Source organism: Hyperolius riggenbachi, chromosome 11 (genome assembly GCF_040937935.1).
Source record: "Hyperolius riggenbachi isolate aHypRig1 chromosome 11, aHypRig1.pri, whole genome shotgun sequence".
Classification (NCBI taxonomy): Eukaryota; Metazoa; Chordata; class Amphibia; order Anura; family Hyperoliidae; genus Hyperolius; species Hyperolius riggenbachi.
Window position 1 is genome coordinate 218439385 of NC_090656.1, and position 144179 is coordinate 218583563.

Sequence of the window (144179 nt, forward strand, 5' to 3'; positions counted from 1 at the left end):
AAGTGTAACGCCTTAATCTTGGCACTAGAGGGCAGCCTTGTAAAAGGGGTTCCATGTTTCCTCCGCTAGCTAACACTAATAAAATCATTCCCAGCATTGAGATACAAGACGTCAGCCACAAAGATAACCTTCCATTTCCTCTAAAGGATGGAGGTCAGAAATCAATTGCCAACAAGGTAATCCTGATGTGTGTGACAAGTACAGATGATCTGCCTCCTTCCCTTACAACATACTGATGTGATGAATAAAGCTGTCAGCGCCACGCCACTACAGGATAACTGGAAATAATTATAGAACATTCTTTCTTTGTGGTTTAAAGTGTACCTGAGTAGAAAATTACTAAAGCATTTATACTTACCCGGGGTTTCCTTCAGCCCCCTTTAGGCCATTGGCTCCCTCAACGTCCTCCCAGGCTGATCCGATCATCCGCTGGTTGGCCCAGTCTTTTCTTCCTGTCGGCTCAGTTGTGCTGTTCTGCGCATGTGTGGCCCGTCCCCTTGGGAATGCCCCTATTGCGCACTTGTTGTCTGGAACATTCTGTGCCTGTGAAATAGTAGTACTGCTCAGGCGCTGAACGCTCCCAGTGACTGGAGCATGATGGGTGTGTGCACAGGGCCAGGCTGCACAAGCGGTGTACAGGGAGACTCGCGGGCGACTGTAAGAAGCGATTGGGCTGGCCAGCTGATGAACAGATTGGCCCTGGAGGAGCAACAGCCTAGAGAGGGCTGAAAGAAGACCCAGGTAAGTATAAATGCTTTAATAATTTTCATCTCAGGTTTCGTTTGAAGTGCGGTAACTCCTTTGGAGAGGCTAATATTTATAAATTTTAAAAAGTAACTATAGTGTTAGCAGTAGAGAATATCCTGGTCATATGTCCATAGGACTGTGCATCCTCCGTCCCTCCCTAACTATGAAAGGTGCATCCTTTGCTGCTTTTTGAGTGAAGAGGGATCCTGACTAGAGATGTCCCGAACGGTTCGCCAACGAACGGTTCCCGGCGAACTTCGGTGGTTCGCGTTCGCCTGCCAAAGGCGAACTTTCCCGGAAGTTCGATAATGCTCTATTGAGCAAAACTTTGACCCTCTACATCAGTCAGCAGGCACATTGTTGCCAATCAGACTGCACTCACTGGTGGAGTCCCACCCCCTCTTATGCAAGGCAAGGTCCTTGTGCCATTTGACTCACTCGTCTGCCTACACTAATTAAGGGACAGCTGCTACACACACTCTGCTAGGGAGAGTTTAATTAGCCTCTTGTAGGCTTCTCCTCCCTTCCTCCCCTCCTTCCTATTCCCTCCTCCCTCCTACAGGAGGGAGGAGGGTCTCATCTGCCAGGGAATTCCAGTATTTCAAAAGCCAGCTTACATACCGTGGCTGGGGATTGAACCCAGGTCTCAGTGTATGGTAGGTAACTAACATATCCATTATACCACCAACACTACTAGCTGAAGCTAGCCTAGCATGTACCATTTATGCTCAATCCAAAAGAAAAATTAGACAAGAAAAATAACATTTATATCACGCTTTTCTCCTGGCGGGCTCAAAGCACCAGAGCTGCAGCCACTAGGGCGCGCTCTATAGGCAGTAGCAGTGTTAGGAAGACTTGCCTAAGGTCTCCTACTGAATAGGTGCTGGCTTACTGAACAGACAGAGCCGAGGTTCGAACCCTGGTCTCGTGTGTCAGAGGCAGAGCCCTTAACCATTACACCATCCAGCCACTGCTTAAGGATATGTAACCAGACATGGCCTTGCCTTTTGTGTTCAACAGTTGTCCAAAGAGAACCCCAGATAGCCAGGTAGATTCATCTCTCTCTCTCGCTCTCTCTCTCTCTAGTAGGGATGGTCACTGCTTTCCGCGTAATTGTATTTTTTTGCATAAATGGATTGAGCATAAATGGTACATGCTAGGCTGGCTTCAGCATGTAGTGTTGGTGGTACAGTATAAAAAGTGAATTGAGCAATGGCTCCCTTGTACAGAAGCCCTCTCCCATTACATGTGCATCCCCTTCCTCCATGTGTTACATGCATGTACCGCAACCTCCTCCCATTCCATGTGCAGCCCCCTCTTCCATGTGTAGCATCCATGTGCAGCATCTCCCTCCCATTCCATGTGCAGCCCCATCTTCCATGTGTAATATCCATGTACAGCAGCCCCCCTCCCATTCCATGTACAGCCCCCTCTTCCACGTGTAACATTCATGTAGAGCAGCCCCCCTCCCATTCCATGTACAGCCTGCTCTTACACCTGTATCTTCCATAGCAGCAGCCCCCCTCCCATTCAATGTGCAGGCCTCTTGTCCTCTTCTGCCATTCATGTCCTTACATTTGATTACAGTGTCGTGCTGCCGTCATCTTCTCCCATTCACTTCCTTTTAATGTGTGCTCACTGTGTCCTTCTGCTGTCCTCTTCGACTTCTCTCAGTCACTCCCTTATCCTGTGTGCTCACTGTGTCCTGCTGCTGTCCTTTTCTCCCAGTCACTTCCTTATCCTGTGTGCTCACTGTGTCCTGCTGCTGTCCTCTTCTCCCAGTCACTTCCTTATCCTGTGTGCTCACTGTGTCCTGCTGCTGTCCTCTTCTCCCAGTCACTTCCTTATCCTGTGTGCTAACTGTGCCCTGTTGTTGTTCTCTTCTCCCAGTCACTTCCTTATCCTGTGTGCTAACTGTGCCCTGCTGCTGTCCTCTTCTCCCATTCACTTCCATCCCCTGTGTGCTAACTGTGCCCTGCTGCTGTCCTCTTCTCCCATTCACTTCCTTTTCTAATCTGCTACCTTTGCCCTGCTGCAGTCCTTTTATTCCATTAACTTTCTACTCCTGTTTGCTTATTATGTCCTGCTTCTGTCCTCTTTTCTCAGTCACTTCCTTTTCCTGTGTGCTAACTGTGTCCTGCTGCTGTCCTCTTCTCCCATTCACTTCCACCCCCTGTGTGCTAACTGTGCCCTGCTGCTGTCCTCTTCTCCCAGTCACTTCCACCCCCTGTGTGCTAACTGTGCCCTGCTGCTGTCCTCTTCTCCCATTCACTTCCACCCCCTGTGTGCTAACTGTGTCCTGCTGCTGTCCTCTTCTCCCAGTCACTTCCATCCCCTGTGTGCTAACTGTGTCCTGCTGCTGTCCTCTTCTCCCATTCACTTCCACCCCCTGTGTGCTAACTGTGTCCTGCTGCTGTCCTCTTCTCCCAGTCACTTCCATCCCCTGTGTGCTAACTGTGTCCTGCTGCTGTCCTCTTCTCCCATTCACTTCCATCCCCTGTGTGCTAACTGTGTCCTGCTGCTGTCCTCTTCTCCCATTCACTTCCACCCCCTGTGTGCTAACTGTGTCCTGCTGCTGTCCTCTTCTCCCAGTCACTTCGTTTTCTAATCTGCTACATTTTCCCTGCTGCTGTCCTCTTATTCCATTTACTTCCTTCTCCTGTTTGCTTATTATGTCCTGCTGCTGTCCACTTTTCTCAGCCACTTCCTTTTCCTGTGCGGTAATTGTTCCCTGCTGATGTCCTCTACTCCCAGTCACTTCTTTTTCCCATTTGCTATTGTTAACTGTGCCTTACTGCTGTCCTCTTTTTTTTCTTTTGCAAGCAGGAAATTTAGGTGCATGAGGCAAGTGGACAAAAAAGGTGCCGCCACTGATGTTACAAAACAATTAAACACAGAACATTTATATCACACTTTTCTCCTGGCGGACTCAAAGCGCCAAAGCTGCAGCCAGAAGGACGGGCTCTATAGGCAGTAACAGTGTTAGGGAGTCTTGCCCAAGGTCTCCTACTGAATAGGTGCTGGTTTACTCGGCAGAGCCAAGATTCGAACCCTGGTCTCCTGTGTCAGAGGCAGAGCCCTTAACTATTACACTATTCAGCCACTGGTTGGATCGTTTGACGGGCGCCCAACAGGAAATTTGGGCGCAACGTGAAAAATAATGTTTACAATGGGTGCCTTGTGAATAATAATGTTTACAAACATACTATAAAATAATGTTTACACACACTTACAATAATTATCCTTGCTATCCATGTAAAGTTTCATAACTAAAATGATATTCTCTGAATAATACAAATACTCCTCAAATAACTAAATATATCAATTTAAAAAAATAATTTGATAAACAATATGGGAGTTTTAGGGTTAGGCACTACTAGGGAAGTTTTAAGGTTTAGGCACCACTGGGGAGTCTTAGGGTTAGGCACCTCCAGGATTTGTGGTTAGGCACCACCAGGAGGGGGATCTTAGGGTTAGGCACCACCAGGGGGATCTTAGGGCAAGGCACCACCAGGGAGGGAGGTGTTTAAAGCGGAATAAAACCCAGAAATTCTTCTTTGTGCTAACACATTATTTACAGCATATTATATACTACAAGCATTTTTTTTACTAGAGCAGCATTCAAAGAGTTAAACACAGGTCAGAAAAGCTCAATGCCAGGAAAGCTGGACACATCCGAACTAGAGATAATGTTATCTTGTGTTTAATTGTTTCAAGTGAGGAATGTAAACAAACACTTCTCTGACACTGCAGACTCTCCTGAACACAGACAGACAGTTAGAAAGCATTTCTGCTTATATTCTAAGATGAAAAAAAACCTGTTATGAATAAAATTCAAAGTCAGTTCTCAGAGCAAAAAAGTGTACTTTGGAAACTTGTAATTTCTAAATGAATAATTATACTTATGCACAAAAGCAAATATGATAACCGTATGGCATGTAAAAAGTAGGAAAACATGTTTTTTTTTTAATATTATGCCAGGGTTTTATACTGCTTTAGGAGTTAGGTATAGGTAGAGGGAAGGTTCTGTGTGAGAGTAGGGTTGGGTTTAGTTGTAGTAAAATGTTGGTAATATTTACTAATGTTTTACTACAGTTATAATGAATGTTCTTATGTTTTTTTCATTGTTATAAATGATATTTTCAGATTTTATTACATGAACAGTGGTGCTCATCCAATATTCGGGTATCCGAACTACCCAGATAATCCGAACTTTTTCCACTATCCGAACTTTGAATAGCAATTCAGATATTTTTTAAAATCCGAATAGCACTATCCGAGGAAACTTGGATTTCCCATCTTAAATCCAAAATCCGGGCGGATAGTTAGTTCAGATATCCGAGCAAAAACCAAAATCACCTTCAATGGCAAAAATCCCTTTCGGAGAGAGAGAGAGAGAGAGAGAGAGAGAGAGAGAGAGAGAGAGAGAGAGAAAGAGAGAGAGAGATAGATAAGTGTTTCCCTTTCAAAAAAACATGATGCTACATGCCTCATTTACCCTAAAAAACGTTTTACAAGCAATTTAAAGCCCACTTCTGGTTTTCTACCCGGATATCCAAAATTTCAAACTCGGATATCCGTTTCGGATCAGATATCTGGGTATCCGGATCCGAATTCAATCCAGATTTTGAAAAGGGGTATCCGAGCAGCACTGAAGGTTATACACAATATTATACAATTGTAATGGTTATACATATATTATTGTTTTCCATGTTATCGATTCAACAATAGTTTCAGATTTTTATTACAAGAAGAAATGATGAAATATGGTTATTGACAATAATAACTTTCGGCTACTCCACGCGTCTTTTTTCCCGGCGCCCTTTTTTGATGTACTCCTTTTTTTCATTCACTTCCACCCCTTGGGCTTGGTTCACTAAGACAAATAGCATGCCTTATCAGAGTTAACATGCCTTATCAGAGTTAACACACCTTAACAGAGTAGCATAGCGAGCGCTATGAACTTATCCCGGCTCAGGGCAGAAAGAGTGGAGCTCTCGTCATTGCCAATTAGCAGTCATAAGTTCGTAACGCTCGCTATGCTACTCTGATGGAAATATTTCTGCATTATTATATTGTGTTTTTTTTCAATATGTAACTTTTTTCGATTACTTTGCTGATCCTGTGGGAGGTGGTAGCTATGGCCCCCCCCCCGGCGCGCCGCACTGGCTGGTGGTCCTGGATGTGGGGTGTGGTCGGTGGGGGATCGGTGTGCCCTGGGGGGGTGCTCGGGGTCGGCCCAGTCTTTGGCTTGACATGGACCATATATTGGGCTAATGCCTGCTGGCCCTTGGCCTGCCTGTGGGCCTTCCCCGTTCCCCTCCCCTCCCCTACCCCTGCAGATCAGATCCACCAGGATGGATTTTCAGATCTGTGGATGATTGCTTGATCTGCAGATGAATGTCAGTTAAATCATGTGTGTATGATGATCTGCAGATCTCATAGACTATCATTGCAATTTGCAGGAATGGATTTTTGGCAGGAACAGATCTTTTGCAGCTACTGATCTTTTGTGTCTGTACAGCATCTGTGTGTGCAGCATCTTGCAAAGATTTTTTTCTGATGTGGAGTTCAGCTCCATAGAAAAGACTGTGTAGAGTATGGCTCTCATACTACATGAAGGGTGGTAAGATTGGTCTGTGATCTTTCATTTTCCAAAGACTATAGTCTGATGTGTGTATGCACCTTAAGGCTCTCTTTGTGACCAGACACGCTTGTGGTGGCAGCACATGGGCTTCTGTGGATGGACTTTGCAGTGACCAGCTACTCAGATGAGTATACCTCAATGATATGCATTTCTACTGGTGACTTGAAAACAGCCTCCTATGGAGTAACCACTGTTTACCATATGATCATTGAAACAGCTTCCTAGGATGCATCTATATGCTGCTATATGCTGTTGTTTGCTGGAACTTTGAGTTTGCCTATGTCAAGTTGATGCTGCTGAAGGGATGACCCTGGCGGATTGTTCCATGAATGAACTATATCAACTTTAATATCACACCACCCGTACCTGCATATGTCTGTGGTTTAAACACTTACCTGTGAATCTGTCTCAGAATGTACTTCTGATTGTGGCACTAACTCTGGTGAATTGCTTGTTGCTCCTGGGGCTTGCGGATGTGTCAGGCTTGCTGTGAATATAATTTTTTGTTTACTAGCCCGAAGTGCTTGCCACATACAGTGTGTGCCTATCAATCTACCTCTGTGCACCTGGCCATTGTTATAGCTCTTAAATGAGACAGCTTGCCTGACCTGTGGACCTGCACATCAATTATTTTGTGATAACATATGCAGTAAGACCACCTATTGTGATGGATTGAATCTCTCTATCAGCCGTTATTCAGCCTTTTGATCCTGCAAATCACTGGAAATATTATAGCAACACAGCCGGAATCTGATACACCTGTGCTTTTTCTACTAGGATGTCTTTTTCCATTTAGGTCCTGGACACTTGGCCTTTAAAACCAATTAAACATTGCAGCAACACAGCCGGAATCTGATACACCTGTGCTTTTTTACTAGGATGTCTTTTTCCATTTAGGTCCTGGACACTTGGCCTTTAAAACCAATGATGTATTTTTCTCCAAGGTTTTTTTGTTTCAATGTTACCTGCTAGGAGTCGCTTCCACCTCCTTTTGCATTAGGATATTTGATGGATTGCGCACTATCAACATTTTCTTTAGGGGATCCCCTACATCTTTCCATCTGGCCTAGACATGGTGGCACACCTGTGTGTTCTGGTCAATTTTAAATAGATTTACATATATATGTGTTTTGTATTTTGGTCATTAATAACATTTGTACTTTTATATATAATTTATTTCCTCCTGCTTCCTTAGTCTTACATTGGTCATATTGAGAAGTCTCAGACTTGTGGAGGATTATCTGTGATAGGAATTTTTAGGACCCATTTGTCTAAATTGTATTACAGAGTATATAGTCATGTCACTGATTGTTCTCAGAGGAGCTCACAATCGAATCCTACCATAGTCATAGTCTAATGTCCTATGATAGTCAGAAGGTGTGTGTATGTGTGGTGGTGGTGTGTGTGCAGGGTTGGCCTTAGGTTTCACAGATTTTGGTGCCCCCCCCATTCAACACACACACACACACTTTGGTGTATATAGGCAGATCCCCCCTTTGGTGTATATAGGCACATCCCCCCTTTGGTGTATATAGGCAGATCCCCCCTTTGGTGTATATAGGCAGATCCCCTTCTCCCTTTTTTTAGTTTATATAGGCAGATCCTCCCTTTAGTGTATATAGGCAGATCCTCCCTTTAGTGTATATAGGCAGATCCTCCCTTTAGTGTATATAGGCAGATCCCCGCCTTTAGTGTATATAGGCAGATCCTCGCCTTTAGTGTATATAGGCAGATCCTCGCCTTTAGTGTTCATAGGCAGATCCTCTTTCAGTTGTATGTAGGCAGATCCCCCCTTTAGTGTATCTAGGCATATCCGCCTTTAGCATAGGGTGGCAGTTGGGGAACCTTACTTTTTGCTGCTCTTCTTACTGTGCAGTGCCAGTGTAGCTGAGAACAGGAGAAGATGGCTAGGAGTCAGGACAACTATCTCCAGAGCCGGATTAAGGCTAAATGGGGCCCTAAGCAAAGTAACTGATTTGGGGCCCCCCATCATGTCGTAATAGAATCAGAAGATGCAGCTGCACAGCAACATGCCGCACACACCGGGGCAGCCGAGCTACTGGTTGCTATGGGCAACAGCCCACTTTCCTCTGTGGGTGCACAATGCAGGGAATAGCAGCGGCAAAATGCAGAGTGAGAGATGAATGGCTGGGACATCTGCACTCAGAGGCTGGGGCACCCCTGTGAAGAGGGCGCCAGATATCACTGCAGCAGCACTTTCCCCCTGCATCTCCAGCCTGGCAATAGCAGAAAGCTCTGGACACCGCCAAACCGGAAGCCGTTCCCCAGACAGAATTACATAACCAGCCCCACCACCGAACAACCGATTTCCTCACAAACTAGACAGCCACCATGCAGCCTCCATCTCAGTGAATACGATAGTCCAGCAGAGAAGGCAGCCGCAGCGGGGGAGAATGACAGCACCAGATGACTCACATTCATCTATTGCGATCCAAGCAATAGAGGTCCCGTCATCCGGAGCCCATCTGTCTCCTCTAGAGTGCTGCCGCTCTGTTACTACTACTATTACTACTTCCTACTTCCTGTGTGATCTGAGAATCAGGAAGTTCAGAGCGAGCGGCTGCACTGTAGAAGAGACAGATGGGTTTCAGATGACGGGATCTCTATCACTTGGATCATGGATAGGTGAGTGAGCGTTTGCCATCTGCTGCTATCATTCTTGCTGAAGCTGTGGTTCTCTGTGGGAAAGGAGGGTGGAGTGGACAGCGGCAGAGTGCACAGTAGCAGGAGGGGGACCTAGGAGGAGAGCCTGGCTCTGAAGACAATCAGCAGCGCACGGCATCATTTGACAAGACAAGACAAGACAAATAACATTTATATCGCGCTTTTCTCCTGGCGGACTCAAAGCGCCAGAGCTGCAGCCACTAGGACGCGCCCTATAGGCAGTAGCAGTGTTAGAGAGACTTGCCTAAGGTCTCCTACTGAATAGCTGCTGGCTTACTGAACAGGCAGAGCCGAGATTCGAACCCTGGTCTTCTGTGTCAGAGGCAGAGCCCTTAAAGGGACTCCGAGCAGTGCCTGTGGGTATGCCTTTAAGCATACCCACAACTAATTAATTACCTCCTCACACCTACGTCCTACGGCATGATGTTTGTAATTATATCCCCCTGGCTTCCTTATATTTCATTGCATTGTGCAGAATCGAGCTGCCGACTTTGGAGAAAAGTTGTCCTGTGTGATACAATGTAACTATGGAAAGATGGATATCATATTGAGGCTCTCTTTCTCCTCTTTCCATTGATAGATAAACTGCCACCCTACGCCTTCTAGTTTTCGCTATTTGTGAAATTGCTGTGGCCGCGTTTTCGATCGCAAAAATAGCAAAAATTAAAAGGAATAGGGCGGCGCTTTATATATCATTGGAAAGAGGAGAAAGAGAGCTTTAAAATGATATACATCTTTCCATAGTTACTGCACTGCTCAGAGTCCCTTTAACCATTATACCATCCAGCCACCGCTGACAGGATGGCGAGGGCTGGTTTATGTGCTGATGGGGCCCCTTTGACTCTGAATGGGGGCCCCAAGCGACTGCTTTTGTTGCCTGGTCAGTAATCCGGGCCTGACTCTCTCTCCACATGTGAGCTACACATCTCCGGAGCAGCCCGCATCTCCCACTGAAGCAGGCTGAGGCTGAGCCATCCAATCCCATATCGCCTGTGAGTGAGGAGCAGAGTTAGTGGCTCACACTCCGCAAGAGGCAGCAGCAGTTTCCTGGAGTCTTCACCCCCAGCGGCACCATGGGGCGGAGCTACCATGCAAAGCAGCGATAGATGGACCCGGCCGGAGCACGCAGCCAGGTAGATATCTTGAAGCCGGCGCCCTGAGTGGCCGCTCCGGTCGCTCAGGTCAAATGCCGGCCATGTGTGTGTGTGTGTGAATAAGGACACTGATCAGTCACCTAGGACACATACTCTAGGTTCTCCTGATACACACCCTTGCCTCTTGATAGGAAATCATTTTTAAATGGTCTCCAATGAACCCTAATCATCTACAGTCTTGTGGTGTCTTAGTTAAACAGGTCCTGTGAGGCAAGAAGGGAAATCCATCAATCTCCAGCTGCTGTAAGTTTCCATTGTTATATTCCCTTCTGACTGACAGGATCTCTCCTGAATAACTGAACTGTGACTGAGTGTTTGCAATAGATGACCGCTAATGGCAACAGCAATTATTCAAGAACATCCCAAAATAATACAGCCTGTGGTAGTTCCGCTCCAGTCCTCCAGGACTTGTCCATGCACTTTATTTTGGGATAGAGGATCATTCTTATTTTGTGAAATACACATTGCCTCTTTCAGTCCCATCTGTTCTAAAGCTGTGTGAGGATCCTGGACTGTAATTGGATAATTTTGGTGTAGACACTCAGAACTGGAGATGGACAATGAGAGACTAACAATTTGGGCAAATTATATTGTAAGGGGAGCCTGTCAGGGTACCCGGCACTGTAGCGGTGGTGAGTAGAGGCGCACCAGTTTAACATTTCGAGCTACATTCAACACTCAAGGGAATGACTCTTATTCACTTCACTGAGGTTCTTGCTCTGCCTTCATTCAGGTGAAGACAGCAATTAAATCTGGCGGTAGCTCCTGAGCGATGTCAGGTGATCAGAAACTCACGAGCAAATGAGCTTCTTATCCCCTGGATTTGCACAGGGCCTCTTTTCTGTTTATCTCATGTGTTAGCTTAGCTCTTATAGTTGAGGTGAAAAATAAAGGTCGGTGCAGACACTAAAGCATTCTTGGCTGAGATGGGGATCAACCATTAAGTATGACCGGACTAATTCGTCACTAAAATATCCAAGAGTGCAAGATTGCCTCGGCCAAGTACAATGTAGTCCTTATGCTAGGTACACACCGTACGTTTTTTTCGGCAGATAGATGGTTCGATAGATAAATTCCGTCATGTCCGATATTATTTCCAATCATTTTTCCGGTCGATTTGTAATAGAAGAGAATGGAAATTGATAAGAAAAGATAAGAGAATAGGGTGGAAAATCAAGCAGAGAATCGATTGGACAGAAAATTGACTGAAAAAACACATCGTGTGTACCTAGCATTACCTCTTCCACTGGAAGCCACTATGTTGTGTGTCATTGTTGCTCCTCCCCTTCCACAGCTACAGCCTCGAAACAAGATCACGTTTACGGACCTCATTTTGCTTAACACAGTTATGTGCATACACCACATAAACCCTATTTGTTTTCTGCACTTGTTTTGCTGATTGATTGTACAAAGTGTACACTAACTATGCTTCTGTGGTACTCTGTACAGTGCTACGGAAAATGACCGGTTTCTTTGGAGAAATCCTTGATGCTTGGAAAAATTGAGGGCAAAAGAAGAAGAGGACGGTAGAGGCTAAGGCCCATATGCAAATCACTTTTTCATCTGAGTTTTCTCCTAGGTGATAATTTTAAATTTGTCAATAAAATGCCTTTTAAGCCACCAGAAAGCACGAAAATACTCAAAATGATTTTGATAGTACTTTTTCACCCACTTTTGGTACTTTTTTTTAGTTTAAAAGTGCTGGAAAGTTATTTTAAATTGAAGACGACAAAATGATCTCCAAGGAGAAAACTCAGGTGAAAAAGTGAATTGCATTTGGGCCTAAGATGGATAGACAGCTTATGTGATGCTATGAACATGCTGAACAGCTGAAAGAAGCAGTAAATGACTGACAGGCACAACTGGCGAGCTAAAAAGTACACATGGTAACAAAGAGTCGGAGTCAACTAAACTGAGGAGGAGGAGGAGTTGGCGATTACTCCATTTTGTACTGGTCTTGAAAAAATTAAAATTGCTTCTAAAATGTGGTTCTTCCGTCTCAGCAGGTCACTCCTTGGCATTATCTTGGATGTCTTGTCTCTATTTCTGAATACTTCAGAAACTATGCCCAGAAGTCACTCACTGAGGATTTGTCTCCTTCAGTCGGGCAGGGTGCAGGTTTCATTGACCTTGGAAGAGGGTTTGGTGATCTTGAAGTGGCGAGAGGTAACATGGCTTCCTTTTTTAGCTCACGTAAAATAATGATGTATAAATTATGAGTTATGATAAAAATGGTTGCTGGGAAACACAATACAATGGCTAGGGGAGCGGCAGGAACTGTATGTCCTGTTCAATGAAACATTACGATTTTATATAAAATGAATGACCTGCCTTGTAGACCATATTTTTATCAATGACTTTCAGCACTAGCTCTCCTGAAAAGTCCTTTTGACTAGGGAAGGTCGAAAGTGCCGATTTCCGATTCCACAGAAATTCAGATTTCCAGAAATGCCGATAACCGATCCGCCGATCTCCGTGGAAATCCAAATTTCTAATACCAATTACTGATTTCCATGTAAAGAGGTTTTTTTGTAATTTTTGTTAATAAAGTTGTGTAATTAAAAAAAAAAGGGAAGGGGGGGGGGGGGGGGGTGTTCGGAATCTGTTATAATTTGCGGTTGTCCGCTATTATGCGGACATCCTTGGTACACTAACAAATTTCTTGATTGGCCAAATGCTTCCGAGTCTAAAGCATTGGACCAATAACAGGAATAAGAATTTTTCCATGGAAATCGGAATACAAGACTCAGTAAAACTCAGTAATGTTTGAGTCTTGTAATTGGTCTAAAATTTCCATAGTATTCCGATTTCCGAGGTAAACCTCTGCATTTTCTGATTGGTCCAATACTACCGAGTATTTCCTAGTCCTGTGATTGGCCTAAATTTTCAGATTTTAGGCCAATCACAAGACTTGAAATTTGGAAATACTCAGTAATATTGGATCAATCAGAGAATGTGGTGGTTTACCTCAGAAATCAGAATACCATGGAAATTTTAGACCAAATCACTCAGATACTACGGAGTTTTACTGAGTCTTGTATTACAATTTCCACGGAAAGATTTTGCAGCCTGGGATTGGTCCAATGCTTCTGAGCCCTGTGATTAATCTTAAATCTCCTGAGTTGCGGCAATGCTATATTTACACGGAATACCAATACCGCTACCGTTAAGCCCATTTCTGATCAGAAACTCAGAAATTGGTATTCCACGGACATTTTCTTACCATCCCTACTACTGACTCATTCCTTGCTTTCCCTTTGAGAGGGCTAGAATCATCAGAGGATTGTGCAAATAAATATAGCGTACCAAAGGTCCAGCACCCCCTGTATTGCCCAAAGTTTCCAGTGTTCCCCATAGTTTACCCCTGCTTGCTTTCTAATGCCCCGAAATTTGATCAAGATTCTCAGGGCCTGTGAAATGTACAGTAGTTCTTTTTGTTTAATGAACAGTTTGTCTCCAGCCATCTGTTGTGTGCATCTAGTCTAGTAGAAACTAGGAAATCGAGACAGGTGAAAAAGGGCGCCGGACATGTAGGCACTGCTGGGCACTGCCATAGACTGTAATGTGAATCACAGCTATAAAAGCACTCCGAGGATAATTTGGGAGTCACCAATAGACGGAGCCCAAATAATGAAAATAAAATAGCTGGCAGTTGAGTCTTGCTTCTGAGTCCATGGCAGCCTGGAGGGGAAATAGTAATCTACACCTCCAGGAAATTTGCAGTAGCAGGGTGAGACGTTTTTGGCTTCACCCTGCACCCAAATTTCCCAGTGCCCTTTTTACTTGTATGCCTAGGAATCACCTGTGACTACAGACAGGGATGTAAGGTGTGCACACATGCGCATGTACTGTTGCCCGTGGTGATTGGGACTTGACCCCTCAGGCATTAGTTTAGGGGCCAAATACTCTACGGACACATCGATAGCCTAGAGGCTACCAAAGTGTTCTGATGCTGTGGAGAGGGGAGGAGGGATGATGGTACTGCCATACACACAGTATATTCTCAGCAGAGGCGGCCTCAACCCAGGGCCGGAGCTACCATAGGAAAAAATAGGCAGCTGCCCCAGGGCCCCAGAGCCTGTAGGGGCCCCCAAGTTGTCCCTCCCCCATCTAAACTGTTGCTCCCCAGGGACACTGCAGAGTCTGTTAAGCTGGGGGATGATTGGGGGAGGGTCAGCAGCCAGCTCAGGGGCCCAGGAGGGAAATTTGGCTGCAACAAAGGGCCTCTGATGACGCTTTTTGGTCAGGGTGGTGTCTGTTGGGGGGCCCCCAGGCTAATCTTGCCCTAGGGCCCCATTGTTACTTGAACCGGCCCTGCCTCAACCACTCATCTCAGCCGAGAACCATCTAGCTTGTGTACCAGTCTTTGAAACTACCCGTGACTGCTCATAAAGACTGTGGGCTTCTTATGGCTTATAGCGACGCTCCAAAAAGGCCCAATCTCTGAGGATACAGAGTATCTCCAGAAGTAAATCCCTACCTGCCTGCCACCCCAGTCCATTCTATCAGAATGCATCTTAAAGTTCAATAGAGATGTTCTTCAATCAGTCATGACTGACTCTTTGTGACCCCATGGACCACAGCACACCAGGCCCCTCTATCCTCTACTGCCTCTCAAAGCTTGTCCAAGCTCATTTTTCTTGCTTCCGTGATACTATCTAGCCATCTCATTATTTGCCAGCTCCTCCTCCTTTGCCCTCAATCTTTCCATGCATAACTTTTTTTTGTCCACCTAAGTTTTCCCCTAGGAGATTATTTTTCATCTTCTGTTAAATATAACTTTTTTAGCACTCTGGAATAGAAAAAGTACTAACAACTAGATGAAAAGTACTGCCACAATTAATCTAAGTATTTTCTTGCTTGTTGGTGACTTAAAAGGCATATTGTTCATAAGGTGTGAAGATATCATCTAGGAGAAAACTTAGGATAAAAAAGGGAATTTAGATAAGGCCCCATGATGTGTCCAAAGTATTTAATCTTCAGCATTACTTCCTCCAATGAACAGTCAGTGATAATTTATTTACCGCAGTGTTCTCCCCAGAATTTTTTTCCAGCCAGGTGGCATGAAAAAGTAGCCGGGTGGCGTAAAATGGGTGTGGCCATGACGTGCTGGAAAATGGGTGTGGCCCTGATGGGTGGGTGGCAAAGTAGGTTAGGCTGGTGGATGGGTGGGTAGGTCAGGCTAGTGGATGGGTGGGTGGCAAAGTAGGTCAGGCTGGTGGATGGGTGGGTAGGTCAGGCTGGTGGATGGGTGGCAAAGTAGGTCAGGCTGGTGGATGGAAGGGTGGGTAGGTCCGTAGGGTAGGTGCCCTCTCCCTCTCCCTGCTCCTTACTTCGTCTTGTAAAAATCCGATACTAGGCTGCTATCTGAGCGTGTCCCCCAGCTGCAGCACTCGCTCCTTGCTGTCAGGCAGGGCGCAGGCACTCATCCCTGCTGATTCTCCGGATCCCGCCATCCGTCTCTGCCAGCCAGCGGCGCGGGTGCCAACCACTCCACGGCAAGGCAGCTTCCTATTGGTCGGTGGGCGGGGCGGACGCGCGTTTATTGGTGGTGGACGCCGACTCATCCCGCCCATCCTCTCACTGCTGGAGACTGGGAGAAACATCGGTGTCCCCGGCTCCAAGCTGCGCGGCGGCCATTTTCTCAAAGATCGTCACTCAGACAATAAATACTTGGCACCGGCAGGGTTTCAAAACAGGCAGGCGGGGTTTTAAAACAACCGGGCGGCCCACCCGCCTAATTAGCCCTGGGGAGAACACTGTACCGGTTAACTGACTGGATCTTCTTGCAATCCAAGGGACTCTCAAAAGTCTTCTCCAGCATCACAATTCAAAGGCGTTGATTCTTCAGAGCTCAGCCTCTCTTGTGGTCCAGCTCTCACAACCATACACTACTCCTGGGAAAACCATGGCTTTGACTATATGAATCTTGGTTGGCGAAGTGACATTTCTTCGTTTTATTACATTGGTCAAGTTTGTCATCGCTTTCCTTTCAAAGAGTAAATGCCTTTTATATGGCTGTATCCACCATTTGTAATGATCTTTGAGCCCTAGAACATAAAGTCTGACACTGCTTCAATTTCTTCCCCCTCTATATACCAGGAGGTATTGGGTCCTGATGCCATGATCTTGGTTTCTTTTTTTAATGTTGAGCCGTAGACCAATATTTTCACTCTCTTCTTTCTCCCTCATCAAAAGGTTTCTTAATTCTTCCTCCCTTCTTCCCTTTCTGGCATAATATAGATAGATATATAAGAGCCAGTGAGTGACTGTTGGATACAGGAAGGGCCGTACTAGATTGGCACAGTGACCTCTCTCTTCCTGGGCAGTGCTAAATTCCAACTCCATTCTCATATCAATGTATATCATCTTAGCACAAGTATTGTCTGTGTATGTCCCATTCCATCTGACTGCACACGAACCAACTTCATCTTACAAGTATTGCCAGTGTATGTCCCATTCAGAGCCACCGACAGGGCATACAACCAGTGGCCTTGTAAGGGGCCGGCAGTGACTGGGGCCACCCCCCTCCCTGCTGAGTAACATACATTTAACTGTTTCCAGGCTCCAACAGTGTGCACTGAATAGGAAAAGCAGCTACAGAGTTAAAGAATTCCATGCTGAGGTACTCAAATGGTGTGCATTTTTTTCAGTCACAGAGCTGAATTCCTCTGTTACTAGCTCATTAATTCACTGGCTATCCAGACCACTACATACCATGTTTACCATAGGTAAACACAAAGAAGATTTTGTGTTGGTTATAAGCTAATTATTTTTCTAATAGCTGAGCAACAGGGCAGCTTACAGAGCAGTACAGACCTTCTGCACACGTGTGCCGAGATGCACTATGACAGGTGCAAATATTAGAGAATCTTGAGATCTCCCTCTACTCCATTAGTGTGTCACACTAATTAGGATAAATATTTATATAGCGTTGTAATAGTCTAATGTCCTACCATATTATTATGTATTTATCACTTTACAGAGTACACAGTCATGTCACAATCGAATCGCTTCCATACTTATAGTCTACTGTCCTACCATTTTAATATTATGTATTCATATAGCACTGACATAATTTTCTTTTTATGGGGAAACACTGCTTTTTTTGGGCAGGTGGGGCAGCCCAGTAAGTTTGCCCGGTATTGGGCCCACAAATTTCTAAAGGCGGCCTTGATCACATTCAATCTGGCTGCAAACGAACCAACTGCATCTTACAAGTATTGCATGTGTGTGTCCCTGCATGTGTGTGTCCCATACCATCTGATATGATCCGCCTTTCCCATATTTACCAATTGCAGGATTGCATATAGTGATTTTCATTACTGTTTCAAACAGGGTCTGTTAAAGAGGAACTCCAGTGAAAATAATGTAATAAAAAAAGTGCTTAATTTTTACAATAATTATGTATAAAGGATTTAGTCAGTGTTTGTCCATTGTAAAAACTTTTAAATCTCTGATTTACATTCTGACATTTATTACATGGTGACATTTTTACTGTTGGCAGGTGATGTAGCTGCTGCATGCTTTTTTGGCATTTGGAAACAGCTGTAAACGGCTATTTCCCACAATGCAGCAAGGTTCCCAGACAGGAAACTGCCAGGAGGGGTTTCACCACAATATCAGTCATACAGCGCCCCCTGATTGTCTGTTTGTGAAAAGGAATAGATTTCTCACGTAAAAGGGGGTATCAGCTACTGATTGGGATAAAGTTCAATTCTTGGTCGGAGTTTCTCTTTAAGGTGCGTTCACACATGTCGCACTTTGGGGAACATAATCAAATCCCCTAGGACGACATCGCTGGGCCGGCCTGTATAGACACGTGTCAGCTATATAGCTGACAATGGGCTTGATTCACAAAACGGTGCTAACTGTTAGCACGCCTGTGAAAACCCCCTTAGCACGTCTAAACCAGCTTTTCGCGCGCAAAACTTTACGCGCACACTGCACAGAGCGCAGGGCGCTCTGCGCGAAGTGCCCATTAAAGCCTATGGGACTTAGCGCGCGTAAACCTTTGCAAGCAAAACTTTGCGCGCGATCTGATTGAGAAATCCGGTGCTAACCTACATAGCACCCTGGTTAACATGTCTAAAGACTTTAGACGTGCTAAGTAGGTTAGCACTGCTTTGTGAATCAAGTCCAATGTGTTCTGTTGCTATGTGGTGGGGCGGAGGGGCAATAGATCGGCGTGAGCATTACATTACGCGGCAGACTGGGTAGCATCACAGGGGAGCTATATTTAGCTCGGCAGAACAGTGGCATAGTGGCTACAACTGTTGCCTTGCAACACAGGGTCCCTAGTTCAAGTCTGTGGTATTGCACTATCTGGATGGAGTTTGTTTGTTTTCTATTGATGTACTGTATGGTTTTCTTCTGGGCTCTCCGGTTTCCTCCCACATCCCAAAAAACAAAAGGATACGTCAATTGGCTTCCTCTAAAATTAGTGGCATGACTTTGAGGTGGGGTCCCCCTACCGAACCTCTTTAACCCCTTGTCCCACATGCAGGCTCGGATAGCCAGAATGCGGTGCCCCGGCCGAGTGGGGGCTTCACACCCTCACTATACCAGCCTGCATGCTCCATGGTATGGGGGGGGGGGCTTCAGGGGAGAGGGGCGGCAAAGCCTTCCCCTCAACCCCCCCTCCCCCGGAGCAGTAGTTCTGAGCCTGCGCAGTACAGCCCGGAGGACGTTCGATGACGTCAGCCCGCCGGCGTGGAACGCCCAATGGAGCGCAGAATAGGCCCGACCTGGCTGCCGGCCTGGCCAGGTCGGGTCAGCCACCGGAGACCACCGGGAGCCTGCGGAGCCGCGCCGAGGGCACCTCCTGCCTGCCACGGGCTGGAGGAAGCCCCAGGTAAGTGGATGTGGATTTTTATTTTTTTTGTAGCGTCCCTGAACCTTACCTTTAATGAAGAAAGAAACACAACAACAAGTAAAGTCTTTTATGGATCTTAATTAACCAGAAATACTTACCTGTACCTTTAAAAAAAATTCCCCCGCCAGTATCCTCAGAAAAGGCCCTCGCCAATATCCTCTATCTTGCGATCTTCTTTAGTTGATTGAAGATCTCCGCCAGTCGCCACCACACACACTGCCCCCGCCGCACTGCTGTCAGCTATACTTAGTATAGCTGAGAGCGAGTTCTATGCGGACGCTATACCGCCGGCTCCCGCTGTCCTCCCTGCCTCCCACACCTGTCACCCATACCCATGCTGGCACCCACTGCAGCCAGGAACTGAATCCGTGATCGAGAGGCGATCATGAATTCAGAATCCGACCTCATGATCAGTAAAAACAGCTCATGATCACGAGCTTGTGATGAGCAACACTACTCACAGAGCATTCTGGGAGACCAGATATATTTTGTACTGGCTTTAGAACTCTCAGTAAACAAACATTCTGCAGAGATTGCCTGACAGGACTAGAGGCCTGTGATAAATTTAAGATTGTAAACCAAGATGAGGAAAGATTTTACAATGTGCATACACTGACTAAATAATTTATCATTTAATACTGTAAAACAATTAAACAATATTATTCATTATGTTAGTTTCTCTTTAACCATCTTAGCGGTATGGACGAGCTCAGCTCGTCCATCACCGCCGATGGCTGCCGCTCAGGCCCTGCTGGGCCGATTTTGTTCAAATAAAGAGCAGCACACGCAGCCGGCACTTTGCCAGCCGCGTGTGCTGCCCGATCGCCGCCGCTCTGCGGCGATTCGCCGCGAGCAGCGGCGAAAGAGGGTCCCCCCAGCCGCCTGAGCCCAGCGTAGCCGGAACAAAAAGTTCCGGCCAGCGCTAAGGGCTGGATCGGAGGCGGCTGACGTCAGGACGTCGGCTGACGTCCATGACGTCACTCCGCTCGTCGCTATGGCGACGATCTAAACAAAACAAGGAAGGCCGCTCATTGCGGCCTTCCTTGTTTATTCTGGGCGCCGGAGGCGATCGGAAGAACGCCTCCGGAGCGCCCTCTAGTGGGCTTTCATGCAGCCAACTTTCAGTTGGCTGCATGAAATAGTTTTTTTTAAATTTAAAAAAAACCCTCCCGCAGCCGCCCTGGCGATCTTAATAGAACGCCAGGGTGGTTAACCACTTCAGTACCAGCAGTCTCTGGCCCCTTATGGACCAGAGACCACTGGTAGGAAAAATGGGGCCTACCGATGTCACATGGCACGGATTGGCCACTACCGCCCATCGCATCGCTCTCCCATCGCTGAAGCTCACTCGCTCTGCAGTCTCTATGACATCAGAGCGCTGTTAGCGGTAATGAGCAGATTTTATTGGCTCCTAATCCTGTGATGAATGTGAGCCAATCAGACTGGCCAATAAGAGTTGCTCACAGTGATCATGGGGTCAGGAGCCAATGAAATCAGTTCACAGAGCTAAGCTGTCATACCGCCGGCAGGGTGAGTGGGCTGCAGCAATGAGAGAGTGGCGCGATCAGTGGTAGCAGCAGGCTCATTGAATTCTATGTCCTAGCAGGGATAACAGCTCCCAAACAGAGTGTAGATTTCAATAAGCGCGGTCTGGAAGTGGTTAATAGCAGAATATGTGGCTATGACTTCTGCAACTTGGCTCTTTGTCAACATGCCGTTCAATCTGCAAGTGGGCATGGGCACAGCATGAGATCCCTGAGATCACAGCCTGCAGCTCTGAATGTCTGTGCTGTGAGATGAGGCATGCATTGTAATATGACCAGGAAAACACCTGTGTCTGGAGTTAAAGAAGAACTGTAGTGAAAAGAACATATTAAAACTTTTCATCACCCTGATTTACATTATGAAATTTCAATTCTCACAGGTCACAACATCTTTTATCCTGTTAGGTGATCTCTATGGAATGTTTGTTTCTGAGAGTTTTGAAGCCAGGGAAAATGATGTCTGGTCTCCCAGAATGCACTGAGGGAGAGAATTCCGCACGACTAATCAGCTTAGCCTAAGCATCACTGGGTGGGCGGGGCTACATATACCAATGTTCAGCAACAGGCTATTATTCATAAAGGTGCAGTCGGTAGTGCGGGAAAACACCGTTCTTCTCCGCAAGCGGTACTTAAAGAGAGTCTGAAGCGAGAATAGATCTCGCTTCAGACCTCATATATAGCAGGGGCACGTGTGCCCCTGCTAAACCGCCGCAATCCCGCGGCTTAACGGGGGTCCCTGTCCCCCCAAATCCCCTCCGTAATGCGGGGGAGCGCTTCCGCATTGGGGCAGGGCTAACCGCCGCAGCCCTGCCCCACGTGCGTCTGTCAGCGCGTATCTCCGCCTCTCCCCCGCCCCTCTCAGTCTTCCTTCACTGAGAGGGGCGGGGGAGAGGCGGCGATGCGCATCTGATAGACGCGCTGGGAGGCAGGGCTGCAGCCGTTAGCCCTTGCCTCCAGGAAGCAGAATCTGCGACCAAGAAGACGACCAAGGTTTGCGGGGGGTGGGTTGGGCGGTCAGGGACCCTCGTGCAGCCGCGGGATAGCGGCGTTTTAGCAGGGGCACACATGCCCCTGCTATATATGAGAGCTGAAGCGAGATTTAGTCTCGCTTCAGTGTCTCTTTAAGACTTCTGGGTGGTCATTCATAAAGAAGTTGCCTGTTGCGATACAAGTGCGGAGGTTTTCTGGAGGAAGCTGGCAGTAGCGTGGCGGAAGACATGCGGAAACATAAAAGCTGCCCGATTCCCTCCGTGCGCTCCTCTGTCTGATGCTGCTTGGGAGGTCCGTCCCATTCATTTACATGTAATCCGCCCGCCTATCGCTACTGTCGAGCAAGCGGTATTTTCCTTCCGCATACCGCTTGCTCTAATCTTTATGAATGGACGTGTTTGTTACTTTTTCTAGATAAATCTAGAAAAACTCCGCACAAGGCGGAAATGTATCGCTCTGCACGGGAATGTCAGCTTTTCATGCGGAAAGAGCCTTTATAAATGGGGATTTTGCTGAGTGTTCGGTAAAGTCAACAGTATTAAAGAGAATCTGTATTGTTAAAATCGCACAAAAGTAAACATACCAGTGTGTTAGGGGACATCTCCTATTACCCTCTGTCACAATTTCGCAGCTCCCCGCCGCATTAAAAGTGGTTAAAAACAGTTTTAAAAAGTTTGTTTATAAACAAACAAAATGGCCACCAAAACAGGAAGTAGGTTGATGTACAGTATGTCCACACATAGAAAATACATCCATACACAAGCAGGCTGTATACACCCTTCCTTTTGAATCTCAAGAGATCATTTGTGTGTTTCTTTCCCCCTGCAGCTATCTTCCACTGAAGTGTCAGGCTGTTTCTTCCTGCAGAGTGCAGACAGCTCTGCCTGTATGTAATTTTTCAGTATGTGAAAGCCCAGCCAGCTCAGAGGACGATTTATCCAGCTTGTTAAAGATAAGAGAGAAGAGAGAAGCTGCTCTAATCTAAATAACACACAGGCAGTGTGCATAGAGGGGCCTGGAGGGGGGAGTGCATAGCAGAACCACAACACTGAAGAACTTGGCAGCCTTCCAGACACAGGCCGACAAGTCTGACAGTGGAAAGATACATTGATTTATTACAGAGACTGTGATAGTACAAAGTGCTGCAGTAAGCCAGAACACATTAGAATAGCTTTTGGAACTTGTAGGATGATAAAAAACAGGATGCAATTTTTGTTACGGAGTCTCTTTAAGCATTTCCGCATGCGGAAATGCTTTTTGAATGATAGCCATAGAGATAGGGAGTGTTTCTGATGCTGCAACCAGGAAAATGACCGTAAAAGTGGGTATCCTGAGTAATTGACTGCATTCTACTGTATGTCACTACAGGGCCTCTGTACCGCCTACACTTACATTCGTGGCCTGGTTATATTATAGCTGAACCCTGTTTCTACCTCCTCACACTAACTTACCGAATGTGCTGCTATCTGAATTCAGCTACAATGTAGCCAAACACCTTACTGATCTGCGCAATATCTCGCTGCTATCTGAGTAGCTACACTATTAGCCATGCGCTGTCATACACCACTGCTCCCCTGCTGCCTTATTGTGCCACTATCTCCTAGCCAAGCACTGTGCCAAAAATAATTTCACATTTACAATAGAAATGGCGCAAACCGGCAATTGCCGGTTCGCAAACCGTGAACGCGAACTCGCAAAAAAGTTCGCAAGCCGGTGAACATCGCGAACCGCAAGAAGTTTCAATGGGCAGGCGAACCTAAAAAAATACAAAAACTTTCTGGCCCAAAAGTGATGGAAAAGATGTTTCAAGGGGTCTAACACCTGGAGGGGGGCATGGCGAAGTGGGATAAATGCCAAAAGTCCCCGGGAAAATTACTGATTTGACGCACAGCAGGGTTATAATCCCTAAAAGGCAGAAATCACATTGCATTGCTAAATTGGAGGCATAAAGTGCTTGAAAACATCTTGCGTGAGTATACATGTGTCAGCAGGTAGTGTAATTAGTGTACTGCTTCACACTGATAGACCAAACTCACTGTGTAACGCACCGCAAACAGCTGTGTGTGTAATAATGGCTGGGCTGGACTGGTGCGCACAATGGCGAGAGTTCAGGCGATGGCAGTTTTCAAGCCCATATGGTCAGGCTGAGGTAGCTCAATGACAGAACAACAGTGACTGTCCAGTTGATCGAATGTGGTCTGTCCACAATGAAGCCACGACCTTATTATCTTGGGTGTTCCTCTCCAACGCACTCATATAGGTCATTGCTTCATTGTGATACGCAAGCCCCTTCACCGAGGCAAGGCAACGATCACGAAGGGGAGTTGACACATGTACATGCCTTTTGTTTTGTTGTTGCAGCTGCAGTGCAGCCAGAAAAATTAGGAATGTACACGCACCAGAAAATGTATTCTTCTTGTTAGCGGTGGCCATAAAAATTATGGAATCCAACTGGAGTCCTGGACCCTTTTAGTGTTGGCGGAGAAGACAATCAAGCGGCCTGCAGGCTGAGATGCTGTGCTGTGTGGGGACTGACTTAGTCTTCGGGCAGTCAGTCACACGGCGTGCAGGCAGAGATGCTGTGTGTTGGGACTGACTTAGTCTTAGGGCAGGCAGTAGCCCTCCGGGATCCATGCCTCATTCATTTTGATAAAGGTGAGGTACTGAACACTTTTTTGACCTAGGCGACTTCTCTTCTCACTGACAATGCTGCGCTGAAGGTCCTGTCTGACAGGACACTTGAGGCAGGGCAAGCCAGAAGTTGGATGGCAAATTGTGACAGCTCTGGCCACAGGTCATGCCTGCGCACCCAGTAGCCCAGGGGTTTATCACTGCTCAGACTGTCGTTGGTTCTTTCTCTACCATTGTTAAAGCTTACATCTATTTTTAAAATTATTTTTTCTGTTGTCTGTGCAGTTCCTTCAATGAGAATCTGTTATGGAGGGCAAGTCTGCCATCCAGTCAAGAGAAAGGTATGCACTGACTGCCAGGTATAATATAATGTGCAGTCACACAGGTGCAGTGAAAAGGTATGCACTGACTGCTGCTATAATACAACGTGCAGTCACACAGGTGCAGTGAAAAGGTATGCACTGACTGCTGCTATAATACAATGTGCAGCCACACAGGTGCAGTGAAAAGTGTGCAGTGACTGGTATAATACAGTGCAGTCACACTGGTATGATACAATGTGCAGTCACACAGATAATGATGAGACAAATACACTTGAAATCCTATAACGAGAATCTGTTATGGAGGACAAGCCTGCCATCCATTCAAGTGAAAGATATGCACTGACTATATTGTATAATACAATGTGCAGTCACACAGGTGCAGTGAAATGGTATGCACTGACTGGTATATAAAACAGTGTGCAGTCACACAGATGCAGTGAAAGGTATGCAGTGACTGGTGGTATAATACAATGTGCAGTCACACAGGTGCAGTGAAAAGGTATGCAGTGACTGTTGGTATATAATACAATGTGCAGTCACACCGGTGCAGTGAAAAGGTATGCAGTGACTGCTGGTGGTATGATACAATGTGCAATCACACAGGTGCAGTGAAAAGGTATGCACTGACTGCTGCTATAATACAATGTACAGTCACACAGATGCAGTGATAGGTATACACTGACTGCTGGTATAATACAATGTGCAGTCACACAGATGCAGTGAAAGGCATGCAGTGACTGCTGGTGGTATGATACAATGTGCAGTCACACAGGTGCATTGAAAAGGTATGCAGTGACTGCTGGTGGTATGATACAATGTGCAGTCACACAGGTGCAGTGAAAAGGTATGCAGTGACTGGTGGTATAATACAATGTGCAGTCACACAGATGCAGTGAAAAGGTATGCAGTGAATGGTGGTATAATACAATGTGCAGTCACACAGGTGCAGTGAAAAGGTATGCAGTGACTGCTGCTGTAATACAATGTGCAGTCACACAGGTGCAGTGAAAAGGTATGCAGTGACTGCTGGTGCTATAATACAATGTGCAGTCACACCGGTGCAGTGAAAAGGTATGCACTGAATGTGCTGGTCCTGGCACAGTATATCAATCAGCAAGGGCCAGCTGCGACAGACAGGGCTGTATATGCAGTGTCAGTGGGCCACACACACAAAAAAAAACACATCACAAGAACATTAGCTCTTAAAAGAGCTGTTTTGGTGGTGCTTTTCAGCAACAAATATCAGCAAGGAGCAAGCTAACAAGACCTAACTAAGCTTTCCCTATCTCTGCAGCAACCTCTCCCTTCTCTCACTAATACAGCAGCACACAGAGTGCGATCATGGCCGACGCTGCTGCCTTTTATAAGGGGTGGGGGGCTCCAGGAGGGAGTGCAGCCTGATTGGCTGCCATGTGTCTGCTGACTGTGATGTAGAGGGTGAAGGTTTAGCCAAATGATGTGGTATAGGGGGCGGGTCAAACTCGCTAAAAGTTCGCGTTTTGCCGCGAACGCAAACCAGCGAAATTCGCCGGCGAACCGTTTGGGCCATCTCTAACTTACAATGGGGTTGATTCACAAAGGCTACTTATTTTTCACCTTAACTGTAAGGAGTGCTAATGCAGGAGATACATAAGGAGAGATAATTCATGAGATAAATAGATAAGAAGAGCTAAACCATGAGTTAAGTTAGATAAGGAGAGTTAAGTCAGTTAAGGAGAGATAAATTGTGAGTTAATAAGTAGGGTGTGATCATTTAACAGAAAAGCTTTGTCAATCAGGCCCAATGTCACATGTTCTATGGATGCACTGTGTAGTAGAGGCCTTCGGTGGGTCTAATTTTTTCAAACCCGCATCCACAGCCCCCCTACCCGCACCCGACCTGCAACCCGCTTTCTGGTGAATCTGGTACCCGCACCCGACCCATACCCACAGACCTGCTACCTGCACCTGACCCACAACTAGATTAAATCAAACCGGGTACCCAAACTTGTTTTTGGTCTTGTTTTTCAGACCCACACCTGACCAGCATCCGCAGCCCCACTACCCGTGCCTGACCCGCAACCCAATTAAAATTAAAACAGGTGCCTGACCCGCATTTTGGGTAACCTGCGGGTTCCTGACCTAATGCAGGCCACTGTAGTGACAGGCTCCTGGTGTGCTAAAAAGGAGCGATTTACTTGGCACATTGCAATGTTTATGTTATTATTGTAACACAAAGAATTGATATGTGACGTGCTTTTCATCACACACATTTTCCAGAAAATCCCCATAAAAAAATTTGTTTGGATAACATAGTCTGTAGCAATGCAGAGATATGAACATGCCCATAGAACTGTATACCCACGTGCATTCACAGGCAGCAATGCGGATAGTGTAGATACCGTCTAAAAAGTGGAACGTTGGGGAAAAAAAAGGCTAAAACTTTTTAAAAGAAAAGGTAAGCACTCCCCTCCCCAACATGCACAAAAAATGTCATTGACCCCCTTCTTCAGGCAGCCAGGCTAGGAATCCAGAAGGCAGAAGTCAGTGAGTGTGTGTCTCCCCATCCGAGCCATAACCAGCTTTTAAGAGTGTGGGGTACTCTGTGTGTGTGCATGCGTGCATGCGTGAGTGCGTGCGTGCATGCATGCGTGTGTGTGTGCGTGCATGCGTGAGTGCGTGTGTGTGTGCATGCATGCGTGAGTGCGTGTGTGTGTGTGTGCGTGCATGCGTGAGTGCGTGTGTGTGTAATATCCTTACTCTGCTGCATAGCAATCTTGTTCCAGTGCTGAATGTCAAAGCACTGATTCGCACATCCAAAAAGGTTATGGTTGCAATAGAAGAGAGGGCGTGGAGTATCATCTCCTGCCCCCCCCCCCCCCAAAGGAGCAACAAAATTCCCCCCCCCCCCCCCACCAGAAATGGATTAAGATGTAATGGGGCCCTAGGCAAAGTAGTAGATCTGGGACCCCTTGTGTTCCTTTTGGTAAGCTGAAGTGAAGAGATGTCAAAGAAGGTGTTGAGTAGGAACCTTGACAGCTACTATGCCCCAAGCACCTGCCTACGTTGCCTGGTGGATGATCCTGCTCTGCCCCCCACCCAGTACATGGGATCATTTTTTGACCCCTTGTCCATTCACCACAAAAGGTTAAAAGTAATAAAAACTTGTCACCCACACTGTGAAGAAGAATTTTTTAATAAAACAGAACTCAGGCCCTTAGTTTTAATATTTGTTTTCATTATTAAAACCCAGCATGCTCATCTAATCGCTCATCATTATTAAAACATGCTCATTCACATCCCTTTTCCAAATCTTCTTTTCTTCATCTGGGTTCTCTTTTCTTGTAACGATGGCCCTTTTCTTCATACTCACCACATTCATGGCATGAACTGGGTAGGAACCCCTGCATCAGCATATTTGAATATCGCCATCAGAAATCAGTAGACATATAGAAAGCTTTCCAGAGCTTTATGGGAAGGGCATTACTAAACCAGCTTTGTACGGGAGATACATGATTAAAGGACAACTGAAGTGAAGGGTGTATGGAGGCTGCCATATTTATTTACTATTTAGGAATACTAGTTGCCTGGCTTCCCTGCTGATCCTCTGCCTCTCTAATTAGCCATAGACCCTGAACAAGCATGCATCGAATCAGGTGTTTCTGACATTAATGTTAGATCTGACAAGATTAGCTGCATGCTTTTTTCTGGTCTAATTCAGACATGGCTGCAGCCAAATAGACCAGCAGGGTTGCCAGGCAACTGATATTGTTTAATAGCAAATAAATATGGCAGGCCCCATATTTTCTTGGCAGGGCAAATGTGTCACCGAATTATACCTTGCCATTTTCTTCATCAAGAGCAGGACTTTTTGGATGTAAAGGACTAATACGTATAATGAGTAGGGATGGTTTGGAAATGCCAAATTCCGATTCAGCGGAAAATCCAATTTCCACCAATGCCAATGATTCCGCAGTTTTCTAACTGATTTCGGAGTTCTCAGTAGCCTTTTTTTGGTTTTGTTTTGCATTCTCTGATTGGCCAAATACTTCAGAGTTAACTCTGCATACCGCCAAAATCTGATATCCGAGTTATTTCCGAGCTTCGAGGAGTACCTTTTTTGGTCATTTTTTTGTATTCTCTGATTGGCTAAATACGTACAAGTTGTTTCTGCATTTACTGATTGGTCCACAGCTTTCGCGTTCTGTGATTGGTCTGAGTTGTGGTAATGCGGTATTTCTGACGAAATCCGGTTCACAAGTTCTGTCTTAAAGAGGAACTCCAGCCTAAACAAACATACTGTCATTAAGTTATATTAGTTATGTTAATTAAAATAGATAGTTAATATAATCTCTTACCCACCCTGTTTTAAAAGAATAGGCAAATGTTTGATTTCATGATGGCAGCCATCTTTTTGGTTGAAAGGAGGTGACAGGGAGCATGAGACACAGTTCCAACTGTCCTGTGTCCTGAGCACCTCTCCCAGTTGCTAGGCAACGTGAATAACAACATAGGAAATCCCATCATGCTCTGCACAGCATCAGGGGAAAAAAAGCCCGGGCTTTTTTTCTTTGATGGGTGGAGCTTAGATGAAAATGCAGCTAAAAATGATGCTTTGGTAAGAAAAACAAAGTTCTGATGCTGTGAAACTGTTAAAGAAACACCAAGCCTTTTCAGTTCTGCCGAGTAATTTTTAGTCCGGAGGTTCACTTTAAGAGTTCCGATCAGAATCCGATCGGAAATGCGGAAATTTCAAATCCTGTGAAATATTAATGAGTATCCTTAATCATGAGTAAATTCAAAATGATCCTTTTTTATACATAGATCCATGGGTAATTATCATAAAATAAGACAATAATTAATTTATATGAAGAAAAAAAAGGCAGGCTAAGGTGCCTATTTTTAACAAAGTCGGACTGGGTACTTTGCTTTCTCGCTACACCTCGGCTGAAATGATGACATCCTCCCTTCGGTTTCCATAGCATCCACTCCGAGGAGCTGGAGAATGAATGCTTTGCAGCGTGATCCGCCCCAATTCCCTTGGAAAGTTAGCTGTGGAAACAGAATGAGGAGGTGGTTCCTTTTCTACCGGACTTGTCCATGGTGCTGAAGCAGCACGAAAGGCACAGGGGGGGCACTAGAGTGAATAAGGAAATTGTAGCCTGTTGAAGACCTTCAGTGAACCATTAACGAATCGTGACTCCTTACAATTCTAATGACACTCGTTGAACACAGTGAGATGTGCAGCCAAGCTAAGATTTCCTCACTCTTACACTTTCTTTCAAGACCCATAAGGGGTTAAGAGATTTTTTTATTTTTCAGTTTCGGGATTTTTCTTTTTATCTTGGAGTTTGTATTTTTTGAGGGGGGGGGGGGTCTCATAAAATGCAATATCTCCTCTACGACTTGCTGGTGAGGATAGCGTCAGAGATTGCTGAGGCATTTGTGATGTGAAATGGATTTTTAAGCAGCGAAGGAACCAATGCACAGAGCTCTGTGATAACCATGACACAATCTACGCTCGCACTGAGAGAAGAGCTCACTGCTAGGAACACCTTGTAGCCATCCTCTCCATCTCCCAGCCCAGCTTTCACTTTCTTTTTAGCAGGATCTACCTTTTGGATATTTTTTTTATTTTTGTTCCTTTTTGACTGGAGTACTGTAGCACTATGAGAATTTGCCATTGTCTGCATTCCGGCATTTAAGAAGACACCTGCTGCGACGCACCTGAAGCAATAATGGATTCAATAAAACAAAGGGTTTTAACACCTGGAAAGGAAGGGCTGAAGAATTTTGCAGGAAAATCTCTGGGTCAGCTACACAGGTATCTTATCGTTCAATTTCTTACTATTCATTTTTGTTTGCCCTTTAAGTCTTTTTGAAAGTGTATTAAAAAAAATTATTAATTAATACCATGATGGCTAAATGACAAATAGAGACCAGGCATATGCAATCTGTCTAGCGAGAAGAATATTTGGCTCAGCTTGCACAATTTTGGCCCATGTTGGCTGATCATTAATTAGAGCATAATTTTACATGTGTGTTTTGAGAATGGTTTTAAATGGAATGATTTAAACATTGCTATAACCTGGAACCTGTAGGGGTAAAGGGACACATACTTGATGAATTGATTCCCAAGTGGGATATGCCTGCTACAGAATAAATAAATATTTAATAAGCATGCAGGTTGACTTTTATCAGGGAGATATAGTGAACAATTACAGATGAGGATTGTAGAATGATCTCATATCATATCGAACATTCTTGACCTTCCTGTTATTAAATAAAATTAGGGGAAATGAGATAAAGATATATATATATATATAGAGAGAGAGAGACAGACAGAGAGAGAGAGAGAGAGAGAGAGAGGTAGATGTATAGATATATAGATATTCAACTTTTCATACAATTAACATGTCTATGAAAATTGCTTAAGTTCTTATTGACCTCGCTAGCAGTATTTTAAATGGCAGTGCAATTTTCCAAATCTACAGATTTTCTGCTTTGATATATGTATTTTCATATATGGAGACATTTTTCCAGTATTCTTTGCACTGACAGTTTTTGAACAGTGCTATTCTTTTTTTTTTTTTTTTTTTTTTTAAAGAAAACTTTGATTACATCATCTACATGATTTCATCCTTTAACTGTTAGTGTGACTTTCTAAAAAACACATTTTTTGTTTGTAACGGATACACATACATCTTTATTTTGAACTATTTTTTAAATCTTGGAGCAATACAATCTCTTTTCTGTTAACAATTTAAAACATTTAAAATGTGCCTCCTTGTACGCTTTCTAAAAATATTACACGCAAAAGCATTGGTTCTTTCCTAATGTGTGAAAATAATTTATAGTTAATAAATAGAAAAAGGAAAATGGTTATTTATTTTTAAAACGGTAATTTACAGTTCACAAATTGGATGCAATAATATGCTACAGATATATATGTTTTGTTTGCATTATCTCCAGTATGGAAGTCAACATTTTTAAGGCTTTTAGCCCTTATTAAATATTTAAAACGCTTAATAATTTAGGAATTTTTTTCTTCTACCAATTCTTTACATTAATTACATAAACAACAATTTCACTAGAATTCTTACAGTTTCCATAAATGTTTTTATTATAATTATTCATAATTTGAAATCATATACATTCTAAACTTTAAAAAATGTTAGTGTAAAAAAACAAAAACAAAGACATTTTTAGAACCTTTTAGTAAGGATGTGATATCATTCTTATTAAGAATTTTTTAAATGTAATTAAAGAAAAATTATATCATTTTTTGTTTTTAAGGGTTTTGGAAAGAAAGCCTAAAACCGGTGAAAATATTGAACTGACGGAAGATGGCAAACCAAAGGAAGTGGTTGAGAAAAAGCCCCCTATGTGTGACTGCACCTGTTTTGGGCTCCCACGAAGATATATCATAGCCATTATGAGTGGGCTAGGGTTTTGCATTTCTTTTGGGATTCGGTGTAATCTGGGAGTGGCCATAGTGGATATGGTAAATAACAGCACCATTCATCACGGCGGAAAAATTATCAAAGAGGTGAGCAAGTCTCAAACTTCCTATTCCCCTCCTCCTGTCACCATTTCTTACTCCTCCCTCCTTTTTTTCCATGAAACTATTCAGCGCATGCTTTAACTCATCTATTGCCAGAGTGGTTGAAAAAAACTCAAAGTCAAGGTCACAAAATCAGGGTTAAATACATATGTTTATTTTTTATATACAAACACATTTTCCCATTGTATAATGATCATTTAGATGATTATTTTTCTTATTAACTTAAACAGCTATTAATTACAAAACTAAAGTAGTTAAAATCTAGATTAAGATTTATTTTATGTTACTATTAATTTAAGCATTTTTATTTAGGCTTGTCATACTAAAGATAATATACACAAATGTATTGGCTAGTGTATTTTACAATTATTATTTGTATCTACATGTTTTTCAAAAACATTTTTTTTAATTCTAAAAACCGTATAATAAAAATGAAGTTACCAATAATTAAATACCAGTCTGAGTGTCCGAATGTCTTTGACTCATTAGATGCATTTTTCACTGTATCATTTCAATATAATCCACGTGTATTTTTCCTTTTTCTCCATTTTGAATTTTTTAATTATATATTTTTACGACGCCATCTTGGCTGTTACCAACCAAAGAAAAGTGTCCATGACATACATTTAAAATTCACACTTAGCAAAGACTAGTTCACTAATTCTATTTCTTTTTCCTTTTGCACAGAAAGCAAAATTTAATTGGGATCCCGAGACTGTTGGAATGATCCATGGCTCCTTCTTTTGGGGTTACATAGTAACACAAATCCCAGGGGGATACATAGCTTCAAGATTAGCTGCTAACAGGTACAGATGATATGAACAGCTACTATAAACACATCATTTTTTTATATAAATACATTTTTATATGTTATTGTATTTAGATTCTTACAGTTAGTTAGTTAATATTATATTACTAAATTTGCAACTAAATTACAACACACATTATTATTTTTTTCACCTTAGTTTTCAAAAACACTAGCTTTGTTTTTAGAATTTAGAATTTTACACGCTTCTTCTAAAATTAGATAATTATTACCGGTAAATGAAAAATGTATCTTGGTATAATGAGAAGAAATAATAAAAAAATGCCACAGATGGTACAGGAACAGCACAGAGCTCCGTTTCTATGACATTTGGCAATTTTTCAAGTTGAAAGGGTGTGATTCCACCTGTTAATTAGATCTACTGAGGATTGAGAAGGCATTCAGTCCCTGATCCCTTTGTAATAACATCAGCCGCCTATTCAGGGGGGGGCTCAAGAAAAGGAAAGGATTTGTACGGGCTGACACTTTGTACAACAGGAACTGTCAATCAGATAGCAGAGATAATATAGCATGTATATCCTCAAACAAGCTTATCCAGGCAAAGCAATATATCATTCCCCCATATTTAATTACGCCATACAGCTGAAATGAATATTTAACAGGTCGATCTGGCATAGTTTTATGAGTCTCAGCGTTGAAGGGGTTAACCAATATTGTAGTTGTAGGTTGATTTGCATAATATAAATAATTCATGAATGCAATAAGAATAAAAAGGAGGAGAGAAGGACACCGTTTATTGAGTGCTCCTGAGGAAGGACGGCTTTATGAATCACCAGGACAGTACCAGCCGATGTCCCGGTGATATTTGTCCTTAATAGGTGACTCACCGAGTCATTTTTCTTGACATTTTTATTCATGGGCGTTCTAGATTCTGCAGAGGATCAAATAAATTGAGTGCCATTCCATGTTTTTCCATTTCAAAGAAATTGTACAATTAAGCAACTATAATTACATGTCATTTTTATTTATTTATTATGGCTTGCCATGTGTTGGATTTTGAAACCTACACTTCAACAATCCTCTAAAGCTGAGCATTAAAATACTGACGGTGCGATATTAATAACATTTCTCACAGGGGTTAATTAAGAAATGTTTCATTAAAGGACAGGAGGCGGGGCCATGCAAATGATTTCTCCTCATTTATTTGCCCGAACTACACATCCAGAATTGCTGGTTCAGCTGGGCAGGACAGTGGCGTAGTGGTTAGCACCCTCGCCTTGCAGTGCTGGGTCCCTGCGAGGGCACTATCTGCATTGAGTTTGTATGTTCTCCCCGTGTCTGTGTGGGTTTCCTCTGGGCACTCCGGTTTCCTCCCACATCCCCAAAACAGATAAGTTAATTGGCTTTGTCCTAAATTGGCCCTAGACTTTGATACATACACTATATGATACATACATACATAGACATATGACTATGGCAGGGATTAGAGTTTGAGTCCTTCTGAGGGACAGTTAAGTGACAAGACTCTCTACAGAGCTACAGAAGATGTCAGTGCTATATAAATACTAAATAATTATATTGCATATACAGTCTTATAGATGCAACGCCATAGAATTCAAATTGCATAAAGCTGTTTCAAGCTGTTTGGCCATAACTAGACCTTAGCATAGATATACACAATTCCATAGATGTGGAGTTTGAGGGGCTGCATAACAACGTCCCCCACTTTTAATAATTATAGGTGGTTAAGTAGATTGCCCACAGTTAGATTTAACTGTCTGTCCCAAAAGCATCCACTGAACACACCTAATAGCTTTGATATGATAGTTGATTGGCGTCAATGTATTGCCTTTGCCCTGATCTCAGCTGGTCTGTATGGAAATCATAAATATTTTATAGACTGTTAAAAGAAAGACTGAATATATACTGTGATTACTATGTCTACCAATTCTGTATTCTGTAGCAGTTTCAATTTTTTGTGTATGCCACTGTCCGTATTATGGTATGTACCCCATGCTCTGGTCTTACTCTGTACAGCCCCATGGAATATGTTGGTGCTTCATAAATCAAGATTAATTATATACCGGTGTATATATATATATATATATATATATATATATATATATATATATATATATATATATATATATATATATATATATATATATATATATATATATATATATATATGTATGTATATATATATATTATAATGTATAATCCTATCAATGTATGTTGAGCACTACACTACCCACACTACCCAAGGTAGTGTAGCAAAAAAAAGTAGGCAGTTAAAATCTGACAGAACTGACAGGTTTTGGACGTGTTCAGCTTCTCATGTGAGATTCTCAGAGCTTTCTTTGTTATCAAAACCATTTCCTAAACGGCACTTTAACTGCTAAAACAGTAAGATACCAGTCAGCCTCCCTACTCACGATTTGGCAGTTAGACTTAGAAACCGCCATTCAGGAAAGCCCTGAGAATCCCCCATGAAGAGATGGACTAGCCCAAAACCAGTCTCTTTGGTCAGATTTTAACTGCTTACTTTTTTTCCTTTCATGAAACCCGCACTCAAATCTGTGTTAATAAGGAATCTGTGTTAATAACAAAATCTGTGTTAAATCTGTGTTAATAAGGTGTATGATCAGAACGTTAGGCAGTCAGTGAGTATAGCCCACATTGGTAGCTATGAATCTACATGACAGAATTTCAATCGACTTGGCTTTGCCTTCATCTGCTCTATTGCAGACATGTTTGGTCTGTTGGCTGCTTGCTTCTGCCTGAGAAAACAGCAGCGGTTGTGTGCTGTGAATACACTAATGAACAGATTCTTGAACGGGAACTGGTAAAATATTTTATACGATGGCAGATGGCGGAGAGATTTGAAATGTTTTCTATAGTTTTCTATGAAATGTCCTTTAAATGACCTTCAACTTTTTGAGCTGGAGCATGGATCCTTATTTGGCTTTGGATTTGAAGATATGGGGGGAAGGGGGGCGGTGATGTGGAGCACACCTGAAAATGTATGTGGATTTAGGTCTGCTTGAAGGATATCCAGTTGCGGGGGAGAGATTAGATTTACTTACCTGGAGTTTCCCTGGCTGTAGTTCCTCTGCCCTCCAGGGTGCCGCTGTCCCCTCTTAAACATCCCCGACCACAGCCCGTGGGCTACTATACATGCATGCCAATGCGCCTCTCTCTTGAGTGCACTCCCAATTGCGCAGCTTATGTCTTTGTAAACTGTATAAGTGCATAATGCTCTCGACTACAGGAGCGTGATCAAGGATGTGCCTGCTCATGCGCAGTAGGCCGCAAAAACAGCTGTGGTTGTGGATCTTTTGGAGGGGACAGGGGCACCCTGGAGGGTAGTGAAAAAGTCTAGAGAAGTTTTGTAAAAAAGCGAATAAATGATTTAAAATACACCTGTAGGGGAAAAAGTGCCCTTAAAGGGTACTTACCTCAGGACGGGGAAGCCTCTGGACCCTAGAGAGCGGCAGGACTCCCCCCCCCCCAAAAAAAAAGTCCACTGACAAGGGCTTGTTGGTGTGCACGCAGGCGCAGTAGTGGCTTTCCGATGGGTTCCAGCAGAAAGAGCCAAGCCCGATTGGGTCCGCTCTACTGCACAGGTGCAGATGGCTCACGTCTGTGCAGTATTGTTGACCCAATCAGGTTCGGCTATTTCCGCTGAAGTTCAAGGGGAAAGCCGCTATTGCACCTGTGTGCATTGGCGGGGAGAGTGTTTATACTTATCTTTTGTCCAGGGGTCCAAGTGGTGGAAGGCGTCTGGGAGGGAAGTCGGGGGGAAGCCTCTATAGGATGCAGACACTCCCCAGGGCTGTATTTAGGGTTTGGGCTCCCCTAGGCACCCCAAACCTATGGCGCCCCCCCCCCCCCCCCCCCGAGGGCGTTGGCGGCACGCGGAGCGTGCCGCGGCGGAAAAATGGGCGTGGCCACATAATACAGTGGGCGTGTCCATAACATACAGTGGGTGTGACCAATTAAAACTTCCTAGTAAGAGTGCAGCCCAAAGTCAAAGGCCATGTTTTCTCCCCGGGTATGAGTAAAGTGACTAGGGTTGCAACGGTATGAAATTCCACGGTATGATAACCGTCAAAAAAAAATACCACAGTATGACGGTATACGGTATTATGCAATTTTTTGGACCAGGGCCCCACCTCCTTCCATTACATTTTGTGCCCCTCCACCCCAGTGTGGGGTGCCCCACTCCCTCGGGAACTGTAAAAAGGCTCACCCTATTCCTGCAAAAGTCCTGATGGCGTGATAGGTGTAGCTAGTAATAGGTGGTCGCAGCATAGGTAGCTAGGGATAGGTGAAGCCAGGGATAAGTGTGGCCAGAAATAGGTGGCCGCTGTATAGGTAGCCAGGAATAGATGTAGCCAGTAGTTGGTGGCCGCTGTATAGGTAGCCAGGAATAGATGTAGCCAGTAGTTGGTGGCCGCTGTATAGGTAGCCAGGGATAGGTGTGGCCAGAAATAGGTGGCCGCTGTATAGGTAGCCAGGGATAGATGAAGCCAGTAGTAGGTGGTCGCAGTATAGGTAGCCAGGGATAGGTGTAGCCAGAAATAGGTGGCCGCTGTATAGGTAGCCAGGGATAGGTGTAGCCAGTAGTAGGTGGCCGCAGTATAGGTAGCCAGGGATAGGTGTAGCCAGTAGTAGGTGGCCGCTGTATAGGTAGCCAGGGATAGATGTAGCCAGTAGTAGGTGGCCACAGTATAGGTAGCCAGGGATAGGTGTAGCCAGTAGTAGGTGGCCGCAGTATAGGTAGCCAGGGATAGGTGTAGCCAGTAGTAGGTGGCCGCTGTATAGGTAGCCAGGGATAGATGTAGCCAGTAGTAGGTGGCCACAGCATAGGTAGCCAGGGATGGGTGTAGCCAGTAGTAGGTGGCTGCAGCATAGGTAGCCAGGGATAGGTGTAGCCAGTAGTAGGTGGCCGCTGTATAGGTAGCCAGGGATAGATGTAGCCAGTAGTAGGTGGCCACAGTATAGGTAGCCAGGGATAGGTGTAGCCAGTAGTAGGTGGCCGCAGTATAGGTAGCCAGGGATAGGTGTAGCCAGTAGTAGGTTGCCACAGTATAGGTAGCCAGGGATAGGTTTAGCCAGAAATAGGTGGCCGCAGTACAGGTAGCCAGGGATAGGTGTAGCCAGAAATAGGTGGCCGCAGTATAGGTAGCCAGGGATAGGTGTAGCCAGAAATAGGTGGCCGCAGTATAGGTAGCCAGGGAATTGTTCTAATGACTGCATCTGCTCAGATACTGATAAAGAATCGTACAAGGATTTGTAGACAGTCCCTATTCAGTATATGGCAGGCTCTTGTGTACAGCGCCCAGCCACCAACCTCTACCCTTCCCCAAGTGTTCTGTACTGTAGTGATGCTGGAGGAGTCTGCAGAGCCAGTTCTGCTCCATCAGAGATGGACAGCGTGAGTGTAATAAGCTGAGGCTGGGAGCACACTGTATGTCCGTTTTCTGTACGTGTTTTCTGCACACCATGTGTGTCTGTATGTGTGAAAACATGCAATTTTTATCACAGGAGCTAATGTAATTGATCGAGAAAATGCGTGCAGTGGTTTGCTGCGGTCTGTTCTGATCTGCATGGGGAAAACACATTCAAGTGTGCACTAGCCAATTGATTAACATTGGTTCTCCGGTTACCTGTGCAGAAAGTGAAGGGGGTAGGGGGGCCCCATCCAAAGTTTCGCAGGGGGGCCCAGTGACTTCTAGTTACGCCCCTGCTGGGCCCCCTTGCAAAAATTTGGATGGGGTCCCCCCCATAGGTGCCAAATAATCGTAATGGGGCAGCGTTTCACTATAAAATAATCGTAATGCGGCAATGTTTCACCATAAAATAACCGCAATGAGGGCAACATTTCACCAGAGAATAATCGCAATGAGGGCAACATTTCAGCAGAGAATAATCGCAATGAGGGCAACATTTCACCAGAGAATAATCGCAATGAGGGCAACATTTCACCAGAGAATAATCGCAATGAGGGCAACATTTCACCAGAGAATAATCGCAATGAGGGCAACATTTCACCAGAGAATAATCGCAATGAGGGCAACATTTCACCAGAGAATAATCGCAATGAGGGCAACATTTCACCAGAGAATAATCGCAATGAGGGCAACATTTCACCAGAGAATAATCGCAGTGAGGGCAACATTTCACCAGAGAATAATCGCAGTGAGGGCAACATTTCACCAGAGAATAATCGCAATGAGGGCAACATTTCACTAGCGAATAATCCCAATGAGTGCAACATTTCAGCAGAGAATAATCACAACGTGGGCAGTTTTTCAGCAGAAAATGTCCCCAGTTTAGGTAGTAGGTTTATAGGTGTCCCCAGTTAGATAGTAGCTAGGTATATAGGTGTCCCCAGTTAGATAGTAGGTACATAGGTGTCCCCAGTTAGATAGTAGGTACATAGGTGTCCCCAGTTAGACAGTAGGTACATAGGTGTCCCCAGTTAGACAGTAGGTACATAGGTGTCCCCAGTTAGACAGTAGGTACATAGGTGTCCCCAGTTAGACAGTAGGTACATAGGTGTCCCCAGTTAGACAGTAGGTACATAGGTGTCCCCAGTTAGACAGTAGGTACATAGGTGTCCCCAGTTAGACAGTAGGTACATAGGTGTCCCCAGTTAGACAGTAGGTACATAGGTGTCCCCAGTTAGACAGTAGGTACATAGGTGTCCCCAGTTAGACAGTAGGTACATAGGTGTCCCCAGTTAGACAGTAGGTACATAGGTGTCCCCAGTTAGACAGTAGGTACATAGGTGTCCCCAGTTAGATAGTAGGTACATAGGTGTCCCCAGTTAGATAGTAGGTATATAGGTGTCCCCAGTTAGATAGTAGGTAGGTATATAGGTGTCCCCAGTTTAGGTAGTAGGTATATAGGTGTCCCCAGTTAGATAGTAGGTATATAGGTGTCCCCAGTTAGATAGTAGGTAGGTATATAGGTGTCCCCAGTTAGATAGTAGGTAGGTATATAGGTGTCCCCAGTTAGATAGTAGGTAGGTATATAGGTGTCCCCAGTTAGATAGTAGGTAGGTATATAGGTGTCCCCAGTTAGATAGTAGGTAGGTATATAGGTGTCCCCAGTTAGATAGTAGGTAGGTATATAGGTGTCCCCAGTTAGATAGTAGCTAGGTATATAGGTGTCCCCAGTTAGATAGTAGATAGGTATATAGGTGTCCCCAGTTAGATAGTAGGTATATAGCAGTCCCCAGTTAGATAGTAGGTATATAGCAGTCCCCAGTTAGATAGTAGGTATATAGCAGTCCCCAGTTAGATAGTAGGTATATAGGTGTCCCCAGTTAGATAGTAGGTATATAGGTGTCCCCAGTTAGATAGTAGGTATATAGGTGTCCCCAGTTAGATAGTAGGTATATAGGTGTCCCCAGTTAGATAGTAGGTATATAGGTGTCCCCAGTTAGATAGTAGGTATATAGGTGTCCCCAGTTAGACAGTAGGTATATAGGTGTCCCCAGTTAGACAGTAGGTATATAGGTGTCCCCAGTTAGACAGTAGGTATATAGGTGTCCCCAGTTTAGGTATAGGTAGTAGGTATATAGGTGTCCCCAGTTAGATAGTAGCTAGATATATAGGTGTCCCCAGTTAGATAGTAGGTATATAGGTGTCCCCAGTTAGATAGTAGGTATATAGGTGTCCCCAGTTAGATAGTAGGTATATAGGTGTCCCCAGTTAGACAGTAGGTATATAGGTGTCCCCAGTTTAGGTATAGGTAGTAGGTATATAGGTGTCCCCAGTTAGATAGTAGGTAGGTAGGTATATAGGTGTCCCCAGTTTAGGTAGTAGGTATATAAGTGTCCCCAGTTAGATAGTAGGTATATAGGAGTCCCCAGTTAGATAGTAGGTATATAGGTGTCCCCAGTTAGATAGTAGCTAGGTATATAGGTGTCCCCAGTTAGATAGTAGCTAGGTATATAGGTGTCCCCAGTTAGATAGTAGCTAGGTATATAGGTGTCCCCAGTTAGATAGTAGGTATATAGCAGTCCACAGTTAGATAGTAGGTATATAGCAGTCCCCAGTTAGATAGTAGGTATATAGGTGTCCCCAGTTAGATAGTAGGTATATAGGTGTCCCCAGTTAGATAGTAGGTATATAGGTGTCCCCAGTTAGATAGTAGGTATATAGGTGTCCCCAGTTAGATAGTAGCTAGGTATATAGGTGTCCCCAGTTAGATAGTAGGTATATAGGTGTCCCCAGTTAGATAGTAGGTATATAGGTGTCCCCAGTTTAGGTAATAGGTATATAGGTGTCCCCAGTTAGATAGTAGGTATATAGGTGTCCCCAGTTAGATAGTAGGTATATAGGTGTCCCCAGTTAGATAGTAGGTATATAGGTGTCCCCAGTTTAGGTAGTAGTATCAGTGCTGCAGCTAGCTAAATCAGCTTACACCAGCAGTGAAAGGGTTACACACTAGAGACAGAGAGATGCTGGACTGTGTGATCAGGGCTGACATGTGACAGGCAGATAAGGCAAATTAAGTTGAGAGGAGGTGTCGTCTTACCATGGAGAGTGCCCGTGATGTTTGTGCAGCCAGTGTCCCTCTCCCCTTGAGCTTGATGAGGCAGGAGGCTGGGATTGAGGGAGAAAACCTGACGCTGCGCAGAAAAGCTGCAGACATCAGGCAAGACAGGGACCCTTGCAGAGTCATTTTAGACGAGCTGCCTGCTAAGCTGTCAGGAAATGAATTATGCAGCTTCAGGTCGCACTTCCGACCCTGCCCGCCTGCAGTTCATTGGCCAGTGGTTTGCTCTGTCACACACTCACAGGCTCAGCCCCGCTGAAGAGGAGGTCGGGACTAAACCACTGCCAGGCATGGATGGGGAGGGCAGGTGCCAGCTGCAGCTACCCTGGGCTGGACCAGACTCGCCCCCAACCCCCCCCCCTCCCCCCCCTCCCTTAAAAAAAAAAATTAATCCAGAGGTCCACTCCAGAGGACCAGAGGAAAAATTTTACATACATTAAATAACACACCATATAGGAGGCCGCCCCCCCCTGAGGGGCCCATGGCACCGGCCCACGGGTGCCTCTTAAGAGATACGGCCCTGACACTCCCCCCTGCCAAGGTGAGTAGCCCCAGGGGAATGTTTTATTCTTACAGTTGTACTTTAAATAAAAAAGGACGGTAACCTGTTGCAACTGTTGCAAGAGCTTCTTGTCCTTCTCAGTGACCTTCTGCAGTCTACTCACTCCCACTCAGTATTAACCACTCCCCCTTAAGTCACATGGGCAATTAAACGTAGAGAGAAATTACCCTGTCAGCTGAACCCAAAACTCTGCTCAGTGATTATTGGAGGCATGGATTTAAACTGCCGAAGCTGTGGGTTGGAGAGTGGCGTAAGCAGGCAGCAGGCAGGTGGTTGCAGGCTGCTAAGGATAAAATGAGCGTCTGTGTATAAGTGTTAATATTTTCCTTTTTTACTTAACTTTAAACAAAAGATTTTATGAATGCATCTAAAACAGGGTCTCTGAACCATTGCTGAAAGCAATTGATATACTTGGACCTTGCAAAGGGTTTTGGCGCTGTTTTCTACGTTAGCCTGGTGCAAACGTTTGGAATTCACGGATTATGGGAAAATGTGTGCGGCTAGAGAACTGTCTAAAGGACATAAGGCAAATAGTAGTAGTAAATGGATCATGCTCAAAATGAAAAACTGTTAGCAGTGGAGTTCCGCAAGGGTAAGAACTGGGTCCAATCTCCTTCAATTTGTTTGTTAATGACCAAGTGGCTTGAATACAAATTGCATTGCATTTTCATGAATGATTCAAACAAATTTAGAATTATCAACACTCGGTAGGATATTCACATACTAGAACAGGATGTTGTCAGGATGGCTATATGGGCAGGCAGATGAAGGATGTAAGGTCATACATCTTGGATATGCCTATGGTAAAGCACCATATACACTTGGGCATATGGTTTGGGAATTCAGAATTGGACAAAGACGTGAGAAGACTGGTTCATAATATTTGTATTCAATTCAATACAGAAGCTTGGCCATTGGGCTTTTTATCACTAAGTCTGTACAAAGGACAGCGGAACATGAACTAGGCATGGAGGAAAGGAGATTTTACTGCCTATTTAGAAAGGGAACCTTCAAACTAAAAGTGCCCATCAATGATATGATCTTGATTGTACAATCTTTCCACTTCTATGTAATATGAGGGACTATCTACCTAAAGTATCCATTCAATAATATATTTACCCTTCTACTGCATGGATTTGTTAGGATGTTACAACCCTCATTGCATTAGTGGGTACCTTACGATTTGTGAAGATGGAATATCTTACCACTGGATGTAGTTATATAAGTTATATCGTCGCATTTAAAAAGGGCTTGAATGCTTTTCTTATATTGAAGGGCATACACAACATCTCATCATTTGTTCAGTCCACTCTGATTCTTTGTGACCATATGTACTTTTGCAATAGGGGGTGCAGAGGAAGCGACTGCACCAAGGCCCCTGGACCAGAGGGGCCTACCAGGGGCCCTCCTTCAACTGCTTCATTAGTTTTTTTATTGGTGCTAAGCTGGTAATAATCACCTCTATATGTGCTTTGATTAGTTGTAACCATTATTAGACTGCTCTGCCTTATTTCTTTAAAGAAAACCTGAACTGAAAATTAAAAGTCAAAATAAGCATACACAAGTCATACTTGCCTTCCATGTAGTCTACTCCTCAGTGTCTTTCTCCTGTCCCGCGTCCTGTTTGTTCACTGAGATCAAGGGAATTTTCCGTCCTCCATTTTAAAAAAAGGCCCTTACTCATAACAGCTTTCTGGTCAGCACACAGTTAAACTGTAACATCGCCCACTTGAGCCATAGGGAAACATGGACATTACCTGGTACATCAGTTTTCCTCTCAGCTATAACTGACAGCAACTGATATTTTACTGACAGCAACTGATAGATCTCAGATCTGACAAAATATTGTCAGAACTGGAAGGGATTATTGTCAGAAGAAAATGGTGAGCTTCTGATAGGAACTGATGGCAAGGTAACTATGTAATGTTCATTTGAAGTTACCTCATGTGTTTATTTTAAATATTTTTGCTCAGTACAGGTTCTCATTAAGTATTGAAGATCATCACTGTAACTATCCTGATTCCTGCTGGTAAAGTGACATCTCTATCCTTAATGGCCACTAATGATCCAAACTTTTTCATCCAATTTTACCAAATCTATGTAGTATAAGGGTAAATTGAGTGAATATACTGAATGGGTACTTCAGGCAGTTACCTTATATTACATAGAAATGGTAAGATTGGATGAAAAAGATTGGATCATTAGTGGCCACCATTAGGGTGCTTTTACGCTTGGTGTGGTGCGATCTTTAACAATCGCTCCAGACTGTATCCAACAAGTTGCACCGCGCATTCAGGGGCGTAGCAATAGGGGGTGCAGAGGTAGTGACTGCATCGTGGGCCCTTGGGCCAGAGGGTCCACGATGGGCTCTCCTTCAACTACAGTATTAGATCTCTATTGGTCCTGTGCTCATAATAATCACTTCTATAGATACTTTGAATAGTAGAAATCATTAAAAAGCTATTTCCTATCCCCTTCTTGCACCTCTGACACTGTAGTTGCCATTGGCAGGTTTTGGTGCACCGTATCAATTGTTATGTATAGAGTGCTTGGGGAGCCCCATTGTAAAACTTGCATTGGGGCCCACAGCTCCTTAGCTACGCCACTGCGCACATTATAGCCCTGATGGGACCAAATCAGTGAGGCATAACGGTCAGACTTCTGGGGCGGCGGAAGTCATGTAAGTAAATGGGCAAGCAGGGATTTTAAATTTGTTGGTTGCGGTGCCGCTCGTATGCGCGTAACGACGTGAATACTATGGGGAAAGCCAGAAATTCTAGTGACGTACTTCCTGTCCCGCAGGGAGTATGTCACTGAGCGAGGGGTGACGAAAGCAGTGTGAGGGGCCGGCGCTAAACAGGAACATATAAATAAAGGTTTTTTTGCATTGGGGCAGAGTATTGCACCACAATGGCCAGGTGTAAAACTGGCCTTAAACTTACCTGGGATGAAAGAAAGGGGAAAGGAATGTGGCACTACAGACTTTTTTTTTTTAACAAATCCAACTTGCCTAATATTATGTGTACCTCCAGTCCAGAACCAGTATGAATGCTCTAACTCCATGAGCTGTATCCTTGTTCTTCGAGTGACTTAAAGAGAACCCGAGGCAGTTTGGGGGGGGGGGGGGGGGGGGGGACAAATGGGACACCGAGGCATGTTCTCTGCCTTGTGACATGCCTCTATTTCCCCACACCGCCACTTTCCTCCACCCCCTCAACACTATGACCCCGCGGCAGTAGTGACAATATTTGTCGCTATCTCAAGGGTAAACAAGTGGAAGAGGGAGTCCCTGCTCAAAACGCCCTCCAGGGGCATTCCTGCAGGGTTTCCAGAGCTGCCATTGGGCAGCTCTCTCTCTCCCTGGCTGCACCCCCTGCCACTCTAATAGCGTCGCACTGCTACATCCCGACGACACACCGCAGGCCATAACGCATGCAGGAGAATGGCTCCTGCACGCATTGTCAGATGTGAAAGAAGCCGCAGAGAGTGTGCCTTGGTGCCCATAACCCTTATCAGGGTCTTCGGGCACCAAAATTTACCTTCTTTGTCGCAAATTAAGGCGCAATAAAAGCCGCAATTTGCTGTGAAGAAGGTAAATTTCAGCGCCCGATTGCAGGTGCCGCCGTGCGCCCAAATTTCCCTTCTTTGTCACAATGAAGGCTTTTATAATAGGCACCTATGGTGATGTGGCTTTTATAATATGGTGACGTGGCTTTTATAATAGGCACCAATGGCGATGTGGCTTTTATAGTAGGCATCTATGGCGATGTGGCTTTTAGAATAGGCATCTATGGCGACGTGGCTTTTAGAATACGCATCTATGGCGACGTAGCTTTTAGAATAGGCATCTATGGCGACGTGGCTTTTAGAATACGCATCTATGGCGACGTGGCTTTTAGAATACGCATCTATGGCGACGTGGCTTTTAGAATAGGCATCTATGGCAACGTGGCTTTTAGAATAAGCATCTATGGCGACGTAGCTTTTATAATATGGTGACATGGCTTTTATAATAGGCTCCTATGGTGACGTGGCTTTTAGAATAGGCGCCTATGATGACGTGGCTTTTAGAATAGGCGCCTATGATGACGTGGCTTTTAGAATAGGTGCCTATGATGACATGGCTTTTATAATAGGCTCCTATGATGACGTGGGTTTTAGAATAGGCGCCTATGATGACGTGGCTTTTAGAATAGGCGCCTATGATGACATGGCTTTTAGAATAGGTGCCTATGATGACATGGCTTTTATAATAGGCTCCTATGATGACGTGGCTTTTAGAATAGGCGCCTATGATGACGTGGCTTTTAGAATAGGCGCCTATGATGACGTGGCTTTTAGAATAGGCGCCTATGATGACGTGGCTTTTAGAATAGGCGCCTATGATGACGCCCTTTTTCCTTAAGAGCTCCAGCACCCTTTTTTCCTAATTCGTGTACGGCCACCTTAATGGACTATTGGGATTTTTTTTTACCTTGCATGAAAAACTGAGCACCTCTAATCTACACAAAAGATAAAGGCCTCGATTCATCAAGACTTATTGAATCAATTACCGACAGATCAGTAAAATATCAAACTCGATAAGTTGATTTTAGGATTCTTCAAAGTTATTTACCGCTGTTAGCGAGCATTCGGTAATCATTCGGTAATCATTCGGTAATGATGCGGTAAAATGGAAGAAAGTGCAATTCATAAAAAATGAAAGTGGGCGTGGTTTAGCATTACATTTAGGATTAGTTATCTCCCTCACTGCTCTGTCGTTATTCCTGTCAGATCATTGCTGACACAGAAGATGGAGCCATTTGAAGTGGTTATGTATCAGCTGAGAGTGATTCAAAGGCGCAGAAGGGCAAGAATAAGGTCTAGAACCATATCAATTTGCAAGAGAATGGATTTATTTGCTATAACAGAACATCTGCATTTCTCTTGAACCATCTTGTAAGAGAACACAAGCAGTGCCAGGGTTAACTAAATTGCTAGCTGCACTACATTTTTTTCAGAAAAGGCTCCTATCAAGCTGCAGCTGGTGAAATTGTGGGATTGTCCCAAACCACTTCCAGAATCCTGGTCCAGGTGTTAAGCCCTATTCGGAATATTGCTACGTGGCGTTCAAAGGACTGCCTTTTTACCCACAATTCCACGGGAATCTTATGGCCTTGTGTTAATTTACCGCTGTAAAATAGAAATATCGACACGTTACCGAATGGTTACCGCATTGTTATCTATATTTTATCGAATTCACACCGAATACGGAAAAACCTTGATGAATACAACTAGAAATCGATAAACTTCGAATTCGGTAATTTAACGAACTGGAAAAAGCTATCGCAAAGGCAATGATGAATCGAGGCCAAATGACTTAAGTTCCCTTTATCTGGTAGGGATAGGTGCCAAAACCATCACTAACCATCATGTTTTTAACATTTCTGTGCCTAGACAATGGGACTTTTTAGACTTGGCACAATTTCTCAAAGTGTTGCCCAACTGGGTTGCATTGCTTGTGGATTCCAGGACCTGTATGGTAGGTCCCATACCTCCAAAGTGGATCAGAGGTGGCCTGAACCTTCTTGAGAACATAATTTGGTGCACCACAGAGCAGCCTCCAAGTCTAATTGGACGTCAGCTTAAAGTGGAATGAAACCCAGCATTTCTTCTTTGCCCTAAAAGATTATTTACAGCATATTATATACTACCACCATTTTTTTTTACAAGAACAGTATTCAAGCAGTTAAACACAGGACATACAAGTTACCTGCAGGGAAAGCTGTACGCATCTGAATTGGAGATAACATTATCTTATGTTTACTTAACTGTATCAAGTGAGGAATGTAAACATTCTCTGGCAATTCAGACACTCCAGAACACAGACAGATACTCAGAAAGCATTTCTGGGTACATTACAATATAACAAAATGTCCACCATAGATACAAGAGAAACTTCACATCTTTATCAGAATACACCAGTTATGAATACAATGCAATGTCAGCTCTCAGAGCAAAAAAATAATACTTATACACCAAAGCAAATATGATAACCATATGGCATATCAAAAGTAGGTAAACATGTTTTTTGTGAATATTATGTCAGAGTTTTAGACCGCTTTAAATTAGATTAAATGAATCAAACACCCCATTTCTATGCTATCTTGTATTGTTCTGTTCTAGGCAAAACCAAAGATCCACCATTGAACCTGGTATAAATTTTCCACCACACTCCATCTTGACACTCCATTCTAAAGTATCCATTCAAAATATATTCACTTCACCTTCTACTACATAGATTTGGTAAGATTGTGCCATCAGGGGCGGTCTGCCCATGATGCCACATGAACGGTGTGCGTCAGATGGCAGTGACAGGAGAGCAGCATACTGTCCGCCCCCTGCCTCCCCATGGCCGCCGCACTTTACCTTATGAGTCGGTGGCAGCTGCCTCTACTATTGTCTCCGGGCCCCCCTCACTAACAGACCTCAGATCAGGGGTGACCTGCAGCACTGCAGAGCTGCTCCTGTAGCGGCGCATACACAGGAAGTACTTCCTGTATATGAGCTGTTACCAGGGGAACCAATCTCCTGTTTCTTCATCACTGCAGAGCTGCGAGTCGCTACTGATCTTAGGTCTATTAGCGAGGGGGACCAAGGACTGTATTAGAGGAGGCAGCAGCCGACTCAGTCAGAAGGTGAAATGAACAGTGGCCATGGGGAGGGAGGGGGGAGTAGGCTGGCTGCCTATACTGGGGGCAATTATACTGGTTACCTATACTGGGGACAACTATATTGGCTGCCTATACTGGGGGCAACTATACCGACTGCCTATACTAGGGACAACTATACTGGCTGACTATACTGGGGCAACTATACTGGCTGCCTATACTTAGGGTAATTATACTGACTATCTATACTAGGAGCAACTATACTGGATACTTATACTGGGGACAACTATACTGGCTACCTATACTGGGAGCAACTATACTGGCTGCCTATACTTAGGGTAATTATACTGGTTACCTATACTGGGAGCAACTATACCGGCTGCCTAAGCTGGGGCAACTATACTGGCTACCTATACTGGAGGCAGCTATACTGGCTACCTATACTGGCTAACTATACTGGGGCAACTATACTCGCTGCCTATACTGGAGCAACTATACTGGCTACCTATACTGAGGGCAACTATATTGGCTGCCTATACTGGTGGCAACTATACTGGCTACCTATACTGGGGACAACTATATTGGCTGCCTATACTGGGGGCAACTATACTGACTGCCTATACTAGGGACAACTATATTGGCTGACTATACTGGGGCAACTATACTGGGTGCCTATACTTACGGTAATTATACTGACTACCTATACTAGGAGCAACTATACTGGCTACTTATACTTACGGTAATTATACTGGCTACCTATACTGGGAGCAACTATACCGGCTGCCTAAGCTGGGGCAACTATACTGGCTACCTATACTGGGGGCAACTATATTGCCTACTTATACTGGGGGCAGCTATACTGGCTACCGATACTGAGGGCAACTATACTCGCTGCCTATACTGGGGCAACTATACTGACTACCTATACTCAGGGTCGGACTGGGACACTGGGGGCCCACCAAAGAAATTTCAACCTGGGGCCCACACATCCCATGATTGCGGTGAAAAAAGGGCGTGACCATGCACTGGAAGGTGGGCGTGGTCATGATGTATTATGGACAGGGCCAAATGTACATGATCTTAGCAGCATTGTAATTCAGAGACACTGCTGCCCAGCAAAACTTTGCATAGAGTCCCCTCCTTCAATATAAAGTAATGTCCTACTTTGCAGAGGTTGTGACTGCAGAGGTTGTGACAGCATCGGGCCCTTGGGCCAAAGGGGGCCCGAAGGGGAAGCAGTAGATTTGGGCGCATGAGACAAGTGGACAAAAAGAGCGCCCATTTCACTCCTATTATAAATATCGTTTAATGGGCGCCGAACAGGGAAAAAAGGGCTCCGGAGATTATTAACGTTTTACAAACGGCGCTCGGAGATTTTTAAGGTTTTATAACTATGTTTGTGATGATTTAAATTTACAAAATGAGCCCGTGACGAATAACGTTTATAAAGATACTAAATCACTATTTCTAAAACATTTCTAAAACATTATTATCCACCCAAAAAAATTATTTACATTTTTTATTTACATTTTTTATTTATTAATGTTATTTAATGTTATTTATTATCCATAGGGGGTCTTAGGTTTAGGCACCACCAGGGGGGTTTTAGGTTTAGGCTCCACTAGGGGGGTCTTAGGTTTAGGCACCACCAGGGGGGTCTTAGGTTTAGGCACCAACTGGGGGGTCTTAGGTTTAGGCACCAACAGGGGGGTCTTAGGTTTAGGCACCAACAGGGGGGTCTTAGGTTTAGGCACCAACTGGGGGGTCTTAGGTTTAGGCACCAACAGGGGGGTCTTAGGTTTAGGCACCAACTGGGGGTTCTTAGGTTTAGGCACCAACAGGGGGGTCTTAGGTTTAGGCACCAACTGGGGGGTCTTAGGTTTAGGCACCAACTGGGGGGTCTTAGGTTTAGGCACCAACAGGGGGTCTAGGGGTTAGGGATAGGTACAGGGAGGGTTTTTAATAAACGTAAATATAAGTTTCACTTTACAAACAGGGAAGATTAACGTTTTACGAATTGCCGATCTCATACACATTATTTAGTGATTTATAAATTCTTAAAACACTATTTGTAAACGAAATTCTGCACAATATTTCTATAAACGATAATACTGTTTATCGTTTACACCACGCGCCCTTTTTTCCCGACGCCCTTTTTTGATGTACGCCAGAGCCCTCCATCAACTACAGTATTACCTCTCTATTGGTCCTGTGCTCATAATAATCACTTCTATAGATACTTTGAACAGTGGTAATCATTAACAAGCTATTTCCCATCCCCTTCTTGCACCTCTGACACTGTAGTTGCCATTGGCAGGTTTTGGTGCGTCGTATCAATTGTTATGTATAGAGTGCTTGGGGGGCCCCATTGTAAAATTTGCATCGAGGCCTACAGCTCCTTAGCTACGCCACTGCTCTCAGCATGAGTGATTACAGCACTGAGAAGAGAATTTTTGTGCTGCAGGCAGCAATTGGAGCTCTGTCAGACAAGGAGGGGGGGGCCCACCAGAGACCTGGAGGCAGGGCCCACCGAGGGAAAAAACTGTACTACTGTGGCCCAGTCCGACCCTGCCTATACTGAGGGCAACTATACCGGCTACCTACTGACTACCTATACTGGCACAAAAATACTAGCTACCTATACTGCGGGCAACTATACTGGCTACCAATACTGGGGGCAACTATACCTGGCTGACCTACACTTGGGGCAGTTATACCTGGCTGCTTATACTGGGGGCACCTATGCCTGGCTACCTATACTGGGGGAACCTACACCAGGCTCTCTATACTTGTGGCACTTATGCCTGGCTAATCTATACTGGGGGAACCTATACCTGGCTAACCTATACCAGGGGCACCTATACCTGGCTAACCTATACCAGGTGCACCTATACCTGGCTAACCGGTACAGGGGGCACCTATACCTGGCTACTTAGCTACCTATACTGCCTCTGGCAGCAAGAGGTCTAGAATCGGCCCTGAGTACAATCATAATTGTATCATTGATGGGCACCTTAATGCTAGGTACACATCATACAATTTTCTGTTAGATTATTCTGTTAGATTTACGTACAACATGGAAAAAAGCAATCTGGCAGGTAAATCTAAGAGAAAATCTAACAGAGAATTGTATGGTGTGTACCTAGCATAAAAAAGGCTAGAGAGAATTAAGGTGCCCTTACATCAGGTGAGTTTGCGGTCCGATCAACCTTCCTATTCAAAGGAGGAAAATCGGTGCTGCAACATGTCCATGTAATAGTCATTTGCGGGTACGTCGTGTTTATTTTAAAGCATTGTACTCGGTCGGTTCTGGTTCATTTTCTATCATACAGATATAAACCAGAGTCAGTCACCCGTAGTCCTGAGGACATGCCGACTGCTAAGTATGGTGATGCCAAGTCCTGGTATACAGACCTCATATTCTGGCAGCCATGCAGCAGACTTTGCCATGAAAAATGGATGCAGCTAAGAATTTTAATTTTAAAACAAGCCCAGCCTGACACCCCCTCCCCTTCCCTCCTCCTCCTGCCAATATTACAACAACTGTGACACAGAATTAAGCAGCAGTAATAAATTAAATTACATAGGGCACAGATGTACCAGCTGAGCACCTGCTACCTCGTACAAGCAAAATATTCATTGCGGAGGTGTCAGGGGAGGGCTGGGGCGGCTGGCAGGGGCGCTGCTTCCTGCGCCTCCAACCAAGCTTTACGTTCAAGACAACCAGTCCTGGTGTGACAGGCAGCCAATGGCATGTGTGGTTCTTTCTTACAAAATGAAAAAGCAGCTATTGTATAAGGCCCCGTTCACACTTGCGTTTTGGCATGCAAACGGACCGGATCCGGATCGTATCAGGACCTGATCCGGATTGTAACCGTACGTACCGTTTGCATCAGGACTGCTTCAGGCTGCCATCCGGATCCGTGGGGGAAAAAAAACAACAACAACAAAATACCTTAAAATTTGTTGGGGTCTGCAGAAGGTGCACCTGGTGCACCTGTAGAATCAGGTCCTCCGCTGTAGGCCTCACCTCCACCTCCGACATACTGCCAAACAGCTCCAGCACGTGTGTCACTGCTGCTCCACTCCAGACATGCTGGGCCCATGTGTCCCCATCCGAAATGGCCGCTATGATACGCATAGGAAGTGGGGTAGAACGTTCAGTGTTGTCTCCAGTGTGTTCTGTGCTTCCTTTTCCCATTGGTTTTCTATATCCGGATGGTGCAGTCAGGCTCCGGTCCGGGTGCGTAGGCCGGATGAGCCGGACCAAAAAATAGCGCATGTTGGAAAAGTGTCCGGAGTCCGGATCCGGTCCGGCTCCGTACTGTATGGAACGTACGCATGTGAACGTCCGCATAGCCTTTGCATTGCTATGCGGAACGTACGTTCCGCTTGTACAGTATACGGTCCGGATCCGATCAGGCGGATCCGGACAGGGAACGCTAATGTGAACCGGGCCTAATGGTGGCCATACATCAGGCGACCATCTGATTCAATTATTATAATCGGATGAAAATCGGTGCCGCCAAGTGCATGCCCGACCGACAATGCTACCAATTTCGGGGTATAGTTGGTGGTATACAGTGGGATGCGAAAGTTTGGGCAATGTTGTTAATCGTCATGAGTTTCCTGTATAAATCGTTGGTTGTTATGATAAAAAATGTCAGTTAAATATATCATATAGGAGACACACACAGTCAGGGGAGGACTGGGACCTTTTGGCCTGGAGGGAAAACACAAACTAGAGGCCCGGTTTCACGGCAGCCCCAGCCCAAATGACGTCACATGCGCCCCATGTGCTACATACCGGTAGTCACATGGTCATGCCAATGCAGAAATACAGCAAGGATACTCGAGGGACAGCATGACAGGTAAAGTATAAATGCACAGGCACCGTGGGGTGCATAATGGATTTAGAGGGAAAACGCCGGGGTTTCCATTGCGTACATGGTTTGTTATTAATGCACTTAACGAATACATCGTCCCGAGATTTCCCAGCATCTCAGATTGATACATTCAACTACTTTCCACCCGAAATAAGTCAAATTGTTGATTGGGCATGTTTGTGGCGACACAGATTTTCATCCGATTAGGCAGGTGCATACATGTGGGCACCACAAAAAAGAAACGAAATCAATATTTAGTAGATCCTCCTTTTGCAGAAATTACAGCCTCTAAACACTTCCTGTAGGTTCCAATGAGAGTCTGGATTGTGGTTGAAAGTATTTTGGACCATTCCTCTTTACAAAACATCTCTAGCTCATTTAGGTTTGATGGCTTCCATGCATGGACAGCTCACTTTAACTCACGCCACAGATTTTCAATTATACTCAGGTCTGGGGACTGAGATGGCCATTCCAAAACATTGTATTGTTCCTCTGCATGAATACCTTAGTGGATTTTGAGACGTGTTTATGGTCATTGTCTTGTTGAAAGATCCAACCCTCCAGCTTCAGCTTTGTCACTGATTCCTGGACATTGGTCTCCAGAATCTGCTGAGTGGAATCCATGCTTCCCTCAACTTTGCCAAGATTCCCAGTCCCTGCACTGGCCACACAGCCCATCAGCATGATGGAACCACCACCATATTTTACTGTAGGTAGCAGGTGTTTTTCTTGGAATGCTGTGTTGTTTTTCCTCCATGCATAAAGCCCCTTGTTATGCCAAAATAACTCAATTTTAGTTTCATCAGACCACAGCACCTTATTCCAAAATGAAGCTGGCATGTCCAAATGTGCTTTAGCATATCTCAAGTGGCGCTGTTTGTGCTGTGGGCGGAGAAAAGGCTTCTTCTGCATCACTCTCGCATACAGCATCTCCTTGTGTAAAGTGCGCCAAATGGTTGAACGATGCACACTGAGTCCATCTGCAGCAAGATGATGTTGTGGGTCTTTGGTGTTGGTCTGTGGGTTGACTCTGACTGTTCTCACCATGCGTCGCTTCTGTTTATCTGAGATTTTTCCTGTTCTGCCACTTCGAGTCTTAACTTGAACTGAGCCTGTGGTCTTCCATTTCATCAATATGTTCCTAACTGTGGAAATAGACAGCTGAAATCTCTGAGACAGCTTTCTGTATCCTTCCCCTAAACCATGATAGTGAAAAATCTTTGTCTTCAGGTCATTTGAGAGTTATTTTGAGACCCCCCCATGTTGCTACTCTTCAGAGAACATTAAAAGAGGAGGGAAACTTACAATTTACACCCTTAAATACTATTTCTCATAATTGGATTCACCTGTGTATGTAGGTCAGGGGTCACTGAGCTTACCAAGCCAATTTGAGTTCCAATAATTCATTCTAAAGTTTTGGGAATCAATAAAATAGCAAGCAATAAAAGGACGAGCGGCGAATGCAACAAAACCCCTGGCGTTGTTCCCACAATGTATAAATGTGTATGTAATGTGTGCATTTATACATTACCTGTACCATGTTTGCTGTGTCCGTCCATCATCCAAATCCCCGCTATTCTGTTAGCCCCATACACTTCACCGACGTGTTACGTCACACACTATGCCGGTGACACGTATGCCACTATAGAAGAGCAGAGATCAGAACTACTGCGCCTGCGCAGAACACTCCAGACCACGGGAGCACAATCGCGAGCGGCGCTCACGCTGGCACAGTAGATGCCAACCTGGCGAGGTTGGCATCTGCAATGAAAGGGACCCTGGGCCACCACCTGGGAGTGGAGCTACAGCAAGGGACATATCGGCTGCCAGGGGCTGGAGGAAGCTCCGGGTAAGTATATCTCTTTTTTTTTATTTTGCTCGGACCATTAAGTCTATCAGTTAAAATGTTACAAATGTCCAAGTATGACTCATGCTCATTATTAAATTCACCTTGTCTTGAAAGGACACCTGAAGTGAGAGAAATATGGAGGCCGCCATATTTATTTAATTTTAAAGTGAAGCTAAACTCATGACTTCCTTTTAGCTTTAAAATATTAGCCATAGCATGATAAACTTTAGGGGGGAAAATTATGGAAATTCTAAAAAAAAAACCACCTGAAGTTTTACTTGGTTTTGCTTTTGCAGAAGGCACTGAAAAAAGCCTGCCTCTGCAGAGCTCTCCTCCAGTCTATTCACAGTTGCTGATAAGAACTAATTAGACATGTTGATCTGGCTATACAAACACATAAAACAAAGAAGTGAATTTCTTCATCAACTATATGTGTAATAAAGAGTTTTAATTGTGTGCTGTGCAAGAGTTCAGGTCTGCTTTATACTATACCAGTTGCCTGGCATCTTGCTGATCTTTCATGCATCATGAAACAAGCATTAAAGATGTCGCGAACCCGCATTTTTTTTCCACGAACCACGAACGCGAACTTGCAAAAATGTTCGCAAACCGGTGAATCATGCAAACCGCAATAGACTTCAATGGGCAGGCGAACTTGAAAAACTACAAACACTAATTCTGGCCACAAAAGTGATGGAAAAGATGTTTCAAGGGGTCTAACACCTGGAGGGGAGCATGGCGGAGTGGGATACATGCCAAAAGTCCCGGGGAAAATTACGGATTTGACGCACAGCAGGGTTATAATCCCTAAAGGGTAGAAATCACATTGCATTCCTAAATTGGAGGCCTAAAGTGCTTGTAAACATCTTGCGTGTGTATTATACATGGATCAGGTAGTGTAATTAGTGTACTGCTTCACACTGACACACCAAACTCACTGTGTAACACACCGCAAACAGCTTTTTATGCAGTGATGGCCGTGCTGGACTGGTGCGCACCATGGTGAGAGTGCAAGCGATGGTGGTTTTCAAGCCCATATGGTCAGGCTGAGGTAGCTCAATGACAGAACAACAGTGACTGTCCAGCTGATCGACTTTGGTCTGTCCACAATGAAGCAACAACCTTATTATCTTGGGTGTGCCCCTCAACACACTCATATAGGTCATTGCTTCATTGTGATATGCAAGCCCCTTCACCGCGGCAAGGTAATGATCTTGAAGGAGAATTGACACATGTACATGCCTTTTGTTTTGTTGTTGCAGCCCCAGTGCAGCCAGAAAAATTAGGCATGTACACGCACTAGAAAAATAATTATAGCAGCCTTAAAAATTAGAAATCCACCTGGTGTCCCGGACCCTGTTGGTGGTGGCAGAGAAGGCAGTCAAGCGGCCTGCAGGCAGACATGCTGTGTGAGTACCGACTTAGACTTGGGGCAAGCAGTCACACGGCGTGCAGGCAGAGATGCTGTATGTGGGGACTGACTTAGTCTTCGGGCAGGCCTGACCGTGCTTTGCAGACCAGGCATCTGTGGTCAGATGGACCCTTGACCCAACGCTGTGTGCCAGAGATGTCACCACTTGCCTTTCAACATCACTGTACAGTTTGTGTATTGGCTTTTGTGAAAGAAAATTGCGGCACTGCGGTGTGTGGCTTTGCTTTTCTGTGCTGCTTTTCTGCAAGTGGTCATCCCATTGCAGTTTGTGCTTTTTCATCATGTGCCTTCGTAAGGTAGTTGTCCCTACGCGGGTCTTGGTATTTCCACGGTTCAATTTTCGGTGGCAGAGAGTACAGATGGCATTGCTCTCATCTGAGGCAGACACACACAAAAAATTCCACACCGCTGAGCCCTGGGATGATGGCACTTTGGTGATGGCCGCTGACGGAGTGTTAAGTGGGGTGCCAGAATCAGAGCAGGAGGAGGAAGATATGTCACGCTTCCGTGTGGAAGCTGAGGAAGATGAGGTGTTCTGTGTTAAATAAGTCAACTATGTCCTGACAATATGGGGGGTTGATGGAACGTGCCTTCTTCTGAACACTGTACTTTCTTCGGGGGCCAGACGAAATCACGACAGCACGACCTCGAACAGACCTGCCAGGTGGCCTGCCTCTGGCTCTGCCTGTTTTGTCCATATTGGGGGGGGGTGAAGTGAAAGGTATGCACTGACTTGACTAATACAATGTGTAGCTGTCAGACAGGTGAAGTGAAAGGTATGCAGTGACTGCTATATAAAACAACGTGCGGTCACACAGGTGCAGTGAACAGGTATTCAGTGACTGGTATATAAAACTGCGTGCTGTTACACAGGTGCAGCGAAAGGTATACAGTGACTGGTATTACAATACAATGTGCAGCTGTCACACAGGTAAAAAGGTATGCACTGAATGTGCTGGGCCTGGCACAGTATAGCAATTAGCAAGGGACAGCTGTGACAGACAGGTCTGTATATGCAGTGTCAGTGGCACACACAGAAAAAAAAACACATCACAAGAACATTAGCAATAAAAAGAGCCGTTTTGGTGGTGCTTTTCAGCAACAAATATCAGCAAGGAGCAAGCTAACAGACCTCCTAACTATCGCTTTCCCTATCTCTCCAATGTCTCTCCCTTCTCTCACTACTACAGCAGCAGACAGAGTGAGAACATGGCTGACGCTGCTGCCTTATTTAACGGGGGGGGGGGGGGGGGGGGGTCCGGGAGGGAGTGCAGCCTGATTGGCTGCCATGTGTCTGCTGACTGTGATGTAGAGGCGGGTCAAAGTTTAGCCCAATAATGTAGTATAGGGGCGGTTCGAACCGCCAGAAAGCTCGAGTTTGGCCGCGAACATGAATCCGCGATGTTCAGGCGAATAAAATCGCATGCGAACCATTTGGGACATCTCTAACATGCATGCATCAAATCCAGCCAAACATCTAATCTGAATGTTTGTTCAGGGTCTATGGCTAAATGTATTAGAGGCAGAGGATCACCAGGACATCCAGGCCATCTGCATTGTTTAAAAGGAAATCAATATGGCAGCCTTCATATCCCTCTCACTTCAGTTATCTTTTATAGCTAGCCATTATTTCGAGAGCACCCAGGTCTCTTCCTCAAGGCACAATAACGTGAGATTTTGTGTGAAGGGGTTCAATTGACGAGCTTAGAATGTATTGATAGTTTTTTGTCATTTTTTCCCAACCCTCCTTCCCTTCTGCTGCATATGCCAAAAACAGAAAAATATTTAAAATGTATTTTAAAATGTCTCGGTGTGAGTGTAGACTTTCTTTTCCCATCCCCCCAACAACTGTCTTCTACTTTTATTTTGTGGTTTTCTCTAAGTACAGAGGCCATATCACAGGCAGGGCAGTTTCTAGGCTAAAGAGTTCCCAGGGCAAGGGTATAGAGATTGCCCCCCCAATAAGCTAGTTACAAATGACACCAGTATTAGGCAGCCAGATGCAGCCTCCACAGTAAAAGTTGCCCCTCCCCCCACGATATAGGTATCCAGAGAGACCCCCATCTCTTCCCACATAGGTAGCCAATCCAGATATCCCCCTGTAGGTAGCCAGAGAGCCCCCTCCCCCTCTGTGGAACCTTAGAGACCCCCAGTTAGGTAGCCAGAGAGGCCGCTTGTTTAGGTAGCTAGAGAGTGGCTTGGAGCATTATGATAACTCACCTTGCCAGGATCCAAAGATGCCACATGTACTTCCTGGACCTGGGCCTCACGTCTCGTGCTTACAGCAGACCCTATGATGACATCACAGAGGGTGCTGTTACCATGCGACTGGCCACCAGGACAAGGAAGTACACATGGCACCTGTGGATCCCGGCTAAGTGAGTTATCGTAACAGGGTTGCTCATCGCGACCTCGTGATCACGAGTAAATCGTTTATTTTGCGATCATGAGGTCGTAATCAGCGTTAGTGATAGGCTCTCGATCGCGAATGCCGATCACGAATGCACACATGATTGCACTCATTACCCGACTGGTGATTACGAGTTACTCGTGATCACTAGTCAGGATTTGTGATTAAAAACCCGCCGACAACCCGCAGAAGGGTTGCATACACAGCAGGAGTGTTACGGTGAGTGGTGCCCAGATACCCCCAATCACGAATTCTAGTGATCATGAATTCAACTCCGCCCACTTATGATTTGACTCGTGATCATGATCATGAGTAGAAATGGTTATCCAACTCTAGTTCGGTTTTGATTTGAATAATCACATGTAATCACTAATCACGAGTCGGTATTCGTGATAAAAACCCCTCCCAATTTAACGGTTAATAGCAGCCAAAGCCCTCTTACATGCTAGGAACATCAAATTTACCAAATATATTAAGAGGATCAGTGAGAAAAAGAAATGTTTTTTTTTCAAAAAGACCTTATAGTTTTTGAGAAAATCGATTTTGACGTTTCAAAGTAAAAACGTATATGCGGTAAATGACAGTTAATGTACTTACCGCATTTAAATGTATCATTATTTCTTTTAAAACTTTAAAATCAACTATAAGGTCTTTTCGAAAAAATGTTTTCCTCTTGTTCCCACTGTTCTTCTTAACATATCTGGCAAATTTGGTGTTTCTAGCATGTAAGAGGGCTTTGCTATTAACCGTTAAATTGGGCAGGTTTTTAATCATGAATACTGACTTGTGATTTGTGATTACATGCGGTTATTCGACTCAAAACCGCACTCGAGACGGATATCCCTTTCTACTCGTGACCGTGATCACTAGTCAATTCGTAAGTGGGCGGAGTCGAATTCGTGATCACTCGAATTCGTGATTAGGGGTATCCAAGCACCACTGATCTTAACGCTCCTGTTGTGCTCTCTGCATGCAACCTTTCTGCCGCTGCATCCTGGGCAATGTCTCGCCCCTCTTCTTGCCTCTAGAAACGGGCACGATCACAGGCGTAGCTGGTAAGAGAGAAAGTTATTTAGATATGTGATGACTCTCAGCAGTGAGACTAGGGGTGCCTTCCTCTGATCTGATTTTTTCTAAGAGGGCAAAGGCAGAACCTGATGTTAGGCTGGGGACGGGATCGCACACACACTTATCCAACAATGTAATGAGAGCAATGTCTGTAATAGGCTATTGGATTTCAGTTTGGCCACTAGAAATTGGTACTATCCTGCTACTGTGAGTGTTGGGAGGAAGCTGTAGAGCTAAGCTACTTGTTTGCAGGGCCGGATTTAGGGCAAGGCCCCCTAGGCCATGGCCTAGGGCACCACAAGAGCAAGGGCACCAAAGCAGCAGGCTAAACTGGTACAAGCTTGCAAATGCAGCAATGAAGGGAGATCAGGCTAACGCAGGCATGGGCAAACTCGGCCCTCCAGCTGTTACAGAACTACAAATCCCAGCATGCATTTGCCTTTATGAGGCATAACTGTAGCTGTCAGACTCCTGCAATGCATTGTGGGACTTGTAGTTCCTTAACAGCTGGAGGGCCAAGTTTGCCCATGCCTGGGCTAGCGCCTGACCACGGTACTCTGCTGCCAGCAGTCTGTACAGTGGCCAGTCACCTTGCTCTATGTGCACATTTGCATTGGCCGGCGGCTATGGACTTGGGCAACACTGGAGACGGAAAGGAAGAGGAAGCTTCTGCACTGGAGACGAGCGGAGAAATGAGTGACACTGATGGCTGCTGAAGGCAAGTTGGCTACCTATACTGAAGGGGGGTAGGAAAAGGAAGGATTAAGGGAGTCATCTGGCTACCTATACTTGAGGGAAGGGGGAGTGGTCATCTGGCTACCTATACTTGAGGGAAGGGGGGAGGGGTCATCTTGCTACCTATACTTGAGGGAAGGGGGGAGGGGTCATCTGGCTACCTATACTTGAGGGAAGGGGGAGGGGTCATCTGGCTACCTATACTTGAGGGAAGGGGGGAGGGGTCATCTTGCTACCTATACTTGAGGGAAGGGGGGAGGGGTCATCTGGCTACCTATACTTGAGGGAAGGGGGAGGGGTCATCTGGCTACCTATACTTGAGGGAAGGGGAGAGGGGTAATCTTGCTACCTATACCAAAGGGGGGCGGCTGGTGACAGTGGCCTTGGGTGGTAAAGAGTACAAATGGACTATGGTGGTGAGACCTTTGCACTCCTGAGTCCCCAGATCTGCACACCTGCTGCGCCCATTACCATTTCCTCGTCCCCCACTGTGTTATTCTATCCCTCAGGGAGACAGGGACTCACAATGATAAGCTCTACACTCCAGATTCCTAGCTCTGCATACCTGCTGAACCAGATTTCAGAGCCTTCCCTTCCCCTGCTGGATTCTTTTATACCCCATGGTCTGCCGTTGGTGAGATCTCTGTGCTCCTGAGTTCCCAGCTCTGCACCCCTGCTGTTCTCATTAGCAGGAGGCTTCAACTCGCGTACACAGAAGAAGGACGCGGGGAAAATTTGGGTGCCGGAAATAGCCATTAATAAATATTTGTAAAAATACCAGTATTCTACTAATTTGCAGTGCTAATTACCATATAGTAAAATATTGGTCAAATATACTGATATTTTACTATAGCTAAACCTAACCCTATAATCACACAGAGCCCTCCCTCTACTGATGCCTAACCCTAACTGACCCCCCCTCCCCCCCACTGATGCTTACCCTAACCCTGCAATGCCTAACCTTAACCCTGCGCTAAAGAGGCCCTGTTCATAACTTGAGGTCGGTCAATAATTAAGATTAGTAGCCAATGAATCCACCTGGGACATGTACATGTGTTCTATATGATGTAGAATCTAGAGGCCACATCTCTGTGATGCCTGTCTTGAGAATGACAGATTAAAGTGTACCTGTCCTGTAGTGAAAAAAGGGCACTAAATTGGCATGTGTCTTGTACAGGAAGCCTCCGGATAATTCAGAGGCTGTGCAGGCGGCAGCCATCTTGTGCAGTGCAGGGTCACTCGTTCACTTACGGGATGCAAACTTTCAGTGGGTCCCAGGGAGAAGCAGTGGTCTGGAGGCAGGGGCCTAACTATATGGGAGCAGGGGGGCCCTGGGCTGTAAAGGGGAACCAATCACTACTTCACTCCCTCCAATAAAAGGGACCATCCTTCAGATCAGGTGTTTCTGTGGCTACACTTGCTGTTGGTGTGAATATTATAATGTTCACACTTGTTTTATGACCCTTACAAGATGGGCCCCTGGGCTGTGAGGGTCACCTGGCAGGGCGTGTGCAGGGGGGGTTATCAGTGCCCAGAATCCCCCATGTGACCAGGGCTGGAGGTGCTGCTGCCCATACCTGTGCTGTGCTGTTTGGCTCGTATCAGAGCCAAACACACTCACATCACTCTGTGCAGCCACCCCTTGTACTGTGCTACCGGGTTAATCCATATGTAATGGTGGGTGCCCGCCATTACATATGGTTTAGCCCAGGAGCACAGTGCATTTTACCATAGAAAAAGGGCTATGAGAAAATGGCTTCCGAAGTCTATTTGTGTCTCCAGTGCTGGGCTTTGGCCACTAATTTTCCTGTAGCTCTGCTCTGCTCTTACAATGAGGGAGATTTGCAGTAAGAGGCAATCTGCTAATGAAAATCGGGGAGCGATGCTGGAGACCAAGAGAGGAATCTTCTGCCAGGTGAGTACATTATTTTTCTTTTCAAATGCCTTCCTGGACACCACGGTTATTTGTGGACGCTGGTGTCCGGGAGGCACTTATAGGGGACAGCAGACATTAAAGGGGAACGTTGCCTAATGTATTTATTTTGGGGAACTGCTGCCATTTTAAAAAGACCCCAAGGTGGGCTCATGAAATAAAAAAAAAGTAGGCTACTTGAACCGGGGGGCTGAGCGGATCAAGTAGCCTTAAAAACCACCGTTTCCCGTCGCTCCTGTGGGCCACAATGGCCCACTTTCACTTTTGTGACCTCTGGGTCACAATGCTGGAAAGAGAGATTTATTCTCTCACCAGCGCGCAGGGAGTTGGGGGAGCGGCAGGAGGCGTGGCTAGGGAGAGAGAGCTGCCCAATGGTAGTTCTGGAGACCCTGTAGGAATGTCCCTGGTGGGTGTTTTGAACAGGGAATCCCCCTCCCCTTTGATTACCTCAGAACTCAGTCTTGGGGGGGGGGCTATAGCGCAGCGGTGGGTGGGCAGAGAGCGGCGGTGGGGGGACACAGAGGCATGTCATGAGGCAGAGAACATGCCTCTGTGTCCCATCTGCCCCCAAAGAACCACCTCGGGTTCTCTTTAAATATATTTTGGCAAAACACTGCTGCACATTATGTGTATTTTCTGGGCAAACGCTGCACATCGTGTATTTCCTGGGGAAACACTGGATATCTTGGGATTGATTCACAATCCCGTGCTAACTGTTAGCACGGGCGTGCTAAAGTTAGCATGTGAAGTGCCACTCGCCGGACTTTTGCACGCGATAACGCGGACTTTTGCATGGAAACACGCGCAAAAAGTCTGTGAGCAGCACTTCACGTGCTAACTGGTTAGCATGCCCGTTAGCACGGGTTTGTGAATCAAGCCCCATGTGTATTTTGTGGGCAAACACTGCACATGGGGTTTGATTTACAAAGCCATGATAACTCTTATCACAGCCGCGCTAGCGTTTATAACGCGCGTAACGAATTTTCAATTTTGAGCACAAATTTGTGTTTGCGCAAAAAAATTTATGCACGTTATATCGCTAGCATGAGCGTGATAAGAGTTATCATGGTTTTGTGAATCAAGCCCATTATGTGTATTTTCTGGGGAAACGCTGCACATCGTGTATTGTGAGGGCAAATGCTGCACATTATGTGTATTTTGTGGGCAAATGCTGCACATCATGTGTATGTTCTGGACAAAACACTGTGCATTATGTGTATTTTGAGGGCAAATGCTGCACATTATATGTATTTTGTGGGCAAACACTGCATATCATGTGCATTTTGTGGGCAATCGCAGTGCATCATGTGTATTTTATGGGCAAATGTTGCACATCATGTGTATTTTGTGGGCAAACACTGTGCATCATGTGTATTTTGAGGGCAAATGCTGAGCATTATGTGTATTTTCTGGGCAAACACTGAACATTATGTGTATTTTGTGGGCAATCGCTGCGCATCATGTGTATTTTGTGGGAAAATGCTGCACATTGTGTATTTTCTGGGCAAACACTGCACATCATGTGTATTTTGTGGGCAATTGCCGAGCATCATGTGTATTTTGTGGGAAAATGTTCTGCCAGCACATGCGCAGTAGTGTATGGCTTTCTAAAAGAGACCCTTCAGTAACCCCTTCCCCTGGGATTGCTCATGCTGGGGTAGGCATGGGTAAGGGTGTGAACATTCTGGGGCCCCATCAAAGTTTTGCTGGGGGACTCCATGATTTGTATTTACGCCCCTGTCTGGAAGAGGACGTGGAAAAGCCTCTGGAGGATCTAGAGGCACTTCCTCTCTTCTCTAAAAGATAAGCAACAGCATAATAACCTTTAAAAAACATTTCCTTGATACGGCTGATACAAATCTGGCAATAAATATGCAGTGTGTCCACTTCCGGCTTTCATGGCAGCAGATAAAGGGTTAACATCCTGTGTGCACAAATCAGCTGCTCTGCCGAGGCAGCCAGCTCCGACACAGCTGAGGGATCAAATTACAGTTGTGATTAGTCACAGATGAGGGGGAATTAGACTGGCTAAACTCTATATAAATACTTACAGGGCTCATTTCTCTATGTTTTCCTTCTCTCCCCTGCAAGAGGCCAGGTTCGCTTTAAAAATGTGCGTCTTTCAAAAGTCCAATATGTTTTCACAAAAAATTTAGCTTGGGTAAAAATGAAAAAAAAAAACGCCATCTGTAAGCGCACTGGGGGAAACGTGTCAGCGCTATAGAAATGCATAGTAAAAAGAATAATCTGCCAAATTAGATCTGGACGGTCACATGGCGCTGTGGGCGTGGCGATCACCCCTGTGAACCCCGCCATCGCAGGGGGCCCTCCTCCTCCCTCTCCCTGACTGCAAGTGCAGCCAATTAGCAATCTAGATGCTGCTTCTCACTCTCTGCTGCCATGTGCCGACTCCCGATCACATGACTTGCATGAGGTTCGGTTCCAAGGGGCCCCCATGTTATCATTTTTGCAGGGTGGCCCTGTTAAGTCTAGTTATGCCCCTGCATGGCAGGTTTGGCTCGTCGTTCCTGTTGCTTCCTCTTCTTGTTTACTGAATAAGCACGGTGAGCTGTTCTTTCTCTGCCATTGTCTTACTCGGATAATGGAAGTTGCGGAGTCCTTGCAATGACTTTAATATGAGGCAGCATTAAATAGTCTTAATAGAGGCCTGATGAAGAGCCTGATCAATAAACACCCTCAGTGAATGGGATTTCTTTAAAGGAAGACTGTCTGTGAGCAGCAGTGCTTTGTATGTGAGGGTCTTTCAAGCCAGAGAAAGCTCCCTCCCCCCCCCCCCCCCCAGCATGGCACACGCCAGCCCTAATCCGCACTCGGCCTCTGCTACTCACCATATGCTCCACGCTGCTCCCCTTTGTCTCCCCCTTCTAATATAGACGTTTTCTCTCCCCTTTAATGAATCGCCTGGGATTCTGTTCAATATAGCCGGGCCTCAGATGTGTATCCATGATGAATGGAAGCTGGGTTTTTTTTTGCCTCTAATCTTTTTTTAATCAGATTGGAACGTGCAAAGATCCGTTTTAGCAAATTGTCGCCCCTGAACAAATGAAACAAAAAAAAACCAAAAAACCAGCTTATAAAGCAGAGATTGGGGCCGGTGAAAAGACAACAAAGAGGGAAAATAAACGTAATAATGCTGTGAATTTTTACATTTTTTTTTTTGCTCTTGTGTTTAGTTTTTTTTTTTGGGGTGTGTCTTTATTTCAGTTAATCGTTATTTTCTCAAAACAAAAAGCCGAGTGCGCAGAGCAGATCAAGCAATGTTTGTCTAAGCTAATCTGCCAATCCCGGAGAGAAGCTCGGGATGAAATGATTTCATAACGTGGCTGCTATTTCTTTCTTTCTTTTATTAAAAAGGGATTGTCAGCCACAAAATAAAATTCCATTTTCCAACTGCTCTGTGTTCATTGTGGAGCCTAATCAGAAATGTTTCGGCTGTAATAAATCTCATCTCAGTCAGCCTGGCTCTATTTTTGCTATTGCCGATGAGAGGGAAGCTTGTTCTCTCCCCTCCCACAGTCCTGCTCCTCACTGATTGGCTAAAGGCGGTTCAGTGTGAAGCTGCAGAAATCTTATCTTGCTGTGCTGACATGTTTACAAAGCAAGCTAGCTATGACGGTGCAGATTCTAGGAGAGGGGAAAAAAGTAAGGGAGGAAATGACATCAGGATTGGCTTCAGTCAGAGGGAATCAAGATGGCAAATGCCAGGAACAGAATTCTCTTTATTTACTATTACTAAAGTATGATTTATTTTATAACAAGTAGTTAACTACTAATATATGTTTTTTTTCCCCTGGCATAGTACAGCTGACCCTGCTGCTTTAAGAGGAATTCTTATGATCGGGACATTATCTCATTATATTTGCAGGGCTGTTTTTAGGCATAGGCAGATGTCTGGGCTGACATCTACAGGAGGTAAAACCACATGGCTAGTCTAAGCACACTGGGTTCTATTGTATTCTTATACATAAAGCTAGATGGATGGTCATTTTAATGCATTCATGTAAAAATGGTGGTGAGGTAATTTGGGAGTTGGGGAATGCAGCTAGTAAAATATTGGTACAGATGCCTAACCATAACAGCCCGTCCCTCCACCCACCCAGCAAAATCTACCAAGAATTATCACTAATCCTAACCCTCTCCTCACAGGAGCCCTTCCTCTACCAATGTCTAACCATGAATGACCCTCCCAGTGCCAAATCCACCAATATTTACCACTAAACCTAACCCTATCCTCACACTATTCCTTCCCTCTACCAATGCCTAACCTTAACAGACCCACCTTTGCCACTGCTACTACCACCTCTGATGTCTGGCAGTGGCACCTGTGGTGATATATAGCAGCCATTTTTGAACTTGTATCTCATGGAAGCCATATTTTTTCATGTTATATCTGCTGTCCATCTCATATGTGTATGTCTGTTAGAAGCCAGTCTGGCTGCTGGTTTTGAAATAAGTGTCACCTGAAAATGGTAAATTTGCATCTTTCAGGAAAGGGGCTGTGAATCTAATTTGAATTGACCAAGCTAAGTTGAATAGCTCACAGACACCTGGACATTGTGTGATATTTAGTCAGCCTCTAGCAAGGAAACGCTTAATTAGACAATTACCCAGCCATTTGTCAGGAATAGTCCGATGTGCTTGAAAGGTGTCTGCATTGCTTTGAACTCTGTATACATGTAAACAGGCACCTGTTGTTCCAAATACACAATTGGGCTGTCTAGAGTCAGGGAAGACTGAAAGCAATACAGGAACCTGTGAAATTTACATAACAGCAAGTTGCGATATTACAAGAGATCTTTACAAACCGTCTGAGGAAATTGGATTATATCTGGGATACGCTTCTTGCTATAAAAAATAAGCTTGGAAGACTCAGAACTTGTAGTTCCCCAGGAGATAGCAAGAAGCTAGGACTACCCTGGTCCAACCAGCTGCTGCATGCTCCCGCAAACAACGCTCTGACCTGTATGCTGGTTACGTTTGATCCCCGTTTTATTTTGTTTATAGCAAACTGCCTTGTGTGTTTTTATAGTTACCTGTAGTTTACTGTTTTTTTGTAAATATTTATTTTTCTGCACTGTTCCACTTTTTTGGAATATTAAATCTTTATTTAATAAGCTGGTCTCCTGATTAACTAAGCAGACCTCGCATTCCTAGAGAGAGACTGCAGTGTAATTTGTGTTAATGTACTACAAGGGAGGGACACTGAAGGGAAATGGCAAGCTTTTAAAATTATTCTCAATCAATATTGTAGTAAATACATCCCATATGGAAAAAAAATGTCTAGGAATTAAAAAAAAAGGCCTCTATGGATGAATAGAAACGTTACAGATAAAATGAAGTGGAAAAAATGCCTATAAGGTCCTAAAACAGGAGGAGACCGAGGCTGCATTAAGCAATTATGAGGAGTTCAATAAAAGTTGTAAAAAAGAAATTAGGCTGGCAAAGATTGAAGCTGAAAATCAAATTGCTAGGGATATCAAATCTAACCCAAAGAAGTATTACAAGTACATTGACTCTAAAAAAAGAAAGGTTGACTGTATTGGACTCCTACAGGATGAGGGTAGGAACTCAATGGTGGATGACCAAGGTAAGGCAGAGTTTTTACATGCTTTCTTTGCTTCTGTCTTCAAAAGGTAAACATCACTGTTGCAAATTACAGATGCAGAAGAGTCTCAATCTTCCAACAGGAAGAAGTGAAGGCAAGACTAAATAAATTAAAAATAGACAAGGCACCTGGCCCGGATGGCATACATCTTCTGGTCCTAGGGGAATTAAGTTCCGTTATCGATAAACCCCTTTATCTTACCTTTTGTGACTCTCTTTCAACTGGCAGAGTTCCGGTAGATTGACGTACAGCCCATGTTTTCCCATTATTTAGGCCTCTTGCACACTGCAAGCGTGTAATGAATAGCGGAGATGCCGCCGCGTGGTCTGGTGGCGGGGCGCCTGTCTCCGCGTTAAGACCGGCGGTTTCTGTGCAGCAACATGTGTCTGGTTTGCCTGGGCCTTCTAGTGCACACAGATGGAGAGCTACGCGCGCGCGCGCCAGAGGACAGGACCTTTATGCCAGCAGGAGAGGTATCAGCTGATCAGGACGATCAGCTGATCCCAGCGGAACTCCTAATTGGTTGAGTGGCTGGGGGCGGCGCTGTGGAGCGCTGTAGTATATATAGATCTTGCTTGTCAGTTGCTGGTTGTCTGCCGTTGTGAATACTTACGTGTGAGCACTCAGACCTCAGTCAGATCCTACAGTGTGTTAGAACCAGTTGGAACTGGGAATTCACACTTAGCCAGATTCCGCTCTTGATGTTTACTGTGTTATTACAGTGTTATACTTTAGACCAGTTCCAGGGTGTTGAGACCAAGGACCTCACACCCAAGCATAGGTTTACTGTGTTATTACTGTGTTATACTTTAGACCAGTTCCAGGGTGTTGAGACCAAGGACCTCACACCCAAGCATAGGTTTACTGTGTCATTACTGTGTTATACTTTAGACCAGAACCCCGGTGTTGAGACCAAGGACCTCACACTCAAGCATAGGATACTGTGTTATGCTCTAGACTAGTTCCCGGGTGTCGAGACCAAGGACCTCCCACCTCAGACTAGGATTGTGCTTTCTGTTATGACCTCTGGCTCTGTTGACCTCTCTCTTGCTTTCTGATTCGGTACCTCTGCCTATCTGTCTACCAGTTGCCAAACCTTGCCTGTACCCAGTTACCGAATCAGCCTTCTGTCTCTGTACCTTATCTGCTCGTGTGTTGCTGACCTGGCCTGTCTGACCCTTCTGACTGTCACTCATCCCTCGAGTGATCAGTCTGTCTGTACTACCCGTGACACTAATCCACCAGGTGTCAGTTAGCTGCAAGGACCTCCTGCTCCTCAGAGAGTCCTTCCTGCAGTTCAGCCAGTGGCCTCTACCCCATAGGAGCCCACTGGCTTCAGTACAGTCTGATTCCCAATCCATCTGGGAATCCTTGGCTGCAGTACAGTCTGATTTCCAGTACATCAGGGAATCACTGGCTGCAAGATTATATCTATCTCCTCCTCTTAAAGAGATAGTCCCTGCACAGCCAGAGGCCACCTGCTCCTCAGGTGGTCACTGGTTGTAGTAGTATCTGTGTCTCTCGCTCCATGGGAGATAGCCTCTCAGTTGCACCAAGCACTTACACTTCATTAGGTGTCCAGAGGTTAGTCATACTTGTATTATTGGTGATTCTGCAGATCATCCATAATCAGGTATACATCTGTATTTTTGGTGATACTGCAGATCACCAAAAATCAGATACTCTCTGTGTGCTGACACCGATCGTTACAAAGCGATTCCGATTCAGGCTGCCAGGTAGGGCTTCTTTTGCGCTTCAAAGTGCGTGTCACTCATGCGCGCTGACGTCATCGGACGTCCTCCGGGCTGTACTGCGCAGGCGCAGAACTACTGCGCCTGCGCAGTACAGCCCGGAGGACGTCCGATGACATCAGCGCCGATGGCACAGACGCGGAGCGACGCCGAGGGCACATCCTGGCTGCCACGAGGGCACATCCTGTCTGCCACGGGCTGGAGGAAGCCCCAGGTAAGTGGATTTGGATTTTTTATTTTTTTACATGCTGCCTGAACCTTCCCTTTAACATCAGTTGTGTGCAAACTATTTGAGGGGTAACTAAGAGATATTATACAAGACTTCAAAGTAGAAAATAATCTTATTTCTCAGCATAAACATGGGTTTACTAAAGACAGGTCCTGTTTGACTAACATACTCAGCTTTTATAAGGAAGTGAATGCTAATGTGGATATTGGGAATGCTGTAACTGTGATATACTTGGACTTTGCAAAGGCTTTCGACACTGTTCCCCACAAAAGTCTGGTGCAAAAGTTGAGGATGCAAGGACTGACTTGTTCAATCAGGTGCACGGCTGTAACAGTGTGCGATATCGGGATGAGCGACGAACACTATGCAACCCCTGACGCTGTCCCCCCCAATGTGTAATTACCTATCCGTGGCCACCGCTTATCCTCCACTGTCCTCCGCTGGCTCTGGGCGCTGTGCTTCGTTCATATATGCGCCCCACATGGTTGCCGGAGTAACAGGGGGCATGTGTGACGTCACACATGCGCCCGCACATCTGCCAGCAACCACATGGCACACGTGTATGGATGAAGGAGTACGCCCGGAGCTGGCGGAGGATAAGCGGCAGCCACAGAAAGGTAATGGGGGGACGGTGTCAGGTCGGTGAGGTGGTGCACCACTAGGCCAATTCCAGATCGATTTCTGCATGAAATTTCTCCCCTACTTGTTTGTTACTTTTTCAGTTTCAAAATGCTGAAAATGTATTTTATATAGAAGATAAAAAATTACCTCCTAGGAGAAAACTCAGGAGAAAAAGTTAATTGCATATGGGCCACTGGGTTGTCTCAGCAAATCCTGCTATTCCAAGCAATACATGAACTGCTGCATGTCTGAGGGCTCTTTATTCAGATCATGGTGGAACTGCCATGCGTAGCTCTGTAGATTGTACACAGAAGGTGAGGTCAGGCCTGTTGAGGTAACTGGATATTCCCATGGTGACCTCCTCCCCCTGCTTCTGTATTTACTCACTCTGGGTCCCCTAAGAGCGTGATGTCACCAGCTGTCACCTTTCCTGGGGGACCCGGGGGGGGGGGGGGACCAAGAGAGAAACAGGTGTTTTCTAAATGATATCATTACTGGCAATAGGTGAGACCGATTTCCTAGAGATGAAAGAAAGCCTCTCCTAGGAGGGCCGGCCTAGACTGGCGCGCGTCATTCCCAATTATGAACAGCCCACAGTGAAGTCACAACACTAGCAAAGTTTGAAGAAGAGAAATCCCACCTAATAAAAGCCCTGTGAACTGAGACATGGGCTGTGTTCACGTCAGCCGCCCCGCCTCCAGCTAGTTTCATTTTTGCCGGCAGGCAAAAAACACATCCAGATCAGGTGTTTTTGTGGCCACACAAAGGGCTTGATTCAATAAACCGTGATAACTCAAATATCACACCTTATCAACAATATCACAACTTGGGATTGGTTCACTAAAGCATGATAACTGCTATTACAGCAATTATCACGTGATCTGCCGCGTGCAAAGGTTTACGCTGCATGATAAATGAAGGTTTGCACGCAATTACAAGCCAGAAACACGCACGTGATTGCGTGCAAAATTTCGTTTGCACGCGATCCTAAACCTTTGCTTATGGCGGATCGCGTGATAACTGCTGTGATAGCAGTTATCACGCTTTAGTGAATCAAGCCCCTTATCAAAGATATCACACCTTATCAAAGTTAACACGCCTTAAACACTGTTTCTGGCCACAAAAGTGATGGAAAAGATGTTTCAAGGGGTCTAACACCTGGAGAGGAAAATGGCGGAGTGGGATACACGCCAAAAGTCCCGGGAGAATTACTGATTTGACGCAGAGCAGTGTTATAATCCCAAAAAGGCAGAAATCACATTGCATTCCTAAATTGGAGGCCAAAAGTGCTTGAAAACATCTTGCGTGTGTATACATGGATCAGCAGGTAGTGTAAGTAGTGTACTGCTTCACACTGACAGACCAAACTCAGTATGTAACGCACCGCAATCAGATGGCCTTGCTGGTGCGCACGTTGGCGAAAGTGCAGGTGATGGCGGCAGTTTGGGTATCGCCTTTTTAGAAAAATAATCGCGGCCTGGTATCTTCCACTGTGGTGTCCCAATCACCACAAATTTTCGGAAGGCCTCAGAGTCCACCAGCCGGTATGGTAACAGCTGGTGAGCTAACAGTTCCGCCACGCCAGCTGTCAGACGCCGGGCAAGGGGTTGACTGGCAGACATTGGCTTCTTCCGCTCAAAGATTTCCTTAATGAACACTTGGCTGCTGTGGGCAGAGGAGCAGGAACCGCTCAAGGTGAGAGGCGGAGTGGAGGAGGGTGGCTGTGAAGGTCGTCAACAGTGTCAAACGCAAAGGACAGGTTAAAAAGGATAAGGAAGGAGCAATGGTCTTTGGATTTAGCTATTGACAGGTCATTGGCTATTGGTTGGAGCAGAAGCCAGACTGGAGCTGGTGAAGCAGGGAGTTTGGAGAATGAAATAAGTAATTGATTAATTCTGCATGGACATGGCATTCTAGACTACAATTTTGGAGGCATATGGAAGAAGTGAGACCAGGGTTCTCTGTAAGTGTACTTCTTGAACAGATCTTCAATGCTGTTTTTCTTTGCAGGGTATTTGGTGCCGCCATCGTGCTGACCTCCACTCTGAACATGCTGATCCCGTCTGCCGCCAGGGTGCATTATGGGTGTGTGATCTTTGTCAGGATCCTACAAGGGCTTGTAGAGGTAATTAGTTCATCTGATGTAGGCTTCTCAGGGGTTTGTAGAGGTTCTCCAGGAATGAGGCGCATCTCTGAGCCCTGATCTAAATCCAGACAATGGTTAGACAGAGACTGCTTGGTAGTTGCAGAGTTTCTCTCCATACTCCTAGGTCAGAATTGTATCTATATAGCAGTCCAGCACCTCCCACAACAGCCAGGGGCATTGCTTGGCCCAAGTGAATCAAGCTGGGGCCTCACGCACAGCAGAGGCCTCACATGATGCCATGGCCATCCTTTCTGTGACTTGTATGGCTGCCAAAGCCTCCCTGTCACTCAGACTCTGACCGCTGATCAGCAGCAACGTGAACAGGGGAGATCAGGGCAATGGTCATGGAGTACACTGCAAATGGGGAAGTGACGTTATGCTCGTTTCCTGCATTTGAAGTGTGCCACACGGTTACTGTTTGCTGCTCTCCTCTCTTCAGGTTGCTGCTGATCTTCAGGTCTATGAGAGTGTTGGGGATGGGTAAGCAGCAGAAAGCGACATACACCCACTGACACCAATCTTCTATACTTGGGGGACACCTTTGGCTACCTATACTGGGGGTGGTTGTCTATACTGGGGACACACCTTGGCTACCTATAGGAGGGGTGACTACCTATACTGGGGGAGACCTTGACTATCTATGCAGGGGGGACACCTTTGGCTACCTATACTGGGGGTGGCTGCCTATACTGGGGGGACGGTCACCTTGGCTACCAATATGAGGAGTGTCTACCTATACTGGGGGACATTGACTACCTATACAAGGGGTGGCTACCTATAATGGGGTGACTTAAATAAAGTTATTAGTTTTAGAATCTAGTGTGGATCTTATGCAGGTACCAGCACTGGTAAAATTCTCAAGAAAAAACAAAACAACCACTAACCAGTATATGCTGCTCAAAAAACTGCAATTTATTGACATTAACATGTAATTTTATACACACTTTGTTTGTTGAGATTGTGTCAGAATTATCTGACACTATACAATAAAGTTGCCAATGCAAGATAAAGTGCTGCTGCTGAGTAAAGACAGCGTGGAAGAATCCCCAGGGAATAGCGTTCTCTAATTTAGATAGCCCACTTCATAAATTCATAAAAATAGCCCAAGGCATAGACGTTTTTTTGGTGATGCCAATAATGTTTGTCCGTGAGGAGACCTAAAGAGAAGTTAAATAAGGTCAAAACCACTCACTGTGACACAAGACTGGCGTAGCCAAATTACATAATGATCAATAATACCAAATTGGATACCTGACAGATAGATCTTGGTGATGCCTGTGTCCTGATTCGTGAGGAGACCTATAAGGAGTGGTATAGGGAGGTCATAACCACTCACAGAGGGCATTTGCAGGCATGACCAATATGGTCGAATAATTAAACCAACAATAGGTATCGAGTTAGCTTAAATCCAATAGCCTTGGTCATCAATGAAACCAGATTTAATACCTGGCATGTAGCTCTTGGTGATGCCTATATCCTGATCCATGAGGAGACCTATAGAGAAAGTTTAAAGAGGTCATAACCACTCACAGAGGGTATTTATAGGCATGACCAATATGATCGAACAATTAACCCGCCAATAAGTATACAGATAGCTTGAATCCAATAACCTAAATCATATTGGGACAGAGTGGAACAACCGGATTGAATACCTGGTATATAGATCTTGGTGATGCCTGTGTCCTGTCTGTGAGGAGACCTATAAAGGAAGGTTTAAAGAGGTCATAACCACTCACAGAGGGCATTTACAGGCATGACCAATATGATCAGACAACTAAACCGCCAATAAGTATACAAATGGCTTAAATCTGATAGCCTGGGTCATATTGAGATAGAGTGAGACATCTTAGGGGCACCATTCCTTGATCTAATACGAGACAAATGGATCTAAAAAGTCCTTGGTATACATAGATCGCTCATAAGGGATGGTAGGTGCCACAAAAGTAATTTGAATAAAGTTTCTATTCACTGGATGTATAGGAGCCAACAATTCAATGTCCAAAGATGGGAGCCATAACCGCAGCAAAATAGCAAGCCTTCATGGAACAGCACAAGAAAGCAACCTATATCATTCCAGCCAAAGTAATATTGGGTAATCAGCCATAAATCCGCATAGTATCTTGGTTGTTTACTCCATGCAGATAAACATTGTTATAGCACAGAGGTGCATCGCTCCTTCTTATGAAACAAAGTACACACACCCATATTTGCAGTACTGCACAGTGACTAATGTTCAAAGTCTGGTATAATGATATAGGTATGATTACATATATTGCCATTTAAATATTGGGAAGCATCGATTAAAGCTACGCTGTAGCGATGTACTCGCAAACAGCCTTATTGCTCTGAAAGGCACCAAGCAACCCAGTGTATCCAGCACATAGGCTAATTGCATATAACATGTATTCCGGCCTCTGGACCACGTATTGTTCCTGAAGAAAAATGGAACTTTTATCCGTGTGCCGCAAGGCAAAGTAACTGGTGACCCCGCTGAGCCCAGCTAGTTGTTAGATCTCCATATAGTTGGGACAACTTAGTGGTGGGTATCACAGTAGTCAACTGAAGCCAGGCCTCTGCGTGCTGCGTTGCTGTATAAGGTAGTTTTGAACATGATGCAATACACTGGCACTATATAATGGGGTGACACCTTGGCTACCTATACTGGGGGTGTGTACCTTTGGCTACCTACCTATACTGGGAGCCTACATATTTTTATTTGGGGGGGGGGGCAGGTCATTTTTGGCAGCATTTCATTATGGGTGAAGGGGTCTGTGGGGGGAAAGGGACACAAATTAGGTACTGCTTGGGGCCACAAAAACCTTAGCAGCAACCCTAACAACAGCCAGTTGGTCACTCAGATTTGGGAACTGGTCTCTAAAGCTTAATACTCACCACCCAACTGAGGAAGATGGATCCAGTGACGTCTCCCTCATGACAAGCGTTCCACGATCCATCTTCTGGCTGGTGGGTATGCCGACATCCCACGACGGGCGAGAACGGGAGATCAAGCGATAGCGGTACTTTGAGTCATCAGGGACCTTAAAGATTCGATTTGCCTTGTCGATTGTTAGTTCTGCGCAACACTAAACGACGTTTACGTGATCGTGTGCCTCTACGTATGACACGAGATAGTGGAAACGATTGCTCGTTACTCAAAGTATCACTGGTCATCGGGAAAACCGCACAATGTGTACGGGCCTTTAGAGCTTTCAGCTTTCTCATTGACTGAAGTGGAGTGGACTGGCTTTCTATAAAAGCCACTTAGGTTCTGGCCTGGGGGAAAATGCTATGTGTGTGCGTGGGGAGGGGGTCATAGTTGAGGAAGAATGCTGAAAATGTAGGTTCTCCACAGGTTGCTGTACATCAAAATGGTGGTCTGTTACACGTGGTGTTATGCATATGCAAGAGGGGGAGTGTTGCTGCACATAGGATTGGGTAAGCAGTGGAGTAGTGATGAGCAAGAATTTTGCACAATAATAATTTCACATCGTAATTTGAAATTACGATGTAAAATCGTAATCCGTAATTTCAGGAAAATTTTTAATTCATTTAGTTTGTAAACTTAATCAGGAACTGTAATTATGCAATTTCACGTAATTTTCACGTAATTTCATGCCGACTTTAGCAAAGCCTCCATACATGCTATCATTACCAACATTTCTATGTCTGTTAAAAGACAAATAAGACAAGACAAATAACATTTATATTGCGCTTTTCTCCTTGCGGACTCAAAGCGCCAGAGCAGAGCAACAGCCACTAGGGCGCGCTCTATTGGCAGTAGCAGTGTAAGGGAGACTTACCAAAGGTCTCCTACTGAATTAGTGCTGGCTTACTGAACAGGCAGAGCCGAGATTCGAACCCTGGTCTCCCGTGTCAGAGGCAGAACCCTTAACCATTACACCATCAGCCAACTGCTGGAGGTGTAATGGTAAAAAGGAATAGTGGGAACAAGACCAAAAAAACAAAAAAAAACAAAAACATTTTTTTCAAAAAGACTTTTTAGTTTTTGAGTGAATACATTTTAAAAATGCAAAGGAAACATTTTTTTTTTTTTTTACTCATTTTTCTGAATTTTAGAACCATTTTTCCTTCGCATTTTTTAAAATCAATTTACTCAAAAACTACAGAGTCTTTTTGAAATGTTCTTTTTTTTTTTTACTTGTTCTCACTATTTTCGTTAACATGATGATAGCATGTACAGGGGCTTTGCTATTAAAGGAGAACTGTAGAGAGAGGTGTATGGAGGCTGCCATATTTATTTCCATTTAAGCAATACCAGTTGCCTGGCAGCCCTGATGATCCTCTGCCTCTAATACTTTCAGCCATAGACCCTGAACAAGCATGCAGCAGGTCAGGGGTTTCTGACAATTTTGACAGATATGACAAGATTAGCTGCATGCTTGTTTCTGGTGTGATTCAGCGACTACTTCAGCCAAATGGATCAGCAGGGCTGCCAGGCAACTGATATTGCTTAAAAAGGAAATAAATATGGCAGCCTCCATATATTTCCCATTACAGTTCTCCTTTAAAGGGAACCTAAACTAGGGATATGGATTTTTTTTGGGAAAAACAAACAAACAGTTGCCCAACTCTCCTGCTGATCCTGTGTCTTCAGCCACAGCCACTCAACAAGCATACAGATCAGGTGCTCTGGCTGAAGTCAGACTGGATTAGCTCCATGCTTGTTTCAGGTGTGTGATTCAGCCACTACTGCAGCCAAAGAGATCAGCAGGACTGCCAGGCAACTGGTATTGTTTAAAAGGAAACATCCATATCCCTCTCAGTTTAGGATCCCTTTAACTGCTAAAGCGGCAAGAAATGACGTGAACATTATGCAAAATTACAAATTATCAATTCCAAAAATCAATTGAATTTACAATTCGTAAATATGCATGGCCATAATTGCAAAAACATTATGCAAAATGTTGTGTTATTGTAATTAGCAGATCACGATCATTACTAATGTGGAGCACTGGGCTCTATATGGGGGGGCAGCCTTACAATGATTCCCCTGTAGTGAGCATTACTCTCCCTTTCCTTATTCGTAGGAAACAACAATGGTTCTATCCTTTCCCCTCTTCATAACAGATACATTTTGGGCGGAGTTTCTCTTAATGTAATCAGTCCTTCTTTTGAATACCGTTATTTTTTATTATTATTTCAGGGGGTCACCTACCCGGCGTGCCACGGAATATGGAGCAAGTGGGCGCCTCCCCTGGAGAGGAGTAGATTGGCCACTACCTCTTTCTGCGGTAAGTAGGGTTTTTGCTACCAGTTTTGCATTCTCTTTCCACACAAGCTTTTGCTTCATGTTCTATATTTTATGTCTTTAGGATCCTACGCTGGGGCAGTGATTGCGATGCCTTTGGCCGGGATTCTAGTGCAATACACCGGGTGGTCTTCTGTCTTCTATGTGTATGGTAAGCTCATAGATATCATCCTATACATCTGACCTGTTTCCTACAGCCAAAGTTCTTCCAGGGAACACTGTTGTCTATTGTACAGTGCAGTGCAGCAGAGGGAGGGAGACTCTGACCACGGTTTCCCAAGGTTCTCCTCCTGAGCTGAAAAATACTGAAGATCCAGCAAACATGTCCTGGAAATAAACATTTTCAGTTGGGTGGCAAAAGTTTGTAACCCTCACCTAGTACATATTGATAGATCGTGACGATGGCTCCTGTGGTTACCAGAACCCTCAGACAGAGGCGCTTGGCCATGCTACAGAGCCGTTCTTGCATTCTCCAATTTATTGCCTGATGAAGCAGGGTTGTGACCTGCGAAACACGTTCACGTTTGAAGTATGTAATAAATGTTACTGTGAATCATAGTAACGTCTCACAGTCTGTTTTTTCTACGAGGGAGGTAAGTCCACCAAAACTTCCCCCTTTTAAACAGTTTTTAAATGTTTTTATCCTTTTTGGCGCCTCTGTTTACCTATTTGTAATCAATGGGTATGTAGGTAGCCAGGTACAGGTACAGGGTATCTAGATATAGTTGCCCCCCAGTATAGATAGCCAGTATAGTTGCCCCAGTATAGGGAGTAAAGCCCCAGTATAGGGAGTATAGTTACTCCAGTATAGCTAGTATAGTTGCCCCAGTATAGGGAGTTTAGTTTAGTTGCTCCAATATAGGGAGTTTAGTTTAGTTGCCCCAGTATGTATAGTATAGTTGCCCCCTTATAGGCAGTATAGTTGGACCAGTATAGGAAGTATAGTTGCCCCAGTATATTGAGCATAGTTACTCCAGTATAGTTAGTATAGTTGCCCCAATATAGGGAGTTTAGTTTAGTTGCCCCAGTATCGGGAGTTAAGTTTAGTTGCCCCAGTATGTATAGTATAGTTGCCCCCTTATAGGCAGTATAGTTGGACCAGTATAGGAAGTATAGTTGCCCCAGTATATTGAGCATAGTTACTCCAGTATAGCTAGTATAGTTGCCCCAGTATAGGGAGTTTAGTTTAGTTGCCCCAGTATAGGGAGTTTAGTTTAGTTGCCCCAGTATGTATAGTATAGTTGCCCCCTTATAGGCAGTATAGTTGGACCAGTATAGAAAGTATAGTTGCCCCAGTATAGGCAGTATAGTTGCCCCAGTATAGGACAGAGGCGCTTGGCCATGCTACAGAGCCGTTCTTGCATTCTCTAATTTATTGCCTGATGAAGCAGGGTTGTGACCTGCGAAACACGTTCACGTTTGAAGTATCTAATAAATGTTACTGTGAATCATAGTAATGTCTCACAGTCTGTTTTTTCTACGAGGGAGGTAAGTCCACCAAAACTTCCCCCTTTTTAAACTGTTTATAAACGTTTTTATCTTTTTTGGCGCCTCTGTTTACCTATTTGTAATCAGTCTAGTCCACCCTTGGTGGAGGGGTGTTTCCCCATTTTTTCCTATCTACAGAAAGCGACTTCTTAAACCTGAGTGGGGTCAGGTTCTAATTCTCCCCACCTTCCTATCCAGTGGTTGCCTTTGAGGTGACCCCGGTTTGTGACTATAACCTTTGTTAACCTATTGACATCTACAACTGATTTGAAATACTACACTGTATTGGGCTCTCGGTCTTTGTTCTTTACCTCAAACCTACATACCCATACACTCCAAATTGTTTTGTCGCGACACCCAAAATCTGCCCCCCGGGAACCCGCTCCTCTCACCCCCCCTCCCCTGTCCCCAGAGAAAAGTTTGGTCGGGGTAGCAGTCCCCGGGACGAAAAAGGTTGGGGACCCCTGCTATAGAGCCTTCCTGCTCCTCCCACGGTCCCCACATTCCAGCAATGTCACCCCTGTATGACACCCCTGCTGCGGGAGGCTTCGGAGGTCTTCAGGAGGTGAGTTCTCCCAGAGACAGGTGGCTCTGTACTGCGCATGCGTGTGTGCGCGAGAGAGCGTGCTCGCGCATGTGCAGTACGGAGCTTCCCGTCTTCGTCAGCTCTCACCTCCCAAAGCCTCCTGCGGTGGCAGAGAACAGTATTCGACTGATCAGTTGGATACTGCTAACAGGGTGACTTAGATTGAATGCGGGGACTGCGAGAAGAACGAGAAGGCTCTATAGGACCCAGAGCCTTCCCTCTCCATAGGCGAGTATCTGTTTTTGTTTGTTTTTGTGTTTTTTTTTTTTTTTTTAGCTTAACATTTACTTTAACACTTTACAACATTTCTAAAGCGTTAAACAACCTTAGTAGCAACAGATCATTATCGGCATCACCCTGCGCCATTTTTTTGCGCCATTTTTGAATGTATGCATACAGAGGCATACCTAAATATTTCATACAGGTGCAGCCGGGAGATGACAAGTAAAGGAGGGTGCTGCATGCTCAATACCTGCTACTCCCACCTTCCACCCTCCCCCCCAGCAGTCTGTGGAGCTGGACCCCCACTCCGTGTACCTCCACAACTGACCCCAGGCTGGCATCAGTGCAATCTTTCCAGTTCAGCTTTGGGAATCGTATGTAAATGTGTACTGACTTCCCTAAATAATTGCTCTGTATTGCCAGTCATATTCCGGCCTCTCATTTAGCTGGATGGAGGATAATGACTCCACGCAGAGCATGTTCCCTGCTAAATAACACGATTGCCGCTGAAGACTTCGACATTTCTGGTCAAGGTGGTTTAATTAACACGGTTCTTGGAATGAAAACAGCCAAACAGCTCCTGGAAACCAATTAAAACACTCTATTGTGAGACGCTGTGTACCACGCTATAAAAATCTCCGAACGTGTGTCAGAAGCTGTCGGGGACCAGACTGCTGGGGTTACCTGGGTCCGCAGCTGTGCCCTGGTCCTCACTACCATTCTGTTCTTAATTAAAGAGTACCTGTCATTTAGGAAGTAAAACAACATGAACATGGAAAGGAAGGTATTATAAGATGCCAGAGGCGCCAGCTTAAGGGAGTACGTTAAATAAATGCACCTGTAAATTTGGGCACCCAGTAATGCCGAATTGCCGATAGGAAAATATTGATGTAAAATACCGATATTAAATACTGATAATTTACTATAACCAAACCTAACCCTACTCTCACACAGATCCGCCCCCCCCCCCCCCCCCCATGCCTAACCTTAAACCACCTCCCCCTGCACACACTACCTGCCTAAAAACTAAACCCTGCTATCCCTGTCTCCCAATCCCAACCTCCCCTCTTGCACACATTATCTCCCTAATTCCTAAACCTAATCCCTCCCCATTGCACACACTACACCCTAATGCCTAACACTAAAACACTAAACACTAAAACTAAAACACTAAAATAGAGACAAAGGGACATAAAAGATTTATACATACCTGGGGCTTCCTCCAGCCCCTCTGCGTAGATCACTCCCTTGTCATGGTGTAAAGCCTTCTGGGCCTCCCTGGAGGAACACTATTCTCCCCAGCCAGTCAGCTCAGGCCCAGTGCGGCCAAGCGCGCTCCACCGTCTCACTCCTGCGGCTGGCGCAGAACGCACCCGGCAATAGGAGCATGGCAGGGTACGCCCGACTGGTTGGGGAGGACGGGACTGATACCGGAAGATCCAGAAGGCTTTAGACCACAGCGTGGGAGCGATCCGTGCTGAGGGGGCAGAAGGGACGCCCAGGTATGTATAAATCTTTTACTCACCTCAGTCTCAGGGTCACTTTAAACCTCCCCCTCCCCCCCCCCCACACACACTACCAACCTAACCCCCCCCACACACACACACGCACACACACATACTACCAACCTATTCCCCCCCCCCACACACACACACATACTACCAACCTATCCCCCCCCCACCCACACACATACTACCAACCTATCCCCCCACACACACATACTACCAACCTACCCCCACCCCACACACACAAATACTACCAACCTACCACCTCCCCCCACACACACACATAGTACCAACCTATCCCCCCCACACACACACACATACTACCAACCTATCCCCCTCCACACACACACATGCTGCCAACCTACCCCCTCCCCCCACACACACACACACATACTACCAACCTATTCCCCCCCCCCACACACACACATAGTACCAACCTATCCCCCCCCCCCACACATACTACCAACCTACCCCCCCACACATACTACCTACCTACCCCCCCCCCACACACACACATACTACCAACCTACCCCCCCCACACACACACATACTACCAACCTACCCCCCCCCCCACACACACACACATACTACCAACCTACCCCCCCACACACACATACTGCCAACCTACCCCCCCCCCCCCCACACACACATGCTACCAACCTATCCCCCCCCCCCCACACACACACACACTAGCCGCAGTGGGATGTGATGATTGAATCGCATCCACGGCAAGAAAAAAGAAAGAAAAAACTCAGGCACTGCAAAATATTAGCATTTGGGCACCCGCAGTGCCCGATATATTGCAGGCACTGAACCACTATTTTCCCGGGCGCCCAAATTTCCGCTCCGGCGCCCAGTTCGTTATATTTTGTATTGCCACTTTTGGCAGCGCCCAATTAGTCCACTAGACGCATACGCCTTTTTTTTTTTTACTGTTTTGAGCTTTAGGAATGTGCCACCCATGTGACTGTACAGCGTAAATATACGTTTTTAAAAAACAGTTCCTGAAGTAGAGCTTAAAAGCAGTGTTTTTTATACTTACTGTCCTCGCAGGTAGTTTTGGTCTAGTCTGGTACCTCTTCTGGATTCTGGTTTCCTACGAGAGCCCAGCGGCGCACCCAACTATCACGGATGAGGAACGCATTTACATTGAGGAGAGCATCGGCGAGAGCGCCAATCTCATGGGTGCTATGGAGGTAAGCTTATCACGGGAGGGTATCGGAGGGGGCGGCTTGGCAATCAAGTCAGGCTGTCAACAAAATCACACTTCAGTCCTTTTATTTTATCTTAAAAGCCGTAATCAACCACTTGTGTTTTTTCCTTTTTAGAAATTCAAGACCCCTTGGAGAAAATTCTTTACCTCCATGCCCGTCTATGCAATCATAGTTGCAAATTTCTGCAGAAGTTGGACATTTTATCTGTTGCTCATCAGCCAGCCGGCGTACTTCGAGGAGGTGTTTGGCTTTGAGATTAGCAAGGTACCTCTTTATTAATTTTACATATTGTTACTTAAAGCGGAATATAACCCTGCATTTCAACTTTGCTCTAAAACATTATTTACAGCATATTATATGCAACCAGCATTTTTTTTTTACTAGACAAGCATTGGAAGGGTTACACACAGAGCTTTAAAGTTCCATGGAGAGAAATGCAGACCCATCCGAAGCTTAGATAGATATATTTAAATAAACAGAATGTAACAAGTGAGGAATGTTACACACTCTTTGGCTGTCCTCCAGCTCCTGCACAGTCAGAGAGAGTGAGTCACATTCCACACTTAGATACATTTAAGTAAACAAAATATCTATCTAAACTTCGGCTGCGGGAGCAGTTATCTCCAAGGAACTTTAAAGCTCTGTGTGTAACCCTTCCAATGCTGGTCTAGTAAAAAAAAAATGCTGGTTGCATATAATATGCTGTAAATAATGTTTTAGAGCAAAGTTGAAATGCAGGGTTATATTGCACTTTACGTTTAAAGTGGAACTGAACTCAGAACGTCTTCTCTGCTCTAAGAGATATGCAACAGCATAATAATCTTTAAACAAAAACATTTCTTTGTTACAGCTGATACAAATCCTAAAATTAATCTCCAGTGTTTTTACTTCCTGATTCACGGAAGCAGACATATTGTTAATATCCTGTGCTTTAAAATGAGCTTATTTGCCATCTCTGCTATGGCAGTCATGTGACACAGGGGAGAGCTCAAATTACAATTTGTGATTAGATACAAATGAGGGGGATTAAACAGGTGATACTCTCTAAATACACACAGGGTGAATTTCTCTATGTTTTCCTTCTGCCCTGTGCAAAAGTTCAGGACAATTCAGGTCCACTTTACAGCCAAACAGTCTTGCTTAGTTGTTAGAAAAACTCATTTGATTACCACATATTCCATTGAAGTGCTACACAGCATTTTGCCGGTTTTAACAGATAATTAATGCATTGCTGTGGCAGCTAACTGATAGTAAGGACATACAGTATAAAGCAGTTAATTAGTCAGGATACCCACTTTTAAGTGAAATATCCTGGGGTAGCATGAAATTTGGGCCCCCCTGGCAAGTGGACGATTTTGGTGACCCAATAGGCGCTAATGCAAATATCGTTAATACTGCGCCCAAAGCAGGAAAAATATTGTTTTCAACATTAGAACATTCAAGTTTTTGAAATATGCTATTGTTTTGAAACTTGCAACTTTATATTTTTTTTGTAATATTATTTTATTTGCATCATATGTACAAATTTAATGTTATTAAATATTTGATTGTTTGTATGTACAAATTTTATGTTTCCAAGGGTGTTTGTGCAGGGGGGGGGGGGCGGTTAGGGTTAGGCGTCAGGAAGGGTTTGTGCGGGGAAGGGGTGGTGGTTAGGGTTAGGCACCACCGGGGGGGGTCTTAGGGTTAGGCACTACCAGGGGGATGTCTTAGGTTAGGCACCACCAGGGAGGTCTTAGGGTTAGGCTCGCCCAGGGGGGTCTTAAAGGGACTCCGAGCTCTGAATAAGAAACCAAATTGGTACTCACATGGGGCTTTCTGCAGCCTACCATAGGTCGGGAGGTCCCACGGCGTCCATCCGGCTCTTCTCCCAGGGCCTGGTGAGAAATGGTTGCCCGGCGGCTCCCGGCAACACTGGGCCCGAGTGTCGGGCTCCTTCTTCCTCATACGTCATGTCTGACGTCACCACGCCGGCCGCCTCGCGTCATCACGGCGGCCGGCGTGACAGTACGGCGCATGCATATTACAATATTTTTTATTAACAAAACATTGCACCCTTTTTTCCTTGTACCCCTTTTCATGCATGCGTATCCTGATTTCTGATTTCAGCATCAGAAGCTCTTCCTATAGCTATATATTGCTGTATATTGGTATGTAGCCCCGCCCCCCCACTGAGGCTTAGCCTAGGCTGTTTAGCTATGCGGAATTCTCAACCCTTCTCCACCCCCCCTTTTCAATGTACAGCACTGCAGATTGATGTCAGCTATATAAATACTGAATAATAATAATAATAATACCAAATATAATAATATTTTGAATCTAGCCCTGCCCTCCCAGAAATGCTCAGCCTAGGCTGTTTAGAATTCTGGGAGACCAGCTATGTTTTTTGCTGGCTTTAGAACTTTCAGTAACCAAACATTCTGCAGAGGTCACCTGCCAATACTAAAGATGTCGTCACCAGTGATACATTTCAGACAGTAAATCAGGGAAGGAAAAATTCTACAATGGGCAAACACCGACTAAATCATTTATGAATAAATATTGTAAAACAATAGGCAATTTTATTTGTCATGCTGTTTTGGTTACAGGCCCTCTATAATGTATCTGTATGTGTGTTAAAGTGACTAAGGTCTTGTTCACACTCATCAGAATTTGCAAAAGTTTTTGCAAACAGTGAACAGGAAGTGAAAAAAGAAAAAAAAAGGCACTGACTGGTCCCCCTAAGGGCCCGTTCACACTGCACGCGTTTCCAGCCGCGTTTTGGAAACGCGTGCAGGTGGCCAAAACGCACGACATCAGACATTGCATAGAGTGCAATGTCTGATGTTCACACAGCATGCGTTCCGGACCTGTGCGGTCCGGGAACGCATGCTGCACGCAGATTTTACAAAAACGCGCGGCTGTCCCATTCACTTTTCAGTGATGGGATCAGCCACGCAACGCATACGAACGCGGACATGCGTGCGTTCGTACGCGTTGCGGTCCGCATGCGTTGCGGTCCGCATTTTGTAGTCTGAACGGGCCCTAAAGGGATCGGAGCAGTGGGTCCGAAATGAGCTAACAGAAATCACACTTTGCTTTAGTGTTTTGATAAAACAGAACATTTTAACAAATCAGTTTTATTTAAAAAACAGAACATTTTAAATAGCAGAAATAAAAAAAGAACGGAGAAAATGAGGGGGTTGTTATTTAACTCAATATGTTAAGTTATAGGCCAAGTTTATACTATGGGCTGGGTTCACACTATAATAGATGATAAACTGTTCCTGTAAAAATTGATCCATTTGTTAGGTTCAGCATCAGTTTTTAAGCCGGTCTTTTCATTCCGTTTTCAGGTCACCAACTGCTCAGTTCCTGCGACCGTCCTGTTTGTGTTCATGTATTGTGTAGTGTATGTATCATAGTCTAGGGCCAATTTAGGGGAAGCCAATTAACGTATCTGTTTTTGGGATGTGGGAGGAAACCGAAGTACCCAGAGGAAACCCACGCAGACACAGGGAGAACATACAAACTCCTTGCAGATGTTGACCTGGCTGGAATTTGAACCAGGGACCCAGAACTGCGAGGCGAGAGCACTAACCTCTACACCACCGTGCTGCCCATACTGGTCTTTCTTCCTTGCAGAGGACCTGAGCAGCGGTGCCAGCGGCGTGGAAGAACTGAATGTAAAGTGGCAGGGTGGTAATTTGGCGTAGTCGGCAGGCAGTCTAGTGAGAATGGACTGTTCTCATAGGCTAGCATTGATTAGGTCGGCATCTGCTTTGTTCAGCCAATCTGGAAAAGGTCATCCTATTGCTTTGCATAGGATCCGTTCACATGCATTCAGATCCGTTCAGTTTCATTCCGCTAAACGGATTGTTTTTGAAGACAGTGTGAACGGGACCTGTAATGTGCTCATCATTGCATAGGATATCTAGTAGGGATGGTCGGAAATGCTGATTTCCGATACTGTGGAAATTCTAATTTTTTGAAAAAATGCAGATTACCGATACTATCATTTCTGACTTTCCGAAACCTCTGAATAGTTACTAATTGGCTAAATACTTCCGACTCAAAAGCATTGGACCAATCAAAGAATGTGGTGATTTACAGCAAAAATTGGAAAACCACAGAAATTTTAGGCCAGTCAGAAGACTCTAAAAATACTTGGTAGTGTCCAAATCTTGTGATTGATCTATAATTACCGCAACAGTCTTGTGATTGGGCTAAAATCCTCAAGTTGCGGTACATGAAATTTACTTGGAAATCTGATTAACAAATGGTGATTGGCGAGTTCTGATTTTCCCGATTGGAAACCTTATTTCCGATTGAAAAACCAGAAATTTTCATTCCGACACAAATATCCGACCATCCCTATTATCCAGAAACGCGCTGTAGAAAGTGGTTACATTTATCAATGCAGCAGGCAGAGATGCTTGTATCCACCCTGGCAGTATTCCCGAGCTATACTCAGTCTAGCCACCGGGGAGCTAAATGCAGAGTATAGCGCGCAGTGGGAACTTTTACTCACCCCCCGGGGGATCCAGACGTCGGTATCTGTTCTCCTTTCTGTCCTCCAGGCTCTGAATCACTCTGGTGAGATCACCGTTAGTGATTTCACTACAGAGTTACAGCGCCACCCGGAGGACGGAGGTAAAATTGCAGCACTGGAGCCCAGGGAGGTGAGTGAGAGCAGGGGCTGCTGTAGAGACTCTGGCGGCATGATTTTTCCTGATTTTAGTGTCTTAAATGTTTTAAAAAGACCCTAAAATCCAGAAATAATTATACTGTCAGGAAGGATAGTGGGAATGTGTCCTTCGAGGCAGTCATTACCGGTCCTGTAGCTCTCAGTTAGGCCTGGTGCACACCAGAGGAGTTTTTATGAGCGTTTTGAGTTTTTAAATCTGCTGCTAATGTTATCCTATGTGTCTGTGCACACTGGAGCAATGAGGTTTTGTAAAAAACCCCATAGCATTACATTGGGAAGAGCTTTTGAAACCTCTAAAAGCTCTTCCCAATGTAATGCTATGGGGTTTTTTACAAAACCTCATTGCTCCAGTGTGCACAGACACATAGGATAACATTAGCAGCAGATTTAAAAACTCAAAACTCTCAGAAAAACTCCTCTGGTGTGCACCAGGCCTTAAGCTGGCCATACACTGGCCCGATTTGCCGCCGTTTCGACAGCAGATTCGATCACTGGGATCGAATCTGCTGCCAATCGTTCACGCTACACGCCGAATTTCGATCCTTTTCGTCCAATCCCGTCGATTGCTCCGTGCGGAAAATTAGTGTCGATTGCCCGCGGGTTTGGAGCGCGTCGCTAGCGGCGTTCGAGTACCCGACGACCGACGCAATAGAGCCGCATACATTGCCTGCTCCTCCCCTACCCCCGGTCACCGCTGCTCCGTGTCCGCACTGGTCTCCGGCATGCTTCAGTTCCTCCTGCCCGGCAGGAAGTTTAAACAGTAAAGGGCGCTCTACTGTTTAAAATTCCTGCCGGGCAGGAATAAGTAAAGCATGCCGGGGCCGGAGGACAGAGCGGAGACGGAGCAGCGGTGACCTGGGGACTGGAGTCGCGCCGGCGGAGCAGGTAATGTATGCGGGCATGCGGGCGGGGGGAGCGGCGGCAGCACCACCACCACCACAACAGATTGTGGTCGGTTTCAGGCTGAAATCGGTTCACAATCTGTTTGCAGTAAAGGTAGCCATACGATCCCTCTCTGATCAGATTCGATCAGAGAGGGATCTGTCAGTTGGTCGAATCTGATGGCAAATCGAGCAGTGTATGGCTACCTTTATGGCCCATACTCACGGACAACTAAACTGCCTGTCGCTTGCACACGGGAGCGTGTGCGCGACAGGCCAGCGACAGCTCGTCGCCAGGTCCCTCCGCATACACACGGAGGGACCTGGCAACTGATGCGGCGGAAGCTGTCGCTGTTGTCCCTCCCCCTGCCGGAAGCGTCGTCTATTTGTTATTATGTTGCTGTCGCTAGTCCGCGTACTCACGCGGACTAGCGACAGTTGCGGCAGAGTTGCGGCGGCGACTGTCGCCAGGCGATTGAAAGTTTTAATCGCCTGGCGACATCAGCGACGGGCGACAGTTCGGGGTGCGCGCGCGTGCAACGCCGCATACTCACGGGCGACAATTGTAGCCTGTGAGTATGAGCCATTAGAGTTCTATATCTGCCAACATGTAGTGTAACTTACTCTTCCTGAACAAATTGCTCCAGTTGTGTCAAACTGAAGTGTTGCCTCCTCCAGACTATGAGTCACAGTTATTTCCATAAAAGGTTTGACAGGCTCCAGATCAGGGATCATAGAAGGCCAGGACAGAATAGTCCAATGTTTTGTTCTTAGCCAGTCACAGTTCTATCTGCATGTTTTGTGTAATTGTCCAGTTGCCGGGTCTATGACTTGCGACTGAGCCTTAAAATCAAGATGAGCAATACAGGCGGGGTCCCAAGCGCTGCTACCGCCTGGGACTACCACCCACAAGCTAATAGGGATGGTCGGTAATGCCTTTTTAGGATTTCTGATTTCCCGATTTCCGAGGGGTATTTTATTGCTCCTTTTTTGCTTCAGAGAATACAAAAAATGACAAAAAAAAAATAGAAATTGGAAATCGGAAAATCAGAAATAGGAAAAACGGAAAATCAGTCTTGTGATTGATCTAAAATTACCGTGATAATTTGGAAAAATTCTGCATTCTCTGATTTGCCCAATGCTTCCGGGTACTGTGATTGACCTAAAATTACCGAGTTGCGGTATATCGGATTTCTGCGGAATTGAAATCTCTGTTTTCCGAGTTCCGTTTGGAAATGCCAATTTACGATCAGAAATGCAGAAATGTAAATTCCACGAAATCCGAATGAGCATCCCTACAAGCTACACCCAGGTGCTGGACTTCCTCAGCAAATTTGGTGAAAATGTTTGTGCCGGGGCTATACAGTTAGCTTGAATAAGGTGACCACCCCACAAATTGAAATTTCATTTTAATTGCGTATTCATTGAGCCTTGGCATTCATTCAATGAACTATAATAAAACTGTAATAAAATCAAATTTAGGCGAGTTTGTCCACCAGGGAACACCAATTATTACAAGAAACTCTAATTACCGGCATCTCTGAGAATTATAAGAAGCTTAAGATCGGAAATGTCAGCTTTTGGTGGAAATGACCTTTAGCTAGTTGATGGAAAGATTAGGATGGTTGTTAGGGCTTAGTGGTGAACGCAGTATTTCTGTTTATTAAGTGCTGATACAGCAATTTTAAAATACAGTAATACATCCAACTCCAGGCCTTGAGGATAGAGGTCCTCACACATTTTTGGCATAGCCAGAGGCTTATCTACAGGGGTCCAGTTTTGGCATGTGCCATGGGTGCCTCATAGTAGAACACATTTCTCCATTTCTCAGTCCATACTAAACACTGGCATGGATATGTCTTGTTGGTGGCACCAGAATGCAGCAAGGGATCGATAATTCAGCTGGTAGGGAGCCTTCAGAGCATGCACTCGATAAAGATCGGTGTTGTAGTCAAGAGAAAAGAGAGGCACCACATCCTTAAAAACCCGTTAATTTGGCTTGGGTACATACAGTGGAGATCAAGTGGGGGTGATGAGGCCTGACAGCTGTTTCGCAAGTAAGTCTAAATTCTTTGTCAGAGGCCACAGGTTACCATTTGCCTCTGACGAAGCAAGACTTACTTGCGAAACAGCTGTCAGGCCTCATCAACCCCACTTCATCTGCACTGAAGCTGAATTAAAGGGTTTTTAAGGATGGGATGCCTCTCTTTTCTCTTGATGACTACACTAGTATGAATATGGCTCTCCAGGGCTGGAGTTGGACAGCCCTGATCTAGAAGAAGCCATAAATGATCATTGTGGAATTAAGAACTTTTCAAATGGACTGGAAGGCTATTTTTATTGAATCTCCAATGACATTGATGTGTAAAACAAAAACCAGTTTGGGTCCTTGGTAGAATGCCACAGTTATCACTGTCATCTCCTGAGGACATGGGCTTGATGTCCCACTTTTTCCTAGAATTATTTTCCCTGCAATTTTCTCTCACAACTGATAATAATACCAGTGCGTGAATTGGCCTTCACCCTTGTGGGTGGCTAAACGGTCATCACTCTCACTTTGTTAGAGTCCCAGTTTTGGATCCAGGAAACTCTTTGCTTGAAATTACAATGTTCTCCCAGTGTTTGTATGGATTTTGGCTGATTGTCCCAGTTTCCTCTCCCAACTTACTTGTAGGTTATGAAACGGTTACAACGAAAGACGGTAAATGAAATGCAAATAATTCTGGGGATTATGCAAATGTGATGCAGCTTCTAGGCAGAAATGCACATGAAGTATTATTGTGGTTTATGCTCTGGGTGGTTTTGCTTTGTTGCAGGTGGGGATGCTGTCCGCCGTCCCGCATCTGGTCATGACAATAATTGTGCCTATCGGAGGGCAGATAGCTGACTTCCTGCGAAGCCGGAACATCCTGTCCACCACCACCGTGAGGAAGATCATGAACTGCGGAGGTCAGTCACTGGGTTTATTTATATGGAAAAAAGATATAAGGAAAGACTGGACTAAACTTATACAACAATAGTAAATTGGTGGTCCGTCATTGTGCATCACAGAGAGCACATCTAAAGGGAACAAAAAGAATAGCACACACCTTATTTATACTTACTTGCTGTAACCTTAACGGGACTCCGAGCACCTCTCATGGGTATGCCTTTAAGCCAGACGACTTCCAACAAAGATGTGCTATGACCCCTCTGGAGAAGCCTCTTGCAATGGCCATGCGTGTCACTTCCTCTTCCTGCTTCATTCAGTGATGCACTTCTCTAACAGAGAAGACAGGGGTGACCCGAAAGTTATAACATAGCCAAGATGGCAGCCACAATTTTAAATTGAAATCAAACGAAAACTATTTGGTGTAGAACGGCGATTCCGGCATCAAATGAAAGAGGAGAGCACAAGCTACAGAAAGGTGTGCGTCTTTAAGTATTTTGCAGTGCTGGTCGGAGTCTTAAAGGCATACCCATGAGAGGTGCTCGGAGTCCCTCTAATAGATTCATGTGCCAGAATTATTTCCTTCCTTCGTTCAGTCCTTCCTCCTTTTACTTCCTTTCCTTTTTTCTTCCATTTCATCTTTCTCTACTCCCTTCCTCCCTAATGTTCCTCCTCTCCCTTCCTTCCATCCTTTCTTCCACCCTCCCTTACATGCTTACCTTCTAAACCTTTCTTCCCTTCCTTTCTTTCTTCTTTCCTTTCATTTCTTACTTACATACTTCCCTTTGGAACTCTTTCTATCTTTGTTTGTTTGTTTCCTCCCTTCCTTCTCCTCCCTTTCTTCTCTTCCCTTTCCACTTTTTTCCTTCCTTGTTCTTTCCTTTTTTTCTTTTTTCCTCCCCATCTCACTTCCCTTCCTTCCCTCCCTTATTCCCTCCCTCCATTCCCTTCCCCTCTTCCGCTAGTACCATCATGTATCTCTGCACACCTGTCCTCACACTGGATCTCTCCCTCCTTCCCTTCCCCTCTTCCCCTAGTACAGTCATGTATCTCTGTACACCTGTCCTCACACTGGATTTCTCCCCCCTTCCCTTCCCCTCTTCCCCTAGTACAGTCATGTATCTCTGCACACCTGTCCTCACACTGGATCTCTCCCTCCTTCCCTTCCCCTCTTCCCCTAGTACCGTCATGTATCTCTGCACTCCTGTCCTCACACTGGATTTCTCCCCCCTTCCCTTACCCTCTTCCCCTAGTACCGTCATGTATCTCTGCACACCTGTCCTCACACTGGATCTCTCCCTCCTTCCCTTCCCCTCTTCCCCTAGTACCGTCATGTATCTCTGCACACCTGTCCTCACACTGGATCTCTCCCTCCTTCCCTTCCCCTCTTCCCCTAGTACCGTCATGTATCTCTATACACCTGTCCTCACACTGGATCTCTCCCTCCATTCCCCTTCTCCTCTTCACCTAGTACAGTCTTGTATCTCTGCACACCTGTCCTCACACTGGATCTCTCCCTCCTTCCCTTCCCCTCTTCCCCTAGTACCGTCATGTATCTCTGTACACCTGTCCTCACACTGGATCTCTCCCTCCTTCCCTTCCCCTCTTCCCCTAGTACAGTCATGTATCTCTGTACTCCTGTCCTCACACTGGATCTCTCCCTCCTTCCCTTCCCCTCTTCCCCTAGTACCGTCATGTATCTCTGCACACCTGTCCTCACACTGGATCTCTCCCTCCTTCCCTTCCCCTCTTCCCCTAGTACCGTCATGTATCTCTGCACACCTGTCCTCACACTGGATCTCTCTCTCCTTCCTTTCCCCTCTTCCCCTAGTACCGTCATGTATCTCTGTACACCTGTCCTCACACTGGATCTCTCCCTCCATTCCCTTCCCCTCTTCCCCTAGTACCGTCATGTATCTCTGCACACCTGTCCTCACACTGGATCTCTCCCTCCTTCCCTTCCCCTCTTCCCCTAGTACCGTCATGTATCTCTGCACACCTGTCCTCACACTGGATCTCTCCCTCCTTCCCTTCCCCTCTTCCCCTAGTACCGTCATGTATCTCTGCACACCTGTCCTCACACTGGATCTCTCCCTCCTTCCCTTCCCCTCTTCCCCTAGTACCGTCATGTATCTCTGCACTCCTGTCCTCACACTGGATCTCTCCCTCCATTCCCTTCCCCTCTTCCCCTAGTACCGTCATGTATCTCTGCACACCTGTCCTCACACTGGATCTCTCCCTCCTTCCCTTCCCCTCTTCCCCTAGTACCGTCATGTATCTCTGTACTCCTGTCCTCACACTGGATCTCTCCCTACTTCCCTTCCCTTCCCCTCTACCCCTAGTACCGTCATGTATCTCTGTACACCTGTCCTCACACTGGATCTCTCCCTCCTTCCCTTCCCCTCTTCCCCTAGTACCGTCATGTATCTCTGTACTCCTGTCCTCACACTGGATCTCTCCCTCCTTCCCTTCCCCTCTTCCCCTAGTACCGTCATGTATCTCTGTACACCTGTCCTCACACTGGATCTCTCCCTCCATTCCCTTCCCCTCTTCCCCTAGTACCGTCATGTATCTCTGCACTCCTGTCCTCACACTGGATCTCTCCCTCCTTCCCTTCCCCTCTTCCCCTAGTACTGTCATGTATCTCTGCACACCTGTCCTCACACTGGATCTCTCCCTCCTTCCCTTCCCCTCTTCCCCTAGTACCGTCATGTATCTCTGCACACCTGTCCTCACACTGGATCTCTCCCTCCTTCCCTTCCCCTCTTCCCCTAGTACCGTCATGTATCTCTGCACACCTGTCCTCACACTGGATCTCTCCCTCCTTCCCTTCCCCTCTTCCCCTAGTACCGTCATGTATCTCTGCACACCTGTCCTCACACTGGATCTCTCCCTCCTTCCCTTCCCCTCTTCCCCTAGTACAGTCATGTATCTCTGCACACCTGTCCTCACACTGGATCTCTCCCCCCTTCCCTTCCCCTCTTCCCCTAGTACCGTCATGTATCTCTGTACACCTGTCCTCACACTGGATCTCTCCCTCCTTCCCTTCCCCTCTTCCCCTAGTACCGTCATGTATCTCTGCACACCTGTCCTCACACTGGATCTCTCCCTCCTTCCCTTCCCCTCTTCCCCTAGTACCGTCATGTATCTCTGCACACCTGTCCTCACACTGGATCTCTCCCTACTTCCCTTCCCCTCTTCCCCTAGTACCGTCATGTATCTCTGTACTCCTGTCCTCACACTGGATCTCTCCCTACTTCCCTTCCCCTCTTCCCCTAGTACAGTCATGTATCTCTGCACACCTGTCCTCACACTGGATCTCTCCCTCCTTCCCTTCCCCTCTTCCCCTAGTACCGTCATGTATCTCTGCACACCTGTCCTCACACTGGATCTCTCCCTCCATTCCCTTCCCCTCTTCCCCTAGTACCGTCATGTATCTCTGCACACCTGTCCTCACACTGGATCTCTCCCTCCTTCCCTTCCCCTCTTCCCCTAGTACCGTCATGTATCTCTGCACTCCTGTCCTCACACTGGATCTCTCCCTCCATTCCCTTCCCCTCTTCCCCTAGTACCGTCATGTATCTCTGCACACCTGTCCTCACACTGGATCTCTCCCTCCTTCCCTTCCCCTCTTCCCCTAGTACCGTCATGTATCTCTGTACTCCTGTCCTCACACTGGATCTCTCCCTACTTCCCTTCCCCTCTTCCCCTAGTACCGTCATGTATCTCTGTACTCCTGTCCTCACACTGGATCTCTCCCTACTTCCCTTCCCCTCTTCCCCTAGTACAGTCATGTATCTCTGCACACCTGTCCTCACACTGGATCTCTCCCTCCTTCCCTTCCCCTCTTCCCCTAGTACCGTCATGTATCTCTGCACACCTGTCCTCACACTGGATCTCTCCCTCCTTCCCTTCCCCTCTTCCCCTAGTACCGTCATGTATCTCTGCACAGCTGTCCTCACACTGGTTGTCTCCCTATTCTGCAGGGTTTGGGATGGAAGCCACATTGCTGCTCGTGGTCGGCTATTCCCACAGTAAAGGTGTCGCCATATCCTTCCTGGTCCTCGCTGTAGGTTTCAGCGGATTTGCCATTTCCGGTAATTAAAAATGTTTTTTAATGATTTTTTTCATAGCTCATGTAGTGGATATATTATTTTTCACACCCGTATGTTCTGTTTATATGTATATTTTTATTAAAATGTTATATTGGTGCCAGAGGGATAGAGAGAGAGAGAAAGAGATAGAGAGAGAGAGAGAAGCAGAACAGTTTATAGGTAAGGCAGAGAGACACATAGGGAGAGGGGGAGAAGCAGGAAAGGTGTGACAAGACACAGAACCAGGGGTGAATCTACAAACTATGGGGTCCTCTAATGTTCACAACCTTTGGCCCCGCCATAAGGACCCATTATGGCGGAGCTAAAAAATGTACGCATGCACATTTTTTTATACCAGCTGCAGGGCCGGTTAAGGTCAGGCATGGGGAGGAAGGATTAGGTTTAGGCATGGGGGAGGAAGGATTACGGCTAGGCGTGGGGGGAGTTTGTGGCAGCAGGGACGGTTAAGGTTAGGCGTGGTGGGGGAGTTGGTTAAGGTTAGGCATCAGTAGTGGGAGGGTTCTGTGTGAGAATAGGCTTAGGTTTAGCTATAGTAAAATATCGGTATTTAATATTTACTATTATTTTTACACTTTAGTAGTATGTTTACCCATATTCTACTATCGAGATTACTTGGCTTCCAAATTTTTTGGGTTCCCCTTTTTGACGTATGCCTATAAAATGATCCTTTTAAGACATACATGTCAAACTCTGGCCCGCGGGCCAAATCTGGCCATCAGAGCCATTCATTTGGCCCTCAAGTGGTTTCCCCACTTTTGCATTATGTTTGGTCCACTCTAGACCGCCAGGGAAATTGTATTGGAGGTGAAGCCCTAGAACACCAGGGAAACCATATGGGGGAGGGAGGGGGAAAGAGGTAAACACCAGGGAACTGTATAGGGGAGGGAGTGGGGCCACCTGGGAACTTTATAAGTGAGGAAGGTGGCCAGTAGACATTGAGGTTGGCCCGCGACTAGGTCCCAGTGTACAATTTTGGCCCACCTTGTATTTGAGTTTGACACCCCTCCTTTAAGATAAAGAGAGAACGATGGAGAGACAGTGTTCTGCTGAACAGGACCAGGCCGAGGCAAAGAGGCTCCAGCCTCAGGGCGCAGGGTAGGAGGGGGCGCACAACTCACTCAGCTATCATACCCCTATTGTGTTTAACTACTGTTAAAAAGGTTTGTGGAGGTGCTCAAGTTCTTTGCTAGTGAGGCTGAGTTATAATTACTGTACGGTATTACAGAAAGAGGTGTCTTACCTCCAAAGAAGACTCACTCAGATCTAACGTAAGGAGTGTTATCTACGCGTTATCTACAATTAACCACTTGATAATAAAGACTCCTTACGTTAGATCCAAGTGAGTCTTCTTTGGAGGTAAGACACCTCTTTCTGTAATACCGTACAGCAATTATAACTCAGGCCCACTAGCAAAGAACTTGGGCGCCTCCCCAAACCTTTTTAACAGTTGTTACCCGCACCCCCAAAAGGGGTGTTAGCACTTCCCACTTGTATATTTATTGTACCAGTGGAAAAGCCGACAGGAGGAGAGCAACCACCCTGTTCCAGAAGATTCCGGAATACCGAACAGGAACGGTTGTGTTCCGCATGCCTATATGGTGGTTGCAGGACTGCAACCCATCCTTGTGAGTATAAAATACCCACAATCCCCCACCGTTTAACACCAGACGTTACTGCACTATTGGGCTCCCGGTCTCTCCCCTTTTCTACAGGCCGAAGGATCTCCACTCCCATTGTGAAGGACCTCCAGAGACCTGGACCAACCCTATTGTGTTTAAAGCAGAGAGAAATAAGAAAAGGGGATACATGGCAGTGACTGCAAGCCAGATAACTAGAGATTAAGGTGTTGGGAGTCCTGGGCGCCTCTTATGGTGCCCATACATGTTACAATAAAACGTTTGATTTTCCTGTTTATTCAACCAAAACTATCAAATCGAATTAAAGTCAACGATAATCTTTTTTTTTATTAAGAAAAATTAACGATTATCATGGTTTTTTTTCAGTAAAAATCTGATTGGACATGTTAGAAAAATCTTTATATCCGATCTAACGGAGTAATCCAACTAAATGATCTAATCGAAAAAAAAATGAAAAAATTGTACCATGTATGGGTACCATTAGTCTAATAGCAATCAATGTGTGACGGCTGTGGTTGGAGGGGAGCACTTTGGTGTCTCAACCTTGGGTGCTGGAGGACCTTGTCCCGGCTCTGTTGCTGAAGACACAACACGTAGATGGAGGGGTTGGTTAAAGGGACTCCGAGCAGTGCAGAAACTATGGAAAGATGCATACCATTTTGAAGCTCTCTTTCTCCTCTTTCCAACGATATATAAGTTTTTTTATATTAGTTTTCGCTATTTTCGCGATCAAAATATCAAAAACTAAAAGGCGTAGGGCGGCGATTTATGTGTCGTTCAGCTCCATTCAGCTGCCGACTTTGGGGAAAAGTCGTCCTGTGTAATACAAGTAACTTGTAACGATTGGTCATGCAGATCGTGGTCGTGACTGGAACCAGACTGGCAGATCCACGATCTCTGCATGGCAATCGTTTTGGTTAAACAAACTGGAAGAACACAATAGAAATACTGACGTCTGCACAACAGAGTAGAATAATAAATGTGTTTTATTACAATAATGCAAGTGTACAAATGCAGATCACCATACACATACAATATACAATCAAACAACGCGTGGTGCACCACAAATACCAGAACCCTGACTATCTATCTATCTATCTATACAAATATATACAGCAACCCACACAATATGAGAATATATACAATAATACAATATATACAGACACGTCTCAACACAATCAGCACACAGAAGAATCGTCAGACTAGCAAGGATCAAATACCAGGAAATCAGAATGGATCAGAAGTACAGAATCAGAAGACAAGAGATTAGTCGAACAAGCAGGAGTCAAAATACCAGGAGCTCAGGATACAGGACAGATGGCCAGAGTCACAACACTGCAGGAACAAGACACAATGACCTAGCAATGTGCTGCTAGGAAGTCCGGCCTTAAATATGCAGCACATTGCTCAGGTGACTGACCAGAGTCTTTCACAGTTCCATCTGCTGGTGAGCTGAGGAATTGCACTGCTCCCAGCAATATGAGCGCCACCTGCTGGTAGACAGCTGAAGTCCACCTCAAGTTCCTAGTGCTGCCACCAGCAGGATGACACGGGCACAGATCATTACAGTACCCCCCTCTTTTAGGAGCGGACTCCGAACGCTCCACACGATCTCCAGAGTTAGCGCCACCTGGGTCCCAATAGAAAAACCGAGGCTGGGTGGGCAGGGAGGGAGAGAAATAAAAAAAAACATAAAATATGGATGGACCACCAAAGTCTTTAGAGGCTGGACAGCCTGGACATGATGTGACTGGCAAGAGTCACGCAGAAACACAAATTGGGAAACAGAGACATCAGCAGCGTGGAGATCATCAGGATCCGAAGGAGCAGGAACAGACTGGAACCCATCAGGATCAAGAAGAGCCGGAGCAGACTTGAGATCCGCAGGAACACCGTACTTGGAAGCAACACCTGGAACTGCGGACTTGGAAGCAACAACTGGAACCGAAGACTTGGAAGCAACAACTGGAACCGAAGACTTGGAAGCAACAACTGGAACCACAGACTGGATACCCTCAGAAGCGGCAGCAGACTGGATACCCTCAGAAGCGGCAGCAGACTGGATACCCTCAGAAGCGGCAGCAGACTGGATACCCTCAGAAGCGGCAGCAGACTGGATACCCTCAGAAGCGGCAGCAGACTGGATACCCTCAGAAGCGGCAGCAGACTGGATACCCTCAAAAGCGGCAGCAGAGTCGCTAGACTTGGAAGCAACAGCAGAGTCGCCAGACTTGGAAGCAACAGCAGAGTTGCCAGACTTGGAAGCAACAGCAGAGTCGCCAGACTTGGAAGCAACAGCAGAGTCGCCAGACTTGGAAGCAACAGCAGAGTCGCCAGACTTGGAAGCAACAGCAGAGTCGCCAGACTTGGAAGCAACAGCAGAGTCGCCAGACTTGGAAGCAACAGCAGAGTCGCCAGACTTGGAAGCAACAGCAGAGTCGCCAGACTTGGAAGCAACAGCAGAGTCCTGTGACATTTGAGCAGTTAACTGGAAAGCTTCAGGTAGTGCTGCAGGCAGATTAGCAACAGACTGAATAGTCTCGGGCAGGGCAGCAACAGGCTGGATGGTAAACTGGGTGCCCTCAAATAGTCCAGCAGACCAGGCACCACCAGGTGAAGCAAGAACCATAGCAGGCAAGGCACCATCAGGAGCAGGAACATCAACAGACTTGGCACCTACAGGAACAGCAGCAACAAAAGTCTGTGAAGGCTGGGCAGCAGCTTGCATAACCTCAGGCAAAACAGAAGACGGGATACCTTTAGGCAAGTTAACAGGTTGGGAGGCTTCAGACAGGACAGCAGACTGTGTAACCTCATGGATCTGGACCTTTGGTTGAGCACTTGGCTGGGCCGTTGGCTGAGCGCTTGGCTGGACCGTTGGCTGAGCGCTTGGCTGGACCGTTGGCTGAGCGCTTGGCTGGACCGTTGGCTGAGCGCTTGGCTGGACCGTTGGCTGAGCGCTTGGCTGGACCGTTGGCTGAGCGCTTGGCTGGACCGTTGGCTGAGCGCTTGGCTGGACCGTTGGCTGAGCGCTTGGCTGGACCGTTGGCTGAGATCCCAATACAGTCTGTGCGGACTGGCACTGAAACTGTGTGAATTGAGCCTGTGCGGACTGGGAGCAAAGTTCCGCAGGCAAGGAGCAAAGTTCCGCGGGCTGGATGCAACACTCTGCGGGCTGGATGCAACACTCTGCGGGCTGGATGCAACACTCTGCGGGCTGGATGCAACACTCTGCGGGCTGGATGCAACACTCTGCGGGCTGTATTGCAGGACTGGATACTGCAGGATAAACATTCTGGAGCTCTGCAGGCCTGGCAGGCTGACCCACTGTCAGCAAACCTAGTCCATGAAAGAGTCCACAAAGAAAGGCGAAGGACTGCTCAGGACAGACTGGAGATTGCTGAGGACACAAATCACCTGGAGTCTGCATGGACATGGTTGAAGTCTGCACGGATCGGGGTGAAGTCTGTATGGAGCTGGGTGAAGTCTGTATGGAGCTGGATGGAGTTTGTATGGAGCTGCAAGGAGACTGCACACGACTGGAATCGGCTGGAGGCTGCACATGCTGAATGGAGTTGGTAGGAAAGAATTTCTGTCTCTTTTTAGATGATGACTTGTTTTCTAATGATTTTTGCCAGGACCAAGGTGTGGTTCTGATTGCAGTTTGCAATGGAGTTTGTACAGATAACTGAAATGCAGGTTGTGAACTCTGGACATAAGGGTTATCAGAGAGAGGATGAGATTGAAATTTAGAGGAAAGAATTTCTTGCCAGATGGCAATCAAAGCAGAGGCAGATTCATTCTCACACAAGGCATTAACCATCAGAGATCTTACTCCACAGATACAATTCCTAATAAACTCCTCATCTTGTTGCAAATAGAATGACATAAACTCTTCCCTATCATTCTTCAAATAGCCATAATAAGCATTGATCTCTTCTGCAGTAAAATCAAAACTGACTCGATTGCTGCAATCTCTCCACTCATTTGACTCCTCAATCACATGCATGCCTGCATCTGCATCAAATGACAAGATTTCCTCCCAAACTTGGATCAGGGCAGAGGCGGCTTTCTGCGGACACAATTTGTAACCACTCATCCTTTTCACAGCATGCATATATTTCAGCAGACAAGAATTTTCCATTTTAGAATAGTGGTTTAAAAAAACTTTTCCTATCCTTCTTTAAATGATCAGCTAGATAGTTAATATCTGCTGCACAAAAGACAGGTTCTAAACGAGATTGGTTCCTAACCGGCAGAGAATGTATTTGTCTATTAATAGAACTTGACTGAACTACATCAGAAACAGAATCAAGACTGGACTGGATTGCAACAGACAAAGAACCAGTTTGTATTTTATTCTTTGCTGTCACAGAACAAGGTTTGCATTGGGAAATTAACATATCTCTCCAGGCAGACATTAATAATGAGGTTCTTTCAAATTTGCATACTCTTAAATCAATTAATGATTGGAGGGATTGAACACAAGCTTGCATAATATTTTTGTCTTTGTTGGAGTAGAACTTAAAGAAAGATTCCCTGTCATTTTTCAAAATAGAAATCAAAACAGTAATATCAGATGGGCTAAATGGAGGATCAAGAAAATTATCCTTGGATAATTTACTTTTCAGCAACCATTGAAGGACTTGCAGCAAGTCCTGCACCTCTTCTGCAGACAAGATTTTCTGATTAACATAGTTTTGCACTAACTCCAATAACTGCTGAAGCTGCTTTCTGGAGTAAGCTGCAAAATATATGAAGGAATAACTTTTGCTATCCTCAGCGAGCAAGACATAGTAGTACACATCATCAAAATTCCAACTCTTTGTACAGATAGATGAATCTGCAGTATTTCTGTGATCAATATATGGTTGGGCTAGGTCATTCTGTAACGATTGGTCATGCAGATCGTGGTCGTGACTGGAACCAGACTGGCAGATCCACGATCTCTGCATGGCAATCGTTTTGGTTAAACAAACTGGAAGAACACAATAGAAATACTGACGTCTGCACAACAGAGTAGAATAATAAATGTGTTTTATTACAATAATGCAAGTGTACAAATGCAGATCACCATACACATACAATATACAATCAAACAACGCGTAGTGCACCACAAATACCAGAACCCTGACTATCTATCTATCTATCTATACAAATATATACAGCAACCCACACAATATGAGAATATATACAATAATACAATATATACAGACACGTCTCAACACAATCAGCACACAGAAGAATCGTCAGACTAGCAAGGATCAAATACCAGGAAATCAGAATGGATCAGAAGTACAGAATCAGAAGACAAGAGATTAGTCGAACAAGCAGGAGTCAAAATACCAGGAGCTCAGGATACAGGACAGATGGCCAGAGTCACAACACTGCAGGAACAAGACACAATGACCTAGCAATGTGCTGCTAGGAAGTCCGGCCTTAAATATGCAGCACATTGCTCAGGTGACTGACCAGAGTCTTTCACAGTTCCATCTGCTGGTGAGCTGAGGAATTGCACTGCTCCCAGCAATATGAGCGCCACCTGCTGGTAGACAGCTGAAGTCCACCTCAAGTTCCTAGTGCTGCCACCAGCAGGATGACACGGGCACAGATCATTACATAACTATGGAAAGATGCATACCATTTTGAAGCTCTCTTTCTCCTCTTTCAACGGCACATAAACCGCCGCCCTACGCCTTTTAGTTTTCAATATTTTCGCACTCGAAATCGCGGCGGCCGTGATTTCGATCACGAAAATAGCAAAAACTAAAAGGCGTAGGGCGGCAGTTTATATATCGTAGAAAAGAGGAGAAAGAGAGCTTCAAATGGTATGCATCTTTCCATAGTTTCTGCACTGCTCGGAGTCCCTTTATGGTTAGGTGTTGTGGTGGGGTTGGTTAAGATTAGGCATCGGTAGTGGGAGGGTTCAGTGGGAGAATAGGCTTAGGTTTAGCTATAGTAAAATATCGGTATTTCATACTGATATTTTACTATGGTTTTTACGATAGTAAGGATGGAGAGAGTGTGTTTGTCTCAAGACACAACACCTGGATGAGGCAGGTGAAGCCCTCTGATATCTGCTTTATTGGAGACAAGAATCAGGATGTGTCAGTAGAATATTCGGTCCCTCAGGACTTCCCTCCTCCATATAGACATCCGAGGAGCTCTGAGGGCAGAAGCTATCGGAAACATGGAGAGCCTGGATTCACCATCAGGGGAGGTGACATTTCCAGGGCTATTGTTTCTGATAAAAATAGACACAGAACGTGCAGAACTTGCACTCATGTATTGTGTGTGATTATGACATTTCCAGGTCTCGTAATACAGGATTGGGGAATTTTGTTGTTGTTGTTTTTTGTTGTATTTGTTTTTTTTTTATTTCATTTTTTTTAAAGCTACACTGCAATAGATTATCATATTTTTCTTTTTTTTCTAATCTTAAAGTAAACCAAAGTTTAAAAGAATCTATACTTACCTGGGGCTTTCTCCAGCCCCATAAGCACGTGTGAATCCCACGCAGTCCTCCCGCCGTCTGCCGTTCAGCCGCAATCAGCCCTGGTAACTGGCTCAGTCGCATCAGTCTGGATATACTGCACATGCTTGGGATGTCCACACATGCGCAGAAGACCCAGACTGGACCTGACTGAGCCAGTTAGTGGGGCTGATCGCGGCTGAATGGCGGACCGCGGGAGGAGGGCGTGGGACTCGCACGTACTTATGGGGTTGGAGAAAGCTCCGGGTAAGTATTGAATTTTTAGATCTTTTGATCTCTGGTACACTTTAAAGAGGAACCAAACTTAAAACTTCCTCTCTGCTCTAAACGATTAGCCACAGAATATTAATCTTTATGGAAAAAAAAATCTTCATTACAATTTATGGAGATCCCAAAAAACCCTGACGTTTTAACTTGGCAGCCTGTGACATGAGGGCATCCCCATCCTGCATACACCCCAAGGAAGAAGCGGGGTGGCTCCTTGGCACATTATTGCAGGGAAGGAAGAACAACAGTGGCCCTCTCTGCATCGGGAGGGAGAAGGGGGTCATTGGGAAAAGGGAGAGCCCTTTACACATAAGGCACCCAAAGGCACGAGCCTACAGTGCCTTATGGTAAATCCAGCCCTACTTGCTTTCGCTTTGCAGGGGGCACTGAAACGGTTACGCCTCAGTGTTTACTATATGGGGAGAGCTGCCTAGGCAGGGCTCTCCTGCAGTCTATTCGCAGCTGCTGATACGAACCAATTAGACACTTAGATCTGGCTTAATGACCACAAAACGCTGAGCAGAGAATTTAAGACTTTTCATTGTGTGCCGTGCAAGGGTTCACTTTTAGGGGCCATTCATGCTTATCTAAGCAAATTCTACATGCCATTTTCCACATGTGCTAGGGCCAGTGCACACCGAAAACGGCTAGTGGATCCGAAAACGCTAGTGAGTTATGAACAGGTTTTTCAGGGCGATTCTAGGCATGTTTAGAGAGATTTCACCTAGCATTTTTTGGAGCGTTTTTGTGTAGCAGATTTTGTATTTTCTTACAGTAAAGCTGTAACTGAACAACTTCTGTAACAAAAACGCCTGTAAATCCTCTGATCTAGCACTTTTCAGAGCGGTTTTCCACTTATTTATACTTTACATTGCGGCAGAAACGCCTCTGAAAACCGCAAAAATGCTACAGGACACGAGTTTGCGTTGTGGGGAAAAACGAAACACTCAGGTGTGCACCATCCCATTGAAATATACATTAGCCAAGTGGTTTTCAGGCCAAAAACGTTTTTAAAAACGATTTCAGAACCGCTCTTGGTGTGCACCAGCCCTCAGTCAGCTTTTGCAATGTTTCACAGCTGTTTGGGTATAACTTCTTAACAGCAGGTAATAGTGCACAAGACCAAGGAAAAATATTAATAAAAAAAAACAAAATAACAAAAGGCTTTCAGAAACGTGACGCAATATCGTCTTTCCTTCTTGACCTGAAGCACCACTTAACATAACATAATGCATAAAATTGTGTTTTTTTTTTTTTATGATATTCATTTATAAATAGTTTAGTCAGTGTCTGCCCATCATAAAATCTTTCCTCTCCCTGATTTACATCCTTAAATATTATTACAGGTTGCCACATAGTTACATAGTTACATAGTTATTTTGGTTGAAAAAAGACATACGTCCATCGAGTTCAACCAGTATAAAGTACAACTCCAGCCCGTCCCCCACATATCCCTGTTGATCCAGAGGAAGGCGAAAAAAACCCCACAAGGCATGGTCCAATTAGCCCCAAAAGGGAAAAATGCCTTCCTGACTCCAGATGGCAATCAGATAAAATCCCTGGATCAACATCATTAGGCATAACCTAGTAATTGTAGCCATGGATGTCTTTCAAAGCAAGGAAAGCATCTAAGCCCTCTTTAAATGCAGGTATAGAGTTTGCCATAACGACTTCCTGTGGCAATGCATTCCACATCTTAACCACTCTTACTGTAAAGAACCCTTTCCTAAATAAATGGCTAAAACGTTTTTCCTCCATGCGCAGATCATGTCCTCTAGTCCTTTGAGAAGGCCTAGGGACAAAAAGCTCATCCGCCAAGCTATTATATTGCCCTCTGATATATTTATACATGTTAATTAGATCTCCTCTAAGGCGTCTTTTCTCTAGACTAAATAAACCCAGTTTATCTAACCTTTCTTGGTAAGCGAGACCTTCCATCCCACGTATCAATTTTGTTGCTCGTCTCTGCACCTGCTCTAAAACTGCAATATCTTTTTTGTAATGTGGTGCCCAGAACTGAATTCCATATTCCAGATGTGGCCTTACTAGAGAGTTAAACAGGGGCAATATTATGCTAGCATCTCGAGTTTTTATTTCCCTTTTAATGCATCCCAAAATTTTGTTCGCTTTAGCTGCAGCGGCTTGGCATTGAGTACGATTATTTAACTTGTTGTCGATGAGTACTCCTAAGTCCTTCTCCAAGTTTGATGTCCCCAACTGTATCCCATTTATTTTGTATGGTGCTAGACCATTGGTACGTCCAAAATGCATGACTTTACATTTGTCAACATTGAACTTCATCTGCCATGTATGTGCCCATATAGCCATCCTATCCAGATCCTGTTGCAATATGACACTATCTTCCTGAGAGTTGATGATTCTGCACAATTTTGTATCATCTGCAAAAATAGCAACATTGCTCACTACTGCATCTACTAGGTCATTAATAAATAAATTGAAGAGCACTGGACCCGGTACAGACCCCTGTGGGACCCCACTGCTAACAGTCTCCCATTTTGAGTACGATCCATTGACCACAACTCTTTGTTTTCTGTCCATTAGCCAGTTCCCTATCCATGCACACAAACTCTTCCCTAGGACTTGCATCCTCAACTTTTGCACCAGACTTCTGTGGGGAACAGTGTCGAAGACCACATCTTTAGTCCTTTCACGTCTATCCCTGCGGAATGTTTGTTAAATAATTTCTAGTCTCTCAGAATGCACTGGGAGGTGAATTCCACATAGCTAAATAGCCTAGGCCGTGACATCACTGGGAGAGCGGGATTGCTTACCAATATACAACAATATACAGATACAGGGAGTGTTTCTGACTCTGAAACCAGGAAAATTACCATGAAGTGAATATCCTGAATAATTTACTACATTCTACTATATGTCAGTAATGTGCCAAAACGCGTTCTCCTCACAACTGATGAAAATCAATGGAGAATAGCACTTCTGCTAAAATTCGCAATATGGTATTCACGTTTTCTCATGCATGAAAAAAACGTACATCCTGCAGCATAAATGTGCACATCGCATACAAATTCCCATTGACTTTTTAACTAGCTGTGGAGAAAAAAACATTTAAAAAAATGTGCGTATGAACACGAATTTTAACGCAAAAAGCACATGCGAAAAAAGCATTCCGTTTTTCACAGTGATTAGTGTGAACCTTGCCTCGCATATGACTTTATGAGAAGGGTCAAAGGGACTTGTGGGAAGACAAAAAGGAAAAATCGAGAGCTCTGGATAGCGAATCAAGTGAAAAAGGCGCAGGATTCCTTATGAAAAAAACTGTGCTGCCATAGTCGCCTATTATAAAAGCTGTGATTAGCAGCAGACAACGGAAATTTGTGTGCATGGCAGCTGCCACTGTCAGGAGCCTGCATGCGCCAACATTTACGGTTTTGCCTCAAATTGCGGCTAAAAAGTTACAGTTGGGCACATGCAGGTGCCTGACTACTGGCAAGCATGCGCCCCCAAATGTAACTTCTTTGCTGCATATCGCGACTTTACATTATGATGGGGGGTTAAGGTTTAGGATGTGGGCAGGGTTAGGCGCCGGGAGGGTTAGGATTAGGCACCACTGGGGGATGTCTTAGGTTTTAGGCACTACCATGGGGGTCTTAAGGTTAGACAACACCAGGGGGTCTTAGCCCTTATATAATTCACTTTGGGGTTGAGTCACTAAATCCTGCTATGACAAATAGCACGCCTTATCAGAGAAAGCACGCCTTATCAGAGATAGCACGCCTTATCAAAGATAACAAGCCTTATCAGAGTAGTATAGCAAGCGCTACGAACCTGCAGGGGTTCAGGGCAGGATGAGTGCCATTGCCAATTAGCAGGCATAAGTTTGTAGAGCTCACTATGCTACTTTGATAAGGCGTGTTAACTTATGTTATCTCTACTCTGATAAGGTGTGCTATTTATCATAGCACGGTTTAGTGAATTAACCCTTTTGTTTTTTGAAGTTTTCTCCCTAGGAGATAGCATTTTTCATCATCTTTTTAAAATAACTTTTCAGCATTCTGCAATTGAAAAAAAACCAAGGCATATGACCCTGTCAGCACACTGTTCAGCAGGGTCATACGAATGGCGTCTTGTGCGTTGCGAAGGGATGGGGGGTGGATCGTCGGTCCGCAAACGCAATGGCCGGATGTAAAATCAGCCTAAAGCTTTAGTTCGGGCAAGTAAAAAGATCATTTTTTATGTACCTTGATAAGTTCCAAATCTATGTTAGCACACTTTGGTCTTAATATATGTCTCCTCATAAGTAGAGATGTCGCGAACATAGAATTTTCCATTCGCGAACAGAGAGCGTGAACTTCCGAAAATGTTCTTGAACAGGCCAATCTGGTGAACCGCCATGGACTTCAATGGGCAGGTGAATTTTAAAACCTATAAAGTCTGTTTTTGGCCACAAAATTGATGAAAAGGTTGTTTCAAGGGGTGTAACACCTGGACTGTGGTATGCCAGAGGGGGATCCATGGCAAAAGTCTCACCAAAAATTACAGAGTTGACACAAAGTCGGGTTTTAATCCCTAAAAGGCAGAAATCACATTATGCACAGCTCTGGGTGTCAGTGGGCTGTGGAGTGTCTCACACATATAGATATATAATAGTACTATCAGAATACAGTGAAATAATAATTCACTGGAGTGGTTCTGTGCCTGTAACTTAAAGGGAACCAGAGATGATCTAAACAAAAGCTATTATACATACCGGGGGCTTCCTCCAGCCCCATACGTGCTGATCGATCCCACGCCGCCATCCACCGCTGCCCGAATCTGACGTCATCGGAGCCGGGCTACGCAGGAGAAGTGTGCCCTCTACGTATCTCTCCATACACTGCTGCAGAGATACACAAAGAGCGCACCTCTGCTACGCTTAGACTGGCTCCGGGGTCCCGGTTATCGTAGTTGCGGGCAGCGCTGGATGGCGGCGTGGGATCGATCAGCGCATATGGGGCTGGAGGAAGCCCCAGGTATGTATAATAGCTTTTGTTTAGATCCTCTCTAGTTCTCTTTAATGAGGCAACAGCAGTAGTGTGCACACATCTCTGGGTGTCAGTGGGCTGTGGAGTGTCACACACAAAAAAAAACACAGGAAACCGTTGTGCTAGCCCTCAATAGGGCTGTTTGAAGTGTTTTCACAGCAAGTGAGGAACAAGAACACAGGCCTAGCTAATGCTTTCCCTACCTATCTGCAGCAAGTCTGACCCTGCTCTCACTAACAGTCAGCAGCCAGCAGAGAATGAATCCAATATGGCCACCGCGACTGCTTTTTGATACGGGGGTGGGGGGTTCAGGAAGGGTTGCTAGCTGATTGGCTGCCATGTGTCTGCTGACTGTGAGGTAAGGGGATAAAGTTTAGCTGAATGATAATGATGTATAGGGGGCAAATCAAATACGCCAAATGTTTGCTGTTCACTGCAAATGCGAACAACGGATGTTTGCAGAATACTGCTCGACGGTGAACAGTTTGGGCCATCTTTACTCATAAACAGATAGTTGAGAAATTAAGAGATGAAGCAATTTTAAGTTTTTAACTTTCTACAAGAGTTTTTTGGGAGCGCGACCCATGCAGCTGAAAGAGCCCGAGTGAGGACAGGGTTGTAAGTGTTGCAACCCTTGTTTTTGAGTATTACTCTACAGACCTACTATACCTATTTAAGAAGTTACCTTAACCCATTACACCGTAAGCGGCTCCCGATGTCTCTCTATGTTTTTTCCTATCTCCTCTGGAAGGTCTGCGTAACCTCCAGAACCCAACCCCTACTTTTCCTACTGCTTCACCACCTCTCTATCAGCCAGAAATCCTCGGCTCCACCCTTACAAAGCACTTTGGTGAACAGGAGTTCCCCATGCCCAACCCCCATGCAGGCTCACATTGCCAGAATGGCTGAGCCAGCCATTGTGGGACCTCACTTCCTGACCAATCATAACCCACATGGTCCTTGCATGGGGTGATCATTTGCTCCTCCCTTACAAAGCACCCTCATCAATGTCAAGGTCAAAGATCCTATCCCAAACCTGATGACCAGAAGGAGATCAGGAAGGATAACTACAACTATGATTTCACATATCCAACCCCCAAAGGAGGAGTGAGTATAGGGATGCATTAGTACAACTTATTTATTTCCGCACATAGAAAAAAATTAAAAAAGATAAAACGACAGACTTTTCTAAAGAGTAAAAAACAAAGCTTCTTTGTTAAAAAACAAACAAACAAACAAACAAAAAAAACTTCCCTGCTGTTATTCAAGGGAATCTGAAGTGAAAATAAACTTATGAGATCTTGAATTGTATGTTCAGCACAGCTAAGAAATAGAATATTAGCAGCAAGCAAAAGAGTCTCATATTGTTTCCAGTACAGGAAGAGTTAAAAATCTTCAGTTGTTATCTATGCAAAAGAGCTTCTCTGAGCTCTCCGACCCAACTTGGGTTGAAAACCATGCTGTTTTCTGAAGCACTTATACATCAAAGAAACAGTGAGAGACAGCTTTAGATAAGATTTTCTTGCAGGGAAGTTCAAAATAGCTCTATTAAAATGCAGAGTGTAGTTTGTAAACTGCAAATATGACAGAACGATGCAATGTTACAAAAAATGTTATATAACTGAAAATAAAATTATGAGACTTTTCTTTACCACTAATGATCCATCAATTATCCATACTACGCATACAATTTATTATATCATAAAAAAAATTCACTTCAGTGTCACTTTTTTTTTTTTTTGCTTCAGTGTCACTTTCAGCTCTGATGAGCTTCTCCTTAAAAGAGGCTCTATAAAAAAATTCTCAGCCTTATTTCTTCTATCCAAGAAGTTCCTATACCTTTTCTAATGTGGTCTGGATTACTGCAGCCTTTTCTAGTTGCACTGTCTCCGTAATATAGCTAATCTTCATTTCTTTGTCAAGCTTTGTCGACTCAGGGAGGAATGGGCTGCCTCTGTTGTAATGAATACAAGTTACGCACACCCCCTTCAGGCTCACTCCTGTCCTGTGTGTTTTATTTATTACTGTGATGCCGTTTGTGAGGCTGAAGGGGGAGAGAGCTGCCTGTCACATGCTGAGAAACTGTGAGAATCCCAAACTGAAGTGCAGATAATTCACTATGTAATAAAATCTTGTAGTATACTGTAACATGATAGATATATATATATACATACACACACATACACACACACAGACACATATTAGCGTATGTGTGTGTATATAACAAACACCACTTCCTGGTTAGCGGCCATGTTTTTTGTTTGTAAACACTGCCGGAAACGGCAAAGAGGGATCCAGGAGATCACAGTGACTCGAATGGTATGTTTTTTTATTGTACAAATCGGACAGTACAGATTCTCTTAAGGTTGAGCAAGAACAGTTGCATGGAAAGCTAAATTGTCCCAACGCATATGGGACGTATGGGACAGAAACTGTTAAACTCACCCGTGTCACCCCCTCTCACTGATTTGCTGGACGCTGCTCTCTATTTTCCCGACACTACAGGTTATGCAGTTTACGTAACATAGTCTACATAATTTGAGTTATAGACACACAGCATGCTTGCGTAACACATGGTGCGCTTCTTGCGTATTTGCTTAAAGTAAACCTGGAGCCACACGAAAAAAGGTAGAGGGAAGCTTCTGCATACTCCAGAGATTTCCCCGGTCCTCCACGACCCCTCTGCTGCAGCCCAGGACACTCTTCTTCTTCTCGGCCATTCTTGGCCCTCCCTGTACATGAGTTGCTGCACTACGCAGGCACCTGTAGGGTTTGCACTTGCGCAGTAGCATGGAAGCGCCATGCTTAGTGTTGAGCCAAAATTTTCGAAATTTCGCGTTACTATAATTACGATGCGAAATTATGGTAGCGTAATTGCCATTAAAATCGAAATTGAAAATACCGTAAGCGTCATTTTCAACGCGTAATTTCGCGTTTCGTTCATAACGTAATTTCGCGTTAAACCATAACGTAATTTCGCGTTAAACCATAACGTAATTTCGCATTTCTTCGTAATTTCGTGAATTTCGTAATTACTTGTTAGCAGGGTTGCTCGCGAATTTTCGCCAAAGGCATTTTCGATGCGAAAATGCCATTTTCGGGTTCGCTTAATTTTCGCGAAATTTAGCTTATTTTTTTTTGCGTTTTCATCTGCATGGCGAATTTTGATGCGAAATATCACTACATGGACTATAAGACGCTCCTGACCATAAGACGCACCTAGGTTTAGGACAAAAACAGGGGAAAAGTATATATACTAAACTTAGTGCATCCATGGTGAAGGGGCATTTTGTGGATTTTGTCCCCCTTGCACCTCATGCCCCCTTGTACTTCATATGTCTTCCTGTGTCCTCCTCTGCCCCCCCCCTTTGTGCCATCCTCTTTGTCCCTTTGTGTCCCCTTGTGTCCTCCTCTATGCCCCTTTGGGTTCTCCTGTGCCCTCCATTCGTCCCCCTGTGTCCTTCTCTGCATGAGCACCGTACAAGGAGTCCCCGACATTACAGCGGGTTGGAGGTTCATATTGGCAGGTAGGAACTCCCTACATTTGGGCTATAAGACGCAATGACTTTTCCCCCCACTTTTGGGGGAGAAAAAGTGAGTCTTATAGTCCAACAAATACAGTAGTACCTAAATAAATACCTTCACAGAAATAAATCCTAAACTATAAATTTTGAGCCAACTAATTCTTTCATTTGGACAGTGGACAGTACGTGTGAAATAATAGGTCATCTCATGCTTCTTTTTTGATTGAGGTCTCGTTCTTCCTCAGCTGCTCATCTCTGTCAAGCTCTCCATTGGCTACCAGTTAACCAGAGGATCCAGTTCAAACTTTGAACCCTAATTTACAAAGCTCTCCACAATCTCTCTCCTGTGTACATCTCCTCATTAGTTTCCAGATACCAACCCAACCGCAATCTCAGATCTGCACATGACCTTCTATAATCTATCCCTCAAAACTAAATTTTTCCGTCACGCATACGGTCTACCATTGGCCATTCCCCCTTTTTGACCTCTGGCCAAGTTCCAAGGTGCACTCCCACTAGATAACCTAAAACACCCTACCTCTAGGTATGAATATTGTATACTACCCTGCCTATCCACCGCATTTGTTTAGATTGTAAGCCCACAAGGGCAGGGCTCTCTCACCCTTTTGTGTCTTGGAATTTGTTACACATTTATTCATATTAATTTTGTCTCTGTAATTACTTATTCAGGAATGAGCAGAAACTACGCCAGTGCAAATTTACGCATCGTAGTTCGCATCTATGCATCGTAGTTCGTAGGTGAAGTTTCAAAACTACGCTTACGGATTTACACGTAGCGAAGTTAGTACCGCTATGCGTAGCTTATGCCCACTATGCGTAGTCAACATGTGTATTGCATAGTGAACTACAAATGCGTTACTCGTGGCTAATTTTCCGTGTGCGATTGTATGCTTACAAATTTATGCATTGGAAAGGGGAATGTACGCATAGAGTTCCCGGTAAAAGCATTAAAAAGAGGAATAAATGCATAAAATTTTCTGCATACGGGCAAATGCATTCGCATACACTATGTTCACAGTACGCATAATTACGTATTTTAACGCGTAGACTACGAAATGCATACAAAGCGAATATTTGATTTCGAAGCCATAGTTTGGCGAAGCTTAATTGCGTAAAACTACGCATAGTTCCAGCCTAGCGAAGTTGGCTGACTACGACCATCCCTGTACCAACTCTGTATTTTGTACCGATTCTGTATTTTGCATCAATTCTGTATTTCATATCTATTGGTGTATGCCATTGTCTGTATTATTTTGTTCCCCATGTTTGTTTCTTATTTTCCACAGTGCCATTGAATATGTTGGCGCTTTATAAAACATCAACAATAATAATAATATAAATAATTGGGTGTCTTGCTGCTTTGCTAGTATTCGATCAAGCATGTAACTTTTATGTTTTTTGTTATCTTCCTGCAGGATTCAATGTCAACCATTTAGACATTGCTCCCCGCTATGCCAGCATCCTGATGGGCATCTCCAATGGCGTTGGCACCCTGTCCGGCATGGTCTGCCCCTTGATCGTTGGAGCCATGACTAAGAACAAAGTAAGCCGATTTCTAGCATTCTCTTGGTTCCATCATAGCTTCCGTGTACTCTGGAAGGGCCCTGAGGCTGCGAGCCTAAAAATAGAAGTCGTAGAGCTCTCCCCCGGTCTACGTGTGACCGGGGGAGTCGTGAGGTTTTAATTAACTGAGGAAGAAACAAGCTGAGCTCTGCGATATATATGGATCAGCAGCCAACACTTATTACAGATTACATAACTGTCACCAGAGGAAACGATGAAATGGATAAGCAGCAGAAAATAGAACTCAGGAGCCGAAGCTGCCCTGAAAGGGCAACTTAACCCAAAACTGAAGATATTACTTTCTGAAACCACATAAATAAAGTATTACTCTTCTCAGTACATTTTGTAATATAGAGATCTGTGTTTCAGCTGTGCTTTGCATACTTACCTGGACACATTACAGCCCCTTCCCTCCCCCCCTCCACACACACACCACCACCACTTTGAATACTTCCTGTCTTCAACGTAGGGTCTAAGATCATGCTTCCTGTCTACAGTAGCCTGTGCCTACACAAGCTCCCGCCCATCTCTTGTGCATAAGATTTAATATGGATGAGGTGGAAAATGAGCTGTGCAGGTAAATAAATAATCAGACCTGTAAATTTACAGAACAAACTCTTTGGTTTATCTAGTTTTTTTCTCATACTAAATACACACTAAGTCAGTGAATTTTCTGGAAGAGAAAACAACTGACAAAATGAATGTCTAGGGATCTCCTGAAGGAGGCCAAGTGGCCAAAATCTATTTTAATTTAATCCTTAGGATAGTGAAGGCACAACAATTTTGTAAAATGGAGCAGAAACATTTCATTTCATACGCTATAGATTTGGTGGTGAAACCCCTCCCACAGTGTGATGTCAGGGCCTTGGCCCTGACAGTTTGCTGTTTGAGAGGGAATCATTGTGGCCATACTTGACAGATCGGCCCCAGTCCATGGGAGTCACCAGAGTAAGAAGGGGTATGAACATTGAGGATTGGTTGCATCAAAGCTTTTATGGTCGGCCCTATGATTTGCAGAAATTCCTCTGCCTCTAATAATTATTTTAAAAAATTGTATTTTAAAACAACAGTGTATAGCTGTGCATTTTTGTATCGATTATCGGCTGTCTTAGGTTGTGATTTCTTTTTGGGGATTGAGAATACCTAGGACTCCCCTAGACCCCTACTATGTCATTGGTCACTTTGCATCACAAGATGCCGGGAAACAGGAAGTGCTGCTGCTGAGGAAAAGAGAAAAGGCCCCTTCTCCACTGACTGAATTATGTAGGGCCAAGCTTTGCTTTTTACTGAATAAAAAAAAATTGCCCTGAAAAGTGCTGTGAAGATGATAAAAGCTGTTCTGAAATCTCATAACGCACATTCCCACCTTGAAACTGCTCCCTAAATCATGATGGTCCTTCCCCAGGTGCACGACAGCTGCCACTTCCTTCACCAAGAGCAGCAAGCCTTGTCACTCTGCCAAAACCCTTCCTCAGTGCACTAATGATAGTACTTGTTAATTTTTTTCATATAGTACTGACATTTTCTCCAATGTTTTACAAAGTCCACAGAAAAGTCAGTAACTTTCCCTCAGAGAAACTTACAGTGTAATATTTCTACCATGATCTGACAGCCCTCTCACAGCATAGCACCAATTACTTATCAGTGTGTTTTGACCAGTGATGAGCGATATTCTTTTCACATTAATTTCTGAAAATTTTTTTGATTTTTGCATTGGAAAGAAACATTTGTTTCCTTTCACCATACTTGTGAAATTACAATGTATTTTTGCAAATAATTTCTATTCAAAAACAGCATTTTGATGTGAAAATGACTTTGACGAAAGTTTGCAAGCAACCCTGGTTTTGGGTATGCCCAAAGGAAACCCACATACACATAGGAAGAACTTACAAACCCAGAGCAGATAGTGTCATGATTGGGGTATAACCAGGGATGCAAGGAAAGAGTTCTGCCCATGACGCCACCACTTTTGTTGCCACTATCTGGCATTTTTATACAGGTTGGTCATAATGGTGGTAATGGTAAATGCTTCCTCTTTTCTCTGTCACAATGAAGTAACTTGACTTCACTGGTTTTCCCCACCTCGGGAGTGGTAGAGCAATACCTGTATTTTACATTTGCTCCCTCCACCTCCAGTAGCTTGGCTGTGGGGTCTTCTTGTACATTCCGTCAGGAAAGCATCGCGTGTAGACATCACTACTCTTGTTGACAGGATGGAAATTGTCTGGAGACTGGAGCTGGACCAGTGGGGCAATGTAATCAAGCAGAGCGTCTTGTTCAGTTCCAGTGGGAACGCAGTAAGCTACAAATCTTAAAAGAGATTTTTTTTTAATACGATTTCCCTGTGTCCATTACTAAATAAGTATTTTGGCTAGATGTCCACTTCTCTGCTCACTAATAAAAACTTGCACACTAATTTTACTAATGTATCTGTGTAGTAGTTTAAATTTTCATTGCAAAAATTCATTCAAATTGTTTTGTTTGTTTTTTTGCCCTTAGACACGTGAAGAATGGCAGTACGTCTTCCTTATAGCGGCCATGGTCCATTACGGTGGTGTCATCTTCTACGGCATCTTTGCTTCTGGAGAGAAGCAACCTTGGGCAGACCCAGAGCAGACCAGTGATGAGAAGTGTGGCTTTATCCACGAGGACGAGCTTGCTGAAGAAACTGGGGACATTAGTCAAAACTATATCAATTACGGCGCAGCCAAAACATATGGGGCCACCACTCAGGTTAGCAGTGGCTGGCCCAATGGCTGGGACAAGAGAGAAGAATTTGTACAAGAGGAAGGACAAGAGTCATACCAATATAGAGAAGATGGAGATTACTCCTAACTCAAGTTGTAGCTAGTTAGATTTTTTTCATAGTGTCCGTGGTCAAATTCATCGTAGTGTGTGCACACAAGTGGTGGATCATTAAAAGTCACATGTCATACATGAAGATCAGATCCAGCTTTGATTATGAGCAACAGTCTCTTGAGTCGACCAATGCCTTGGCTAGGCATCACCATTCATAGACCCATCTGGATTTCATTTTAGAAGAACATTATTGGAGACTATACCACTATCGATGCAGTATCTTAGCTGTTCAAAGCACAGTTAGGCAAAGCACAGTGGAAAACTTATCCCCAACAAGGTCACAATGAGACAAAATTATACCTTCAGATGACTACCCAACCAAAAACCATGCTGCCAAACATTTGTAGTGTCTTTTAAATTTTTCTTAAGATAATTTTAGATCTGAAGAAGATGATCAACTAAGACTCTCTTTAAATTGGGATGGTGATTTAACCAGCAGTGCAGCAAAAGGAGGCCAAGTGGCCAAAATCCATCTTAATTTAATCCTTGGCGTTATGAAGGCACAACAATATTGTAAAATGGAGTAGAAACATTTAAAACATCTGTGTGAAAACCTGAGATAACACAGCAATGGACATTTCTGAATTTTGGCAATATTCGCTGTAAAAAGTAACATAAATTAATTCCTAGATCTTAATTACCCGTGGAGATGGCCCTTCAACTTAGCCAGGGCAATCAACCAATTGGGACTTCACTTGACATTAGTAATGTAAATGATGGGGTAGAGATTCTTCATCTGTATACACAAAAAGGAATATTTTTCATACTCTATAGGTCTATAGGATTATATCTGTAGTTTTGATGGCAGCTCTATTACCTCTAGATAAAAATATTAAATGTGTAGGTGAAGGAGAGACCCTTTCAAATATATACACTCTGGGGAAACGTAAAGGAATATAAAATGAGGAAAAAACATATAGATTTTTTTGTTGTTAGAAATATATTATTCATTGCACTGGCCAATACTTATGTTTTTGTGTTTTTACCCCAAGTATCTTACAGTAGATGGAGACTGTTATGCTACATCTACACTTCTGTCATTATTTTAGAAAAGTTTAAAATATTTGTTATATAATCTGAAAAATCTTTATAAAATACCACAGACATTTTGTTTGTTTTATAAGGGACCACAAATAATATAACTGACAACCAAATAGAACTGTAAAAACAAAATAAGATTATAAAGTGTGCGTGAATTAAAACTGAGAAATATAAAGGAAGGCTTCTGTTCTATAAACATGTTTTATTACATTATCAACCTGCATTTTAGCCAGCAAGCTGCTCTTACTATAATTAGAGATAACTATTAATTATTCAGTCCATTACATTTCAAGAAACATATTTCAGTATGATTTTATATTAGTTAAAAATCTCTATTCATTCATATTATTTCCAGATTTACAATTCCTATTTTAGCAATGCAGCTGTGTAAAAGTCTCATTTAGATTTTTTTATAAATACTAGTTGTAGCTGTACTATTAGTATGAGCAGTATGATGTTTTTTGTTTTGTTTTTGTTTTTTTACTAGTGTAGTAGTTTTTATTTCACATGAATTAGGAAGCTGTAAAAATTAATAGAATTTATTTGTGCCATCTTATCTCTAGCTATAGTATAGAAGTATATATCTCTAACTACTATGGTATACAAGTAGATTAAACTTGCTAAGATAAAACCTGTTCCATAATCGTCAGCAAATGGCCCACAGCACAAAAAATACAAAACTTTTTTTTTTATTATTCTTTTAAATTCAATGTTTATTGTAACAAAAAATGATACAATTTACTCCATTCCATAAACAACCTGTTAAACCTGTTAAAAAATGTACAGTATTCAGCATTCTCCCCTATAGATTTAAATGGTAACTCTGCCACTCCCACCCACAACTCTTCCCAAAAATGAAAATTTGCTGTAGATAGAGGAGATCAGGTTAAATGGATGAGTCCAGATGATTTCTGTAGTGCAGTTGCTTTTGTAGGACAGTCAGGATTTGGATACCTATGAGGAGGATGGCACCACAACTGTGACACATTGGGGCAGGAGCATAGATCTCATTGACCCTTTAGATCAATCATAATATCTCCTCTTGTGTTTTTTTTTCCTGTTTACTGCATGTAGGCCCACAATGACATTATTTACAATGGAGTTTTTTTGTCCTGGAGGAAGCATTAGGTTACATGTATGTTACAGTGATTTCTGTGTATTTATTGATGCCCTGGACCAATTTATTGCCTTTAAAAATACTTTCTAAATTTGTAATAGCTCCCAGCTGGGTATCCATGTACTTAAAGGGAACGTCCGGCAAAAAAATAAAATAAAATTAGTTTCACTTACCTGGGGCTTCTACCAGTCCCATGCAGCCATCCTGTGCCCTCGTAGTCACTCACTGCTGCTCCGGTCCGCCCACCCTCGGGGGTCTGTGGGCCACATTGCGTACATTTTTATGCATTACCGTTGGTGCAGGAACATTAACACATACGTTTTTACGCGTTAGTGGTTCAATGCGTAAAAATTTACGCGTTAACCACTAACGTGTAAAACTAATGTGTTAATGTTCCTGCACCAACGGGAATGCGTAAAAATGTATGCAATGTGGCTCGCTGACCCCCGAGCTCGGCAAAAACAAAACTAGCTGGCGGAGGGGTATTGGAGCAGCAGTGAGTGACTACGAGGGCACAGGATGGCTGCATGGGACTGGTAGAAGCCCCAGGTAAGTGAAACTCATTTTTTTTTTATGCCGGACAATCCCTTGTATTTCAAATAGGGCAGAAGTATTTAATATACAGTATACATAAATATTATATGTAATTAAAAACATTCTGATCAGTAATCTACAAATAATTAACGTAGTACACATGAAAATAGTTAAAAACAAATTTCTAGGATATGCAAATATAGCATATAAATGTAATGTATCTACACAATATTAAGATTTTGGCCTCACTGTAAATTGCAACAAGAAGTAGCTAACATCTTAATGAAGCGTGTTTTTTTAATTAATTATTTAATTAATATTACTGGTGGTCTGTGATGCAGCTAGAACAGTTTTTATGAGTCCATTAGGAAGTAAGCATATTTTATTGATAGTCTATTGATGACTTAACTAGGACCGAGTGTTGGTGTTCAGGATCTCATGGTTTGGAACCCGAACACATGCATTCAGCACAATTTCATTGCCAAACAGCTGGACAGGGTGCATTTCAATTAACTTAACTATTCCAGCTTGAAAGAAGGAAATATCAGAGTTAAATGAAAAGCAACACATCCTCCTGTTGGAGTTGCAATGGTGCTGAATGTGGTTGTTCGGGTTCAGAACCACAAGGTCCAGAATTCAAACACCAACACTAATAGGAGCTTCTTTTTGGAGGGTTTTCTCTTACTTTTTGTCCCTTGAGCTTTGTTGCTTTAATATGAAAACTGGTAGCCGTAGGGACAGGAAATGAGGGGTAGCAATAAAACCTGGTCAGGGTCTTTTTTCCATTTGGCAAATATGCCTTCTTCTTGCTGGCTCTCTCAACCTTGGAGAGATTCGACCAATTCCTGTCTGGACAGAAAGTAAAAAAAATTCTCACCGATAGGGACACAAAATAGCAATATAAATCTAAATTAGGTTCTTACTCCTTTCCACACGATCCAAAAGTAAAAAGAAAAAAAATAAGGTTCCGTGAATAAAACCATGCATAGTGGTGGGCAGAATACCTGTTGTGCAGGCCTAATATGTTTGGCAAAATCCACCACAACAGATCTCAGCTCTGGATGCAGCTGGGGGCGGGTCAATCAGAAGTGGCCATGTGACACCCAAAGCTGAAAGGACAACAGATGTCAGAGTTCATTTTACAGTGGATGTTGGAGCTTGCACAGTTTAGTTCCAAAGGTACTGTATTTTTTGGACTATAAGACTCAATTTTTCTCTCCCAAAAGCAGAGGAAAAAAGTCAAATGAGTCTTATAGTCCAAATGCAGGGAGTTCCTGACTTGTGAACGCCTGCCAATATGAACCTCCAACCTGCCACAATGTCGGGAATTCCCAGTACTGTGCCCATGCAGAGGCCGCATGGGGACAACAAAGGGGCATGGAGGACACAAGGGGGGCACAAAGGGCATAGAAGAGGACAGGGGCAGACACTTGGGGAGCACAGGAGGACACAAGAGGTACAAGGGGACATGAGGTACAAAGGGGGCATAATCCACAAGATGCCCCTTCACCATGTATGCACCAGGTTTAGTATATATATTTTTCCCCTAGTTTTTGTCCTCTAAATCTAGGTGCGTCTTATAGTACGAAAAATACGGTAATACATATACTATTATTTAAGATTCATAATATTATTTATTAGAATCAAAAATACTCATAAAATTGTCATAATCATTTTTTTACTTCTATCATTTCCTTATTAATATATATATTTTTTAATTTAAAGTTGACTCAGAGTATGAAAAAGAGTCAGTCTGATAATCTGTCAGAAAGAGTGGAATGTATAGAAATTTGGTATATATGTAGAAAGATGGTGCAATGGATGCTGCTGCTATTATTGTACTTTTGCATATCTAATTTTATTATCTAGACGTATGCTTTATCTTGAGATATAAAATTTATCAGAAAGTGGGGCACCCAATTTTGCATTTGAACTAAAATTTAGGCATGGACTTTAAAATTGGACTTCAGACCCATTTTTGATATTTAGGAGAGCAATGCATGATGAAGGTGACTTCACTTCCTGTCTTTGTGGACTCTAATTCCTGAAGAAGGAGGTGACTGAGAATTCCCCAGTGGGTGCATCAACAGCAATAAAAGCTGTCTGAATTTTCGAAATTTCTCTGCTCTACCCAATTTTTTTTTAAATGGGCGGGGTTATCCTCTAACGGTAAGAAGCAGTAGACTAAAAACTACACTTTTCATTTTCAGGGAGTTAAATATTTTATCTCCACTTCTAGTATACATTTAGTAAAAAAAATTCAATCTATTATAAAAATATACATGATATGAAACACCCACGTTTTTAAATATAGGTGGGGTTCTATTATAAAGGTAAGAAACAGAAGCCAAAAGTTTGTACATGTTTCATTGTCAGGGAGTTTAATATTTTTTCTTCCCTTCTAGTATACATTTAGTATAAAAAATGTAATTTATTTTAAAAAAAATACACACGAGAAATAAAACAGATATAAGAAATACGTTTATTATCAAAAAATGTATTTGAAGGATTTTAAACACATAACAGAGTTACACCAAGCAATAAACCTAAGACAAAAAAAACAGATGAAGCAAAATTTCGTCTTTTCCCCATGATTTCTGTTTTGTTTCTGTCTTTTATTTTTTTTATTTTTTTTATTTGTGCTATCTAATCGTGCTTGGAACTGGTGTTTTCAGACCAAATGATAATGCATTCGGCAGAAGTGATTCATGGCGCATTTCCCCGACCAGCATCAGGTGATTCTATATGTGTGTTAGTGACCCCCTCCTACCTCTTTTTATGCCATCCATTAGTCTGTGTTAGTGATTGGAGGCCCTGCTACTGCAATATTCACCTTGACAATAATCAAGGATAAAACCGTAAATGCAAAAACAAACAAGGCCTTGAGAATCTCTGAAAATCACAAAAAAAAAATCTTTCTTTTTTTTTTTCTTTTGCTTTGTGCCTCAAAGTGATGTGAAATGTGACCATAGCTTTTGCTGTGTTTAATGAAAAAAAAAGGTGGACATTGTCACTTTTGTTGGTGCAAAAAGTGTTAATAAAATGCTATATTTATCTTTTTGTAGAAAAATAATAATCTCATTGTGATTTTTGAATTTCACTCTGCATAAAGTCAGTTAAGTTTGAAGACAGGTCAATCCATTACCTGAGTACTTTCTGATCTGTCTTCAGGACCGAGGGTTACATTCATTTGAATGGGGGAAATAAGCCATGCTGCAACAGCCCTACCTGGCATGGAACTGAAGAGCACCAGGTCTATCATATGCCCAAGCCAGGAGGGTTGAAACGACACTGCAATCCAGAGCCGGATTAGGGCCAAATGGGGCCCTAAGCAAACCTATAGATAGATAGTGTGCCCCCCCCCCCCCCCCACCTGCCCCTGTGCTGGGTGGCTTTGGCTGAGGCCTCAATTTGTGTTTGGATTAAAGAGAGGGTAGATCTAGTGCTAGGTGGGGGGGGGGGGTTGCATTTTACTTGTGTGTGTGCGTGATGATTGGTATATGAATTTGTGGGAGCCTGCATTCAGAAAGTGCAGGAGTTAGGGGTTAGGAGTTATGCCGAACACCACTCTTCAGCACCCAAGCTAGCAGACATGGTCACGAGCAGGCCCGCATTCAAATCACAGGAGCCTATAGGCACAGATGTCCTGGCACCCTAGACTCGTCCTCTATGAACCTACAAACCTCTGCCGAACCGCACCGCAAGTGTGCTGGCTGACCCAACTGTCACTTTTCCCTTACTTCCCTTGCCCATCATAGGTAGCTACAGGTACCCCTTAGCATTAGGTAGCCAGAGGTACCCACAGTGTTAGGTAGCTAGTAGTGCCACTGACTGAAGGGAGATCTCATCAGAGGAATGCAGAGAGCTGGGTCAGTAACCTCTCAATTACACTCTCATCAGGACTCTAAATAGAGAAGGAGGAGGGAGGTGCTTGGGGAGCGGACTGAGCCGCCTTTGCATTATGGAAGCAGAACAGTGTGTTACATTGGGGAGGTGATGCTATGTCATGGAAGCAGATCAGTGTGTTAGGTTGGGGAGGTAATGCTAGGTCATGGAAGCAGATCAGTGTGTTAGGTTGGGGAAGTAATGCTATGTCATGGAAGCAGAACAGTGCGTTAGGTTGGGGAGGTAATGCTAGGTCATGGAAGCAGAACAGTGTGTTAGGTTGGGGAGGTAATGCTAGGTCATGGAAGCAGAACAGTGCGTTAGGTTAGGGAGGTAATGCTAGGTCATGGAAGCAGAACAGTGTGTTAGGTTGGGGAGGTGATACTATGTCATGGAAGCAGAACAGTGCGTTAGGTTGGGGGGGGGGGGGGGTGTAATTCTAGGTTATGTAAGAAGAACAGTGTGTTAAGTTGGGGAGGAAAATGCTAGGTCATGGAAGCAGAACAGTGTGTTAGGTTGGGGAGGTGATGTTAGGTCATGGAAGCAGAACAGTGTGTTAGGTTGGGGAGGTGATGTTAGGTCATGGAAGCAGAACAGTGTGTGTTAGGTTGGGGAGGTGATGTTAGGTCATAGAACCAGAACAGTGTGTTAGGTTGGGGAGATAATGTTAGGTCATAGAAGCAGAACAGTGTGTTAGGTTGGGGAGATAATGTTAGGTCATAGAAGCAGAACGGTGTGTTAGGTTGGGGACGTAATGCTAGGTCATGGAAAAAGAACAGTGTGTAAGGTTGGGGGAGGGTATATTGGAATGTCAAGCCCAGGGCCGGGACGACACAGAGGCCCGAGAGGCTCCAGCCTCTGAGCGGCAGGTCATCTGGTCAGGATGGGGCGCTTTCAAAGACATTCCAATCCTCAGGCAGAATAGGAAAAAAAGTTTTTTTTTACCACTGTCCTGCGAGACACAGCTAAGGGAGGGGAGATAAAAAAGCTCTTTGCACAGTTCTTCTGAAAGCGTGCACCTAGTAAGGAGTCATACATAGTTTAGACAGTAAGATTGGTAGACAGTTCCTTGTTTGTTTTTTTAACTCTTCTTCACTGACTTCTGTCAGTGATGTCATCCAGCTGCTTCCCCAGGAAGCCGCTCAGTCAAGCATGCCTGGCTGATGGAGAATGGAATTCTAACGGGAAGGCAAAAGGTATGTTTGGTGTGTGTGTATGTGAGAGAGCAGCCCTGCTCCCATCCTCCATCCTGAACCTGTACTCTGGACATCAGGGAGACAGGCTGCAAAGGCTTATGTGCTTCTCCCTACCCCCCTCCACTCCTAGTACTGATAAGGACTTACAGAAATTACACTGCAGTGTCCTAATGCTGCCATGCTATAGAAAAGGTAGCCATACATCTAGCGATGATGAACAGATTTCACCAAGAGACAAATCTCTCTCTAATCCAATCTGATTAGAGAGAGATCTGTCAGATGCCCATACACCTCAGACCGATTCCCCATCGATTTTAGCAGGACATCTCTTGGGAATCAGACGAGTCCCCTGCTTCTGCTGCATCCGCCGCCACCCCCTAGTGTATAAATGTGCCCCCCAGTGTGTATTTATACATAACCTGTCCTGTGTTGCCCTCGTTCCATACGTCTTCCACTCCTCCCTTTGCGCTTCACACGCCGCTGGCATTTAGCACACGTGACATCACACATGCGTCACACACTATATGCTGGTGGCATGTGAGCCACAAATGGAACAGGAAGAAGCTGAAGATGGATGGGCACCGTGTGGTAAATGACACAGAACAGGTAATGTATAAATGCACACATGGGGGCCCATTTATACATTTGGGTGGAACAGCGCCAAGGGGTTTTGTCGCATCCATCACTCGCACGCACCACTTTATAAAGTACATACTGTAGTCGTCTCACTGACTGCCCTCTGATGAGCTCACTTTCTAATCTCTGCCATAGTCATAAGCTAATCTCCTACCATATTAGTATTATTATTATGTATTTATAAATCACTGACATCTTCTGCAGCACTTTACAGAGTACATAATCATGTCACTGACTGTCCTCAGAGGCGCTCACAATCTAATCCTACCATACTTATAGTCTAATGTCCTACCATATTACTATTATGTATTTATATAGCACTGACATCTTCTGCAGCACTTTACAGAGTACATAGTCCTGTCACTGACTGTCCTCAGAGGCGCTCACAATCTAATCCTACCATACTCATAGTCTAATGTCCTACCATATTACTATTATGTATTTATATAGCACTGACATCTTCTGCAGCACTTTACAGAGTACATAGTCCTGTCACTGACTGTCCTCAGAGGCGCTCACAATCTAATCCTACCATACTCATAGTCTAATACCCTGCAATATTACTATTATGTATTTATATAGCACTGACATCTTCTGCAGCACTGTACAGAGTACATAGTCATGTCACTGACTGTCCTCAGAGGAGCTCACTATCTAATCCCTGCCAAAGTCATAGTGTAATGTTCTAACATATTATTATTATGTATTTATATAGCACTGACATCTTCTGCAGCACTGTAGAGAGTACATAGTCGTGTCACTGACTGTCCTCAGAGGAGCTCACAATCTAATCCCTGCCATAGTCATAGACTAATATTTTCATTATAGGATTGTTTGAGGGAAACCAGTTGACTTGTATGTTTTTGTACCAGTAAGTTTTGAAGATGTAGGAGAATATGAAGTATCTGAATGAAATCTGGGGGCACCTATACCTGGCTACCTAAAACTCATAGCAAAAAAAGACTTCAAGTGATCTCCAGTACTGTGATGATTACTGTATGCGTGCCAAATGCAGTCCTGTGGAGCAGCTCACTATATACACCAGCCTGCAGGGCCGGTCCGCTCATGAGGCGGGGTGAAACATTTGCCTCAGGCGGCACATCTGGGGGGGCGGCACCCGCCTGTCCGTGGGTGGGGGGCCGCCCGCCGAGAAAGGGGGTATTGGGCCTAGCGGTGGGGAGGGGGGTCGGACCCCCCCCTCCCTCGCCTGGGTCCCCCGATCTGCGCTCCCCTCCAGCTGTAAATAGTTAAGTACCAGCGTATAGATTAAGAGGCAACGGGCAGGGATCACTCACCTTTTCCGCGTTCCAGCGAGTGCTCCACTGACGTCACTTCCTGCAACGCCGCCCACTTACTGGGCGGCATTGCAGGAAGTGACGTCAGTGGAGCGCTCGCTGGAACGCGGAAAAGGTGAGTGATCCCCGCCCGTTGCCTCTTAATCTATACGCTGGTACTTAACTATTTACAGCTGGAGGGGAGCGCAGATCGGGGGACCCAGGCGAGGGAGGGGGGGGTCCGACCCCCCTCCCCACCGCTAGGCCCAATACCCCCTTCCTGCCTGCTACCCCTCCAGCTCGTTTTCCCCCCACCACGGGCGGGGGGGGGGGGGGGTTGGTGGGGCGGCGATTTTTCTAAATTGCTGCGGAATATGTTGGCGCTATATAAATAAAAAATAATAATAATAATAAATGTTGCCTCAGGCGGCAAAAAGTCTAGGGCCGGCCCTGCCAGCCTGTAAAGAGGAACAATAACTGAGATGTGGCCGATGGGGGGGAAGGGCAGCTCAGCCTCTGTTGGTGATAGACCTTGTCCTGGCCCCGGTCAAGCCTTCTTGGTTCAGACGGTTGTTCAGGACATCATTTACCATTGACATTGAACGATGCCCACATTGAGGTGAATGGGTGAGTTCATCTCAATTCATTTACCATAGTTTGCCTGCAGTGGTTGCATTCAGTGGTTCTGTCCCCCACATGGGGCTTAAATTGTGAAGGAGTGATGGAATGACGGAAACAATGTCAAACGCTTTTCTGCTAGGTTAAATGAGACACCCCTGGAAACCCATGTGAACCGATCCTAAAGACTCATAGGTGGACTGAAACTTCTTTATAGATGAGACACTAACTGCCAGGCTAGCAATGAGTTTTGTTGCCATGGAGGGAGGAGGATGGGAGGAGGGCACGCTGCATGGCAGAGCAGCACGGATCAGCTGGGAGAAGTAAGAGAGCAATGCCCTCGGCCTGCATTCGGCCAAGATGATCCACAAAGCTGATCATTCATCAATACATCGAAGGGTTTCGGGTGACTTTGCATCACTGCTAGATTCTTGGAAGAGCAAGCCGCAACAGGTAGCCTTACCTTAACTACAGGAAGTAGTTGCAGTGACAATGTCTGCCTGTGTGACAACAAGGAGTCCATTCAGTGTCAGTGTGGGCAATGGCTCATCCTGCTCCTGCACAAATTCCCAGCCCAAGCTGATTATTATTCCCTATACAAATTGTAGCAACTCAAGGGGAAAAGTAATTTGGTCACCAGCTAATATTTCCAGTGGCAAAATTACCTTATTTTTAGTTCATTTGTGTGGTATCCAGCTGAAACTCCCGGCGCCCAAATCAGGAATGCAACAATGGCGCCAAAACCATCGGCACAATGCTAAGCCAAAAGATAATAAGACGATGTACAAGAGGAATTATTGTGGAAACATTTCTCAGCTTTTATTTACATTTGAGCAAAAAGTATCCAGTCCAAAATTATTGACCCACGCCCTGATGAAGCGTCATTTGACGCGAAGCGCGTCGGTGGGAGGAGCTTGCTACCACACCACGCTGATCTAGCGTTTCCCGCCACCTAATGCCGACACAGCCAGCCGGCGCGAGTGAGCACTAATCGCCAGCCTCTGACAGGGTGTCAGCAGCCGAGTGCAAGTAACCCGCAAGTGAAGGGACATCATATGTGGTGATACTGGGGTAAAGCACTGGGAAGCGCCAGGAGATAATCGGGCTCCCATGCCAGGAATGCATTCAATATGCGACCATCTTCCATAGCAACAGCCACAGACCTTCAGATGTAAGAAGCGCTCTGGCATACAGCTGGGAGAAGATACACCCTATGGACTAACGCAAGTATAATTAATGATGTTTAATGCTGGAGGAATAATGCTTGGGCAGCGTTGTCTCTGCTTAGCTTGTGAAGTCTGCTAATCTGCGTTTTTGTGCTTATGCCGGCCAACGGTTCAGTGCTGCAGCTTTGTGCTAATATACTATAATATAAACAGGACTTATCCCCAACAGGGGGAGGCAGCTGCTGTGTGTATGGTGATGTGCTGTTGAGTGACAGCTAGGTGGTCTGGGCTTGGGTGCATGGAGCACAGGTGTCCGAGGACAGACTCCATGCACGCAAGCCTAGGTATTATCGAGGGGAAATGTGGGCAGGCTCTGGTGGTTTTAATATATTAACTTTCTGCGCAGAAAAAGTTTTTTAATTACTATCTGTGTATTGGTTCCTTAAAGGAGCCTCTCTGTGATTTGACTTCTGTACGTGCAATAAAAATATTGTTGATTGAACTGAGATGAAATGGGGCTTGAGGCCAATTAATTTTTGCTTTTCCTACATCCAAAATTATTCATACCCTTTTTAATAATCAATAGAAAAGCCTTTATTAACTATTACAGCAATCAAACGTTTCCTATAATTGCAGAATAACTTTTGCATGTCTCCACAGGTATTTCTGTCCATTCATCTTTAACAATGAGCTCCAAATCTTTCAGGTTGAAGGGTCGTCTTGCCATCACCCTGATCTTTAGCTTCCTCCACAGATTCTCAATTGGATTTAAGTCAGGCCACTCCAAAACATTAATGTTGCTGCCTGCCAACCATTTCTTCATCACTTTTGCGGTGTGTTTTGGGTCATAGTCATGCTGAAATGTCCATTGGTGGCCAAGGCCAAGTGTCTCTGCAGACTACCTGATGTTGTCCTTGAGAATCCTCATGTATTACTCTTTTTTCATGGTGATGTTTACTGTGATTAGGTTCCCTGGTCCATTGGCTGAAAAAACAACCCCAAAGCATTAGGTTCCTACCACCATGTTTGACAGTGGGGATGGTGTTTTTTGGGATGAAGGCTTCTCCTTTTTTTTACACCAAATGAAGGAAACATCATTGTGACCAAACAATTCAATTTTTGTTTCACTGAAGACCAGAAGTCTTGTTCCTTGTCCAGATGAGTATTTGCAAAGGCAAAGTGAGCTTTTGTGTGCCTTATCTGGAGAAGTGGTGTCCTCCTTGTTCTGCATCTGTGGAGCCCATCAGTGTGCAGTGTCCGTTCAATTGTCTGCCTTGAGACATTGCCACCAGCAGAGCCCAGATTCACCAGTATGACCTTGGTGGTGATCCTTGGATTCTTATCACCTCTCTCACTATCCTCCTGGCCAGCACAGGTGTCACTTTTGGCTTCAGACCATGCCCTCTGAGATTTTCCACAGTGCAGAACATCTTGTTTTTTTTAATAAATGTCCTTGTAGCCCTTTCCTGACTTGTGAGCAGCCACAATGCGCAGCCACAGGTCCTTTGTCTTAGCCATGACTGTCCACAAACCAACTGCAGAGAGCTGCTGGTTTTTCACCTGTTGAATTGATTAAAACTGCTGTTCCCAATTAGTCAGGGTAATTAGGATGCTTTGGAACAGCTTGGACTATTTGGAATGGTATAGAACTTTGGATTTTCCCACAGACTGTAACAGTTTGTGAAGGGTATGAATAATTTTGGACTGGACACTTTTTGCTCAAATTTAAATAAAAACGGACAATTTTTTCCCCCACAATAATGCCTTTTGTACATCGTCTTATTATCTTTTGGGAGACACTTATGTAATGTCCCATCAAAAAATTACTTGCTGGTTGAATAAAAGTAACTTTAAGTCAAAATTTGCCAGGGGTATAAATAACTATGGGCAGCATCGTAATAGGTAACGTCCCCTTCAAGCAGAAGTAAACCAAAAACTGAGTAACACAAATTCCTAAAGCAATCTGCAGTTAGTGTAAATTATAGTAATTACTTTTCAAAGTTAAAAAACTCATGTGTGCTTGTCTACAGTTTTTCACCAATCCAAACAGGAGCCCTTTCACACTGAATCTATTGCGTTCCGTGGCACTGGACAATATCAGTGATTGCCTTGCCTCCCAATGCAATGCAATGATATTGCAGCGGCACGTTTACAGAGGGTGTAATGGGAGGAGGGGCAGAAAGGCACCCTATAATTGTTTATTTTTCTTTGAGGGAGGGGGCCGCACCAACATTTTGCTACGGAGACTCATGATTTCTTTCATGCCTGTTTCTTGCTCTTTCATTGACTTTAACGCAAGCATAGGATCAATGCAGCATGTCATACGTTGGCAAAAAAAATCGAAACGCTTCAGAGGAAAAAGGAGCCTGCAGTGTCAGTGACAATCCCCTTGTGATCAGGTGAATCATGTGGAATACAATTTTTGGATCAAAATACGGTCAGTGGAAAAGGGCCCTTAGAATTTATTTTGTTCCAATTTAGATCTACATAGTTATTTGGGTTGCAAAAAGACATATGTCCATCGAGTTCAAACAGAAAAGTCTAGCCTAAAGGGAACCTAAACTGAGAAGGACATGTATTTTTCCTTTAAAATAATACCAGTTGCCGGACTCTCCTGCTGATCCTGTGTCTCTAATACTTTCAGCCACAGCCCCTGAACAAGCATGCAGATCAGGTGCTCTGACTGAAGTCAGACTGGATTAGCTGCATGCTTGTTTTAGGTCTGTGATTCAGCCACTACTGCAACAAATTGATCAGCAGGACTGCCAGGCAACTGGTATTGTTTAAAAGGAAAACATCCATGTCCCTCTCAGTTTAGGTTCCCTTTAATTTGAATCTCATCTTCTTAAAGGGGAACATCAGCCTAAACAAACATACTGTAATTGTTACATTAGTTATGTTAATTAAAATACATAGGTAATATAATCTCTTACCCACCCTGTTTTAAAAGAACAGGCAAATGTTTTTTATTTCATGTGGGCCGCCATATCTTTTGGTAAAAAGGAGGTGACAGGGAGCATGAGACACAGTTCCAACTCTCCTGTGTCCTGATCACCCCTCCCAGCTGCACACACTAGGCTTCAAATCTCAAATTCAAAATTAAAAAAAAAAATTGCACCAAAACAGCAGAATAAGAACAACAACATCAGATATCCCATCATGCTTTGCACAGCATCAGGGGAAAAAAGCCCGGGCAGTTTTCTTCTGTGCAGCTAAACATGAAGCTTGGGTAAGAAAAACAAAGTTCTGATGCTGTGACACTGTTAAAGAAACACCAAGCCTTTTTAGTGCTGATGTGTAGATTTTTAGTCTGGAGGATCAATTTAATGAGACATAAATTTATCTCAGTTAAATAGTCTTTTTTTTTTTTTAGTTAGTTTAGTTAGGTTTTTTTTTGTTTTTTTTTGTTTTGTTTCTTAAGAGGAACTGTAGTGAAAATAGCATAATGAACAACATTTATTTTCATTTACAGATTATTTAGTCAGTGTTTGCCCATTGTACAATCTTTCCTTGCCCTGATTTACATTCTGAAATTTATCACAGGTGGTGACTTTGTTAGTCCTGAGAGTTCCAAAGCCAATGAAACCAATTCCTGGTTTCCCAGAATGCTCTGGGAGAACAATTCCGCATAGCAAAACAGCCTAGGCTAAGCTTCACTGGGAGAGCAGGGCTGCATACCAATATACTACAATATATAGCTATGGGAATATTGCCGTAAAATTGGGTATCCTTTACAAAAAATTCCCTGTCCCTGCTTCCTCCTTTGTCCTTGCGTCCTTTGTGCCTGGCGCACTTGCGTGGCATGCAGGCAGACTTCGGGAAGCTGTTGTGGACGCACAACAACGCGTGTGTGGGCTGGGACCATGTGCCAACCGCATGTTGGCCGCGGCTGTGTGGTCATCTTGGCCATGGGAGCATTGCAGGGGGTCGTAGACGTGCACGGAAGGTAGCGCCCATTGGCTCAGCGTTATTTATTGTGCGGGCCTGCTTTACTAGTCCTTAATAATTTGCTACATTGCTATGCCACTACAGTACCACTATAACAAAAAGTAAATTGGCCTCACAATACAAGAAAGTCCTCAGTATCCAGGACCAGGAGGGATCGCCTGATGCCAGATACATGTGCTTGCCGGTTGCTTGAGCAACCAGCCAAAAAAGCACAAATTGCCCTCCCTTGTGCAGGATAGAATACTCACTGAGCCTCTAGGGATGCCCTGTAGCTCCTAGCGGGTTCCTGGTGGCTTTCTGGCGTCCTCCATTTACCATAAGGCACTGTAGGCAGGTGCCTGCAGGCGCATGATGATGGAAAGGCAGCTCACTCCCCATCCCTAGTGTCTCTCTCCCTCCTTTCCAATGCAGAGTCCTGATGAGAGTTTAAGTGAGAGATCTCGCTTTAGTCAGCAGCACCTCTACTTAATATTGAGGTTCCTGTAGCTACTTAATACTTGGGGGCACCTCTAGCTACTTAATATTAAGGGTAAAAATCTATTAACCCTTCGCACTCTCGCATGCAAATGTTCAAACAAATGCATTCACAGATTCACTCATCCAGGCACAACTGTTATCCCTACAGCTAAGTTAAAAGCCGGGGTTTTAGTTCACAGAAGAATGCATTCTTATGCTTAGTCACCTATACTGCGCAGAGGTACCCAGGTAAACATAGGTGTCCTAACTCTGGCCCTGTAACATGCATGTCCTAGCTAGAGGCGATGTGCCTGGATATATGTATTTTTTTCTTGTTACTGACCCCTGTGGCTAGGGTCTAATCCAGTGTACTCCCTCCTTCCCCTGTATGTGTTTGTCAGCATGCACACAGCTTGTGCTGGTGTATGCGCATGGTGCACATGGACACATAACGTTAGCTCCCTTGTGCGATTGGTAAGATGCACTGTCTGTCCCAGGAGAGGACGTTAGGATGTGTGCTCCTAATCCCTAGATAGGTTTGATGCAATGAATGTGTTTGCATGTCTGCACTATGCATGTTACAGGGCCAGAGTTAGGACACCTATGTTTATCTGGGTACTTCTGCGCAGTATAGGTGACTAAGCATAAGAATGCATTCTTCTGTGAACTAAAACCCTGGCTTTTAACTTAGCTGTAGGGATAACTGAATCTGTGAATGCATTTGTTTGAACATTTGCATGCGAGAGTGCGAAGGGTTAATAGATTTTTGCTGTTTTCTAGCCACACCCCCTTCAGCACCTCCCTTTCCTTAATGACTTATTTAATGTCCTAGCTAGAGGTGATGTGCCTGGATATATGTATTTTAATATTAAGGGTACTTCTTGCTACCTATTGCTAGGAGACACCTGTAGCTACCTATGACAGGCAAGGAAGAATTGACCGCTGGGACAGCCAGGACACTTTTGGTGGGGGTTTGTAGGTTCATGGAGGGCGGAGTCTAAGGTGCCAGGACATCTGTGCCTATAGGCTCCTGTGAGGCCTGACTCCAAAGGATGTCACTTGACCCGCGTCGTGCATGTTCGCTGGAAAGCCTTTAGAAGCTACAGGACATTGCTTGAGGCTAGGTGAGTATTTTGTGGCCGGAAAACCTCCCCCCAAAACCAATCCCTGTTATCCCCTTGAGCATGCCGGTTAGTTGACACTTCCGGTTGCCTGGTAACAGGGACTTTGTTGTATAATGGAAAAAGTGAACACTGAGCAGGAAGCTCGCTAGAGGCGGGTAGGGGTGATCTCTGTTCTTCAGATGGTAGACAGACGGAGGATGCGTGGGCGATGAAAGGCGCACAGGATGAATCTCGCGCCTTCTTTATTACCATATATCTCTAGTCTCTCTAAACAGTTGCTGAAATTCTACTTTGTGAGTCATGAGTCATATTTTTTTATTTTTTTTATTAAAGACTTCAGTTTTGTACCCAGGTGCATTGAGAAAAAAAACTACAGTGAGCTGCTTACTGAAAGATGGGAAGATAAAGGAATTATTGTGTGTTGGGGGGTGGGGGAATGTCAAGGCTGAAAGACAGGCAGGGAAATAACAGAGAGCTGCAACAAAGGTCCCTAGATACAGCCAGAACTCCAACTCAACTCCAGATCAAGGCTGCCTGTCAAGAGCTTATGTCTTTTCTTTTGTTGCGTATTGATTCATCTGCGAGTGGAGGGGCTGAGCGAGGGCGATGGCGGATGCCTAGCGCCAGTCACAGCGTGCATTCACAGCCGCTAATTAATAATAGGCCCTGTTCTGAAGACTCTGCGCTACCGCATGATAACAACTACAATTAACTCTTCTGTCTCTCCATCAGGTTTGGGTGTTTCTCAGTGGTAAGCAGTCTAGTCACGCTGACCTACAAAAGTTCATTTTTTCCCGACACCAGTTAACTTGGGTATGGGGTTTGCTGCTGATAAGTAAACTATTGGTCCTGCTGGTGGCGTAGTTGAGCAGCTATGGACCCCAGTTTGGGATTTACATTGAGCCCCCCATGCACCCTAAATATAACATTTGATATGAAGCACGAAAATGTGTCAAAGCCATCCGCAGTATCAGAGAGGTGTAAGCAGTACAGGAGACAGCCGCAGTGTCAGAGAGGTGTAAGCAGGAGAGGAGACAGCTGCAGTGTAAGAGAGGTTTAAGCAGGGGAGGGGACAGCTGCAGTGTCAGAGAGGTGTAAGCAGGAGAGGAGACAGCTGCAGTGTCAGAGAGGTGTAAGCAGGAGAGGAGACAGCCGCAGTGTCAGAGAGGTGTAAGCAGGAGAGGAGACAGCTGCAGTGTCAGAGAGGTTTAAGCAGGGGAGGGGACAGTAGGAGTATCAGGGAGGTGTAAGCAGGGGAGGGGACAGCTGCAGTGTCAGAGAGGTGTAAGCAGGGGAGGGGATAGCAGGAGTATCAGGGAGGTGTAAGCAGGGGAGCTGACAGCCACAGTCTCAATGAGGTGTAAGCAGGAGAGGGGACAGCTGCAGTGTCAGAGAGGTGTAAGCAGGGGAGGGGACAGCAGGAGTGTCAGGGAGGTGTAAGCAGGGGAGGGGACAGCCACAGTCTCAATGAGGTGTAAGCAGGGGAGGGGACAGCTGCAGTGTCAGAGAGGTGTAAGCAGGGGAGGGGACAGCAGGAGTGTCAGGGAGGTGTAAGCAGAGGAGCTGACAGCCACAGTCTCAATGAGGTGTAAGCAGGGGAGGGGACAGCCACAGTATCAGAGAGGTGTAAGCAGGGGAGGGGACAGCCGCAGTATCAGAGAGGTGTAAGCAGGGGAGAGGACAGTCGCCATATCAGAGAGGTGTAAGCAGGGGAGAAGACAGTCGCAGTATCAGAGAGGTGTAAGCAGTGGAGGGGACAGCTGGAGTGTCAGGGAGATGTAAGCAGGGAGAGGACAGCTGCAATATCAGAGATATGTAAGTAGGGGTGGGGTCAGCTGCTTATCAGAAAGGTGTAAGCAGGGGAGGGGACAGCTGGAGTGTCAGGGAGGTGTAAGCAGAGGTGGTGACAGCTGCGGTATCAGAGAAGTGTAAGCAAGGGAGGAGAAAACTTTTTTTTAATGTTTATTGCTATTCAAAGCACATACAGAGGTAACTGTTTTGGCATAGCACCAATAAAGATCTAATACAGATATTGAAGGAGGTCCCCTGGTGTGAGAGCCAGTCCCAACCTCTGATCAAATGACCAATGAGGAGCCTCGGAAACATATTCAAAGATGCTTTTTGCCCTGGGGCTTCCATACAGTTGTAATACGTTAACAGGGATGTTACTATATGCAGTGGTGTCTCATGGTGCCCCAATGGCTAGTCAACAAGAAAAAGCCGGACACAGGAAGAGGCCAGGAGTCATGCCAGTATGACAGGTGAGTCTTCAACTCTTACTATAAGCATGGGGAGGATGGGAATGGAGGAGCAGCCTGGCAAGCAAAGACGGTGGTGCTTGGACAATCTATTGGAAATCTATCTGCAGTGTACGAGTAGGAAACTGATCTCTCTCTGATCAGATTTGATCAGAGAGGCATCAATCTGATGGTCGATCTGGTGGTAGATTGAGAGGTGTATGGGTATCTTTAGGCTTCCCCACACTGTATCGGTGGTCGACAGGCACCTCCCCCATAGAGCCACGCCTGAGCATAGCCACACTCTGACACAACATGTCACGGTTTTCTGCCACGGAGTAACACCAGGGGCTTGATTCACAAAAGAGTGCTGTTAGCACGGCCGTTTTCGCGCAAATTTTCGGATTGCGCGCGATCGCAAATTTTCGCGCAAAACGATAACGTTTTCACGCGCAAACGCAAATTTTCATGCATTTTCACGCAAAAAACGCATTTGCGCGAGAAAACGATATCGATTCATGTGAAAATTTGCGATCGTGCGCAATGCGAAAATTCACGCGAAAACGGACGTGCTAACAGTTAGCACTCTTTTGTGAATCAAGCCCCAGCTGTCAAACCCTGGCAAGCATGACGTTACAACCACTGCCATACAACTGCATTTAAACAGGAACTGTAACCAAGGATTGAACCTCATTCCAATCAGTAGCTGATACCCCCTTTCCCACAAGAAATCTTTACCTTTTCTCAAATAGATCAGGAGGGGGCTCTGTATGGCTGATATTGTGGTGAAACCCCTCCCACAGTGTGATGTCAGGACATAGGTCCTGTCAGTTTCCTCTCTGTGAGCCTTGTTGCATTGTGGGAAATAACAGCTGTTTCAAATGCCATCTCCCTGCAGATGTATATCTATACAAAAAACAACCTTTTTAGCCTATCGTACGTTTTGTGGTTATAAATAATGGCAGTTGGCGCTGTCTGGGCTTTTCCTTATGTCTAACAGTATTAAATATGATGACATGCAGGCTGATTGTGGCTCAAACAACATGAACAAATTACATGGTGAATATCAATCATTCGTTGACTTGTGTTCTATTTTTGAAATTCTCACATTGCAACATATTGATTTATTTCCCCCCCCCCCCCTTTCACAAAAGTTTATGTGTAAATTGCACCTGAATAGCCTTTGTGGGAGTCAGAGGGGATGCTGAACTGCTTGACAAGTGCGCAGCTCAGATGTCTATATGAAAGAGGTCTTAAGGCTCATACACATGAGCCACAGTGGTGGCTCGAGCCATAAAAAAAAACAAAAAAAAAAAAACAGCGACAGTTCGTCGCCAGGTCCCTCTGTGCAACAGCCGTACACATGGTGCACAGAGGAACACAGATTCGGCGGAAGCTGTCGCCGAAGGTTCCTTCCCCCCCTCCCCCCCCCCCCGCTGGAAGCTCCATACATTGAGTTGCATCGATGTTGCGCCGACAGCTTTTGCCAGCGATTGGCCGCGCCAATCGTCTGGCGACAGCAGCGACGGTTCAGGGCGCACGCCTAATACACACGGGCGACCTGTCGCCACAACACGCGCGTGCCACGTGGTTGCGGCGACAGTTGTAGCCCGTGTATATGGGCCATTAGCCTAGGAATCCACTACAAGTCGTAAATGGCAATCGGAATCGCTGGCGTTTTGAATTAGCAATTTGTAAGCAATTTCATGAGCATTTCCAATGTTTTTGGTCGCAATTTTAAAAATGTAAACTTTTTGCCAGCGATTGTGATTGGGAAGTACGATTAGCGATTTCAATTCTGATTGGTCCTTTCAAATTATTAGTTTTTTCCAGTTTGCAGTAAATAGCGATGTGTAGCTCTTCAATACCTTACATTGAAGCTCCCAAAGTGCTGCATGTCCTGCGATTGGGGTTCCTCTAATCGCAATCACTCCAGTGGAATCAGTCCTATCCACTTACATTGGCAAAGCATTTAGGGGAATCGCTACCGATTTAAGGCGTTCCCTAAACACTCAAAAAAAAAACACTCTAGTGGGTTTCAGCCCTAAGTGTTGTGAATCAGGCCTGGAACCCACCTTGAGCATTTAGGGAGCGCTTTAAATCGCTAGCGCTTTCCCTAAACGCTCTGCCAATGTAAATAAATGTAACAATTTCCACAGTAGCGATTACGATTAGCAAAATGGCAATCGCAGGACATGCAGCATGTTGGGAGTGTTTGCCCTTAAGATATTTAAGCACTGGCAAATCGCTCATAAATCACTACACATAGCAATTTTTGTGCGATTTTAAACTACTGCAAACTGTAAAAAAAAGTAATAATAATTTAAAAGGACCAATCAGAATTAAAATCGCTAATCGCAAATCGCTATCACAATCGCAGGCAAAAAGCTAACACTTTTTAAAATCGCTATCAAAATTGCCAGAAAACGCTCATGAAATCGCTTTCAACACGCTACTAAAAATGCTAGCGATTTGTGATTTGTAGTGGGTTCCAGGCCTCAACCCTATCATACCTTTCATAAGAGAAGCAGAAGGCCAATTACATGAGCAGGAGGACACCATCCATCAGCCAGAACAGCAGTTTTTACATAGGATATGTTACCCCCCCCCCCCCCCCCCCATAGGGACATAATGAAGAGGTCGGTGGCTCTGTGCCGGATTATCACACAAATTCCTGAACAGGAGGGGAGGGGAGCTGGGAGCGCTGTGTATAATGCAGGTCACGGATAAATCGCCACCTTTGTGCAGATACAGATTGAACAATTGGAGAGAAAGTGGACTAAATATCGCTTATCTCTGGCTTAGTGCCGCCCGCCTTTGTCCCGGTAATAAATCCTGATTGAGCTTCTTGCTGAGCTTCGCTCTCCAGCATTGTGCAGCCCAACGCAAATTGCCTTTAATAGCAGAAAATTACAGTCAGCGAAGCGGCTGGGTGATAGGCTTTCACTGCTGGTTACAGGCCGTCCGCGCTCCTCCGCTGTGTTTAGACACCTCACACAAAGCCTGTAATTGGAGCAACAATGTAGCGTGCAAATGTGTTTATTGTATCTGCGGAGTCCTCAGGGCATTGACACGCCTCAGTCATGTGATGATGATAGGGGCCCGCTTTATGCTCCCGTCTCCGCTACAGGATAGGAAAGGGGAGAGACATACGCAAAACAGCCAAACTCATAGCAAAGTCGAAGCAACAGTGTTTAAAGTGTACCATAGTCTAATGCTGGGCATACATGGGTCGATCCGGCGGCCGATTAGCCGCCGGATCGACCCCCGCTTGTCCCCGCGGGCGCTCCTAATCAGCCGCTCGATTCTTCGCTATTGTCCGCCGGCGAGGATCGAGCGGGGAATCTATCCGGCACGTCATCGGACCTGTCGGATATTATCAATCAAGCCATCAGGCTCGATTGATAAGCCTGCCAGAATGCCGTGTATGCCCAGCATAAGAAATAGAACAAATCGATATTTACCCGGGACTTCCTCCAGCCCCATAAGCAGGTAGGAGTCCCTCGCCGCCCTCCCGCGGTCTGCCATTCAGTTACGATCAGCCCTGGTAACTGTCTCAGTCGGGTCCAGTCTAGGTCTTCTGCGCATGCTTGGACCTCCCACACATGCGCAGTAGACCCAGAATGACGCGGCGACTGAGCCAGTTACCGGGCTGATTGCCGCTGAACGGCAGACCGCGGGAGGACGGCGAGGCACTCAGTGGTGCTTATGGGGCTGGAGGAAGTCCCGGGTAAGTATCAATTCCTACTATTTCTTAGTCTCTTGTTTACTTTAAAGAGGTACTTTAACCCAGGATTGAACTTTATCCCAATCAGCAGCTGATACTCCCTTTCCCATGATAAATCTTTACCTTTTCTCTAACAGATCATCAGGGGCAGAGCGGGCCCTAAACTTTTTGCTGCCTGAGGCAAACTTGTGAGGATGCATTCCACCACCACACACACACACAATAATACACTGGCTGGCTGGCTGGCTGTGAGTCTGTGACAAACAAACTGCTCACCCCTCCGACAGTTGGCCGTCCTCCATTTCTCCTCAGTGAGGACAGCAGTGCCATCTCCTTCCTAAATGAAACACTGCTGCTCTCTGTCTCCCCCCTCCTCACTCACTGTCAGACTCCTCACACAGCACAGCAAGCTGCTTTTCCCCAATGATGACCTCTTCAACTCACTCGCACTCACCTCACTTCTCCTCCTACTCTGACTGCATGCTGTTAGTGTAAACACACAGTACAAACATGCTGCCTCTATAATATCTTTGCCTGATGCAATTGTTTCACCTTGCTGCATGAGAGAACCGGCCCTGATCAGGGGGGGGTCTGTATGCCTGATATTGTGGTGAAACCCCTCCCACAGTGTGATGTCATGACCATGGTCCTGACAGTTTGCTGTCTGTGAACCTCGTTTCATTGTGGGAAATAACGGCTTTTTCCAAGAAGCAATATCTCCCTCTGTGCATAGAACTCTCAGTAATGAACATTCCGCACCGATCACCTGGCAGAACTAAAGATGTCACCATCAGGGATACATTTCAGAATGTAAATCAGAGAGAGGAAATATTTTGCAATGGGAAAACACTGACAAACGAATCTATAAATTATTATTGTAAGAAATAAGCAATTTTATTAATTATGTTACTTTCACTACAGTTCCTCTTTAAAGCGGATTTGAACTCATAACTTCCTCTCTGCTCTAAAAGATAGGCACCAGCATAATAACCTTTAAAGAAAAACATTTCTTTGTTACAGCTGATACACATCCTGCAATAAATCTGAAGTGTGTCCACTTCCTGCTTTCATGGAAGCAGACATATTGCTAACATCCTGTGCTTTCAAATGAGCTTATCTGCCGTGGCAGTCAGCTGACACAGCTGAGGGATCAATTTACAACTTGTGATTAGTCACAGATGAGGAGGAATCAGAAAGGCTAAACTCTCTAAACACACACAGGGTACATTTCTCTATGTTTTCCTTCTGTCCTGTGCAAGCGTTCAGGTCCACATTAAGGCGGCCACACACCATACAATTTGTTAACATTTCATTTCAGTTCAAGATTTACAATCCATTTTTCTGATTAATTGTAACATTTGAAAAATCTGACTAATGTACTTTTTTTCCCCAATTCTGGAAAAAAAATGATTGGAAATTCACAAAAAATTGCTTGCGTCTTTATATTACAAAATTGTCACTCTACCACACACCATACAATCAGGCAAACAATTGATCAGAAAGTGCCACCATTCCAGATCAAGAGGGAAAAAAGGGAAATCCAGTCAATTTTCACTTGAATAAAAAAAAAAAAACTTTCGATTTGTTTGTAGAAACAATTGTTTTCATGGAATTACCGTATATTCCGGCGTATAAGACGACCCCCAACTTTTCCAGTTAAAATATAGAGTTTGGGATATACTCGCCGTATAAGACTACCCCTCTTCAAAACATTGCTCCTTGATCCTCAAAATGGTAAAAACAACATAGTACTGGGAAGTCATCCAGGGGAGGGAAAAGAGATTGGACTGTGCTTTTGATAGAACTGGGTGTCAGTATTTGTGTTTAGGCAGAGCTTTAAATTACATACCGGGTACAGCAGTCTTGGTGGAAAGGTCCTCTCTCTGGGTCCCACTATGTCCCCCAGCAGCCTTGGCGGTCCTTTCGTGTTCTGGGTCCCCCTATTTCCTCCACTGTCCCCCTGCATCATCCATGCCTGTGTCCCGTGTTTGAAAAATCCGTATCCATTGAAAGCAGCAAACCCGATAGCATCTTGCGAGCAGCCGCTCGCGTGGGTAACAGGGCAGCTTCCTGGTTCCGGGTCACCTGACTGGTGATGCGTGCGTAGTCGCACCCGGTACGTAATTTAAAGCTCTGCCTGGAACTAATACTGACACCCCGCGCCTGACACCCGGCGTATAAGACGACCCCCCACTTTGCAGAAGATTTACAGGGGTTAAAAAGTCGTCTTATACGCCGGAATATACGGGTACTGTAAATTTGGATCATCTTATTGTATCGTGTGTGGCCACATTGATTGTAAAGGACTGGGTGGAAATTTGTACAAGAGAGACAAATGTGGTTTTTTTTGTGTTTTTTCGTCTTTCTGTTTTTCAAACGACCCTTTTGACTTTTTTCTTTTCTCTTTGGACTGAGAGTTGCTGGACTGCGTATGCTAATTTCACAGGGAGAGGCTTAAAGGAGAACTGTAGTGAGAGGTATATGGAGGCTGCCATATTTATTTCCTTTTAAGCAATACCAGTTGCCTGGCAGCCCTGCTGATCTATTTGGCTGAAGAAGTATCTGAATCACACCAGAAACAAGCATGCAGCAAATCTTGTCATATCTGTCAAAATTGTCAGAAAAACCTGATCTGCTGCATGCTTGTTCAGGGTCTACGGCTGAATGTATTAGAGGCAGAGGATCAGCAGGACAGCCAGGCAACTGGTATTGCTTAAATGGAAGTAAATATGGCAGCCTCCATAGCCCTCTCACTACAGTTCTCCTTTAAAGCTGAACTCAAAACTTCCTCTCTGCTCTAAAGCATTTGCAACAGTATAACAACCTTTAACCTCCTTAGTGGTAACCATGAGCTACACTGTGGGTGGAAATTCGCAGCTCAGAGCGGTAGCCCCGAACTACACTTGTGGTAGCTGCCGGGAGGTCCATGCAGAGCATTGCGCACAGCGGGCAATTTCACTCACCTCCTGGGCGATCCAGACCCTGGCGGCTATTCCTCTTCCTGTCCACAGAGGCTCTGCATCCCCCTGGTGAGAAGCCGACTGTCGTCATAATGACAGCCGGCAATCTCACTATAGGGTTACATCGCCACCCGGAGCATCATCCCCCTGGTGAGATCACCGACTGTCGTCACAATGACAGCCGGCAATCTTACTATAGGGTTACAGCGCCACCCGGAGGACGGAGGGAGAACTGCAGCGCTGGATCCCAGGGAGGTGCGTAAGTGCAGGGGCTGCTCCAGGCTCTCTCGTGGTATGATTTTTTCTTACTTTTAGGGTCTGCTACTGCTACTGCCTATAGAGCACATCCTAGTGGCTGCAGTTCTGGCGCTTTAAGTCCGCCAGGAGAAAGCACAGTATAAATGTTATTTGTCTTGTGTGCTCTAGACTTTTTCATTCCTGTTCCTGCCTGTCGATCTCTTCTTGTTTTTCTCTCACCTTTATTTTCCCTTTATCTCTCATCTCCCCCTAACCCCCAGTATCTCCGCTCCTCTTTTTTGTTCGTGCTTCCCCCACCCTCTCTCTCCTCACACCTACGTCCCTCTCCCACCTCTTTCCTTTACTCTCCCATCTCCTCCTCT

The 144179-nt window shown here is 44.8% G+C and overlaps 1 protein-coding gene across 1 annotated transcript; it reads left to right on the plus strand.

The window, feature by feature from the left end:
* The first annotated feature begins 29958 nt into the window (after positions 1 to 29958).
* SLC17A6 (solute carrier family 17 member 6) lies at positions 29959 to 118676 on the plus strand. Its single transcript, XM_068261304.1, has 12 exons — positions 29959 to 30399; positions 31872 to 32124; positions 32827 to 32945; positions 73242 to 73356; positions 78542 to 78629; positions 78711 to 78797; positions 83501 to 83643; positions 83776 to 83925; positions 92046 to 92178; positions 96145 to 96255; positions 114634 to 114761; positions 117281 to 118676. The coding sequence occupies exons 1-12, from the start codon at positions 30314 to 30316 to the stop codon at positions 117614 to 117616; spliced, it is 1749 nt and encodes a 582-aa protein (XP_068117405.1). The 5' UTR covers positions 29959 to 30313; the 3' UTR covers positions 117617 to 118676.
* The last annotated feature ends 25503 nt before the right edge of the window (positions 118677 to 144179 follow it).

What these genes read in the sequence shown, in the direction of transcription:
- SLC17A6 (XM_068261304.1), top strand. Translation starts at nt 30,314, where the DNA reads ATGGATTCAATAAAACAAAGGGTTTTAACACCTGGAAAGGAAGGGCTG. An exon ending in GCGGAAAAATTATCAAAGAG is followed by an intron (nt 32,125 to 32,826) that starts GTGAGCAAGTCT and finishes CCTTTTGCACAG; the next exon opens with AAAGCAAAATTTAATTGGGA. An exon ending in GAGCCATGACTAAGAACAAA is followed by an intron (nt 114,762 to 117,280) that starts GTAAGCCGATTT and finishes TTTTGCCCTTAG; the next exon opens with ACACGTGAAGAATGGCAGTA.